The 135,120-nt window shown below is 49.3% G+C and overlaps 5 protein-coding genes across 7 annotated transcripts in view; 3 read left to right on the top strand and 2 right to left on the bottom strand.

Moving 5' to 3' along the window:
* Positions 1-7,742, top strand: part of GNPDA1 (glucosamine-6-phosphate deaminase 1) — an 11,815-nt gene extending 4,073 nt beyond the window's left edge. Inside the window, exons 3-7 of the mRNA XM_021701747.2 lie at positions 75-176; positions 1,608-1,790; positions 2,822-3,006; positions 4,828-5,002; positions 6,114-7,742. Of these exons, the coding sequence (XP_021557422.1) occupies positions 75-176; positions 1,608-1,790; positions 2,822-3,006; positions 4,828-5,002; positions 6,114-6,214 (746 nt within the window). The 3' untranslated portion in view covers positions 6,215-7,742. The remainder of the gene's footprint in view (positions 1-74; positions 177-1,607; positions 1,791-2,821; positions 3,007-4,827; positions 5,003-6,113) is intronic.
* A 7,650-nt stretch (positions 7,743-15,392) lies between these two features.
* RNF14 (ring finger protein 14) lies at positions 15,393-33,206 on the bottom strand. 3 transcript variants are annotated; one of them, XM_044916733.1, is made up of 10 exons: positions 32,877-33,169; positions 30,661-30,836; positions 29,091-29,260; positions 27,881-28,032; positions 24,610-25,137; positions 23,535-23,763; positions 20,871-21,043; positions 19,559-19,689; positions 17,931-18,023; positions 15,393-15,545 (listed from the first exon to the last, which is right to left on the bottom strand). In XM_044916733.1, the coding sequence occupies exons 3-9, from the start codon at positions 29,242-29,244 to the stop codon at positions 17,966-17,968; spliced, it is 1,425 nt and encodes a 474-aa protein (XP_044772668.1). In that variant the 5' UTR covers positions 29,245-29,260; positions 30,661-30,836; positions 32,877-33,169; the 3' UTR covers positions 15,393-15,545; positions 17,931-17,965. The 3 variants fall into 3 exon arrangements, with proteins under 3 accessions (XP_044772668.1, XP_021557420.1, XP_021557421.1); XM_021701745.2 differs by lacking the exon at positions 15,393-15,545 and having other exon boundaries at positions 17,948-18,023; positions 33,158-33,206; XM_021701746.2 differs by lacking the exons at positions 15,393-15,545; positions 30,661-30,836 and having other exon boundaries at positions 17,948-18,023; positions 32,877-32,907.
* Positions 33,207-44,999: 11,793 nt separating this feature from the next.
* On the top strand, positions 45,000-57,706 carry PCDH12 (protocadherin 12). The gene is made up of 4 exons (XM_021702007.1): positions 45,000-48,101; positions 51,167-51,264; positions 53,192-53,343; positions 57,216-57,706. The coding sequence occupies exons 1-4, from the start codon at positions 45,222-45,224 to the stop codon at positions 57,704-57,706; spliced, it is 3,621 nt and encodes a 1,206-aa protein (XP_021557682.1). The 5' UTR covers positions 45,000-45,221.
* A 5,963-nt stretch (positions 57,707-63,669) lies between these two features.
* On the bottom strand, positions 63,670-77,342 carry DELE1 (DAP3 binding cell death enhancer 1). The gene is made up of 13 exons (XM_021701923.1): positions 77,223-77,342; positions 76,574-76,688; positions 76,356-76,479; positions 73,882-74,032; positions 72,761-72,922; positions 72,413-72,501; positions 72,183-72,279; positions 69,485-69,627; positions 68,285-68,443; positions 68,099-68,191; positions 65,802-65,967; positions 65,027-65,266; positions 63,670-64,260 (listed from the first exon to the last, which is right to left on the bottom strand). The coding sequence occupies exons 1-12, from the start codon at positions 77,251-77,253 to the stop codon at positions 65,028-65,030; spliced, it is 1,569 nt and encodes a 522-aa protein (XP_021557598.1). The 5' UTR covers positions 77,254-77,342; the 3' UTR covers positions 63,670-64,260; position 65,027.
* A 27,324-nt stretch (positions 77,343-104,666) lies between these two features.
* On the top strand, positions 104,667-126,638 carry PCDH1 (protocadherin 1). Its single transcript, XM_021701984.1, has 5 exons — positions 104,667-104,858; positions 112,778-113,640; positions 116,821-119,016; positions 123,842-124,061; positions 126,244-126,638. The coding sequence occupies exons 1-5, from the start codon at positions 104,819-104,821 to the stop codon at positions 126,636-126,638; spliced, it is 3,714 nt and encodes a 1,237-aa protein (XP_021557659.1). The 5' UTR covers positions 104,667-104,818.
* The last annotated feature ends 8,482 nt before the right edge of the window (positions 126,639-135,120 follow it).

Here is a 135,120-nt window from a genome sequence, read left to right as displayed (position 1 = left end):
GAGCAGCCCTCATCCCTGGGTGTCCTCAGGAGCTAGGAGCTGAAGGGTGTTCATGGCTGTGGCCTCTCTCACAGGGAGCACCCCAATTGGCTGCTACAAGAAGCTCATTGAGTACTGCAAGAATGGAGACCTGTCCTTCAGATACGTGAAGACCTTCAACATGGATGAGTATGTGGGTGAGTCTGTCTCTTTCCAGGTCTTGCCTGATTCCAGGAGAGTCCTGCTCCTCCCCGTTCAGGCATAGCCCGGGAGGGGAATAGGGATGTCTCTGGGAACCAGTGAGGTTTGGTGATAAAGCTCCATTAGCGAAAGCTTTCTCTCCCAGGCCTTGGTGTACTCAGCTGTAAAACGGTGCTCTGAAAGCTGACCTCAGGTTGTAAGCATTAAGTGATCGAACAGATATGGAAGCCTCTTACACAGAGCAGCCATTTTAAATGTTAGAGTATCTCCTTCTCCTCTGCCTCCTCCCCAACTCCATGCCATTTCTTTCTGTAACCAGTAATTGCAGATGGGCTCATCCCTCTGTGTCTGTGTCTGGTCTCTCCCTCCAGTGCTCATCCTCCAGCTCGCCTTTCTGCCAGGCACACTGGGAGAGGAGCAGAGACTGGTGTCCCTTCCAGTGCTGAAAAGCTGTACCTTGGTCTTCTGTCACCCCCGCCTACCCCCACCCCCACCATCATTTTGTAAGGCTACACTTCAAACATTCTTGTTTTCAGTTGTGGTAAAATAGACATAAGATTTACCATCCAACCGTTTTTATATGTAGAGTTTAGCAGCGTTAAGGATATTCACAGTGTTGTGTAACCAATCTCCAGAGCTCTTTTCATCTCGCAAAACTGAAACTCTCTACTCATTCAACACCAACTACCCATTGCCCGCTCTCCCAACCCCTAGCAATCATTGTTTTACTGCTTCTGTGAATTTCACTACTCTAGATACTTCATTTAAGTGGAATCAGAGAGTTATTTGTCTTTCTGTGACTGGCTTATTTCACTCAACAAAATGTCCTCAAGGTTAGTCCATGTTGTGGTATGTGTCAGAATTTCATTCCTTTTTAAGGCTGACGTTAAACATTCTTCATGTTTAGTTACACATCCACTTGAAACTTTTTCTTCTTGGCTAAAAATCATTTTGCGGAAGCCCTGAGAGAATTCTCTCCAACCGGCTGGTGTTCAAGCTGGGGTTCAGGCTGAGAGGGGTATAACTGGGGGTGAATGGTGGGGTGGGAGGCACGGGCAAGGGGTATGCTTGCTTCCTGTCCCGGATGGGCCAAGCCCTACCCGCAGGTTGTAGGCCTCCACCAGAAGCCCAGAGTGACCCTGGCCTCCCGCCTATAATTACTCCCTCGTGAAAAGGAGATGAGAATGGGGGGATTTCTCAGGCTCCGGGGTGCAGTCACTCTGGGCCAGTCCTGCCGTCACAGGTGGTGGTGGTGGGTGGACACGGGGATACCACCCCAGCCAGTCGTGGCTGATCGCGGCCTGGTGCCCAAGGCCCCCTGATGGGCGTTCCCCATCTGTGGAGGTCTGAGGGCATCCTGGCATCCGCCTTGGGAGGAGGGCTCTGGCTCAGCCTGGGCATGACTGAGTGTCGCCATGGTCCCACAGGCCTTCCTCGAGACCACCCGGAGAGTTACCACTCCTTCATGTGGAACAACTTCTTCAAGCACATTGACATCCTCCCAGAAAACACCCACATTCTGGATGGGAATGCGCCTGACCTGCAGGCTGAGTGTGACGCCTTTGAAGCGAAGATCAAAGCCGCAGGGGGGATTGAGCTGTTCGTCGGAGGTGAGCCTGACACTGCGGCACGTGTCCGGGGCAGGCCCAGGGTGCTGAGAACACATGGAGGGGGGACAGGACGCGTGCCTGCCTCCCAACAGCTTCCTCACTGCACTGGTAATAGCAGGAACCATTTATTCCCCTGAGGAGGCAGGGAAGACATAGATAGGAGCCCTCACTCCCCACCCTGGCTGTGCTGCTCAGTGACCGTGAGATCTTGGACATCTCCTCTCTCTGCGCTCCTGTGCCTTGTTGGTCAAGTGAGATGTTTGGATTTGGACTCGAAGATTCTGTTCCCTAGTCCTGAGGTTTTATATGGATCAGTCCACGGGACTTACCTAAACAGTTAAAATCAAAGACTCCTATGGTTCGAGAAGATTCTGCACTCAGCCCCTGCACACTATATAGATAGCCATATGAACCCCAGAGAAGTTTTGTGACTTGCCCCAGGTCAGCCGGGGCAGTGGCAAGAAAGCAGGAACCCAGGGTGTCCCCTTCTCCGTTTGTGCTCTGTCCCTACCCTGGGCTGCTCCCTTACGTTTCCATCTTTTGCCATCTCTGGAGCCACCCACAGGAGTGTTAAGCTTTTACTGCTCTAGACTTAACTCTTCTTTACTTCAAGGTAGGAGGAAGAGGCTAAGAGGACTCATGTTCAAAGATTTTATAAACTTTGCAACCCACGTCCAGTCCGTTTTTTTATTTGCTGTGACTATCCCAGCGGCAGGACCCCTGACTACTGGCAGGAGAAGTTACCCTTCGATGCTCTAGGGAAGCAGAAGCTATTTGGAGTACTGCTTACTTAGCTTTCTGAGGGTGGTCGCAAGGTGACCAGGTCGTGTGTGTGCCTCAAACAGAAATGGCTAGGAGGTGGGGAGAGGGGAGGATCTTACACTTAAAGTGCACCTGCCCGGGGTGAATGAGAAAAGAGCTGTGATTTCAAGGATTTTACACACCCCAGGTGGGGAAGGATAGGTTGTCCGTTCCTGAAATCTTGGATCCCTGGGACTGACAGGGCTGCCCTGGCTGTTTCTCCCGGGCAGGCATCGGCCCTGATGGACACATTGCCTTCAATGAGCCGGGCTCCAGTCTGGTGTCCAGGACCCGTGTGAAGACTCTGGCCATGGACACCATCCTGGCCAATGCTAGGTTCTTCGATGGTGATCTCACCAAGGTGCCCACCATGGCCCTGACGGTGGGTGTGGGCACTCTCATGGATGCTAGAGAGGTAAGGGCACATGGGCTCCCCAGGCCTTCCTTGGGGGGTTGGACTTGTCTTTCTGTCATTAACTATACAGGTACCACCGACAACACTTACTAAAAATGAAGGCATTATAAATACGGCTAGGGCGCCTGGGTGGCTCAGTCGGTTAAGCGACTGCCTTCGGCTCGGGTCATGATCCTGGAGTCCCGGGATCGAGTCCCGCATCGGGCTCCCTGCTCAGCGGGGAGTCTGCTTCTCTCTCTGACCCTCCCCCCTCTCATGCTCTATCTCATTCTCTCTCTCAAATAAATAAATAAAATTTAAAAAAAAAATTTAAATACGGCTAAAATCCCAGCTGATCCTCTCACTGGTCCTCCTTCCTCTTTGGAGGCAACCACTGGTCTATTCTCAGCGGTACCCTTTCCACACTGGCTACACGGGAGGCTGCAGGGTCCCCGGCCTCTGCTTACGCACCCCTTTGGAACTTCTCGAGGCAGAGGAGCCCCACACTACTCACGTCCGAATAGGAATTTGCATTTGCCCAGGTGCTGAGAGGGACTGCTGGTTCCCTGCCATTGGTGGAGGTCACTGTTTGAAGGGAGCTCCCCCTGCTACCCCAGGATATCTAAACGCAGTTGAGTGTGTTTTTCCCTAGAAAGTTGGGTATCATTTTAATTTTTTGTGGTTCCAGTTTCTTTACTGTCTTTCATTAGAATTTTAAAAGCATTTTCTCTTCCTTTCAGGGGTATATTCAGTGGGAAGCAGTTACCGACATTGTAGCTTCAAGTTTCTTTGCCCAGATCTGTAAACAAACATCTACATAGTGGAAAAAAGCTCCCTATTTCAGGAGAACTTTTGTGAAATGCAGGAGGTCACCAGCTTTCTCTTGGGTGACCTTGACTCAGTATCTCTGGGGGTCACCCTGCTGTGTTTGGCCGGACAGCATGGAAGCACTAGGGTGTGAGGGCTCTCCCTGTCATGGGAGGGTATTATAATCTGGGAAAGGACCTGGGTCTGGAAGTCAGGAGTTCTGGGGTCCCGAACAGAAAGAGTTGCATTCTCACTATGCCTCTGGCGTCTCATCTTTTAAGAGAGAAACAGTAAATCCTGTTCACAACTCCATGGTACATCGAATTACAGTGAAATCTAGAGAGCAGAGTTCCTTTATAATCACTTTCCGGCATTTATGTTCTTGATATTTTAACTGTTGAGGGAGTCTGTGCCTTTGTTTTGTTTGAACATAAAACATCACCCCAAGTCCTATTAGTCAGTCTAATACTTGGCATTGAGAGTGACCGGATTAAGGGGCTGCCCTTGTGGGATGGAACCTCAGCGGCCACACACACAACCATGACCATCACTTCCATGGCCCCTTGTAGATGGTGCATATTGGAACCCCTCTTCTTCAGACTGCACTTGTGGAAACTCACCCAGCCTAGGACCCCCTGGGACTCTGTCCCAACTGCTGGGATTAGAGGCATGGGCCTTTGTCTGGCGTATGTGTTCGTAGCGGTCATCAAAGGTACCAGGAGGCACCATCACAGGGTGGGCTAGAGCATGGACTCCAGGTCAGAAATGCCCTGGGGCAAGCTCCTTAATCCCCTGGAGCGCATTTCCTCATCACAGAACATGGGGATGGTGATGCTCCCAGCCTCAGGTTCTCTGGGCAGTAAGGTAGAGAGCAGGGAGCAGGGAGCACGGTGTGCTGCAGGCTTACAACTTAAAATGGTCTACTGAAAACAACAGTGCTTGCAGCCAGTGGGGGTGACTGGACCAGAACTCAGGATTCTGGACTCCGGGTTCCACTGCTCATTCTCCATCACAGGCTTGTTTTCTGATCCCCAGGTGATGATCCTCATCACAGGTGCGCACAAGGCATTTGCTCTGTACAAGGCCATTGAGGAGGGAGTGAGCCACATGTGGACCGTATCCGCCTTCCAGCAGCATCCCCGCACAGTATTTGTGTGCGACGAGGACGCCACCCTGGAGCTGAAAGTGAAAACCGTCAAGTATTTCAAAGGTGAGGGGAGGGGGCGGGGAGTTTGGGGTATGCCGGGTGTGAGGAGCGGTTCTCGTGTTCTGGCTCTGGCCATTTTCATAGACAACTCTGATGTTAATAAAAACCAAACCTTACGGTCCCAGAACACACAGTCATTGCTCTTCCACCCATGACTGCAAGGGTCTATTTCTGGAGGCCTGTTTGTTCTACGGAGGCAAGACAAATGAAAAATAGTCTGAGGGCTATGTGGTGATCTCTTGGCAGGGCTATTGAAGCTCAGGGTTGTTTTTTTTTTTTATCTTTCCAGGACTCATCCAAGCCTTCCCTCTAGGTGGGGTGCTGAACTCTCATGAGGATCTTTTTCTCTTCTACTTTAAGAAGGACACAATGTGGGGCACCTGGGTGGCTTGGGCAGTTAGGTGTCTGCCTTCAGCTCGGGTCATGATCCCAGAGTCCTGGGATCGAGCCCCGCATCGGGCTCCCTGCTCAGCAGGAAGCCTGCCTCTCCCTCTGACGCTCCGTTCCCCCTGTTTGTGCTCTCTCTGGCTCTCTGTCAAATAAAATCTTACAAATAAATAAATAAGGACATGCTGCTTTGGGCAAACTTAGGGGAAAACCCTCATTTACTAAGCAGGCAAATTAGGAATTTATTCTTTGGTGAAAAGATTAACCTTTCAATAGCCAACACCTCTAAAGAGTGAATTTACAAAAGGGCCGTGGATTCTAGCATTCATTGGGAATAATAAATTCTTTTCCTTTTTTTTTTTATTTTTTTTAAAGATTTTGTTTATTTATTTGAGAGAGAGAATGAGACAGAGAGAGAGAGCATGAGGGGGGAGGGTCAGAGGGAGAAGCAGACTCCCTGTCGAGCAGGGAGCCCGATGCGGGACTCGATCCCGGGACTCCAGGATCATGACCTGAGCCGAAGGCAGTCGCTTAACCAACTGAGCCACCCAGGCGCCCCAATAAATTCTTTTCCTACTCTTAGTATTTTGGTCATTTGGAGCCACAGAGAAAAGATGATGATTTTCAGTACTAGGACAAAATTTGAGAGCTCCTGGATGTTATTGTTCATAATCGTGGAACTCTGCCTCTACTTGCATTAACTACCTTTGTTTTTAATTTTTCACAGGTTTAATGCTTGTTCATAACAAGTTGGTGGACCCCTTGTACAGCATCAAAGAGAAAGAAACAGAGAAAAACCAGTCTTCTGAGAAGCCATACGGTGATTAGCCTGTGCTCATCCTAGCATCGAGTACCTCTTTAGGACAGGCAGAGCAATTCTGGAAATTGCCTTTATGAGGACAGAATTGTATTTCTTTAATCCAGAATGGTTACTCCAGATAAATGGGTATACTTATTGTTCTTGGCTATGCAGCATGGAGCCTAGTCATGAGAGTTTAGCTACAGGGAGAAGGACTTGTTCTGTAACTACTTTAATCAGAAAAAAAGTCTCTGAAAAATGTACTCCATAATTTTGATGTCTGCCCTACACAGATCAGGGTTTTTTAGCTTTTGTTCTGCCTCTGGCACTGTTCTCATGTATAACACACTCCCGTCAGGAATTTCTATCATTACATACACTGATTCTCAATTGGGGGTAGTGGGGGCCTCTGTATATTGGCCCAGACCTCTTTGAAAGCCCCTCTTGAGTAGGCCTGCCTCTCATTTGGGAGTCACTGTTCCAGATTAAGGAACAAACTCTTAACCTTCTGTTCAGTTACAAGTGCCATGGAAAGAAAATGATTCCTTACTTTCTTTCCCTAATTGTTGTTTTTTTTTTCTGCTCTCACAGTTGGCCTTTCCATGAACTCGGAGGACTCCTTGGGGGAGGAGGATCTGGGTGGCTAGGGCTAAAGAGAAGGCTTTTGCTGATAAACTCAGAGTCTCAAGGGGCCTAACCACATCAAACTCCCCTCCCTCCGGGATCCTCTGGCACCTGGAGGAAGGCGGAAACCCTCTTCCCACCAGAGCCCCATGTTTTTGTTCCAAGGTCTCACTGGGGCGACAGATCCTGCCACAATGTCAGTGTGTTCAGCTAAGGAGATGGAGGCCAAGGCCAACAGCTCAGTCGGGCCTAAGTTTAGTCACAACACGAGTGACACGTTCTCCTTCCCTGAGTGCGCCAAGACAATATACCAAATGCTTCTAAACTTGCCTAATAATAGCCTTTCCCCACTTAAAATACCCTGCCCTTCCAACCCGCTCAGGTTCCTGTGGCGCGCTCTGCCGTTCCCAGAACATCAGGAACTACAACCCTTTTGCCCCTTTGTCTTTCCCCCTTATTCACAAAGTGAGTTTACTGCTCTGCCTTTGACTCTTAAGCCTTCGCGCAGTGGATGCTGCTGTCGCCTCCCTATTGCTGTGCCTGTTTGAAGCTGCTGCTTCCTCTCTTTCTGGGAAAGATCCTTCAGAGACTGGCTCAGGCCTCTCTCTCTTCAAATGCTGTGTCTGGTCCCAGTGTTTGGTCTTGAGCTTTTCTACGTGATTGTGCTGTCGTTCTGTCTTAGGCTAACGGATCAGTGGACTTGTTTACAATGTGATATTTTCTATTAAATCCAGTATTTTCAAATAAAATATGTCTTTGTGGACTTGCACCCCCAGAGGTCAGAGGGTGGTCTGGGTTGATATTTACATATTTTGGGAACAGCTGGTGAGCAACGCTTCACACTCACTCCTCACAACGGCTCTAAAGGACGGCACAATCGTGGCAACTGGTGACGTCTTCAGTCATCAGGGGGAAAAGAAAATAGTTCGTAAAAATGAAGCACCTGTGGAAAATGGTGGCAATGAGCAGATGAGCAATAAATTGTGATGTTCCGGCTGTACCTGGGATCCAAACAAGGATATGGCTTCTACAAAGAGTAAGGAGACTTGTGAGCAGGAGGGATATAAAAACTGCAGGGTATGGAAAACAGGTTTAGGTGGGTTTTTTGTTAGAAAAGTAAATATAATGGAACATCTTGGGTCAATATAATCAATTGAGGTACAAGTAGAAGTTGGCAGAAAGGTTTAATTTTTTATCAGTTGTATTAAGATATAATTTATGTGCCCATAAAAGTCACCTATTTTAAATATAAACTCAGTGATTTTTATTTAGTCTGTGGAGCTGTGCAATTTCCTACCACATCCGTTTCTATCCTCCCAAGAGCTCCCTATTCCTACCCCAGCCCAGGTGACCACAGATCTGCTTTGTCTCTACAATTTACCTTTTCTGGATATTTCGTATCAGTGGAATCCTACGGCATGGCATCTTGCGGGTTTGGCTTCTTTCACGGAGCATGTTTTTGATGCATAATGTTAATCCATTTAACACGTATCAGTAGTCCCTTTTTATTGCTAAACAGTATTCTGTGGTACGGATATACCACATTTTGTTTATGTGGTAAAGAAGGGATTACATTTTAAGTAGGTATGTTCTAGAAAAAAATTATATTAGAATGAAATGAAAAAGAATTTAGTCAGGATGGCTACTCTGGAGATGCCTGTGCGAACTCAGGACCTTAAAAAAGATTTCTTTCCCAGGCCTTTGTTTCCCTGGTAGCCCAACAGCAGTGTCATCCTGCCATAACCGGTTCTAATGCCTATCAAGTGGGACGCACACTCCTGCGCCAGATTGGGCCTCTGGTTCGGCTCAGGGCTCTGTGGAAAAGGGCTAATTATATTTTGGGGCGGGGATCACAGCGGGCCTGAATACCTTGTTGCCAAAAAACAAGGGTGCTTTAAAAGAGGCTTGGGGCAGGGGCGCCTGGGGGGCTCAGTCGTTAAGCGCCTGCCTTCGGCTCAGGTCATGATCCCAGGGTCCTGGGGTCGAGCGCCACATCGGGCTCCCTGCTCCTCAGGAGGCCTGCTTCTCCCTCTGCCACTCCCCCTGCTTGTGTTCCTGCTCTCACTATCTCTCTCTGTCAAATAAATAAATAAAATCTTAAAAAAAAAAAAAAGGCTTGAGGCCGTTTGAGAGCACAAAGCAGCCAGTTTAATGGGGCTCCCACTGGCCAGGCTGCGACAACGTGATCAGTAAGGAAATATTAAATACAGCTAAGTGGAACAAGTTGAATCTGTGAAACCCCAAATCTGCTTACTCAAAGAGGAAAAAGGTATTATTAAGTATAAATGGTATTGTATTTCAGCAAGAGAGGAGTGGATGTGTTTAACGTTTTATTGCATTTCGTAAAAAGCGGCCGCATGTCAACATAAATGGGTGTCACGTCTTCTACTTAACTGCTTAGAAAGTAGAGATAGATACAAGGGCCTGGCCCACTATTTCCCCCACATATATCAAAGGCTTACTCCCTTCCTTCCTTTAGGTCTCTGCTTGAATGTCATTTATCAGAGATCTTCCCTGACCCTTCAATATCAAGTAGCAATGCACAGTCCCTACCCCCTCATCCTGTTCTTTTACTACCTGATGTGTATTTTGTTCCCCACAAAATGTAAGCGTCATGAAGGCGGACTTTATTTTTTATTTTTATTTATTTTTTAAATATTTTTATTTATTTATTTGACAGACCACAAGAGAGGAACACAAGCAGGGGGAGTGGGAGAGGGAGAAGCAGGCTCCCTGCTCAGCAGGGGGTCTGCTTCTCCCTCTGCCCTCTTCCCTCTCGTGCTCTCTGTCTCTCATTCTCTCTCTCTCAAGTAAATAAATAAAATCTTTAAAAAAAAAAAAAAAAAAAAAATTTGTTCAACTATATGCCTGATAGCCGCTCCCCCCCGAGAGTAATGACCATACACAATAACCAGGGGAAATAATAGCATATTATATGATAACAGAGTAGCCACTTGGGCTACTAAGGAGATCTAACCGTGCAATTTTGATGCCTCATTCCTGGGAACCCCAATCCTTACTGTGATGAGATGCTAGTGAAGCAGGGATACGTTCCCAACAAATTATATTGTGACAAAATATTGAGTCATGTAATAATGATAAATAGAACATAGTAATTTGGGCTTTAAGGGAGGTCTTAACACCAGCTGGCAACCACCTTATATTCCTCCAGTTTGTTCAGTCTCTTCTAAGACTAATTCATAAGGCCTCAAGCCTCCACCCGCTTTTCCCCCAGCTTGTCTCTCAGCTATGACCTTGAAAATGGAAGCGATCAGGAAAGAACTTCCACAAGCTTCACCATCTCACACACACCCACCTGCCAGCCCTCCTCTCATACTTTGCTCCTTGTCCAGTCCCTCCACTTGTGGGCTAGATCCCACCTCCTCCTGCATCCTTGAGGGCATTGTTCCAGCAAGACCCTCCCCCGCCTGCAGCATCAAAATGTCCCGCTTTCCTGGATCACTCCTATCAGCATACAAAACAAGCCTTAAAAACAAAACTTTTTTTTTTTTTTTTTTTAAAGAGAGCGAGCAGGCGTGAGCCTGAGTGGTGGGGGCAGAGAGGGAGAGAACCTTACGCAGGCTCCACACCCAGCACAGAGCCCAAAACGGCTCCATCTCATGATCCTGAGATCATGACCTGAGCCTAAATCGAGTTGGATGCTTAACAGACAGAGCCACCCAGGCGCCCCTAAAAACAAAACTCTACCCCAGTTGCCCCCTCCTATAATAGCCTCATTCTCTGATCCCCTTTATTGCAAAGCCTCTGGAGTTACCTCTACTGGGGCCCTCCTCTCTCTGCCCCCCCCCCCCCTTTCTGGTATTCCCATATGTTATACCTTTGTAACTGTCTCACGGTTCTTGGATATTCCATATGTTTTAAAAAACATTATTCCTTTTTTCTCTTCAAATTTCAGTTTGGAACATTTTTCTTGACATATCTTCAAGCTGAGTCCTTCCTTAGGTGTTTTGAGACTACTGATGAGCCCCTCAAAGGTATTTGATTCTCTTGTTTTTGTTTTTAGCATTTCTTTTTGATTCTTAGAGTTTCCATCTTTTATATATATTACCCATCTGTTCTTATACATTGTCCACTTTTTCCATCAGAGACCTCAGCATACTAATCATTGTTACTTTAAATTCCTAGTCTGATAACTCTAAAATCTCTGCCGTATCTGAGTCTGGTTCTGATGCTTGCTTTATCAGACTTTTTTTTTTGCTTAGCATCCTTGTATACTTTTTATTGGAGGCTGGACATGATATATATTGGGTAACAGGAACTGAGGTCAATGGGCCTTGAGTGTGAGGTTTTATGTTTACACGACTAGCAGCTAGGCTGTGTTCAATCTGCTGTCAGAGGTTTCGATTTCCTTCGCTGTCCTTGTTTTTGTCTTCCCTTTCTGTGTTTGGGTTTCCCTAGAAACTCCTTCTTGAAATAGAGTGTGTGTCTTGTAGCTTTCTCAAAAGCTATAATCCACTGTTGTAATACTGGAGCCCTACTGATGGTATGGTATTAGGGAGAATTATTCTGTATCTTTTGAGAATTATTCTTTTTTAGTGAGATGGAGTCCCTGGGCCAAAACCTTCAGAAAAGTCTTAGCCTTTTTTTTCTTACGTGAGACAGGAAGGCTAGATAGAGGGGGCTTAAGCCATCTAGCTGCTCTTCTCCAAGGTCAGGGAAGACTCGGGCAAAGCAGTTTTCCCTGAGCACGGCCTTCTGCCATGGAAACAGAAAGTCTGAGTGTATTTTGAAATGGCTACTTTCCCCCTCCACCTTGCAGGAGGGGATTTTTCTGCCATCTTCACATTGAGAACCTAAGGAAACTTCTGGAGGTAAAACCCACCAAAGTGTGGGGTCCCCTTAGGGTAACTCCCAGGAGTTTTAAACTCTCAAGCGAGTCCACATTCAGTCCCCAGTAATTTGCTTCAATCCTGATAACTGGGTCCAGCAGCTTCTCCTTTCAGTGAAGTGATCTGTATTTTCTTTTTTCTTTAGTTTTTGTGGTGGTTTCCCTGTGATCTCCATTCTTTGATGGATCAAAGAAAAGTTGATTTTGTTTGCTTAGCATTTTTTTCTTATTGTGAGGATACCCCATTCTTTCCCAAGCACACTCCAGATTTTCATCTCCCCTGTCACTTTGACACTTGTCAAAGTCACCAATGGCCACACCGATCACTAAGTCAATGCACAGAGCTCCTGTTACTTGACCTATTTGCAGCTGACCACTCCTTCCTTCACACTTGACACGACTTCCAGGACATCACGCTCGGATTTTCTTACTGGCCGCTCGCTGTCTCCTCTGTTGGGTCCTTCACATCACCCTGAACTCGTGGCATCTGGGGGGGGCTCCAAGACTCAGTCTTTGGACCTCTTCTTCCCATACAACTCACTCTCTTGGTAATTTCATCCAGTCTCATGGCTTCACACACCATCGGTTACACTGACTCCCCTATTTCCATCTTCAGGCCGAGACTCCCTTCAGTTCCAGACTACAATACCCAACTGCCGACTCAACATCTCTCTCCATTGAGATCCTTGCCAGGCATCTGAAACTCATCTATCCACAAATAAATTCCTGATCTTCACCAGCAAATCTCTGCCACCTGTCGCTTTTCCCATCTCAACTACAGAGACAAAAAGAGCTAGAAATCAACTCCGAAACCTCACTTTCTCGTATTATACATGCAATCTATCGGTGAATCCTTGAAGTTTTACCTTCAAGTTAAGTACAGAATCTGACCACTTACCAGGATTCCACATGCTGGCACAGTGCTCCAAGCCACCTGCACCTATCACCTGAGTTACTGCAGTAGTTTTCTAACTGGTCTGTTTCTACCCTTGCTCACACTCCTAAAACCTAAGACCCTATCAAACTTATGGCTCAAAGCCCTCGAAAGGCTCCCATCTCAGATTAGAAGCCCAAGTTCAAGTAGTCTGCCTCCACCATCTCACCTCTCGCTATTCTCTATCCCACCTCTTACTGCTCTCTTCCTGAGTCCACTTCAGCTCTTACTGGCCGCCATGCTATGCCCGGAGTCCTCCAACATGCTCTCACTCCAAGGGCCCTTCCCCTTGCTGCTCTCTCTATCCAAACTCTCTTCTCCCAGGTGCCCACATGGTACTGCCAAGCCTTTGTCCAAGTGCTTTCTTGATGAAATCTTCTACACTCTTGAAAATTCTACCATCACTCTGCCTCACCTAACTCCTATTGCCTCTCCCAACTTCTCTCCATAGCACTCTTCACTTGTGATAATCCATATCATTTCCTTAGTGTCTCTCTCCTTCCATCAGAATTTAAGTTGCATAAGGGGAGAGATTTATGTTTGTTTTATTCACTGCTACATTCTTAGCACCTAGAAAAACAGTAAGGCCCATCATGAGGTGTGCAATAAATATTTGTTAAGTGAATGAATACTGGGAAACACAACAGGCTGCAAGAAATGGAATGGGAATGAGAGTAAGACACACAATCATCTTAAATTCCTACACAGTGACGTTGCATTAATATTAGTTTAGTTTGTTTGTTGATTCAATGAAGGGGGGGGGGAAAAGAGCCAAGCAAAGAAAAGAAGTAACTGTGCTGACTTTGTATTTACAACTTTGGCATCAGAATCTCACTACGTTTTCAGTGTGCCCTATCCTCTCCAAAGTGCCCTCTGGCTCGGAAAAGTATGCGAATCCTTGGAGTGGTAAACCTTTAGCCGACCTGAGTATTTACCCGAAGGCTAGGTTGTGAATGCTCCAAGTTGATAATTATCACTAACAGTGGTGAGAACATCCTCAAAGCCAGCTCTCTGACCACAAAGCCTCAGCCTGGTTTGCCAGCAAATGTTTTTATTGAGCCAAAGTTCAGGGAGCAGACCATTTGGCTATTCTTACCAGTGTCAGAGGGTACCACATCCGTCATACTTAGGGGCGTCAGACAGAACTTGTTTCCTTCAGTGGATGGAGACAAGAGCTACTAACAGGACTGACACTTTCTATGTAACAACTGAATGCCAACTATGGTTCAAGTATAGTTTTAAGTGGCCTTACATTTTTGGTTAATACTGCTGTTCCTGCCTTGTTGGTATCACTAGATGCCATTCCAGTTACAAGGATGTATAGCAGATGATAATGGAACACGAAGAGGAAAATTAAAATCCCCAAAATAAACCTGTTTCTGTGACAAAATACTACTGTCTTATTTACTGCACTTTTATAACATGAGAACGGCTGCCACCTGCAGGTCATGCTTATGACAAAGTTAATACTCGATGGGATCTCCAAAATTTCCTTCCAAATTGTTGGTGAATGAATGGTGTTATGATTATCCCGTCTAATTAACTCTGCTTTTTTTCTTAACCTAAACAAATAAATAAATAAAAATTAAGTATATTAAGGGATTTCTAATGTAAACTAGAACCTTCTACTACTAAAAAATGACCTTGCTGGGGTGCCTCGTTGGCTCAGTTGGAAGAGCGAGTGGCTCTTGATCTTGGGGTCACGAGTTTGAGCCCCACGTTGGGTGCAGAGATTACTTAAATAAACTAAAAAAAAAAAAAAAAAAAAATGATCTTGCTGAGATTGCTATATGTCTAGCAAAGGGGCCGCCAAGTGTTTTTCTTCATTATCTATCTCCTCTCCTCTCAACAGCAAGAGATGTGTCCACTTGATGCTCACTCACTGGATCAGTATTTAGCTGAGATTGCAAGCTTATCCTCTCACACCAGGGCAGAGACCTGTGGGTCCAGATGATCCACAAGTCTAATCAACTTATCCAGTTTAGGGGCACCTAGCTGGCTCAGTCAGTAGAGCCTGCAACTCTTGACCTCAGGGTTGTGAGTTTGAGCCCCACGCTGGGTGTAGACATTACTTAAAAATACAATCTTTTAAAAAACAACAATAACAAACTTATCCAGTTTGATGATTTCCTCATGAAGCTGAGTAGGAAAATGACCATAACTGGTACATGGACTAAAACTCCATACAAAGCCAGTGAAGTGTCCTTAGAAATAATGGATTTAAAGCCACAAAGAGACATTAAAAAAAAAAAAAATTCAATGATTTGCTGAGCCTGCTAGGATTAGGTCATCAGTCTCCAAGAAAAGGTTTTCAGGTCCTGACCAATCCAGGTACATCAAAATCCAGTGGATGTTTAAGTCATACTAACAATAAAAGTGGATGGCACAACTGTGCCAGCCAAGAGGAGCCGAAGAAACAAGATGACTAAATGTAATATGTGGTATTCTGGATGGAACCCGGGAACAGCTCAAGGTCAACAGGAAAACACTAAGGAAATCTGAATCAAGTATGGACTTTTATTACTAATAATGTTCATTATTGTGACAAATGTACTATACTAAGATGCCAGTAACACAATGGAAACATGGAACATATGGGAACGCTGTACTACCTCTGCAATTTTTCTGTAAATCTGAAACTTCTAAAAATGTTTACTTAAAAAAATGAATGGGACAAGATGCAATTCAAATGACAAAAGCGGGCCCTTAAGTCAGTTCAGTCACAAGCTTAAAAAGTCAAAAACTTCCATTTTGACTTTAAAAGTTATTCAGTAGCTTATTTTCATCTGTATGTTCTAGACTCAAAACTTTTATTTAAATCAAGAGATGCAGCCTCTTCAAACTATAATTTTGAGCACGATGAACTGGCAGTCTGTACAGGGACGCTTGGCTCTCTCGCTTTCACCAAAAGAACACATGAGGTTCATGTCAATGTAGGACAAATCTTGGCCCACTTGTTAAAAAAAAAATAAAGGCCTTCATGAAATTAAGCTAAGTATAAAACTCTTTATTCTGGAGCGCCTGGGTGGCTCAGTCATTAAGCGCCTGCCTTCGGCTCGGGTCATGATCCCAGGGTCCTGGGATTGAGCCCCACATCGGGCTCCCTGCTCCGCGGGAAGCCTGCTTCTCCCTCTCCCACTCCCCCCGCTTGTGTTCCCTCTCTCGCTGTGTCTCTGTCAAGTAAATAAATAAAATCTTTAAAAAACAAAAAAACTCTTGTTCTATCATATAGTTTCTTGATATGCCAACCTTCCACAAACTCAGGTATTTCATAGGGCATTCAGGGGGTTATCCCAAGTTTTCATTTTACTCAGAGACAAAAATACTCTACCCCAAATTACACCATCTTAAAATTACCTCATAACTCATGCCTCAAAATTAAGACTTTACAAGCCCTATTGTCTTTGTTAAAATTGCAGGGTGAAGATTTTGTACCTAAGGAAAAAAGGATGAAACGTTCAAATGAACAAACAAGCCTGAGACTAACCACTTGCTGTGTTTTTTAAAATCACAAAGAAAGAGAAACCTCCCATTTCTTTCACAAAACTTCATGATGAAGCTTTCTTTCCTACTTCCACTATATCATCAACATAATGTGCAAAAGCCTAAAATAAAATAACCTCTATCAAATAACAACTAGTCCATGAACGGAGGAGCTTCTGAATGGCTACTACTAAAAAAATCTCCACTGAATTCCTATTCAATCACGGAGCCACTCTTCTTAGGTGTATACTGTGTAATTATTTTAATTTCCATTTCTTATATTCAACTTATTCTTTAACTTTAGTTCTTCTATAAAATGTGCAAAATGAAAGCTCATGAACCATATGGTTCGAACAAAATACGGGCACTAAAACCTAAGTTCAGTCACGAGTCTGGATAAGAAAGGAGGTGCTATTCTATGACTTCTTTCTGCTCACTTTAAGAATATGTGTTACACGCCATACAGTTTTTTAAAATGTGATCAGTTGCCTTGGAGACAGAATAGCAGGAACTCTGCTCTGATTATAAGACAATTTTTAAATTACTTTTATTTTAAGATTAAGCAGCCTCATTGACAATCCAGAAACAGTCTTCGCTGACTCTGGATATATACACACACATAAAATGGTTAAAAGTGATTCCCCAATTTTCAATGACAATTTGGGAAAAAAGAACATGTTCACAGCTGAAGCTGTATCCCTCTGTCTTCTTTTTCAAACAATCTTATTTTGCTACCAAGCCATTCACCAGACCATAAGGAAAGACAATTTCTCAAAAAGCCATCAAAACCCAGAAACAGGGATCTAGGAATTAAAATTATTCCCCCAAACAGTGCTGTTACAAAAAAGGGTAGGAAGCCAAATTTCCGTAGCTCATTAGAGAAGACCTTTTAAAAAGAATCCAGAAAATGAGGACTGGAACTACAATGGTGTGGAGTTCAAAATGGAGGTAATTCAAGAAAGTACAGCTTGTTCAGCTTGGGAATATACTTGGCTTTTTCTTACTCCAGCAGAAATAAAAATATGAGCTGCTGGAGTTAATATTAAAATTGTCCTTACAGATGGAAGGTAGGGTAAGAGTGAAGGGAGAGAAGGTAGAACAAAAGGTAGCAAAGACAAGCCATTTTGGATCTAGGCTCTACGGCCCAGAAGAGCTGAATGGGACTGACATTCTTCTGGGCCAGTATCATTAAATTCTAGACTTGGCTCAAAACCAGTGGACTGCACACCACTAATAAATACCACGTGACCCACAGTGTTTGTGGCATTAAAAATATTTTTTAAATTATCTATAAATTTCTATTCTGAAAAGCAGTAGATCAAAATGACACTGGGCCATCCAATCAGTTACAGAGTAAAGGGCTTCCTCCAAAGAAAACTAACTTGGCAGAAACGTAGGTTCAAAGGAATGTAACATGGAGTTAATGAGATCAGGCTCTCAGTACAATTTTAATAAGGCTTCTTTCTACCCAGCCCAGTTATAAGGAGTAGTACTGAGGGGACTCCCACACAATGCCTTAGAGGGATGCTTTCAGATAAAAAGGACTGTAATTTTAATGCTTTACTCCTCTCCTCACCTAAAGCTTGGGGAAGAAAATAAATATTTACTTTTTAACTATTCAGAGCTTCGGGCACACTGTAGTATTTAATATTCTCTAGTTTTCATTTTCTGAACCTTTGGCTTATAATGTTCTCTATGTTACACTGAAAAACATAAGAATGTGCCTTAATCAGTAGTACCACACGAAAATATAAACCTCGTTCTTCCACACCTTCTACAAAGGCAGAGTGAATTAACAGTACCCTAAATATCCTGCAAAGTTACTTTGTGTACTCGACAAAAGATTAGGGCAAACCATTCCACTTCCTTATCTTGAGTAGGAGGAGTTAACTAGTCTTCAATCTCATCTTCCCAAATATCTCCATTAACATCCACAGCATGGAACAACCTGGAAGCATAAAATAAGGTACATTTGTAGGCACTTGGGAAAAACTCAGTATCATCTCTTTCCTTCTCTCAAAATTACTTTCTGTACTCTTCTGAAAACATCTTTGTGTATCTTTTCCTTTCCTTTAATCACTACACTGCGGAGGGCTGAAATCCGGCTCCCTCTGAACAAGCCGTCTTAAAGTTTACAAGAATAGCCCTTTTCAGATCCAGACCACCTCTCTAGGGCCAAGGATTAACAATAATTGGAAGTGGGTTTCAAAAAACTGATACTCAATGTACACAGTAAATGGAATTAAGCCAGGATTGGGGAAGTCAGGCAATCTAAAAGGGGAACTCTTCCAAACCACCGTTAACTCTATTACATGTGAATCACTCTACTCTCTCTGCTTCATTGTCCTTGTGCTCTCCTCTGGTATAATGTTTTATAGCTGCCAACTTGTTTTCCTTCCCTATGTTACCTAAAATTTATGCAATTTTCAACACTAGATTTACAATGATTCACAGACAGAGCTTGTTTCTTCAACTTCTCTTATAATTTAGTAGCACCAATGACTGTAGATACTAGACAGATGCCTCTTCACAAAGGTCATCAACTGATGCTGAAATCAGAGCTGTTGAAAAACAGGATATTCACACTGTGCCAAGAAATCACCCCAGAGATTACTTACTAACAACAAAAAAGAAAATTACATTTATAGTGGAGCAAACAATAGAACTGAGCAGCATACTAACGTGGGGCAGCCTGACATTATGGACCTAATGTGATACAGTATGAAGCACACAAGTATGCTTGTCAAAAATGTTACTCGGAATCTATTCAAACTCAGTCTAGATCTAACTTCCAATTTACAGGAAGTAGAGAGGACAGAGAAACTAAAAGACAACAGGGAGAAGCAAAACTCCAGAAAGTAAGATGTTCTCTACAGGACAAGTGGCCTGCACTCTCTCAAATGTCAATGTTCCCCTCAACACATATGAAAAAAGGTGGGCAAAACCTTCTATATTAAGAGACTGGAGAAACAGAACCAAATGAAATGTTTGAACTTGATTATATCCTGGTTCAGTAAAACAGCTTTAAAAGATTTTTTAGGGATAACTGGGAAGTTTGAAAACATGTTTATTAGATGATAGTATGCCATCATTGTTCAATTTAAGTATTGTTGTTATGTAGAAGAATTTTCTTATCTTAGGAGACAATGTGGAAGTATTTAGAGATAAAGCATCCTATCTCCAACTTAGGATCAAGTATTAGAAAACAAATATGACAAAATATTATCACTTGTTCATTTTGGTAGACGGTATCCTACTAATCATACTCTTTCAACTTTTACCTCTTATGTTTAAAAATGTTCACTATAAAAAGTTGAGGATAAAAAAATTTCCAGATAGCATATTTTTCATCATAAACTCACTTTCAAGAAAATATAAAAGACCATATGTGTAAGAAAATATCTAAGAGAATTCTCTAAGCAAAGTGGTCTACAAATGAGTACCAAAAACTGCTGCTGAGACCAGAGGATGGCGTATACATACCGGTTAAAACACGGGGAAGCAGGATCAGTGAAATGTTTATAAGGGTTTGCTCTAGAGAGAGAACCCATGCAAATCCAGCAGAAATATTGCATACAGCCGGTACATGTCATCTTGTTACATCCATCTAATTTCTGGTGGAAAAGAAAGAGAATAATATCAAGGCCATAAAAGCAAAAGAGAAAAGCACATGCCAAAAAGACCGAGTACAACCTTCTCCTCGTCATCTCCTTTTTCCCCATGCAGGGCTGAGTCATACAGGTAACACACTGTAACTATGAAATGCTTTCCTCTGTTGCAAGTAAAATACAGCAAATATTTAGCAGGTGTACCTACAACTAGATACTTCCCCAAATCTTTTCTGTTTAACAGTAGACACAAACCAAACATGTACATTATAGGCCCAATGTGTAAATTAATATTAAAACGCCTGGATTTAATATGTGTGACTTTAAACTTTTTACACAAATCTAAGTAAACACTTGGTACCAAGTCCTCCACTGTAATATAGGGCTGAAGCATGTCTGACGTGGTTAAACAGAATGCCAGTCTCCTTAATAGAGTAACTGGGGAATCACCACCAGGTACGGTTCAGATATAATGGATTGGAATAGGAGAACCAAATGCAAAGATAAATTCCAACTTTAAAACATACTACGATTTTATCAAGAAGCAATATAGATTTAAATGTCTGTTCTGGCTCAGATTAATAGGAAAATGTCTTCATTTCCTAAATTTATAGTTCTTTTTTTTTTTTTTTTTTTAAAGATTTTATTTATTTATATGACAGAGAGACACAGAGAGAGAGGGAACACAAGCAGGGGGAGCGGGAGAGGGAGAAGCAGGCTTCCCGCGGAGCAGGGAGCCCGATGCGGGGCTCGATCCCAGGACCCTGGGACCATGACCTGAGCCGAAGGCAGACGCGTAACGACTGAGCCACCCAGGCACCCCTAAATTTATAGTTCTTAAGCAGGTGTGTTAAGTTCCAGATAAATAGTTCTAAGAAGTCAGGCTTGATTTTTTTTTTATCATGTAGATGAGTTAAGAGTTAATTGTAGCTCTACTAGGGCTTTCTCATAACCCATTCAATTTTGTTATGGATAAAATGTGTGAACAATTTTCAATCTATGAAAGCATTTTAAAAAGGTAAGTCTACATACATTTAAGATCAATAACAATATTTACTAGTGAATATGCATTTTACAAGTAAGAAGGTTTAATAAATGTGCTTTCTTAGTCATAAAATTAATAGGCTTCTTAAGGCAATCCTAATAAGCCTGTAAGTCTGTCTGCCAAGTCCGGCCCAAACCTTTACCTCTATGGGAGTCCCACAGCACGGGCAGCTCTTTGAGTTCTTTTCTAGCCATTCCTTACTTTCCATCTCTTCCAGTGCCTTCTGAATCACCCTCTTACCATACCTCTGTTCCAAAAATCTTTTATTGGCCTCATCTGCTTGCAGGTACTCATTTCGTAAGTCCATTAATTTCTCTGGAAAGTGAAATGGAAAATTAACTTTTATACAACTTTGCAAAGCTGACTAAAAACCATTAAAAAATGGTCATAACCTTTGATTATTCAATAATGCTATTACTGGAACTTTAATCATGAGGAAATAATCCAAAGTACAGTTATAAGCATTGAGATGCCTATAACAATGGCAAACAAATTAAATGTCCAAGGGAATAGCCACATGTGAAAGAGCCATTTAATGACATATTTAGTTATTAAAAACTTATGAGATGGCTACAACTCAATTAAAATACTCATTACAGAATCCAGAAAAGGGCAGATTTAGGTTGTAACTAGGTAAAAATGACACACGTACAAATGACAAAGAACGTAAAAGAACGCGCTAGCTAGAGAAGGTGGACTCGTGCAAGGTGTTAGAATAAGAGGTCATCTTTTTTGTTGATTCTGACTTATTAATGTTGGCACATTTTGGCAACTAGTAGCATACAGTTAAAGACTGACTTAGCTAAAAGACACAAAGGTTGAAAGAGACACTGATTTTCCACGAAGTCAGCATCATTCATCATCTGACAGTAACAAGGCCTACCAAGTAAACAAAAGCATCTTTGGCTCAAGAGCAAAGACTGTTCAATTCTGTAGATAAAAAAAAAGTCAGTGACTAAAATTTACCACCCAGAGGTACTGCAAAAGTTCCTCCTGTCAAACTTTCCCCTATTTTTCTACCTCACTGCACTGTTCTATCACTTAACTCAGATGGAACAGGCAGCCATTCACAAGGGCTTTACTTGTAGACAAAGGCTTTTGTTCACATTCTATCACCTTAATTCTTCAACACGATTAACTGAAGACGTCTCTCAATAGTGTTGTAGTTGTTTTATTAGTTTACTCTCCTGTACTATTTAGACGTCTGACTCCCTTTTTATGCCATGGATCTTTTGGGGAAGATTTCTTTCTCTGTACTGTGCACTCCCATGGCTCCATCACCTCTAATTAGATGGAGCACACATGTATCTTTTTATCCTGTTGTTTTTATCCCTCTAAAAATTCAAAGCATTTTTGTGTTCCCAGATTTCTTGAGGACAAAGATTATTGCTCTAACGTTCTCAAAATAATTGTTAGTAGTTCATATATTTTATATAGTAGTATCTAATATGTACAGATATATACACATACAGATAGATAAAGAGATTCTTAATTTTGCTGAAGCCCCCAAGCTTCTTTGATTTCTTCCACAAAGGCCGTGAAACACCTGAGACATACGTACTTCATCCTCTCGATAAGGTTACAGAAGTCTAAAGCAATTCTCCATCCCATCTGCCCATACCCACTACAAGACTCAGCTCTAGGCAACTGGAAGAATCAGTCAGGGTTACTCTGTTGGAGGCAGTAACACTCTGGTAATAGGCGCAATTAGTAACTATCGTAATAATGACATTAACAGTTACTATTTTGCATTTTACCTAGATTAGCCCGTTGTTCTCAAACTATCCGTGGTAAAGGACCAGTTTTTTCCCCCACCACTCTGCCAAGGACCAAAACTTTTGCAAAATACAATCAAATGAATTATTAGAAAAATTATAAAAGGACAAGAAACATAAGCTTAAATTTTTACGAGATTTGACATAAAATTACTCTGTGAAATCGCTGTAACTTTTTAGCCCTGACTCTCCATTTATCTTGTCACAGACCAGTGTTAAGAACAATTCGAGCTTCAAGTAGCACTATGATAGTTTATTTGATCCTTAAAATAACCCTGTGAAATAGCTATTATCATGTTAGTATAAGAAAGACTAAGCTATCAAAGTCCAGTTAAACTGAGGTCAGAGGCCTGATTTCTCAATCCCTGTTTAGATCAGAATTACAAATAGGTTTCACCTCCTTAGCCGCTTCAATAAATGCTTCTGAAGCACTAAAGGTTGAGGAAGATTCTGAGGCTTTCCTGGACTCAATGATAAAGAACCTGATGGCTGATCAGACATATGTGCCATGGAAACAAGGGTGGCAGCTAAGACGGTCTTGCATCGGCCAACCAGGAGCTGCATTATCCCATGTTCATAGATAGAAACTACTTTGCCATTCCTTCTGTCATGTTCCCCTCCCCCCACCCCCGCCAGCCAACTCCACGCTTGTTTCCTTAGTTCTTTCAAGTCTTTATTCAAACCACTTTACCACTGAGGTCTTCCCTTTATTTCCCTAAGTAAAATCCCAAGCCACTTCAGAACATTTCATATCCTGTCCCTGATTTCCTTTTTTTTCCTCCATAGCACTTAACGACCATCTAATATTCTTATATTGTTTGCCTGTCTCCGCCATTAAAATTTAAGTTCCATGAGGGTATTTGGTCACTACCCTATCTCCAGAGCCTAGGACAGTAACTGAAACAAAAATACCTGTTGAATAAACAATTCCAAATCGGGGTGGGGGGGTGGGGGGGGTGGGTGTGTGTGCGCGCGCACATGCACGCGCGTGCACAGGACAGGAGAATCGAGTTCACACAGGGACAACTCACCTGCAGTCACCTTACACGGAGAGACCCCGTGGTAAGTCAATCTGCACAAGGTACAGAAGGCAAAATTGCAACTGGAGCAGATGCCCATGGTGCAGCCGGGCTCCTGCATCACAGGCAACTGGCAGCACGGGCGGGGACAGTACACCACATCCGCCATCAGGTCCAAGGTGGACTGGAGGAGAAGGCGGTCGTAACGGGCAAATAACTCTGTTTCCACTAGCTCTTTGACCTGGAGGGAAATAGAAAACACATTAATGTGAGGATTTCCCAACCAGTTCTGATTCTGAGGAGATCCTTAAAATGCTGGTGCCAACTAGATGCACATGAACTAAAACTCTCTTACTTCAAAATCAAACCAAATGTGGCCAAGTCTATACCTTGACTGAGATGGTGGCTACATGGGTCTACACGTGTGTCAAAGCTAAGCAGACTGTACACTTTAAATGGGTACATTTATGGGTTAATAAAGTTGATTAAAAAAAAAAAAAAGGTCAAACCAAGGATGCTGTCCCTGATTCTGTTCACCATTCCAAGGAATATGTCCTTTGGATCCCAACCTCACACAAAGGCAGGCTAGTGATTCTCTAAGGTTGATGGGATCCCAGCAGATAAAGTAAATCACCAGAACACGTTATAATTACTTTTCTGACACTCATCCCTGACAAGAACTGCTCATGCCGAGGCCAGCAGAGGAAGCATTTACATTTGCTTCAACAGTTGAGTAAGACCAAGGCATTCTTTTTTTTAAAGATTTTATTTATTTGACAGAGAGAGGGAACACAAGCAGGGGGAGTGGGAGAGGGAGAAGCAGGCTTCCCGTGGAGCAGGGAGCCCAACATGGGGCTCGATTCCAGGACCCTGGAATCATGACTTGAGCTGAAGGCAGACGCTTAACGACTGGGCCACCCGGGCGCCCCTAGACCAAGGCATTCTTGATGGATACATTGAAACTACTTGCGGGCTGGCTCTAAGGCCTCAGCCTGCCCTGAGGAGCCCTATCAAGGAAGTTCCTGAGAAGATGCCTCCCTTTGTGAAAGAGAATAAGGAAGCGGCTACCAGCAGAGTAGAGGATTACCTGACCAGGAGTGGCCACCGAAGGGCACTTGGGTTCTGGGCAGTTGAGGCACTGAACTTGGCCATCTCTGATCTGGATTTCAAAGTAGTCCTTCAGACAGGCTTTGCAGTACACATGCCTGCACTCCAAGAAGTACATGCATTCACTACCCAGCTTCTCACAGAAACAGATACTGCACAGGAACAATTTACTGTTAAAGCATTTTATCTGCTGAGCTTGGTCAAAGTCCAAAATTTCCTGGATCAGACTCGACAGCGATTCCACATCCTGTACAGCCCTCTCATCCACAGCCTCCTCTTGATCCGCAGCCGATCCAGCAGCTCCTCCAAAATCTAGCTCTGTGTTGGGAGAGGCCTGAGCCGTCCTTCTCTGCACCTTTTTCTGAGAACCCATCTTGAGCTCAAACGGAGAGACAATATTCAGGTATGCTAGGGTCTCTTCCTTAAGAAACTGCATCCAAGCAAACAGGACCACACTGCCACGGTGTTCTTCCCACAGGTTGTCTAAGTGCTTGCAGAGAGCAGAAAGCTAGGAGAGAGCACAGGAGGGTGCTGGTGAGTGTGGAAAGGTGAGGATACTGTCAACTCCTCATTTCTCTTGAAATCTTTTTAACTTCTAAACTAAGCCCTTACAACTCCTAACATGATCTTCGTGGAGCACTTCTTACACTATTCAACAACGTGAGTCACAGCAGAACGCACAGTAAGAAGCTAAAAGAAGTAACCTGAAAAAGAGAAAGAGCAAGACTATAGGTTTACATATGAGCCACTGAAATGAAGGATTTTGTCTGTATTTGTTGTTTTAGTATTGCTACCTATCTCATGCAGGAGAAAAAGATGGACCTCTAAAATGAACTACTTCTATTCCTTTGGAGTCCTACTCCTGTAGGTACCCTGCATAATGGTTAGAAGGAGAGCAGTTTAAAAACATCATCCAAGTATTAATTCTTAACTTTTTCAGTCCCATCAAAAAGCCAACTCATGTGAAAGAATCACTAACAGAATCCAACCTCAGAATCCTCGTTAGTCAGATTCACAAGCTGGTTTTAACTAAGCAATCTGGGCTTACATGAGATCCTGGTTAATGGAGGAAGACAGACTGATATGGAACCTGGACATGATTATAAGCCCTCAATGTGGTTTCTCACTTCCTAAGCTAAGCAACCAAAGTTTAAACTACTTTGACTTTTCCTCTTTAAAGGTGGTTTGTTCAATTTGAAAGGGAAATATAAGAGGATTTTCCATTAGAAATGTAAAATATTGGTAAGTAGAGCTCAGGAATTATAAGCAGCTTTTCTTTTTAGCTAAACATAAAAAATAAGCCTTCCAGATGCAGACAAATTGTGTAAATTTAAATAACAAGTGAAAAAGGACCACATTTTCTATTCCTTGCTCTACAGAGTGCCATTCACTAAACCCTACATAGGCACAAACATAAACACTTCCTGAACTTAAAACTTATTATGTTAAATACCATGCAAAACGCTTTCTCACATTTACATGAATATGCTTCTAAGATCAATCATACTTCTGAGAAACCTGCTGAAATGTGTAAAATTTATTAAATACTAAATGGGGAGCTCTGAGTGCTATTTGAGCCACCAAGTCCAATGAAGAAGCCGTTCTCCTCCATCCTCTTTTCCAGCCACTCTCAAAAGAGGCAGCTGGGGTGCACATAAATGTGAGGTCAGGGGAATTGAAAGAGGAAAAGAATAAGAGAGAGACTGTGTTTGTATATATAGTGGGTGAAGTATAATGGAAAATACTATGAGGCTAACCTCACTTCCCTCCTCTGTACCAAACCCAATCCAGGGAAAGACAGGACTATGTGTCAACTTCTCTATCAACAGGTGAGATTCACAATGTCAAGGAATCAGGGCCCAGCAAACAACAAGAATTGAACCAAGAAGGAATATGAGGCCAATTAAAACGTCAATCATATGCACAAGAATTTATCTGATAGAGGATCCTATTGTAATTTCAGCTGTAACACATAGAATAATGGACAACTCTCTTCTCCTCACACTCCCAAAACCCAGCAGTATGTAGATGCTGCTTGGCTGGAATCTGAAACTGCAACCACACTCTCAGTGAATCGGTCCTTGTTTTGCGCCTGTGTGTAGGCATGTGCACACATGCATGGATATAAAGTATCAAGAGCTCTCTGGAGAAATGAGATTATCAATATCTAAATAATTCAGTCAACTCTCTGTGATCTAAATGTCAAACAGCCTTGATATTATTCTTGGGCAAATAATCCACTGTCTTGCATATATTTCCTCTGGCACAGTTATCAGAATGTTAGGTAATACTCCTTTTTTATTCGACATGTATTATCCTTTTTTAAAATTAAATTTTGCTTTTAAACCATAAGCTCAATTTTACAAAAGGACTCTCATCTGAAAGATTAGACTGGCCAGTGGAGTAGAATGAAAACTCCATGGATCAAAAGGGAAAAACTGACAAGCTGTTCCTTGAGGTCAAGTAACTCTGACAGCTTTTGTCTTAATATACATCAGCCTATCAATCTTCATCATGACTTCTAGAAAAGTAGCTGCTATTGATCCATTATCTATCCCAGAGTACTTTATATTAGCTTCAAGTCATATTTACATCTCAATCAAGAGCCGAGGTTGTTACTAGAAAAGGATATGTAAGCTGGAGGAAATGAAGGCTTCATAAATACGAGGTTCATGAGAGAGGAGATGTAGGAATCATACACATTTCTTTCTGTGTGCATTTACAACCATGGGAGACCAGTCAACAATTATTTGTTATTAATACACAGATCTCTAAAACTAAAAGCACTTACTATGTTTACTTAGGAACTCTGTTTATTCTAACTACATCAGCTCAATTTTAGCCCTCCTAATTACAGTTAAATCTTTCATTTAAGGAATGGATAAGAAACTCAGAAAAAAAAGTAATACCAACATCTAAGGAAAATGAGGAGGACCTTATCATCCCTATTACAATGCAGATTAAATGGGAAAATAGCAAGATAGGGAAAAACATATATACTTGCTTAAAAATTATTCCTACTGCAATTCATAGTGATTAGTCATCCTAATCATTGCCATTCCTTTCTAAAACACCCAACATTTTCAATTCATTAACATTAGGATTCATGAAGGCAAGGGGAAAAAAATTACAAAATCAAAGCCATTTGTTCTTCATGCACTGAATTCAAGATCATCAAGGTAGTCTTCAATTAAAGATGATTTTTAAAAGTTTCTAAAAATGGATAAGAGAAATTAAGTTTCGGGTCTAACCTGAGTTGGTGACAGCCATTTGCCACTAAGTGTGAATGAAGGTGGGGAGGAGGATGGATAATCTGGTGGCAGTTCAAAGTTCAGCACAAGTGGAGGCAGAAAGCAAATGGTGTATTCAAAGCCACCATTCTGGAGACACTCATTTGAATTGCCTGAACCAAAAACAAAGATTAGAAAGAATCAGTTGGTCAGCACTTGAGTGTCCATTACTGTTGAGCGGTGCTCAAGAAAGACTAATGCTTTAGTTGAGGGGATAAAAACCCTCCCCCAAAGCACTTTCTATTTCCTAATTTTCACTTCGTAGCCACCACCTTAAAAAAAAAATCTTGTAAGCCCTGGAGAAATCTACTAAGCACCATGAAATTTCTAATGAAGACACATAACTCATTCTCATATACGCTTTTCAGTACAATTCCTAACACTAACTAATAAGCAAGTAATACACCAATGTTTTCTTTTTGTTGTTGTTTTACAGATGATTACAGACACAATCTAGAGAAAAGGACGTTTATTTCTATTAAAGAGCCATGACCAATTTAGAGCGGCATGTGCCAACTATCCATGAATCATAGCTGGGAGAATCTGTGCCAACACAATGATCTCAGGCTTGAGGGCAAGATACAGCACACAACACTCTCACAATCAAAGTTTCATTTTAAATTATCACACTTACTTTCTTTACTCAATGCCTTTATAGCAGAAACTTTTTGAGAAAGTGTGCACCAAAGTCTTCTGTGAGTTTGTATCAAAAGCAGCAGTTTTGGTTTTTTTCTGAAGCAAAAGGTCACAGAGTAACAGCATATGTCACAGGTTTATGGTAGTTGAAATGATTCTGGAAACCAAATAGTATTAACAACCACCATGGTACTTTAAAACCTTCCAAGCGTTTTCACATACATTATGTCATTTCCTCTTTTATTATCCCTATTTAACAGCCAATGATTCATAGCTGATAAACTGCTAGTTAGACGATTAGAATGCATGAAATATGCAGGATAATATCCCAATTCAGTGGTCAAAAGGCGAATCAAATTGAGAACTATTTACCTGTAGTCCAATTTTCAATTAAAATAGAAACATGCATTCAATCTGTAATACTACCATCTACCACTAATGCCTATAAACACAAGATGGCAAATAATTCAGGGAACACTAAGAAACTGAGAATAACATTTAGAAAAATCTGTTTAAGAGAATCTTATTAACTAACCGCTCACAAATATCTTGAAATTTTGTGGCAAGTCCAAATAGATCCTGGTTTCTCCACCTTGCACAGACTCTGCTTTTCTAAATTCATCTCCATCATAAATACTCGCCAGGGCCAGCAATTCATCCTCCTGAGCTTCTCGATCTTCTGACGACATTTAATTTTCTGAGGAGCTGAAGACAATCATTCAAATTAGTTAAGAATAGAAAAGGCACAGAGTTTGGAAAAGTCTAGTGGCACCAAAAAAAAAAAAAAAGGTAAAGTTCTTCACAAACAACTGCAAAGAATCAAATTTCTCACTTTTCTGCTAAACTAGAAAGGATAAGACATATCTAATATTCCAGTAGCTTCGCAGTAGTAACAGCTTTTTAAAAAATGATGGTTGTGGTGCTTCTAATTGCTGACTTCATCAGTTAGGTATCACTGATTTAGGGGAAAAAAGCACAATTTAAAAAAAATTTTTAAAAAGTACCAATCATTGGGGCACCTGGGTGGCATAGTCAGTTAAGCTTCTGACTCTTGGTTTCGGCTCAGGTAGTGATCCCAGGGTCGTGGGACTGAGCCCTGCATCAGGCTCCAATGTCAGCTTGGAGTCGGCTTGAGTTTCTCCCTCCCTCACCGCCTGCCCCTCCTGCTCAAGCTCTCTCTCTCTCTAAAATAACAAATAAATCTTTAAAAAAAAAAAAAAAAAAAGGACAAATCACAAATTATTTTGACTTGCCCACCAAACCAGCAAAGTGCCTTGCTCACAGAAAGATTAAAGTATATGTGATATACTTCCTAAAAATCAACAAATTTTTTAAATGCACAGAAATCTCTAGGGCAGGTTTTCTCAACCTCAGTACTATTGACATTTTGGAACAAATAATTCTTTGTGGTGGGAGGCTGTCCTGTGGCCTACAGGATGTGTACCAACATTCCTGGCTTCAACCTACTAGATGTCAACAGCATGCCTCCCCCTCAACATAGCCAAATGTGCTCCCCCCAGGGCTGCAGCGGGGGGACCCAGTTGAGAACACCCTGTTCTAGAGAACGCTACAGAGACAGATACTATAGGAGAGGTTAGATAATTGAGAGGCTAGCAAAGGAACATTAAATTTGTCAGATACAACACTGTGTCAAAACAAATATAAGATTTACCATTATTTTAGGCAAAACTAAGAATGAAAGTATGCTGCAATTACAATGTAAAATCGATGCTTTTTAAGCGCATCAACTAAGAGATGCACCACAATTTCAGATAATGTATATGTAGAAAAATATGTAATGAGAATCTATGAAAATTACTTTATTAAGGCAACAACGAATTACCGTTCTGTCAATTAAAATATTGGACTATAACTGGATTTGCAAATATGCCCCCTCTCAACTAAAATTTTTTTTTATTTGAAATGTACACAACTGAAAAGTTAGGACATTATAAAAGGTGACACTACAAAATTTGAACAAGTTCATTTAAAATGACTCCGTTTTCAAAACATATTTTTTTGCCAGATGATCTTGATTCTGCTTAAGCGGCATCCCTATCCCAAACAGAACACAGTGACATGTTCCAGTTGAGGTGAGTTAGTACCTGTTAATAACAACCAGAAGAAAAAGATATTAACAATGCGGCCTGTTTTTTAGTTCGGAATTTGGAATTTATGCAAATCCCATTTATCCTCCAGAAGGTGGAGATGAGACTGTTGAAGTTGGATAAAAGGCCAAGATCTGGAACTCATACTAGATATACTATAGAAATCCTGCCATCTGCAGAAAAAAAATACAAAAGATGGTGTTAGGACACTCTCCAAATTTAAATTCTGAATTTCTGTTATTACCACTTAAGTCAAACACATCCTAACACATAGTGCCAATCTACAGCTGCATATTACTTTCTCTAGGAGAGCCTAACTGAGCAACGTGGTTAAAGGGGTATTTGCAGGTCCCCAGCAATGAGACAAGCCTTATCTGACTGCCTTCAGCCCTGGGAGGAGCCAAGGTGGAATACCAAGGTCATATGTGATGTGAGCACACCAAGTCCCATAACAAACATCTAAACATCTTCTTGGGTTTGTTTTTGTTTTTGTTTCTTCTTTCCTCTTCAGCTTCTTCTCTTTCTTCATTTCCTATCCCCCTCCAGTTTCTCCTCTCACCTACTAATGAATTAATCCTGCTAGGGACACTCAACATTAGGTCAATTTAACCATGACAGCAAGATATTTAAAACAAAACAACAAAAGGGTGCACATGCATGCACACATACACACTTTTAAGTTCTATTCTGGAAGTTTTAGAGCCAGACTTCTCAACTGGGAGTAAGGGGGAAGGGGAGGGTGGTCTACAGATGGGTTACAGAGAGCCCTAAGAACACTATGAAGTTATACGCAAAAACATTATATGAAACGGTAATTTTTAAACCAGATTCTCAGATGTGTGACTCCCAAATAAGCTAAGAATGAAATTCAGAATCATTTACATTTACTGAGCACCTACTCTATATTGTATTAGGTCCTTTCACATTAACTTATTTAATCTTAAACAATTTTACCAGACTTAGTGCGTGATGATAACGTAATTAAGTTTCTGTTTCTTCCTGTTTGAACAGTTATAAATGGGGTGAAAGATGAATTTATGATTCTGGTTTAGGTTAGTGTTCTCCATCTGGTCTGCACATTAGAATCACCTGGAGAACTGCGTTTTAAACTCTCAATACCCAGGCCATATTCTAGAGCAATTAAATCAAGCATTAATAGTTATCCAAGCTCTCCAGGTGATTCTTAAGTGCAGCTAGGATTGAGAAGCTCTACTCCAAGCAGTGTTTCCCCTAAACAGCTCCTCATAACCTACCCCACCAGACCCCTGCTTCTAAAGCTGTCACCGGGTCCCAGTCCCTGAATTCACATGGCAGACCCACATTTCATTTTCATTTTATCCACTCAGCCTTCAAGAGCCACGTCCAAAGGCCCCATTCTATGTAGAAATTTTCAATTACATGTCATCCTTAAAAATCCAGCCAATTTTTTTTTTTACTATAACTTTCCTATGACATTATCACATCGCACTTTGCATTATAGCAGTTTCTGAACTTGCACCACCAGACTGCATTTGCTCCTTAAGGGCAAGTATCAAATCTTATGCATCTGTGTGTTGTTCTCACCATCTAGCAGTGCCTTGTGTTTGACACTGGGGGGAAAAAAATGGAACTGAATGGGTGTGAGATGCAGTGTGCTGAAACTGGGGACCAGAATCTTAAGGTTCAGTGACTGCTCTGCCACATCCCACTAGAAGCAGGATTCACAATAACACCAAGAAAAGTAATACTTACTGGGCTCTTAAGCCTGTGTCAGGCATTGTGCTAAGCCCTTTAAATGCATTAACTCCTGTTAGATTCCCACAACTCCATGAAGCAAGTCCTCTTACTGCTTCCATTACACAGATGAGAAAAACGACAGTTTAAGTCCCTTTCGGGCCCAAGGTCACACCGCTAATAGATAACTAAATCTGGGTTCAGACCACTCTGTTTTTTCATCTGTAACCCAGGAACAAGAATACACCCCGGCGCCATCAGATGAGAGATAGACATCAAGTTTAATATTAGCCTTGGCAAACGGGAGGCCGCTACACCAGGGAGGGAAGCCCTCCTCCGCCGGCTTTCCCTCCCGCCTGGGAAAATCCTACTCATTCTCCCAGGCCACACCGTGCAAACTGCAGAGCTGGGGTCAGCCCAGGCTCCGGAATCAGCACGCCGCCATGGGTATCTCCCCGGCTCACCACCAGGCGTGCTGAGTCGTTGTCTGTGCGACTCACCTACAACCAGGGGGCAAGCCCCAGCCTCGCTACCTGCCCCAGCCCTTGGACACAGAGGGCGCTGTACGAACGTGGGAGGTGTGAGCCGGGCCCGGGCGTCCCCAACGAGCAGGGCCTGGACCTTCCCCTTCCTCCTCTGAGCGGCCCGGGTGGGGTGGGATCTCAGCCCGGCCCGGCTGGGGACGCCCCGTCCAGGATTCGGGGGGCTCGGGCCCACTGAGCAGTCTCGGCCCGGCCGCTCTTCTCTGCCTCGCGTGCCCGGAGCGCGGTCCCCACCGTACCTTCCGGCCACCCCGCCGTGCCGGGCCCAAAGGTTCCGCCCTCCGCCCTCCGCCCTCCGCCCTCCGCCCTCGCCCAGGTGCCCTCACCGCCACCGCCGCGCCGGCCTACAGACGCCGGGCTCCAACCTGCGCTCGGCACCGCCTCTTCCGTGTTTGGAGCTGTCAGCTGAGCCGGGCGGATCCGGCTGGGGCTGGGGAGGGCTTCGCGCAGCCGCCGTGATCTCCCCGGGCCCTCGGCCGCCCCCTGAAGGCTACAGGCGGCGCTGCCGGCGCGATCACCGTCACCACCCTGCACACCCCGCTCTGGAAATAAGTTTGCGTCTGGGGAAGTTGATACATACGCAGATTCTGTGCCCGGGGGGCTCCTTTCCGTAGTTCTGGGATGGGCCCGGGAATTAAAATTTTTGCCAATCCGTAGAGGTGAACGGGAGGCAGTGGTCTATCCAAGACAGACACTCCCGTAACAATCCCACACCTGCTCCTCCAGGTAGACTAAGCAAGCCTCCCCCATCCCAGTTTCTTTCTCAGAAAGGCTGCGGGTCTTTGTGGTACCTCCTCTATGAAAGCATTTACCCATTGTTCATATTATAACAGTAATAACTACCACGTTTATGGAGCAGTTAGGATGCTTCAAGCACATTGCTAAGTGCTTTATGTACATTTTCTCTTTATCGTCACCATAACCTTATGATTTTAGGTACTATTTGTTATTCCCACTTTATTAATGAGGAAATTGAAACGTAGAGATGTTCAGGAACTTACCAAAGGGTACATGATTATTGAGAGGCTGAGCAGGAATTAAAATTACATGCCCCCTACCTCACATCATATGCATAAATTAACTCAAAATGGATCAAAGAGCTAAATGTAAGAGCTAAAACTGTAAAACTCTTAGAAGAAAATGTGGGAGTAAATCTTCATGAATTTGGATTAAGCAACAGTTTCTTAGATATGAAACCAAAAGCACAAGCAAAAGAAAAAAATAAATTGGACTCAACACAATTCAAAACGTTTGTGCTTCAAATACACTATCAAGAAAGTGAAAAGACAACCTACAGAATAGGAGTACTTGCAAATCATTTATCTAATATTCAGGATATATAAAGAACTCCTGTAACTCAACAATAAAAAAGACCAAAAAAAATTTTTTTAAATATTTTTAAGTTTTAGCCATGGTGTAGCATGGGCAAAGGATCTGAATAGACATTTCTCCGAAGAAGATATACAAATGGTCCAGAAGCACGTGAAAAGATGCTCAACATCATTAGTCATCAGGGAAATGCAGATCAAAACCACAAGGAGAAACCACAAAAGACAGATAATAACAAGTATTGGTGAGACTGGGGGAAATTGGAACCCTCATACACTTCTGGGAATGTAAAATGGTGTAGCTGCTCTGGAACACAGTTTGACAGTTCCTCAAAAAGTTAAACATAGAGTTACAGTAAGACCCAGGAATTCTACTCCTAGGTGTATACCCAAGAGAGTTGAAAACATATGTTCACACAAAAACTTGTATACAAATACACAACTACATTTGTACATTTGTAGTATACATAAATATTCACTACAGCAGCAGTATTCACAATAGCCAAAATGTAGAAGCAACCCAAATGTCCATCATTGGATAAACGGATAAACAAAATGTGGTACATCCATACAATGAAATATTATTCTGCCATGAAAAAGGAATGAAGTACTGATAAATGCTACAACATGGATGAACCTTACAAACATTATGCTAAGTGAAAGAAGTCAGACACTAAAGGCCACATATTGTATAATTCCAGTTATATGAAATGTCCAGAACAGGCAAACCCATAGGAACAGAAAGCAGATTTGTGGTCACTGGGGGCTGAGGCAGGAGTGCATGGGAAGTGACTGCTAATGGATATGGGGTGACTTTTGGGGGATGAAAATCCTGTGGAATTAGATAGTGGTGAAGGTTGCACAATTCTGCGACTATACTAAAAACCACTGGGCTGTACACTTTTAAAGGGTGAATTTTATGATATGCGAATTATATCTCAATAAGAAAACTTTAGGTAGTCAGCACTTAAGTGGGATGCTGAAATGTTGGTTCTGGTTCCTGGAAACCATCAAACTAATGTGCCCCTAATGATCTAATAAGCTCCTGTGTCCTCTTTATCATATACTTCTCCCCCAAGAAAAGCAACTTGCAGAGGTAGGCCTCTAATCCAAGCCTACAGGATTCTAAAGGTCTTTACCACCACTGCCTTCTGGGCAGGATTGTCTTCATGGTCAGCCACCTGTGTAGTCCCACAGGGCCCTGTTCTCAGGAAGGCCTCAGGTTTAGAAGGGCCCTGCCCTTGGTCTAATGCTCTCCTATGGCCATCTTGAAATTCTTAATCTTCCAACAGGAAGCTCTCCATTTTCATTTTGCACTGGGCTCCACAAATTATGTAGCTGGTCCTGCACCCGGGAGAGAAGAAAAACCAAGTGGGTAAATCAGGGCATTGCAGGGGCTTACCTGACTGCCACAGAGGGAAAACTATTGAGATGCAAATAATCACTCCTAATTTTCCATACTGTCACAGGCCACACCCAAACCAGAAACATACTCCTTAAAGACGCAAAGATGGAAGAAGAGTTTCTGAAGCCATTCACTAATATCATTATTCATGTTAGGCAAAGGAAGTAAAACCAAGAGCAAAATGTATGGCAACCCTACCTCTGAGTGTTCACAGGTGAGATCATGTATCCTGCCAGTGACCTCCCAGATGCAAAAAGTGAGGGAGCCTAAGAACCAGCTCGGGAAATTCTCACAAATCGGAGCAGGAGGTGAATTATGACATCATGTCATGACCTCATGTCAGAGGTCACAGGATGGAGGGAATAGAAGAGAGAATTTCAAAGCAGTGTTAATAATTTGGACTAAATATTTAGAGTCCAGTTTTGAGGTCAGGAATGGATAAAGAGAGTTTTCTAATAAATTTTAGTTTTAGACTCCATAAAAATAAGAGCCTTTTGGGTCTTCAGTTTTATGTGCCCGTAGAGTTTTTTAAATTGAGCTTTCTCCATGAGCCCGGCCCTGCACTGTGCTAAGCACTTAACATGCATTATCTCATTTATTTATTTATTTTAAGGTTTTTTTTTTAAGATTTATTTATTTATTTGAGAGAGAGAGAGGGAGCCTGTGAGTGGGGGGAGGGGCAGAGGGAGAGAATCTTCAAGCAGACTCCCCACTGAGAGCAGAGCCCGACATGGGGCTCGATCTCACAACCCATGAGATCATGACCTGAGCTGAAACCAAGAGTTGGACGCTCAAATGACCGAGCCACACAGGTCTCCATGCATTATCTCATTTAAATGCCCAGGACCTCATAACTGAGGCAATTTTGTCTCCCCATTTTACAGATGAGGAAACTGGGGCACTAAGGAGTGAGGTGATTTGACTGATGTCATACAGTGGTGACATACAGGATTAGGACCAGCTCCTCGTTAGGTTGACACTCTCCTATAGACTCTAAGAGAATTGGGTTTGTTGTAGCAGAAAGACAGAGAGAACAAAATAGTTCTTGCCTTAAGAATTAAAGGGAAGGGGCGCCTGGGTGGCTTAGTCGTTAAGTGTCTGCCTTCGGCTCAGGTCATGATCCCAGGGTCCTGGGATCGAGTCCCGCATTGGGCTCCCTGATCAGCGGGGAGCCTGCTTCTCCCTCTCCCACTCCCCCTGCTTGTGTTCCTGCTCTTGCTGTCTCTCTCTCTGTGTCAAATAAATAAACAAGATCTTTAAAAAAAAAAAGAAAAGAAAAAGAATTAAAGGGATGGGGCACCTGGGTGGTTCAGTCAGTTAAGCATCTGCCTTCGGCTCAGGTCATGATTCCGGAGTGCCAGGATCAAGCCCTGTGTTGGGCTCCCTGGGGCGAGGAGTTTGCTTGTCCCTCTCCCTCTGCTCCTCCCCCAACTCATGCTCTCTCTCTCTCTCTCACACTCTCTCTCTCAAATTAAAAAAAAAGAAAAAAGAAAGGGGAAAACCTTAAGGAAGTTAGGATTAGATTTTATGACATAAGGCTAGGTGAGAATGAGAATACAGAGGGAAAGAAAGACACCCCCATCACCTGTCCCCAAGCACGGTAGATGATGGAGCCTCACGCTAGAAGAGGATGGAATGTGTGACCTAGAACAGAGGTCAGGACTCATGCATGGCTGGACCACTGAGTAGAGAAGCAGGAGTGAGTCCGAATATGCTGGTGAGTGGAGGGACCAGCAGGCTTTTATCAGTGCCTGCACTTGTCATCCATCACCGGGGCATGCAATGGTTGTTCCAGAGACTTTGCTGAGCTCATCCCACCTGCCCGGCTGTTAACAGTCTCCTTTTCAGTGGCTACCATTCCTGAACAGCCCTGAAACTAGCCTTGACAACAGATGGGTAGCAGTGTGGAAGGAAAAGCCCTGCCCTAACTCGGGGATAGGTCTGGACAGTGGTGAGCCCCACTCTAAGACAGGAGTATCACTGGATTCCCACTACCATCTTGTCATGTGTGTTCACTCCCCACGTAGATCTTAAAAGGTTTCTAATCCTCACATGGGAATCGGAAAAATTGGTTTTTCTTTCCAATGGGGGCTTCAGGGTCAAAAACAAATGAGGAGCTACTACCCTAAAAGCACAATTATAAATAACTAAACCTTAAAGGGCTACCCACATGCCAGGCCTTGCTCTAAATGCTGTGTATTGACTACACTAAACCTTACAGAACCTGAAAACAAATTACCATCATCATTATCATTCCTATTTTAAAACTAAGGAAACTGATAACAGAGAAGTGAAGTGACTTTTCAGTGTCACACAAATGCTTTGGACCCAGGCAACTGCAGCCCTGAGCCCACATCCTTAACCCCAATGCTCTGCTTAGATCAAGTTAACACTTGGCTTAAGGAAAATAGTTAATTGGGTGTGTAAGGAGAAATTGATCACCTGTGTGACCAGCCTCCCTCGTCAGGGCAGCTCAAACAATACCTCCGGTCATCCCAGGGTTATCTAAAAACAGACTCCTAAAGAGGCTTGAGGTGGCTGACAGCATAAAATGTTTTCTGTGCTTCTGATGCAAGGTAAAATTTGATTTACAATAATAGGCACAGAATGATCATGTTTATACTTGCAACCTGGCATTTTATTATTATTCCCCTGAATAACAGTGAAAAGAGTTTTGTAACCCCAAGGTAACATGGCTCTGTAAGAAGGAAAGAGGGGTGAGATTTAGCAGCGGCTGCCATCATAAATCAGTGTGTGGCTATTTCTCTCAGAGCTCCAGGCTCAACTCCTGGTTGTCATAAACTTATAAAGGGAAGCCCCATGAGAATTTATGTAACGACGGGAAGACTCGTTTTCCTTCCTGCAAAAACCTTTCTGAAGCAAGGCAAGAATTAGGCTGATTAGATTCTATGTGAAGAAAGAAAACCAAACCAATGGTTTAGAGGAAAGGAAAATGTGGGTCAACTTCAGCTACTTCCCTTGCCAAAAAAATTGACCTTGTAAATAGAGAAGAACATGCTAAATTCCACCAGATAAATGAGTGACTGGATGACCGAATAAGTTAATGAATGAGTGTGATCCAGGCTTCCCCAAGGGTGGTTCTGTCAGTGTGAGAACAGTTTGATCCTGGAGTCACCCAGAAATGCTGAATACATAACAAGGCCAATCAACACAGTCAGCTTCTGAATATTCATGCACAGATGATGCTCCCAGTCAATATGTTTGATTTTTGTGTTCACTGATAGATTTTCAAATTCACTGTGTAAATCAAAATTCTAAAGAAGAAGGAAAAGGAGGAGGAGGAAGAGGGGGAGAAGGAGAAGGAAGAGGAGGAGGAAAGGGAAAGAAGGAGGAAGAGGGAGAGGAGGAAAGAAAACAGAAAAACAGAAGAGAAACTCTTGTTGAGAGTATATATTACTTCTGAGTAGGATTGCCCGGTAAAAATACACTAAAAAAATTGTCATTGTTTACCTAAATTCAAATTTAACTGGCACCTGTGTTTTTATTTGCTAAATCTGACACCCAACTTCTGGTCTAATAACCCTATGTAGAAGAGAAGGTTGAGGACAGTATCTGGGGACATGCCCATCCCTAGGAGTCAGAAGGAAGGAAAACCAAAGGAAGAGTCTGCAGAAATATGGGGGGGGAGAACCAGCTATGCACAGAGCTTCTGCTGAGCAGTGACACAGGCATGAGAGAGAGGTGGCGACCAGGAGGATGCTCAGTAAGAAAAGCCAGATGGAGGGGCGCCTGGGTGGCTCAGTCAGTTAAGCGTCTGCCTTCCGCTCAGGTCATGATCCCAGGGTCCTGGGATCGAGCCCCACATCGGGCTCCCTGCTCTGCGGGAAGCCTGCTTCTCCCTCTCCCACTCCCCCTACTTGTGTTCCCTCTCTCGCTGTGTCTCTCTCTGTCAAATAAATAAATAAAATCTTTAAAAAAAGAAAAGAAAAGCCAGATGGCTGTAGAGTTTTGGCCCTTACAAAGTTGCTAGCAGTTCTAAGAAGTTCTTTTTTTTTTTTTAATTTTTTTTTAAGATTTTATTTTTATTTATTTATTTGAGAGAGAGAATGAGATAGAGCGAGCATGAGAGGGGGGAGGGTCAGAGGGAGAAGCAGACTCCCCGCTGAGCAGGGAGCCTGATGCGGGACTCGATCCCGGGACTCCAGGATCATGACCTGAGCCGAAGGCAGTTGCTTAACCGACTGAGCCACCCAGGCGCCCCAATTCTAAGAAGTTCTAAATCAGTGGTTCTCAATGAGATTGGGGTGGAGATGGGGCACATGTCAGAGTGTCTTGTATATCAGAATTAAAATCTATATGCTGGAAGTGGCCCACTTGCCCTCCGAGGTTGGGGAGAGAGACAAAACATATGGGTAACACTTATCAACTCAGAATTTATGTGGTCCAGTTATGGTTACTAAAGCACAAAATAAATTCTGAGTCTCTTCTTGCATTTTTCTTGAAAATCATGAAGGAGATGCATGGTTCGCAATGATTCATTGGCAAGTCCTCATGTTCACGCTACTTCCTTCATAGCCCCCCACCTTGTTCTCTTGTGAACCCCCTCCATGATCTCCTCAGCCTTCATCAATGCCCCTCTCCTACTTTCCTTTTATTGCGTAGATCAATTAAGCCTCTCTTTCCAGAAAAAACTTCCAATCGACTTCCCCAACTCTGTCCCAAATGAAAGGGGAAGCCTTTTCGAAGGGAGGGTCTGGGGAATGGAGCTGGCAGTTCGGGAGAGGGAAAAGTATGAATTTTCTCACCCTGTCCCTGGTATTCGGATAAGTGATTCTGATATCTGGCCCCTTTTGAGAGCTACCACTCTTAAGCAAGACAACCAAGACACAAAGCCTTTTCATTTCTTGAAAGGTTCTATTTTTTGGCCAATTTCCACCTACAAAGTACATTTTTCTTTTTGCACTGGGCCCAGAAAGAGGTGTTACTGTGTGGGAGTGGACAACTGTCATCTGTCCCAACAAACACCACAAAGTGCCACATCAGGAGCAGGTGACCCATCTACCTGAGTCTCCCAGTCAAGATTCCTGGCCAGACTGGCTCCAATTTCAACAAGGTCTTGCTAAAAGAAAGAGGCTGACCTTGGGTGGTCCTGTCACCCTCCCAACAGGAATGATCCCAAAGAAGATGAAGCTTCTGAGCTTCACCAAGCAGCCTTAGCGATGGTGACTGTGGCAGCTGCTGGGCAGATTCCCAAGGAGCCCGGAGGGTGGGCAGCCAGCTGAGCAGCATGTTCATAGTGTGGGGCATGATCCTAGCCTTCATCCAGCGGACCTGAGAGTCCCCCAGGGGTCAGAGTCCCACCTTGCTGGTGTGACCCGTCAAGGATCCTCAGGACACCAGGCATTTTGAAAAAATCCTGACCTGACCCTACCCCTCCCACTTCATCCCCCAACACTTCCGCATAGCCAAGGGCCCAAGCGTGAATGACCTCAAGGTTGGTGGTGAGCCAGACTTCCAAACACCAGCCCAGATCCTGCCCTCTTTAAAAAAATATTTCAGACTTGAGGGAGGCATCCTTAGCTTTTCCAAACCTATTTCAGAGTACCTGTACAACTTTAAGTCTATTTTCCAAACTCAGAGGGACGAAGGCTCTCCAGACAAACTTCAGTGAAAGTACATTCATCCCTCGACATGTGGCTGACCCCTGCAGCTAGAAAGGAGGAGAGAAAGTTACTAAGTGGGGACCTCATTCCCAGAGATTATCGCCTAAAAAATCTGGTACCTTGTTTGCTGGCTTTGGATTCTGTCCCCAGTGTGAATAAAACAAACCAACCACAACCATAAAAACTGTCTGTGAAATCTAAATTCAAAAACTTTCTTGTGGGACGCCTGGGTGGCTCAGTCAGTTAAGCGACTGTCTTCAGCTCAGGTCATGATCCCTGGGATGGAGCCATGTATCAGGTTCCACGCTCAGCGGGGAGTCTGCTTCTCCCTCTCCCTCTGCCCCTCCTCATCACTCGTGCGCGCGCGCGTTTCTTGTGACCTGGGAGTCCATTTTTTGCATCCATGGTATAATTAAGGCAACGCAGACACACAGAGCATAAACAGAACAATGTCCTTTCAAGAATATAAACGTTAACACTGGTAAAATCATGAATTCCATAATTTCTTCAGTGGGCAGTAGGTCACATTAGGTTTCTCATGATAAGTGATTGTCATCCTGTGTAAGCTCCTTCCACTGTGTTCTATGCAGCACAGGTCTAGAGCTGTGGATGTGTGTGAGCTCCAGGTACCCACCTCTCTGCTTCTGTGCCTTTCTTCTCTGCCTTTGGCCACCAGATGGCATTCTGGAAACATTCTCAGCACCAGAATTTTCTGCACCAAACTCCCCTGCATTACTCCCAACTGCCCTCCCCCTCTCCTTCCTCTGTTTTCTTCTAATCCATTTTCCAGAGTGCAGCCCAAGGGGCTTTCTGGAGGTCCAATCTGCGTGATCTTGGGCAAGTTAGCTAACCCTCTGTGCTCAGCTTCTTTATCCCGATGGCCCGGGTACGAGGGTGGCACAGGAGGATGTAGGTAAAGCACTCAGGACAAGGCCTGCCATATAGCTACTGTCCTCATCTTCCTTCTCAGGGCCGTTCGAAAGCTCCCCATGGCCTTCAGGACAAGGTCCGAATCCTTAGCATGGAACTCCAGGCCCTCCAAGGGTCTGGCAGCCCTTTTTGACATCCCTCGCCCTCCTTCTTCCTCCCCACTCTCCACACAGACCCTCTTGAGATACTGTTAAGGAACCAGCTCACTCACCTCTGGCCTTTGTCCACTCTGCTCCCTCTGCCTGTTTTGCTTCTCCTTTGCTCACCCACCTTCCTCTGGCTAACTCCTCCCTGTCTTCAGGATTTGGCCCAGTGCCCTCCATGAGGAGCCTCCCCTGACCACCAGGCCCAAACACAGAGCCACTGGGCCCCCTTCTTTCCTTTTCTCCGCCCCCCCCCTTAGACTGCAAGCCACTTGTGTGGGTCACTTTGTCTTGCTAGCTGTGCTGCACATGATAGGACAAGTGACAGCCAGAGAGTGAGGTTGCCATGCAGGCTGTCACCCAAGGGCGGTAAGCACAGGGCACATCTCTGAGCAGCAGGCCCCTGGGGCCTGTGCTGGCTCCCCTTGAAGCACAGGCAGCATCTGGCCCCAGCCTGGGCTGAGGAAGCCCTAGAAAATGAGCTTTCTTGGCCACAGAGGCAGAGAAAAGAGTGAAGGGACAGGGAGCGCCTGGGTGGCTCAGTCGGTTAAGTGTCTGCCTTCGGCTCAGGTCATGACCCCGGGTTCCTGGGATTGAGCCTCACTACTTGCTCAGCAGGGGGTCTCCTTCTCCCTCTCCCTCTGCCTGCCGTTTCCCCTGCCTGTGCTCTCTCTCTCTCTCTGTCAAATAAATAAATAAATAAATAATAAAAAAAAAAAAACAGTGAAGGGACAAATGCAAGGTCATTACCATTTGCATTGGAGGCATAAAACCTGGAAAATAATACAAGCTACAGTAACATGGAATGGGTGCTTTCTCTGTACCAGGCCCTGTGCTGGGCCCTTATAGGTAGCATCTCACTGAATTCTTACCACAATCTCATGAGGTGGGGCACAGCCACACTCTATAGAGAAGGAAACCGACGCCCAGAGAGGTTAAGTGACTTGTGCAAGGTCTCCAAGCTTGTTGAGGTGTTCTGTCTCTAAGGCCATACTATAGAAGATGGCCCCATGGATTCAGGCCCTTACTGTGGTTCAACAAGTGACAAGGACAGGAAACCTCCAGAGTGGAACATGGAGTGAAGGGCAGGGCGTGGGAAAGAAAAGATGGGGGGCAGGGATGGGCACAGATGGCTCTAAGGCCAGGAACCTCCCTCTGCTGCCCCTGTCCTAATGGCCAGAGGCCAACAGGCCCTGATGGGGGTCCCCTGTGTCCCAATGGGCACCTCCAGCCTCAAGGACTCAGTTGCAAACACCCACCTAAAGGAAGCTGGCCTTAAATTCCCATCACTTCCAGTGTTTTACAAACCTCTAGACTCAGCCCGAGGCAGGGTCTAAGACCAGGAGGGTGCTGGGTGCAGCAAGTGAGGAGGGAAATGAGAAGCCACAAGCCCCCTCAAATGCCACCCAGGTGATCCTGGGCCTCACCTCTGTGAGGAGGTGAATGGGGGGGGCACACCTGAAAACGTCCACCTCCCTAGGAGTGTTGGGGCTGGGGAGGGAGTACTGTTCATGGGACTCAGTCATAAACAGCAGTGCGGAGAGAAGAATCCGGGGAAGGGAAGGATAAGGCGAGAAAAGTGTGGGAGAGGGACAAGTATAAAAACCTTGGAGGCAGGGAGCCGGAGGCCGGGGATTCCCCCAGATAGGGACTCAGGCTGGACCAGATGCAGAGAACAATGGGCCTCCAGGCTGGCGAGCAGGAAGGGAAGGGGGAGGGAAGGTACATGGTCAGGTCGGAGAGATCCCCAGGCTTCAGGAGCCCAGGCCATGGGCACCCTCACGGGTCCCTGTGGGCAGGGACTGCCCCGGGGCCAGTGCAAGAGCCAGAGCTACAAGGTGAGACCAGCTATTCTGTTCTCAACACCCACGGCTCACAAAACATCATTGCCTGTGCCTCTGAGCCAGGACCCAGCCCCTCATACATCATTTCATCTGTCCTCACAATTTCCTGCTGTGCGGGCTACTATTCTTATTCCCATCCACACTCTATAAGGACGGAGCGGTGGAAGCCCAGAGAGGGTAAGTGACTTGTCCCACGTGACCCAGCTGGTAAATTGCAGAGTCAGGATTTGAACCCAGGCAGTTTGGCCCCTGTGGCCGCTCTCTTAATCACAGCTGCTTCCCGAGGACAAAAGTGGGTGATCAGGGCAGAGTCAGGACTTTGAGTTAGATGAGTGTGGGAAAAGACCGGAATGGGAGAGGAATAATGAGGATATGAGGGAAACAAAGAGAGCAGCGGAAAGGAGAGACACAGGGAGCATGACATGCCCAGGAGGGCCTGGAGTTCCATGGGGGCAGGCAGGGGCTCAGGCTCTCTGCCCACTTGCCTACACAGCGGCTCCCTTTCCCTCAGGGGCTGCCTTGCGTGGATAGCACCTTCCCGTCGGCCTGTCCCTGGAGCCCTGGCCCATCCTCCTCCGCTGCGGGCCCCTCGGGCTTTACGGGAAGCCCTCTTTCTCTAATTGGCATTGAAACTTACAGCCCTCCCTTTTCCTGTAGGTGGGGTTTCCATAGGAAAAAGCTGCTTCTCCATTTCCCCAGCCCAGCAACTGTTTGGAAGTCTGATCCCCACATCCTGCTTTTACTGGGTCAAGTCCCTCTTGGACCGGCTCTTGTCCATCATTTACTGAAGGGGACCCACGGGTGCCCACTTCATCAGTGCTTGGACCTCTGAGATCTCTTCAGATGAAGATGGCCTTGCCTGGGAATCCTGCTACCTCCATCACCATCTAATTATGGGACGAGGCTGTGACAGCTGGTCTGGGGGCAGGAGAACGGGGCTAATCAAGCCCCTCGGGAAACACTGGAGGACTTGCCTAGCCTTTGAAGAACTGTAGTGGTTTCTGAGTCTAGCCCATTCTGGCGGTAAGCATGATGCGACTTCTGCCACTTCTGCTGGGGCTTTTGGGGTCAGGCGGCTACTTGTTCCTTCCAGGGCATGGTCAGGAAGTGGCCACTCTCACTGTGAAATACCAAGTGGCAGAAGAGGTGCCGTCCGGCACAGTGATAGGGAAGCTGTCCCGGGAACTGGGCTGGGAGGAGAGGCGCGGGCAGACGAAGGCAGCCTTCCAGGTCCTGCAGCTGTCTCAGGCACTCCCCATCCAGGTGGATCCTGAGGATGGCCTGCTTAGCACAGGGAGGCGGCTGGACCGAGAGCAGCTTTGCCGGCAACAGGATCCCTGCCTGGTTTCCTTTGACGTGCTTGCCACGGGGGACTTGGCTCTGATCCATGTGGAGATCCAGGTGCTGGACATCAATGACCATGAGCCACAGTTCCCCAAAGGTGAGCAGGGGCTGGAAATCTCTGAGAGTGCCTCTCTGCGCACCCGGATCCCCCTGGACAGAGCCCTGGACCCAGACACGGGCCCCAACACCCTGCACTCGTACACGCTGTCTCCCAGCGAGCACTTCGCCCTGGATGTCATCGTGGGGCCCGATGAGACCAAACATGCAGAACTTGTGGTGGTGAAGGAGCTAGACCGGGAAATCCACTCATTTTTTGATCTGGTGCTAACTGCCTATGACAGTGGGAAACCCCCCAAGTCAGGCACCAGCTTGGTCAAGGTCAATGTCCTGGACTCCAATGACAATAGCCCTGTGTTTGCTGAGAGCTCCCTGGCACTAGAAATCCAAGAAGATGCTGCCCCTGGTACTCTCCTCATAAACTTGACTGCCACGGACCCTGACCAAGGTCCCAATGGGGAGGTGGAATTCTTCCTCAGTAAGCATGTGCCTCCAGAGGTTTTGGACACCTTCAGTATCAATGCGAAGACGGGCCAGGTGATTCTGCGTCAACCCCTAGACTACGAAAATAATCCTGCCTATGAGGTGGACGTCCAGGCAAGGGACCTAGGTCCCAATCCCATTCCAGCCCACTGCAAAGTACTCATCAAGGTTCTGGACGTCAATGACAATGCCCCAAGCATCCACATCACATGGGCCTCCCAGCCATCACTGGTGTCAGAAGCTCTTCCAAAGGATAGTTTCATTGCTCTCGTCATGGCAGATGACTTGGACTCAGGAAACAATGGTCGGGTCCACTGTTGGCTGAGCCAAGAACTGGGCCACTTCAGGCTGAAAAGGACCAACGGCAACACATACATGCTGCTAACCAACACCACACTGGACAGAGAACAGTGGCCCAAATATACCCTCACTCTGCTGGCTCAAGACCAAGGACTCCAGCCATTATCGGCCAAGAAACAGCTCAGCATTCAGATCAGCGATGCCAACGACAATGCACCTGTGTTTGAGAGGAGCAGGTATGAGGTCTCTACGCGGGAGAACAACCTCCCTTCTCTTCACCTCATTACCATCAAGGCTCAGGATGCAGACTTGGGCGTAAATGGAAAAATCTCATACCGTATCCAGGACTCCCCAGTTTCTCACTTGGTAGCTATTGACTCAGACACAGGAGATGTCACTGCTCAGAGGTCACTAGACTATGAACAGATGGCCAGTTTTGAGTTCCGCGTGATCGCAGAGGACAAGGGCCAGCCCCAGCTTGCATCCAGCGTCTCTGTGTGGGTCAGCCTCTTGGATGTCAACGATAATGCCCCAGAGGTGATTCATCCTATACTCAGTGATGGAAAAGCCAGCCTCTCAGTGCTCGTAAATGCCTCCACAGGCCACCTTCTGGTACCCATTGAAACTCCTAATGGCTTGGTTCCAGCGGGTGCTGACACACCACCACTGACAACCCACGGTTCCCGGCCATTCCTTTTGGCCACCATTGTAGCAAGAGACGCAGACTCAGGGGCCAATGGAGAGCTCCTCTACAGCATTGGGCGCGGGAATGAAGCCCATCTCTTTGTCCTCAGCCCCCACCTGGGGCAGTTGTTCATCAACATCACCAATGCCAGCAGCCTCATTGGGAGTGAGTGGGAGCTGGAGATAGTGGTAGAAGACCGTGGCAGCCCCTCCTTGCAGACCCAAGCCCTGTTGAGGGTCTTGTTTGTCACCAGTGTGGATCACTTGAGGGACTGGGCCCGGGAGCCTGGGACCCTGAGCACATCGGTGCTGACAGTGATTTGCCTGGTCGTACTGCTGGCCATCTTTGGGTTGATCTTGGCTCTGATCATGTCCATCTGCAGGACGGAGAAGAAGGACAACGGGGCCTACAACTGTCGGGAGGCTGAATCTACCTACCGCCACCAGCCCAAAAGGCCCCAGAAACACATTCAGAAGGCAGATATCCACCTTGTCCCTGTGCTCAGGGGCCGGGTGGAGGAGCCTGGCGAAGTCGGGCAGCCCCACAAGGAAGCAGGCAAGGAAGGGATGATGGAAGCAGGCTGGGACCCGGGCCTGCAGGCCCCCTTGCACCTCACGCCAACGCTGTATAGAACCCTGCGTAACCAAGGCAACCAGGGGGCACAGGCTGAGAGCCGAGAGGTGCTGCAAGACACTGTCAACCTCCTTTTCAACCATCCCAGGCAGAGGAACGCCTCCCGGGAGAACCTGAACCTTCCTGAGTCCCAGCCTGTGATGGGCCAGCCACGCTCAAGGCCCCCGAAGGTTATGGGCAGCACCACAGGGAGGCTGCCAGGAGACTTGGGCAGCGAGGAGGTCCCACTGAGCCCACCGGCCTCCTCTGCAACCCTGAGGCGGCAGCCGAACCTCAACGGCAAAGTGACCCCTGAGAAAGAGTCAGGTCCCCGTCAGATCCTGCGGAGCCTGGTCCGGCTATCTGTGGCTGCTTTTGCGGAGCGGAACCCTGTCGAGGAGCTCACGATGGACTCTCCTCCTGTTCAGGTAACCGGGTGTGGGCAGCTCTCTCTGTGGTCACCCCTGGACCACTACATTAGACACCCCTATTACCCTTACATTCATCACATTCATTCCTGAGGCTCTCCAGGGACTTTATGGTACATTGGATGCAGTGAGTGAGGGCACAGTTCTGGGGTTAACGAAATCTAGCTGTGTGATCCTGGGCAACTTACTGTCTCTGAGCCTTCGTTTCCCTATAAAACAGAGATGAGGGTAAGAGCATCTGTCTTGCAGAGTTGTCCTGAGGATTTGATCAGTTAATTCCTATAAAGCACATACTCAATGTGCCTGGCACAAGTGAAACCCAGAAAAAGTTTAAGAATACAAGCTTTGGGATAAGCCTGCCTGGGTTCAAATCCTGACCCCACCTCTTCCTAGCTGTGAACCACAGGAATGTTACTCAGCTTCTCTGTTGAAGATATCTATGTTAATAGCACCCATCTCCTAAATTTGCTTGAAGATGAAATGAGTGCACTTAAAGCCTAGAATAATGTCCAGCACACGGTCAGCACTCAGCAAATGGTTACAATGACTTCTGCAAAGCTCTTCATCTCCTCCTGCCCTCTTGTCGTCTGGGCAGCGTTCCTATGAAGCAGGCCAGCATGGGCAGCATTGCCCCTGCGCTCAGGGGCTGCATTTGACTTGCCTGAGACTAGACTTTGTTGGCTAGGCCTGCAGAATGAGGCAGTGGAAACAGTCTCAGAACTTGGGAGTCTGCTCTAGGTTCAAATTTCAGCATAGCCACTCAGGAGCTGGGCAACCTTGGGCAAGTCTGTCCAACATCAGAGCCTCATTTTCCTCAAATGGCAATTATGATTCTAAACTTACCCTGTGCTACCTCCCAGGGGTTGAGGATTAAATGGAATAATGAAGGACAAACTATCTAGTGACCTAGGATTTACTGGACAGAAATGGGAAATCTTTCTCAGGGACGGTACCTGATCTCACACCCATATCTGTTCCTCTGTACTTCAGATAACTTTCCCTGTGCCAGGCTGCCCACTCAAGACACACGTCTGTTTGGCCAAGCAATCAACTCAGGTTTCCTGTGGTGCAAGGACACAGCTTCCTTCCCCCACATCCTCCCCAGGAAGCCACCTGGAGAGAGCCCCACTGCTCTTTTAGGAGTCTTGCCCTGAGCCCTATGTAGCTCCAGGGGTTGCCCAGAGCCATTTACTCATTCATTCATTCATTCATTCATTCATTCATTCATTCTTCAAATGCTTACTGAGTGAGCTTTTTTGAACCAAACACTCTGCTGGTTGTTGGTGAACAGAGACAGCAGAGAGCAGGCACTGGGGGTGAACCCACGGGGGTGATGGAAAGAAGGGTGTCCAGCTGGGATCAATGTGAGGGTAGGAGGCAATATGCCTAATGCTCATGTCTTTCCAGCAGCACAGTGCCACAGTGAGTCAGATCTGGGTTCAAATTCTAGCCCTGACGCTAACTGATATGTAGCCTCTCTGAGCCTCACATTCCACATCTGCAAAATGGGTATGATGGTATCTTTTCCCTAGGGTTATTATAAGAATTAAATGAGATTATATACCACCCTACAGTTATGAAGTGCTTGTCAAAAGATCTACTAATAAATGAATCATAGGGGCACCTGGCCTGGCTCAGTCAGTGGAGCATGTGACTCTTGATCTCGGGGTCATGGGTTCGAGTCCCACAGTGAGCACAGAGATTACTTTAGAAAAGTTTAAAAAAATAAATAAATGAATTATATATGTTCACTCATTTGATCCTTACAGCTACAACCACATGGGCCTTGATATTATTCCCTTTTTACTGCTGAGGAAACTGAGGTTCAAAATGCTTAAGTAATTTCTCAAGGCCATCCAGATGGAACTGGGGCAGCAGCAGATTTAGGATTTGAATCCGAGTCTGACTGATTGCAGAGGCTGCACTCTAACTCTGAAACGACCCTGAACAACAACACTATGCTCAGGCTGTGACACTCAGGGAGTGTCCCTGAACTATCAGCTAACGCTTGGAAGAGTGGCAGGTGCCTTAGGAGGGCTTCTGGGCCTGGGTCAGGAGATGTGATCTGCCCTGAGGCAGGCAACTGGGCCCCAGCCCTCTTCCAACTGTCCCCTGAGGTTGGCACTATCTAGTTGGAGCTGCCCAGAGAGGCTGAGTGGGAAGTCCTGAGCCTTCTCAGGGAAGACTGGGGGTAGGTCCAGGATTCCTAAGAGTAACAACCCATAATCCTTGCATTCTCTGAGCATTTTAAATTCTCAAACCACTGGGTGAATTAATCCTGACCACCCTGTGAAGAAGGCTGGATGGGTATTTCCAGCTCCAACTTAGAGACGAGGAAACTGAGGTCTGAGAATGTCTAAAAATCTGCCTGACATTACACAAACTAGAAATGACCTTGAACTAGAACTTAGCCTCCCGAGACCTGGTCTGTTGCCTTCGCCTTCACAAGGCCCTGCAGGGTCTGGCCCTGACATCTCGCCTGACCCCTGCCCCATTCTGCAGCCTCTCTGAACCTCCGCCCTCTCCTCCAGACTTTCAGCCTGCAGTGCCTTCTGTTTTCATTCACACCCTTGTTGAATGAATGAAAGAATGGATAAATGAATGATTGGATGATACCATTTTGCTTTCTCCAGAGCAGAGTCTTGCATCTGGCCCCACCAAAATTGGCTGAGTGTTTGAGTACTGCTGAAGGTGGGGAAATAACCCCTTAAGATAATCCTTATCGAAGTAATAATGAATTTATGGTCAGGAAATGCGTTTTTCAGCCCCATCCCGCAGACTGCAGCGGGAGCCGGTCACTCGGAATGAGAAGGAGGGGTGGGCCCAGGGGGTCCCCCTTCTCTCCCTCAGACTCCCAGGTCCTGTGGTGACACGGCAAAGCGAAGATCCTGCCTGCACAGGTCCCTGCCTCCGTCACTGTTCACCATCCCCCCTCTGATCACACAAACATCTGAAGCTGGAGGAAAGACTATAAAAAGAAAGCGCCGGCATTGAGGGAAACATCCGGCAAGGAAGTGTGCTGGGTCGGAATTGTGTGGAGTCAACAGATTTTTCCTGTCTTGCAGCAAATCTCCCAGCTGCTGTCCTTGCTGCATCAGGGCCAATTCCAGCCCAAACCAAACCACCGGGGAAATAAGTACTTGGCCAAGCCCAGCGGCGGCAGGTAAGCAACACATGGACCCACAGGCTTCTCAAGCCCCCACCGGCTTGCCTTGACCCCTGGAGCCTCTGTGATCTGAGGAAGGGTGAGCACATCCCAGACAGCGTCCCGCCTGGGAGAGCAGCGGACAGCATCCATCCCCCCATCCCAGGCAGCGTGGTCCTGGAGCAACTGTATTTATAGTATTTACAGGACCCAGAGTCTCTAAGGAAATGACTTCATCCCTGAGGTTCTATCTGTCCCCCTGATTGCAGAGGTGCTAGGCTATGGGCTTTAAGTGTGTAACTTTCAGCTTTCTTTGTCTTGACCCTTAAGCAATTATGAAGTTTCCCTGGCTGAGGCCATGAGTGTGTAGGTGTGTTCTTTTGGGCAGTCCTAGAATTAAAGAGAGCTCAAGAGGACGTCTAATCTAACTCCTTTTTGTTACAGATACAGAAACTGGGGCTTTAAATAGTTTGATGCAGCCCAGCTATGTTCAATTTGAGCAAGCCAGGTAAATCCTTGGGGCCTCAGTTTTTTACCTGTAAAATAGAGGTCACCATACTTCCTTGCAGTGCTGGGGTAAGGATTTAACGATCAAATGTATTTTAAGCTCATAGCCCAGTGACTGGCACATAGTAGGTGCACAGCTGACGCTAAAAGTCCTTTCCTCCTGAAGCGACTTTGTTCGAGGTCACATGGCCAGTGAGTGACAAAGCTGGAACCAGCTCGGGGTACCTGACTCCAGGTTCGGTGCTCTTGCCTTGACAACTCATGGCTTCTTTTTTGCAAAGATGGTGGGTGGTAGTGTAGAGTAGCAGTGAGTACACACACTCCATAGTCACATCAGCCTGGATTTGAATTTGGGCTTTGACACTTAATCCGTGGGGATAAGGTGCATAATTTTCACAAGCCTTGGTTTTCTTATTTGCAAAATGGGAATGATAACAGGAGAACCCCTCACAGATGTGAAAAGTTTGAGAATAAGGTGCATATAACTTGCAAAGCCTAGGACTTTTGGGCAGTCCTAGAATTAAAGAGAGTAACTGACTGGGAGTAACTGCTTAATAAACTTTAGTTGTTGTCATCATCACTTGCAAAATTGCCACCTCCCTCCTGATCGCTTCATGGCAGCAGAAATGGTCACAGAAAAAAAGCAGAAAGGACCCCAGACCTTAAAGCCCCGCGGGGAGCCTTCCCACCTGCTGGAATGTGGGGCCAGACCTGCCTCCCCATACTGAGGCAGTCCCAGGAACTGGCCTCCCCCAGGTGGCAGGCAGGGTCTGTGGGAGGGAGAGGCCAGGGTGGAGACAGCAGGAGTCAGGGAGAGTCTGAGTGGCTTTCTGCTTCTGGTCTGGGATTTGGCCTCAAATAGGGAGTAGGGAATATTCAGTCACTTTGTCCACAAAGTATTTACGAAGCACCTACTATGTGTCAGGCCCTGTTCTGAGCGCTGGCTGACCAGGGAATGAGACAGACAAAAATTTCTGCTCTCACTGGAGCTCATACTCAGATGGCTGGAGGTGGATGGATAGCTGGATGGACAGATGACTGCCTTGTCTCAATCAAAGTTACTACACTGCTACTCTGGGCCAGGCAATGCGAAGGAATGGGAGGGACCATGGTGAATAATAATATCAATGCATTCATTGTTTCTTCTTTTGCTGAGTGCTTACAAGGTGCCAGGTACCAGCTTCTTTACATACACTGTCTCATTTTGCCTGCCCCTTGAGGTGGATGTTATTTATTACCTCCATTTTACAGATGAGGCAACAGATGGAGAGTAGGCAGGAGGCCTGGGACCAAGTAACCCAGGTTGGTCTGACTCTGAAAGCCGGGCTGTGTATCCACCTCCTTAAGTGGATGGATGAATGCTGGCATGAGTAGAAGAATGTTCATGAGCAGGAATGAATGAATCTGTGTGTAATTTCCTCACTCGTGGACTTTGCAGGAGCGCAATCCCAGACCCAGATGGCCCAGGTGCCAGGGCTGGTGGCCAGGCAGAACCAGACCAGGAGGAAGGGTGCTTGGATCCTGAAGAGGACCTGTCCGTGAAGCAGCTGCTAGAAGAAGAGCTGTCAAGCCTGTTGGACCCACACACAGGTAAGGACTCCTCAGGATGACCCTGAGCCTGCTTCTACCCCCACAGTCCCCCACATGTCCAGACGTCAGCCTTCTCCACAGGAGAACACAGACATTCTGTTTCTGGGCAGGAATATCAGCAACATTTTACTTTCCCTAACGCTTCAGACAGTCTTCATTTGTTTAAAGACCAGATTCTACTTTGATTATTCATTTTAAAAATCCTAAGAATAGTAAATGAGCTCTTGGTGTGTGCCAGGTACTAGGAAGTGTCTTACACACATTAGCTCAGTTAAGCTTTTAAACAGTCTTTGGAGGTAGATGTTATGAGCTCCAATTTAGCGATAAGCAAACTGAGGCTCAGAGAAGTACCACAGGCTGCCCAGGGTCACTTAGCTCATCAGTGACTGAAGGGGAGCCAACCTGGGCCTGCCTGCCATCAGGAGACCTCCCTTTACTTCCTAAACCACCCATCTGTGTTTCTTTGGTGGGTTTAAATATCCTCCCATCCTGAGAACTGAGTCAATTCTTTAATGTGTTAACATATCTAATCGAAACAAAAATAATATTTTCTAGAGAAACAATTCGTTTTGATAGAAAGTACAAAATCTGGACTTTAATTCAAGAATGTGCTAACTGGGGCACCCGGGTGGCTCAGTGGGTTAAGCATCTGACTTTGGCTCAGGTCATGATCTCAGGATCCTGGGATCGAGCCTCTACCTCCGCCCCTCACCTCTGAATTCAGCGGAGGGTCTGCTTATCCCTCTGCCCTTACCCCTGCTCACGCTCTCTCCATCTCTCTTTTTCTCTCTCAAATAAATAAAATCTTTTAAAAAAGTAAAATAAAATAAAATAATTAAATTAAAAAAATTAAAAAAGAATGTGCTAGCTGGACACTGGTCAGCCTCCTTTAGGTAACACACCGTACCTCTGTCCATACCTACACTGTGGTTTTCTGTTTCTGTATAATAATCTTTTTCTCAACTGGACATACCCTATGTGCTCCATCTGGCTGCAAACACACTGAAAGCATGGCAGGGACTTCCTTTTCCTTGGTTAAAAAAACATAGCTAACATTTATTGAGAGCTTTCTATGTGCTAGTCCCTGTTCTATGTTCCTCATGAGAAAATCTTACGAGAAGGAATTATTCACTATCACCATTTCATAAAGGAAAAAACTGAGGGGCAAGGTTGTTTAGTAATTTTCCCAACATTGACAACGTGGCTCTAAATTAAAAGTAAAATTAAATCTAATTAAAATTAAGTAAAATGAAAAATTCAGTTCCTCAGTTATACCAGCCACATTTCAAGCACTTAATAGCCACATATGGTTAGTGGATATTGCCTTGGATAGCACACATATAGAAAGTTTTACAGGACAGCATTGTCTACTACACTCTACAACTGTGAGGTCCAATACAGTAGCCACTAGCCACGTATGCAAATGGCTAGTCACAATCAAGATGTGATATATGGCGGCCCCTGCCCAGCTCAGTGGGTAGAGCATGCAACTCCTGATCTCAGGGTCGTGAGTTCAAGCTGCACATTGGGCATAGAGATTACTTTAAAAAGAAAAAAAAAAATCATCCATCTTCAAGCCCCATTTTGGGCATAGAGCTTACTTAATAAAAATAAAAAGCATAAAAAAGTGTAACTTATTATTTTTAAAAAGATGTGATAAACATATAAAACACACTTCAGATTTTGAAGACTTAAGAATGTCAAATATTTCATTAATTTAAAAAATATTCATGACATGATAAAATGGTATTACGTTTAAAATGTCTTACAAATTGATTTCACCTTTTCTTTTTACTTTTTTAACCTGCCTCCTAGAAAATTTAAAATGACCTCTCTGGCTCACATTATGTCTGAACCGGCCAGCTCTGGGCTGGAACCTGTGTGCTCAGCTGCCACATGGTCCTGCTTTTCCACAGCACAGAGGGCATGGTGGATGCTGGGGGATGATGAGGGCACCAGGGATAGAAAAGCCTGTGCTGCTCACAGGGCAGAGCTGCCAAAGGGCTTTTGGTGAGCTTGCTGACCCCGGCGGTCATGGCTGCATCCATCTGATGCTGTGATGAGGACAACATTTTAATGGTTGCATGAGCTCAGTGACTGCGCACAGCAACCTGACAAGATGAGTACTACTGTTTCAACACTTCATGAGACATGAAGGAGACTCAGAGAGGTTAAGCAATTTTCCCAAGGTCACACTGCTCATAAATGGCAAAGGTGGGAAATCAAGTTCAAGCCAGCCCGGCATCCACCTGCCTCTGGGTGGACTCCCCGTCACTTTTCAGCCATTCTCATACACTCTAGCAATTTTCTCATTCCAAGCTTCATAAGCTCTCTGACCCTCGTACAAAGGCCTGATTCTGTAACCAAAAGAGTTTCAACCTTATTACCCCTGGGTCTCAGGGAACTAAGGTTTACATTTCCCAAATGCCCAGGGTTAATATTTATGTTCACTGAGTCATTCAAGAAATGCTTACTAAATCCCAGGCATGGGCTGGACCAGGTGGGAAGAGGCCTGCCCTGCCTCACAGCCTTCACAGCTCCTCCCTGACAAGGCAAGACAGAGACTCATTTATCAATATAAACAGCCATTAGCTGTATTTTGGAATAACTTTTCCAAATTACAAAAGTAATATTTGGTTAAGGTAGAAAAATGGAGGTAAATGAAAAGAGAATAAATCACTTCTGTCCAGGAGTAATTCCAGTTAGCATTTTGACATACCTCCTTCTAGTCTTTTATTATATGCACAGATTCTAAAGCAGCTCACCTTAAGCAAACATTAAACACATGATGAAGTGGATGTTGTACTTTTTTTTTTTTTTTAAGGCACAATTTCTTAACCATAAGACTTATATTGTCTTTCTTTGTCTTGGCCTCTACCACCCGGCCTAGGGCTGGCTAGTTTTTTGAGATAGCATTCTTGTTGAAGAGATGGGAAAAGGAAAAGTGTGGTGGTGGCATTAGGGATCTAGGGGACAGTTTTTCACTGCCCCTGTCCCTTTCCTGGGACAGTGCTTAGCCTGCCTCTAGGCCTGAGTTTCCTGCAGTTTAGAAGCAAAGGTTGAGGAGTTCAGGGCATAGTGATGTGTCCAGACCTTCCTAGGCCTGGGAAATCTGGAGGTCACAGGTGTGCACCCCGAGTGCCCTGGGGGTAACGGGGGGAAGCTACTCAGAGAGTGGGTAGGAGGGTACGGGCATATGGGGCTCCGAAGTCATCAGCTATGGGGTCAAATCTGGGTTGGTTGCCTAGTAGAGGGGTGATTCAACTTCTTGGAACTTCGTTTCCTCATTCATAAAATGGAATAGCGCTCTTCACTTCAAAGGTTTGTGTGGAGGTTAAATTGCTTGGCGTGGAGGAACTTAATAAATGGTCACTATTACTATGAATACAAACAGATGGCAACACCAAGCCAGGAACTCCGGCCTGGGCTAAGAAAAGGGAGCTCCCCCCCCACCACCCGCAGCTTCTAGTGCCCTGAGGGAGTGAAAATCCTGGCTGCGCCGCAGTGGCTGGAAGACACCTCGCCCGAAACACAGCAGGGTCGGGAAATTCTTTAGAAAAGGGCCAATTTCTAATTCTAGGCCTCCTTCCTCCTCCTGCCTCCTCCCCGCTCAGCTCCTGCGGGTCTTTCAGTGGGCAGCCTTCCTGCCCAACGAGCTTCCCCGTCAGGGCCTCTTCCTTCCCGCCCCGTCGGGGGGGCCCCCCCCACCCCCGTCTGTGCCCCGCCATTTCCCTTCCCTCCTCTGTCCGGAGCCCTCGCCCACGGCCCCGCCCCCGGCCGCCCGGCCCTGCCCCGAACCCCCCCCCCCGACCCCCCCCCCCCCGCACCCCCTCCCCCTCCGGCCCTCACCGGCTCCCCTCCTCCCGGTGCAGGCCTGGCCCTGGACCGGCTGAGCGCCCCCGACCCGGCCTGGATGGCGAGGCTCTCTCTGCCCCTCACCACCAACTACCGCGACAACGTGTTCGCACCAGACGCTCCGGCCGTAGAGGAGCCCAGGACCTTCCAGACGTTCGGCAAGGCGCCCGGGCCTGAGCTGAGCCTGACGGGCACGCGGCTGGCCAGCACCTTCCTCTCGGAGATGAGCTCGCTGTTGGAAATGCTGCTGGAGCAGCGCTCGGGCGTGCCGGTGGAGGCGGCCTCCGAAGTGCTGCGGCGGCTCTCGGTGTGCGGGAGGACCCTCAGTCTGGACCTGGCCACCAGCGGGGCCTCGGGCACGGAAGGACAGGGGGGCCCGGGGGCAGCGAAGGGGGCCGAGGGCAGGACTGGCGGCGGCGGCAGCAGCAGCAGCAGCAGCAGCAGCAGCAGGGGCCTGTGGATCCAGGGACCAGGGGCCCTGGGAGACGTCAGGGAGCCCAGGCCCTGAGGATCCTGGGACATGAGCTGCTTTCTAAAATCTTTGAACTCACGGTCCAGCGGTGGCCCAAGAACTTTAGGGTGACCGATGGTGCCCTGCAGAGGAGGCAGGGGCCCCACGACTAACAGCGGGCTGATCAAAGCAGCCCCTTGTTAGGGGCTGGCTCTGCCTGTGAGTTTTCTGGAGGACGGAGACGTGTGTGGCTGAAATGAGTGTTTGCTGGCAAAACACATGTAGAGCACAGGGGGTCAGTCTGCCCTGTGGGACAGATGCCAAGGAGTGTCCTAAGCAAGAAAGGATGGCCTCATCGCATACTTGAGGGTGGGGGCTGGATCCTGGGGTGCCAGGCAAAGCTCTCTGACCTACTAATAAAGGAAAAGCACTGGCTCATTCTCCTGTGTGCACCTGTCAAGGTGGGGGAGGGTAGGGGAGGTTAACAGAGTGAGGGTTCCTTGTCACCCATTCCCTGGCAAGAGGGGATGCTGGACCTGGACCGGAGTAGAGCACAGAGGTACACAGTGATTAACATGTGGACTCTTGACCCCATTTCTCTATTGCTACATTATCAAATAATCTGCTTCTCGGAGGCAAAATTAGGGCTAAGAAAAGCATGACTATTTATAGAATGTTTATGTGAACCAGGCCCCAGGCTTTACACTAGGATTTAATTTAATTTTCCAACAACCCTAGGAGTGAGGTGTTATCCCCATTTCACAGACAAGGACATGAGGCTTGGAGAAGCAGAGGGTCTTGCCCAAGATCAAGGGTAGAGACAGAGGGGTGCCTGAGTGGCTCAGCTGGTTAAGCGTCTGACTCTCGATTTTGGCTCAGGTCAAGATCTCGGGGTCATGAGATCAAGCCCAGGTGGGGCCACGCATGCTCAGCAGGGCTTCTGCTTCTTTCCCTCTTCATTTGTCCCTCCCCCTGCACATGCACGCTCTCTCACTCTCTCTCTCTAAAATAAATAGATAAATCTTGGGGCGCCTGGGTGGCTCAGTCGTTAAGCATCTGCCTTCGGCTCAGGTCGTGATCCCAGGGTCCTGGGATCGAGCCCCGCATCGGGCTCCCTGCTCTGCGGGAAGCCTGCTTCTCCCTCTCCCACTCCCCCTGCTGGTGTTCCCTCTCTCGCCATGTCTCTCTCTGTCAAATAAATAAATAAAATCTTAAAAAATAATAATAATAAAATAAATAAATCTTAAAAAAAAAAAAAAGAGTAGAGGCAGAGCCAAGATTTGGAGCCAGGACTGACCAACACCAAAACCTATGCCCTTGACCTTGACACTAGATTGCCAGCCAAGGAAAGGAAAGGAAAAGGCCCCACAGGTGAGCTTTTCTCAGTAGTGGACTTGTCTGAGTTCCCCTCATGAAACACTGTTGGAAAGAACATTTCTAAAGTGGCTCAGGCCTGCACGGCTCTGCATTTCCAAGCACAAAACAAGAGGGACTGGGATCTGATCTGACGCAGGCCTGGGCCTCTGCAGGCTCCTGTCCTTTCCCAGCGATTAGCCCTTCAGGTACAGAAGTCATGTTTGCAGACCCAGCGTTCATGGGTAAATCTTCCTCTGTCGCAGCAGGTTTGGGCCTGTGAATTCAGGCCCTAGAGGACAGTGTATGAACTGGGTCTCTGAAATCGATACTGACAACAGGAAAACTTCCAGGGCAGGAAGCAGCAAAGAAATAGCCAATATTTTAGCAAGGCTCAGCCTTATAATTTTCCTGGAAATTTCCAAGCAGTCATTCAGCTTCTCAGTAGCATGGGACTCTCCTCGACACTGAAGGCAAAAATTCCTCTCTGTGCTCCTCCTTCCGTCCTCTTTTGGAGGCCAGTATTCATGTTCACTGTCCACAGAAATGGGCCAATCATACTCCTGACCAAGGATAATGAAAGCCATGTAAACTTGGAATCCAATGTGGCACCATTATCCTGTTATTCTATGTTACAGATGACGAAAATAAGGCTCCCGAGAGTTAAGGGCTTAAAGAGCAGAGTCTCTGGGTCTCTGATCACCTCACTTCAGGCCCCAGTGATTTCCTTCCAAGATCTGTGATTTTTAAGCTGTTGGGCTCCCCAAGGCAATGAGAGAGGCTGGGGAGACTGAGCAGGCAGGGTCTCCAGCTTGACCAGCCAGGAGACCGACACAAAACAACACCTGATGTGTACTTACTTGTTGAATGCATGAATGAATGAATAAATCAATAAACCAATACTTCAGAGTTCCCTTTTATCTGTATTGGAGCTCTAGCTAAGACGTCCTTATGAAGAAAAAAGTTTCCATTATGTGAAATCAAAGTCTAAAAACCACAGAACTAGAGTAGACAATGTTGACTGCAACCACCCCCCTCTGCAATTACTAGTGGATTTTTGATGCAGAGCTGGTGTTGGGAGGGTCGAGAGAAGAAGAGATGGGGGAAGAGGTAACCTAAGAAACCCGGAACCTAATTAATTAATTAATTAATTAAAAAGAAACCTGGAATCATGGCTGTCACCTAGATCATTGGAGACCCTGGATCACTGCTTCACTCTGGTTCAGAAGTCCTTAATCTGTAGACCTTGTGATTACCAGGCAAATCCTTGTGTATAGGCATTTTTCTAGGCAGAAGATATGAAGTCCTTATTGGATTCTCCAAGGAACGTGTTGACCTATGAAAGGTTATGCTGCACTGGTCTCAGTCATGGCCTCAACCTCCACAAACACAGGTAATTTTAGTCATAAGGAGCCAGAACATTATATCACCAAGGAAAAGGCAAGACTGAAAAGGCTGCCTTGTGCAAAGCCACATGGCGTGTCTGTGGCAGGGCTAGGATCTGGATCTGGGATTCATATGATTTTTTTTTTTAAAGATTGTATTTATTTGAGAGAGAGAGAGAAAGAGAGCATGAGCAGAGCGAGCAGGGGCAGAGGGAGAGGGAGAAGCAGACTCCCCACTGAGCAGGGAGCCCAACTTGGGGCTCCATCCCAGAACCCCGGGATCATGACATGAACCGAAGGCAGACGCTTAACGACTGAGCTGCCCAGGTGCCCTTAATGTTCTTTTTAATATATCAGCAGTTCCTAACCTGGGGTCCACAGTTGGGCTTCAAGATCCATGAATTAGCTGAATTGTATGTAAAATTGGAGGAAGCACACTTTTCTATGGGAAGAGTCAGTGCTTTCACCACATTTTCAAAGGGCTCTGTGACCTAAATAAGATCAAGGACCCCTGCGATCCTCTCTGCCGGTCCTCGGTTCTGCTTTGCCCACAGACCCTGGACAACTCACGGGTAGAGCTGTTTCTGTTCTGGGGCAACCGATGTCCGGTCCGCATGGGGACGTACGTACTTGAGGTCAGTGCCCCCTTCTTGCCTGGGGACACTCAGCCCTTTCCCAGGAACAGGCTGAGAGTGACAGGGCGTATGGTGACAGAACGGAGCGTGCTGAACAAGAGGGTTACAGAAACTTCTTCGCATCAGCCAAGATGTCAAAGCTGAGACTTCGGACATGCTCAGAACAGTTTTCACCAAGATGGGCTCTGTCCCCCGGGAGACTGAGGGGGCAGGCAAGCCAGCCAGCACTCAGTTAAATGTCGTCTTAATTTGGAAAGCGCAAAGGGACATTTTTTATCAATAGTCAGCCGTTCTCCAGCACAAGGAGTGCAGTGCGGTGCTCACTTGGAGCCTGGGGGCAGCTCAGAGATTGATAGGCAGCCTCCTTGTCTGTCACCCAACTTCAGCTTGGCAGCTCACTGACCCTACCTCTCCTCTGGCTGAAACAAGCTTGAGATGGCAACCACTACCCAGGGGACTCTGAAGAGAACCCAATCCCCACAGGAAGACAGGAGAGGGAGGGAGGTGTCTTAGCACATGCTCAGCCTGGCACGTAGTATGCACCTAGAAAATAGGTCAGCCTTTTCCAGCTCCTACTAAGGATGGAGTACAATGTAATGGGTAAGGGGAGGAAGGAGCCATGATCAGAAACATTCATTCAGCAAACACTTTGTATTTATTGATTACTATGTGTCAGAAGTAGCACTGGAAATAGCAGTAGGGGGTATACAGAATCGTTCATGCAACAAATATTTAAAGCGCCTACTATGTGCTGGCTAGGCTTGGTGCTGTTGGGTGGAGAGGGGGCAATGCAGCAATGCATAAAACCAGGCATTCTTTGAGTAAATATTTACCAAACATTTACTAAGTACCCCGCACTGTATTAGCACTGAAGATAGAATGAATCAAACAGCCTTGTTCTGACTACAGCATCAGGACTCCCCGGAAACAGCATCTCTGGATAAGGAAACTGAGGCAGCAGAGAATCACACAAAAGTCTCATTGCTGAGGGCACTAGGTCCCCAGACTTGGGTCTCCCAGTATTCTAACCCAAGCTGGCCCTCCTGGCAGGGGCCACTTCCCTGCCCTTCCCCTCGTATTTCCTTTCAGGGCATGGACAATGAGTCATTAATAATGGAATTTTTTTTTAAAGATTTTATTTATTTATTTGACAGAGAGAGACACAGCAAGAGCGGGAACACAAGCAGGGGGAGTGGGAGAAGGAGAAGCAGGCTTCCCGCAGAGCAGGGAGCCCGATGTGGGGCTCGATCCCAGGACCCTGGGATCATGACCCGAGCCGAAGGCAGATGCTTAATGACTGAGCCACCCAGGCGCCCCTTAATAATGGAATTTTAATGGCAAAAGCACAGCAGCGCCTGGGTCTGTGGATGAAGCCCATCCCCTGGGGCCATGTGGAGACCGCAGTGACTGAACAGCCAAGGATTTTTGGTCCCTTGACAACACCTCTCTCACGACTCTTCCATCCTTCCTCTCCACAAGGAGAGCTTGAAAATATCTCCCCTCCACAGTTGGCACCCCGAATTGAATCAGTACTTAACTTGTAATGACTGAGGGGGAGGGAGGGCTGCATGTGGTCATCAACACAGGACACCCACTGTCCTGGGGCTGTGTGAACTGCCCCTCCTTCCCCCGGAAGGAATCAGGAACCCCAAATGACAACAGGAAGGGAAGAGGCTGAAGAGCTGGGCTCCACAGGAGGGCAGGAAATGACATTTTACAGAAGGTGCCTCAGGAAGGGTGACTAGCGGTCTGCATGGAGCTGGGCGCTGTGCTCAGCTCAGGCTGGGAAACATTGGGTTAACCAAGTTCTTCACTGCAGGACTTCTTGGAACCTTAAAGATGCTGATGTGCATTGTGAATCTATAAAAAAGGGATGTTTGGTAAAGCATTTCCCAAACTTATTCGACCACAGAAACCTTTTTTTTTTTTTTTTTTTTTTTTGCAGAGAGATTAGTACACTGTACAACTTAAAAACCTGAGCTTTAACCAATGTGTGTATGGAACCTCCACCAGCATGGGGCCTTGTGCTAAGTGCTGAGGATACCAGAATACAAAGACAACGAGGTTCCAAATCCCAAGGAGCCATCTGTGGGAGGCCAGCTGCATGAGGGGACCAGCATGGGGGTGGGGGGGGCAAGTGTGTAAGGCAGCCCTGGAAAGGGAATGGCAGTCAGGGGGAGGCGCTGGAGCTGGAGGAAGCCAGTGGTGAGAGGAAGGTGCTGGAAAAGTATGGTAGGACCCACTAGAGGTTGGGGAGAGAGAGAGAGGTAGGGAGCAGAGAGGGAAACACGGACAACCCTCTCCCGCCCAATTCCTCCCACCTTTCAACTAGCGGAGCTGGGTAGTCTTTCCCATTTGAACAGTTACTAGAGGGTTTGGTCCTCAGTCCTTCCCCACCCCCCCCCCCCCCCCACCCATGCTATTGAACTTGGGCTAACATCCAGAAGCCAGGGAACAGCTATGCACAAATTCAGTAATTGGAGTCATTAGTGTTGACTCAGAAATCATTTTTCCTAAGTCTCTCTCTTGGAGAAGCTTTTAAGACCCTTCAAATTGGTTAATGGAGAGTTTAGAAATGAGGTTGGAGCCTCAGCTTTCAGCTCCCCCTGCCCAACCCCCAGCTCTCCCCAACATACTCAAGGGCAAGAGTGATGAGATAATCCAATATCTATTTTATTAAACTCTCATCCATTTCTGGCATACCCTTCACAAACAAGGATCTTGAAATCTACCCTTCCCTGCTGCAAGTCTCCAGGTGCTCAGTCTCCACTTCCTCCCTCACACTGGCTGGATGACAAGAACACTTTCGCGTGAAGCTACAGTGTGAACTGGCGCAAAGGAGCCCCAGGTCAGGAGTCAGGGGGCCTGGGTCTTCTCCTGGCCTGCTGACTCATAAAGCCGGTAACCACGGGCACCACTCCGCCTCCTTGGGCTTCAGTGAGGACCAAGGTCCCTTCTGCAGCAAAATGGCACACACGGGCTGGGTAGGGTAGAAGGCAGACACCAATGCCTTTGGTTTACCACCGAGAAAACAATGTAGCGGGTCAGGTCACTGCTTCAAGCTGACATGGCCAGCACCTGGGTCTTCATACACTTTCTTCTTCTTTACTGTGCTGGGGCAGGTGCTTAAGGTTCTTTGGGAAGTTGAGTAGATAACTGGCCTCTGCCCTGGGACTCAAGTTACGGTAGCTCTCTGAGAACCCACAGGCTTCCTTCTTTAGGGCTGAAGTGAGGTGGTCTGAAAAAGTCAAGCAGATACATCAGGCATGTAGGCAAGAAACTCGTTCCTTCCAAATCAAAGGTGAAATGGGAGATGATCATGAATCCGTAGGAGATGACCAAAAGTGAATGTTGGCTCTCATCTTGAGAATAGCCTGAATCAGTGTTCTCTAAGTGTTAGCCATTCATGCAACCACCCTCATGGTTTTTGCCACCTCTCTGGACCTGTGCTCCTCTTTATCCAATTTCACAATGTTTTTCTTTAAATGGATTATTTATAATATCTGTGAAACCATGATGTGCTAGTCACATTTTTACATTACATATTAAATATCCAACTACTGAAATGGAAAATATTGAGTACCTAAAATCCTCTTGTGAACCACCAGAGACACATATATCAGATGTTGGCAAAAACTGATGTAGTCTGAGCTTGAGGAAACTGAGGCATGGGAGGAGATAGGTAAGGGGTTTACTCAAGGTCATAAGCTAAGATGAGGACCAGGGTCTCTGGACCCTTCAGGAGAGTTTTTCACAGGTCACTGAATGAATCCCTTTTGTGCACAGAACCAGAGATCACTGTGAATGTTTCCACTTCTCATCTGGGAGGCTACCAACTGGGGGAAAGGTCAAAGTCATTTATGAGCCATGTACTTGAAATTGCTTGAGAACCTCAGCTCCCACTGGCATGACCACCTTGGAAAGGGACACTGACACGTTTTTGTTACCATCCACCTCTCCGCCCAACACCAGTGAGAGGCACCAGTGACTAGGTCTTATCTTACCTTAGCCAAAACCCAGTCTGACGAGACTCCTTTCCAAGGGGTAGTTGTGCGGGGGGAGAGCCCTGCTGGGGGTTCCCGGGCTGGCTCTGAGATGCCCACTTCTATAGAGGAGGCCAAGGTTCCCTGTGCTCGAGGCGTGTGGGAGGTGGGAGGCTCCTGCCAGCAAAGTGTTGAGGCTGTGGAGGGAGGGACTGGAGAAGGACTTCAATCCTCTAACTGCCAGGTCGCTGGGGCCCAGGGCTGTGAGGAGAGGTGAGAGCAGCTCTTACTCACCCTGTGGGTTCCTACTTTGGAGCAAGGACTTCTTAAAGGACTTAGCTGCCTCCAGCATTGTTAACCCAGGCCAGCGCGAGTGACTCATGAGTGAGCAGGACTCTCAGAGCCCTCGAAGGGTAATTCAGGGCAATGAAGCAGTATCTCGGGCTACCGTCTCCCCTGACAAATCATCAGAGCAGCTACCGCTTCTCCAAGCCCTGCTGTGTGCCGGGTTGTGCTAAGCCCTCTGGAGTCATCTCATTTTATGCTTACAGCCCAACGAGTGAGGTATCAGTAGTACCCCCACTTTCAGAAGTGAAGAACCTGAGGCTCAACGACACTGAGTCCAGGGTCAGTGACAGAGCAGGGGTCAAAACTCAGCTGTGTCTGACTCAAGAAGCTGTGCTCTTACCCATCACTGGGGCGGGAAATGGCAAGTGGTCCAGGGGCTACCGCCTCCCCCTTCTCTGTCACAGGGTAATCAGCTCACGGGAGGGAACCTGTCGGCTTCCATACGCACCTTTCCCTGCCGCCTCCACAGAAAAGAGGTTCCGCAACCTCTCCTGGGCAGGTTCATTGCCCAAAGCCGCTGACTGCTGGTAACATCGCACAGCCTCTCCCAGGTTCCTCTGCACACCAAGGCCCTTCTCATAGCAAATTCCCAAGTGGTACCTGCTCTGGGAGTCCTAAAGGGGAAAACGGACAGACACACAGATAGGCACACGTGCGGGAGGGAAGAACTGAACCGCGAAGGCAGGAGGAAGGTGGAGGAGTCAGGTACGATAAGCCAGAGGCCCGGAGTTTGCCCGACACGGAGGAGTCGGGGATCCTTCTGCCCAGGGAGATTCGAGCCGTGGCAGCTTCTTTCGCCGAGGCTGGTGCCATAGGCAGGGACAGAAGTGAGGGCCCCAGGCAGCCCAGCCCAACTATGGGGACCCCGGGACTCTGGCTCCTACGTCAGCTGAAAGAGCCAGGAGCAAGAGTGGAGGCTAGGCTTCCCAAAGGCCCTGCATGCCTCTCTGAACCTCTCCCGAGGTTCTGCAAAACATACGTTACAAAGAATGTTCCTCCTTTGAAAGGTTAGAAGGCTCTGGGATCCTGTCTCCTCTGAGAACTACGAGGCAGTAGCAGGTAGGGCTTCCGAGCACTGCCTGGGTTCCAGTCACGGCTCCACCACCTACTGGGGAGGAACCTCAGGCATATTATGCTATGCCTCTGTGCCTCGGTTTCCTCATCTATAAATGGGAAATAATAACAGTACCTACCTTACTGCGTTGTTATGAGGATTACATGCGTTACTACGTGGAAAGTGCTTAGATTACTGTTATTATTACTTTCATACCTTTAGTTGCCCACATCATTAATCTCTCCCTCTCTGGTGGAATATTATCGTTATATTCAAGCCCCCAACTTTAAAAAACAAAATACTCTGTTGATTCCCAACCACGGTCCCATTTCTCTTCTACCTTCTAGCATTAAATTTCTGGACAGGGTTTCTGGTCCATGTATGCCAAAGTCTATGTAATAGATATGGTGGACTCATAGCCATCGACCAGCTTAGAAACTACCAGACACTCATAAGGCCAAAACACCCACCCTGCCACACTGCTCAGTACAAACCTACAGAGACACAATTCCTCCTGGAGTAGGTGAGTGTGAGCACTGTGCCCAACACCGCGCTACCAAGCAATCCTCTGCGCACTTCTCCTTCCAGTGTGCTGGGTGACTAAAGCAGGCCAAGGGGCCCCCGGGCTTGTCCAGCACATGAAGAACACGAGAAAGGCTCTGGGGATCTAACAAGGCAGGCAGGCATAGGGGCAGTACCGGCTGGTGACACTGGTCCCCTTTTGACAGCAACGACAGATAAAACCGAGTAAAAATAAAGCATTCTGATGCCCAAGAGTTCGATGAAGCTATCATTGTGTTGGCCCGAAAACACAGACGAGCAGGAGCCCCTACGCAGGGCATTCCAGTCCATGCACACGGCTTGCTTTAATCCAGTACCCCTGGTCCTCCCCCCAAAAAATCCTGGTCAAGTACACTTGAGGAATACAGCAAACCAGAGATGCCCTTTTGGTGATTCGCACGGAGGGAAAGCGCTGAGATCTCCTGCATTGAAGACACCTAGTTGGCTCCTTATTTCCAAACCCCGCGGACCATGTTTTCCCCGGAATTACTTACGAACACCCCCCTGGAGCTAATACTCGGGAGAACACACTCTGGGTCCAATGGATTGGCTGGATGCCAATGCCCCGACATCCGCCGCTCCCCAAACTGCTCTGTGTCTTCTGACTTCCCTGAACTGCACCGCTCATGAGGACGCACCCTCCCTGTGCGCCGCTTACCAAGTGCTCGCACACCTGTTACCTCAGATAGATTGTGATCCTCACAACAACAACAACCCTGCGAAGCAGCAGACAGGCGAGGCAGTCAGTATTATCCCCGTTTTTGAGACGAGGAAAACAGGAAAACAAGAAGCAACCGGCCCAGCAGTGTGCTGGTAAATGTAACAACCGGCTGGCCAGTACCAGAAGCCCCGCTTTGTAGCACTGGGTCATTTCTGTGCGGCAAATACTCCTCCCATAGCTGATTTCAAGACACCAGCACCTCTTGCAGACTGGTGTAAGCCAGCTCCTGCGCACCACTAGACCCGCCCAGGGGTCACACAGGGAGCCAGTGACGATTAAGACTTGAAGCTGGCCCAGTGTGTTCCTGTCGACCGTCTCCCGTGCACCCTGGAGCTGGGTACCAGTTCCCAAATCCCCTCCTTCCTCAGACTCGATCCCCCAACATGCCAGCACGCTGGAGATGTCCTACCCCATTGTTGGCTGCAAGCCAAAAGTATTTCACAGCTCTCTGCTCATCCAAGTGTGGCTCCTTGGTGAAAAGCACCCCAAGGAAAGCTTGAGCCTGTGGTCAGGGAGGAAGGAAAAAGGTTATCTCGGTCACTTCCAGGCCCCACGTGCTCCAAATGCCCAGGAGAGACCCCACCCGGGCACTCACCTCTCTCAAGCCCGAGTCTGCAGCTTGCTTCAGCATGGACACTGCCCTCTGCTGCTTAGGGCCCCCCGCGGAGGCCGGGCCTTGCAGCAGACACCTGGCATAGCGGTACTGAGCCAGGCTGTGGCCCTGGCTGGCAGCCAACTGGTAGAAAAGGGCTGCCTGGAAGAAAGGGAGAGACCCCTAGTCAATGGGCACCCCGGCAAGCCAGCTTTCCCTTCGAGTGAAATTTGTAAAAATTATTTTAATAGGACATAATCAATACAGATTAGTCAGAAAATACAGATAGGCCAAAACTTCAAAACACAGATAAAGTGAAAACAGAAACATGAAATCCCAAGAAATTCTGCCTCCTAAAGAGCATTCTCTGCTCACCTTTTAGTTTACAGCTCTGCAAGTTTCTTCCCACAAACCCATGTATTTATACATACACGCACACACATTCACACACACAGACGTATATAAATGTATGTGTGTATAACAGGGAGAAAGAAACAGAATGAGAGAGAGAACAACATTTACAATTTTGTAACCTATTTTTTCACTTAACAATACACCAAGAATGTCTTTCCCCGCCAGTAAATATAGATCTGGTGCGGGGCGCCTGGGTGGCTTGGTCGTTAAGCGTCTGCCTTCGGTTCGGGTCATGATCCCGGGGTCCTGGGATCGAGCCCCGCATCGGGCTCCCTGCTCGGCGGGCGGCCTGCTTCTCCCTCTCCCACACCCCCTGCTTGTGTTCCCTCTCTTGCTGTATCTCTCTGGTCAAATAAATAAATAAAATCTTAAAAAAAAAAAGATAGATCTGGTGCATCATTTTTAAGACCCACATAGATATTATTAACCAATTCACTACTGAAGGAACTTCAAATTGCTTCCTTCTTTTTTTTGCCATCATATGCAATTCTAAGAAATCCACTCTTGTATATAACATCTCTGTGTACTTATCCTACTTGTTTAGAATGAATTAATCCATTCATCAAGGTAAGGTTGTAGGTCCCGAGGATACAGCTGCAAAGAAGAAAGACAAGGTCCCTGACTCCTTTTAAATCTAAATTCCTAGAAGTTAGGAGTCTCTTCTTTTTCTCTCGTGGCTGAGAGAGAGAAGCTGTCTCCCCAAGCCCTGTCCACTGCTCATTTCTGGAGATCAGCTCTGGACAGTGCAGCATGGGGGACAGGCCTAGGGACAGGGAGAAGGTGCAGTACCTTGCCAAGGTCCCTGGGGGTGCCTCTGCCATGCTCGTGACACAAGCCCACGTTGTACTGTGCTTTGCTGTAGCCATGGTCTGCTGCTTTCTGGAAGTAAGAAAAGGCTGCCGCGTAGTTCCCATTCCTCATGTTCTCTGTTCCTGTAAGAAAGCACGGGGTGGAAACACAGCTTCCTCTGTGAACGTCCCCATATCCTTGGCCAGATACTCAGAGGCTGCTTCCTTTCTTTTTGGTGCTAGACACTTTGCATGTTTCTATCCTCCAAATGTTTCACTGGTTTGCCAGAGACATCAGTGGGTTCTGTCCTCCCATACAATATCCTCCTCTTGGTGACAGCATCCCGATCTGCCTTTGGGAGCAGCCCCCCTTCCCCCCCTCCCCCGACACGTGCTATCAATCAATGTGCCGTGCTCTTCCCAACCCATAAGCCCCTCACTCAGGAGTCGGAATCTTAATCTGGGTGAGGCATGAGAGAAAACAGCTTTTGTAGGATTATCCTGACAGCAGCACTCTGAAGACACTGTCCCTAAGTTACTGCCCCCTGGACGCCAGGAGCTATCCTGATTCCTGCTCTTTCTGCCATGTGGCAAAGTCAATAGATCCCAATGGATTCCTTCTGTGTTTAAGTTAGCCAGAGTGGGTTTAGGCTGCTTGTAACCAACAAAACATAACTAAACAAGCAAGCAAACAAACGAAAAACAGAGACAGGGCTGGGCACAGCCGAGTCCCCATTCAAACCTTTGCTCAAGCTGTCTCTCCTGCCTAGGGTATCTCTCTGCCTCCACCATCAGGCCTTCCCATCCTGTTTCTCTGGAACCTTCAGACCACACTCCGGCTTTAACACTGTTTTGGCATTTACTTAATATACAAGCCTTTTCCTATGAACTAAACTGTTTCCAGAGTACAAGCCCTGTCTCCTCAATTAGACTGCAAAATCCTGGAAGCAGAAGCGGAAAAAGAATGTAGAAGAAATAGCTTTGCATAGGGTGAAAGCTCTATACAAATGCAAAATATGATTATGGTTTATGCTCCCTTTGTGTTCTGCCACACTGCTTAGCACTGCTGAATAAATGAATATGTGAATGAAGGAATGGGCAAGAAAATTCTCAGAAGAGACTGCCTGCCCATCAAAATCACAAAAAGCTAATGAGGCAGAAGCCAGGTTCCATTCAGCCTGGAGTAAATTAAAGTCACCTCCCTGCTGCCTGAAAATTTGCTGTCCAGGATTCACAGAGCCCTCTGTCCTTGAGAAGACTCAAGAGGGCGAAGGATTCCACCCTGTGCCTGCCCATTCCCCACACTGGCTCCCTGATCATCTCTCTTCTTTGTCTCCTCTGCCTCTAAACTAAACCAAGCCACCGTGAGGCTTTGCTATGCCATCAATAACAGCTCCAACCCAGTCTCCTGTTTTCTCTGGCATCTCTGCACTCCACGTCTGTCCATACAACAGCCAGAGAAATCTGAAAAGGTAAATCAGATCATGTGATGGCACCTCCTCCTACTCCAGTGTAAAACCCTCCATTGGCTTATCTCACTTCGAAAAGCCACACTCCTCTGTGGCTCAGAAGGCCTTGCCTGATCTGGCCCCTCCCTGCTTTTTCTACTCTCTTGGTGATCTCTAAGTTCCAGCCACACTCACCTTTCTTTTGTTCCTTTAACAAGCAAAACTCAATCCTGCCTCAGGACCTTTGTACTTGCTGTTCCCTCTGTTTGGAAAGCTCTTTCTCTGGATGGAAACAAGACTGGCTTGTTTTTGTCAGTCAGGTCTTAGTGCAAAGTTCATTGTGCATTGGTCAGGACTTCCCCAAGATTAGTGCAAAGTGCATTGGTGAGGACTTCCCCAAGTCACTGACACATTCCCTTATTTACTTTTCTCTATAACATTTACCACCATTGGAAATTCTCTTGTTTGCCAATGTATTGTTTTTCTCTCCCCGCCCACCCCAATTCACATGTCAGCTCCATGAAAGTAAGGACTCTGTCTTATGAATCACTGTATCCCTGAAACCTAAAATAGGGCCTAGCAAAAGGTGAAACTTGTACTAAATGAATCCCTGCTTCTCATGCATCTGCCCATTAACTGAGTCGCCACATTAAAAGGCCTGAAACTTAAGCCAAGTCACTATGGAGAACAGGACAGATGGCGGGGGAGCACCTGGAGTCTGGATGTGGGTAAGAAGGTCCTGTTTGTGCACTTGAGGGCCTGCTCCAAACCTAAGGAGCCTGTTCCTGCCTAAACGTGTCAGAAAATGCAAGGTAACCTCCAAGATTTCTCTTCCCCTTCTTACACAGTAACAGAATTTTCAGGTAAGCACGCGGTCATTCAGCTAAAGACTACATTTCCCCGGGCCCCTCTGCAAGTAGGTGTGGCCACAAGCCTACATTCTGGTCAATGATTTGTACAACTTGTAGGTTGGAAAGGAGCGATGCTTTAGCTTTCCCACCTTTCCCCTTCCTGAAAAAAGCTAGAATAGCCAAACTGGACCTTGAGATGGAAGCCAGTTCTAAGAATGGCAGAATCATGAGGATGGGTCCCTGACACCACTGTGCCACCATGCCAGATTTGGTCTACCTACCCGGGCGAAAATAAACTCTCTCTTGTTTAAATTGCTCCCTACCCTAACTCGGTTTGACCAACCCCATACCCTTGCCATTTTCCCATCCGCCTGCCTTGACGCAAGGTCCACCCAGTTACCCAGGAAGTTGAAAGCAATGGAAACGGTGAGCTGGAAGAGCTGCTGAATGGAAGTCACGGCCTCCTCGAGGGAAAGCGTTTTTGATTTATCTTGTTCCTGAGGAAGAAATATAAAGACTCATCATGGGACAGTTCTTCGGAACTGCCACCTGCCCAGGGGATAGTTCATTGGAACTGCCACCTGCCCAGGGGAATGTTATGAGGATCCAGAGGCCAAATCTGAACAATACCTGCTTTTCTCCAGCGGGCTGAGGCTGGGCTGGCTTTGCCCTGGATTGGAAGCTACCACTGGTGGGCAGGAAGCCCAGATCACTGGGATCTACAAGGAAAATGGGTGACACCCAGTCAGGGCAAAGGAGAAAGTGTGGTTTCTCCTTTTCTCCCACTGTCCCAGTCTCCCCAGCCCCTCCAGCCAGCGCCACTGCCAGGAAACAGAATCATTCTGAAGTGCCCCAGAAAGCAGGGGACCGACAGGAACGACAATTCCCTTATCGGGCATACGCAGCAACAAATGTCCATCTGCCCAATTCCCCACCCCCTCTACTACCTTTGGCTGATTCTAGGAGGTGGAAACATACCTTCCTCAGAGGGACCCTGAAGACCGGATGCCCTCAAAGATCTGTGTGAAGAGAGATTCTTGGGCTGAGTGGAGGCTTCTTTCTGGCCCAGCCCAGGTTCCCTGGGACCAGTATGCCTGGGAGCTGGGCCATCAGGGCTGGGTAGGATGTGTCTCCGAAGTGCTGGAAAGACCCAGTAAGAGCAGTCACATCAGAAGGGGATCAGCTCGGTTTGCTTGGGCTTGACTGAGGGTCCCCTGAGATTTGGGGGAAGAATGTGGGATCCCTTCTGACACCTCCTTCACACACCTCAACCTCCCTCCTCCGTTTCCTTTGCTGGCTTCCATCTGAAGGGTCCAGAGGGGCCCCCATTTATGCTGATCTCCTGCCCTGGGTATAAATCATTCCTCTGCCTGAATACTCCCAGTAGCAGGGAGATATCTACCTTATTCACTGTTGTAGCCCCAGCACCTAGCACTTTGTTTGATAATAATATTGATCATGATTATAATTATAAGAACAAGAACTTAAACTAATACTTTCTGGGTACTTACTATGTGCCAGGCACTATTCTAACTCTTTGACGTGTATTAACTCATTTACTCCTCCCAAGACACCTATGAAGTAGGTTTTATTATTACCCCATTTTATAGACGACAAAATTGAGGCACAGGGAAGTTAAAAGTGACTTGTTCAGGGACACAAGGCCAGTATGCGACAGCTCTGGGGCTTGAACCCTGACACTAACTCCAGGGTCTTAACCACTAGGCCGTACTGCCGGGTACCATGGTACATGACAGCTATCCAGTGAAGATGCACTTATTCATGAATGACTAACCAGAGAATGATCCAACTGGCTGAGAGGTAAGCAGGAAGCCACACCCAGGATCTAAAGTAGCCTGTGGGGCTCCCTGTGGGGCTCCCTCCATGGAAGGTGAGGGGAGAACATGGGAGGACACTGAAGGGCAGGTGTGGCCCACACCCTGAGTGGATAGAACTTCCTCACATTCCCCTTCCTCTGACTTCAGATAGGAAAGGCAAGGAGCTGCTGATGGCTCTTTTCCTGAGGTGTGTCCAGAGATGCTTCCTGGCCCAGAGAAACTCCCAGCCTAGCCCTCCTGTCCCTGGGACTGAGAACTCACAGGACTGGTGCGGATGCCACAAGGGAGATGAGAGGAAACGATCCAGGGGACAGCGCCAAGAGCAGTGCCCCGCTTGCCGAGGTCCTGCTGGCAGGGACGACTGGAAATGGATCTGCCTTGCCAGCTGCACGGCCAGCACAGCCAGAGTGCCCTGGGAAAGACAGCACATCAGGGACCCAGCTTTGTACCAGTCACCTCCTTCAGTCTCCCCTTTCAGCTCAGATATCACTTCCTCGAGAGGCCTTTCCTGACTCCTGGCTATGGCCAACTAATCCTCTCCCAGTGAAGGGGCGCCTGGGTGGCTCAGTCATTAAGCGTCCGCCTTCGGCTCGGGTCATGATCCCAGTGTCCTGGGATCGAGCCCCGCATCGGGCTCCCTGCTCCGCGGGAAGCCTGCTTCTCCCTCTCCCACTCCCCCTGCTTGTGTTCCTGCTCTCGCTGCGTCTCTCTCCGTCAAATACATAAATAAAATCTTGAAAAAAAAAAATCCTCTCCCAGTGCCCAAATGTCCCTGTAGAGCCCTGGTCACAGTGGTACTTAAATAATCACCTCGACAATTATTGAGCTAAGCTCTGTGTCTCCAGTTAGTCTTAAGCGCCATGAGGGCAGGAATTGTGTGTGTTTTGCTCACCACTGTATCCCTGGAGCCTAGGAGAGTCCTAAGATATAGCACGAATAAATACATGCATGTATTTATTAAATGCATAATAAGTTAATGAATAAGTAAAGTCTAAGCAGGCAAAAAGATAATGTGGTAAGCTGGGGCTTGGCCACAGATGCAGTGACAGGTGAGAGTTCCCCATCAGGTTCACTGTCTTTCTCTGGCCTGGGGCACCAAGTCTTCCCTTCCCTCTGCCCAAGCCACCCCGCCAGCGACACATTCACAGGTACAGGCTCGCTGAAGGTGTCCCGGTGTCTCTTCCCCGACAGGTCTGTGGAAGACCTAAGCTAGCTCCTAGCCCAGTGACCGCTTGGTTTTCCCTGTCCCTTCCTGTGCACACCCAAATACTTATTTATGACAACAGGCATTGGGTACACTGGCCGAGACAAGTTACAGTCTCTGGCCTCATGGAGTTTACATTTGCACTGAGGGAGAAAGACAGATTTCGAGTACACAGAGAAATAAACACAATAACCACAAGTTATGCTAAATGCCAAAAAAGAAACAAATCAGGAGTTTTCACAGAGCATAGAGGGAGGTCTGAGAAAACAGGGCATCAAGGAAAGCCTCTCTAGAGGGCTGATGTATGAACTGAGACCAGAAGGAAGAGAAGGTGCCAGCATGTAATAACAGAGAAATGTATCCATGGCAGTGGGGACAGCTTGTACTCAGGCCCTTTCACATGGTCAACAGTGACAGAGCTGAGGGACAGCATCAGGACCCCTGGAATCCAGGCCCAGTTTCTAGAAGGACTCACTGTGGAATTGCTCTAGGACTCAGATCTTTGACAAATTGGGAAAATGCTCTGCTCTCCAGGGTATGCTTTGCCCCTAGTCCACAGCTCCACAGAGAGAAGTGGCCCTGCCACGGACACATTCTAGGCTCCATTCTGCTGATGGCACCAATTTACAATGAGACAACTGATGCTCAGGGAAGTCAAGTTACTTGCCCAAAGTATACAGCATGAAAGTGATAGGGATGAGATGTGACAGAAACGAGAGTGATGTGTGCAGAACCTGGATGACAAAGATTCTGCCTTGTTGGACCTAGTGTTCGCTGCTGAGCACCTGACTTTATAAGTCAGAGTCAACAAATACTTTTTGAGCAACTATCATGTACCAGGATCTGCACTAGGTTTTCCCTGTCCCTTCCTGTGCACACTCAAATACTTCTCTGTTACAACAGGCACTGGGTACACTGGCAAAGACAAGTTACAGTCTCTGTCCCCATGGAGTTTACATCTTCACTGAGGGAGAAAGACAAAATTTGAGTACACAGAGAAATAAACAATAAGCTATACAGCATGGTGGCTAAGAGCATGAGCTCCAGAATAAATATGGTTTCTCTACTTCATAGCTGTATGACCTTAAGCATGTTACCTAAAGTTTCAGAGCCTGAGTTCCCTTATCTATAAAATGGAGATTATATTTCCCTTGCAAGATTTTTGTAAGGATTAAAGACGATAATGCATATATAATATTTACATTAATACATAAAATGTCAGCTATTTAGTATTATTCATTGTAAGCTTCATCAAGGCAAGAATCACATCTACCTTGTTCTCTACTGTGTCACTAGTCCCTAACAAAAATGCTCAGAGAATGTGTTAAACAAATGTTTACTGAATAAAAGGAGGAAGAGGGCGGGGGAAGGAGAACAGCAATATCTCACCAAACAGGATCCAATGCCATGGGTTACTCAAATTTCAAGTGTGGGAACAATGATGCCCTCGCTCTTGTTTCTTGGCTATATTTCCATGCAGGATCATTCTCATCCACACAGAAGGGCAGGGACAGGACTGGGGAAGCCTTACCCATGATATGGCATCCCAAAAGGTGTTTGGGGAAACACGGGTAGACATCCACTGGAAGGCATCCTTCCATCCATGAGACCTTGGGCCCCTGTTTGTGCCTGGGCCTGGGCCATGGGGGCCCGACCTAGATGAGGCAAGAAAGGCTATCAAGTTCTACCCCAAGTGGGAGGAGAAGGAGGCCAGAGGAAGAGATGGGTGACAGAATGGAAGTATCTCACCTGTCAAAGCTGGGGATAGGGACCAGCAGGTTGGAGGAGGCAGCCTGCAGCCCATCTGGGTTGGGGGACTTGGGGATCACCCCCCGGAGGCCAGGTCCCAGCAGACGGGGAAGAGCTGTGTAGAACAACAAAGATCAGTCACCTCGACATAAACAGAACTGAGGCAGTGGCGGCCCCACCGATCTTCCCTCCGCCGCTTGACAAGGCCCCACTCCAGGCACGTGACTCCGAAGTCCTCCCGGGGCTGACAATCACTGTTATAATAAAATTACCGGACATTCACACACAAACTCGCTCAATGTTTGAAGCGCCCCTCTCTAAATCCCGCCTCTTTTCATTGGCTCCGCCTACTCCACCGGCCCCTACTCATCTTTCCCAGACTCCGGGCCCCGGCTATTTGACTCCTCCCCTTCCAATAGCCCCACCCATCTCCGTGGCTCTACGCTCCACCCTCTTCCCCATGAGCCCCACCCACACCTCGAATTCCCGCGGCCCCTGACAGGAGGCTGTAGCCACGGCTATTTAGACTCCGCCTTCCCTCAACTTTAACCCCGCCCGCTGAAGCTTCGGCTCCGTCCCCTTGGCCCGTCCTCTTCCTTCAGTTCGAAGTCCCAGGTGCCTTACGACCCGCGGCTCCAACGCCCCTTACCCCGGCCCAGGAGTCCCGGGAGGCGCCACATGTCGTCGCCAAGAGCATAGAAAACTCGCAGTCCCAACACAGAGGGCCGACCGCTGTGGCGCCCTCCGAACGGCCGAGTCCTAAGGAAGCGCTCAGTCAGCCAATTAGAAAGGGGCGCAGCCGGAAGGCCGGGGCTACGCGAAAGGAAGTGGGGGTGTAGGCGTCTTTGGGGCTGACGAGGAGGTGAACTGCGGCAAGGGCAGGGATATGGCCCCGACCTCCCCCTGGAAGAGGTGTCGCTAGCCGCCCGCCCGACAGTGCGGAGAGCGCGCAGCGGCGGGGTGTCGCAGGTGGCCGAGCTGAGCCGCGTCCGCAACCGGACTGCGGAGAGGCGGGCCTGGGGGCCTCGGTAGCGCGGGACGGCTTTGCAGACAAAGTGGAGAAGCGAAAGGGGAACCCTGTTTCCCAGCCCCGCCACTGGACGAGAACCAGGGCCGGTGGCTGGAGGAGAGGAGCTCTAGGGTCCGACGAGAGAAGCCCGTAGTCCGAGCTTTCCCGGCCGAGGCCCGCGACTAGGAGATGCGGGCCCGGACCGACGGGGTAGGCGATGAAAAAAGGCAGCGTTCTGATTCCGGGGTTCCAGCTCTGGCTCAGCTTTGTGTCACCGAGTAGCCTCCGCACGACCCCTTCCCCTGTCTGGGCCTCAGCCTGCGCAGTGATAGGGTCTGATGGAGTGATCTCGACCGGTCCTTGCTGGCTCGACAGCAACTACCTGAGTTGCTTCGAAATACCTGAGAGGAGACTCCCCCCACCCTTTGTTAATCAAAGCCCTCCCCAGACCCACTCAGTGTTATCTATGCATTATTTTGTGTGGAAGAGAATGGTTCTGCTTCCACCACCCTTGAATCTGTAAAATAAAGGAACTCAAATGTAAGATGCTTAGACTTCCACCCTCCTCCTTTCCCCCAGGTACATGACTTTTGGTTGGGGGGAAGTCTACACCTGAGGTAACAGTTCACAGGGATCACCTACTTTTAGACCTTGGCATGATAGGACAGTTGTATTTGTTCAACAATATTTAAGCCATATGGCAGCCACCATCCTAGAATCTGAGAAGACAGATGAGGAAAGAGTATTTGTGGCCTCCACAAATAAACCGTCCAGTGTTTTAAGAATGGTCTCTGGAGTTGCACAAATGGTTTGAATCATAGCTTTTTTACTTCCTAGCTATGTGTTCTTGGGCAGTTTAATTAAGCACTTTAAGCCTCAGGTTCTTCATCTATAAAATGGTAGAAAAAATACCTCGAAATTGCTGAGGATTAAATAGTACATTTAAAATGTTTAGCATAGCCCCTAGCACATAGTAAGAGCCTAATAAATGGAAGTTGATGTTAATTGCAGTGGTGGAGGAGGTGAGTAGGCAAAAATAATAGATATGTTCCAAAAGAAGCATGATGCTGGGTTATGGGATACTGAGGAAGGATACAGAGAACTAGATGCATTCGAGCAGGACCTTTACATATGAGCAAAGAGTTTGCTAGGTGGAGAAGGCAGAAAGCCATTGCAAGCAGAAGAAACAAAAAATAAAGGCCCAGGAGTGCAAGTATTGGGAAACTATTCAGAGATATCCTTGTTTTGGGATTTGGGGCAGCCACCTTTCACATTCCTTGTGTTGCTGCCTCAAAATAACCAGCGTGCTGGTTTGGCTCTGTTCTTCCTCCTGGGACTTCTGCACCTTTCTTCCTGTCAGCCTGTCTGCAGTTCTTTTCATGCCCCCAGGCTCGGCCACATCCAGCTCTTCAGTGACGACTCCCCAACTGTTTGAGCCCTCACTGCTCTCCGCTTTTCCCAATTCCTGTAGCACTTAATTTCTTACCACACAATTTAGCAGTAATTATATGTTGCCCTGTTATTTAATTATCTCATTTGTGTAAGTCTACTCTCCCCAGTTCTTTCCCTCAGGGGAGGGATGGCATTTTCCCATTTTGTGTCCACATAGAACTTGACAAAAATTGTCAAACAATGTCTCTTGACTGAACACCTTGTGCTGATGATGATTACAGACAAGAGCACCAGACCCCAATCAGGGATTTATTGATTTGGTTAGGAACATATTCATTCCACATACAAACACTGAGGGCCCTTCATGTTTGAAGCGAGTTGAAAAATTGTGAAGATAAGATGTCTTGTTTCCATGTGTAAAATGACATGACGTCTCTTGTCTTTAGAAATCTAAACACCACTTGTGTGAGGGGTCGATGGCAAGGGCAGCTGGAGTCCTCATTGGCACACCAGGTCACCTGTTCAGTGTTGCCCTGAGGAGCACCATCAGAATGACAACTTTGTTCCCTTTGTTACCTTTGCTAAAGCCATTGGCCATTCTCTTCTTCAACTACGAAGGTTGCTCTCTGTTGTTGGCTTTGACTCAATCCTTCTACAGAGATAAGCTGTCTAACTTAACATTAGGAACCTACTGCCCAGGGATGCCTGGGTGGCTCAGTCGGTTAAGTGTCTGCCTTCAACTCAGGTCATGATCCCAAGAGTCCTGGGATCAGCATCGGGCTCCTTGCTCAATGGGGAGCCTGCTCTTCCCTCTGCCTGGTGCTCCCCTTGCTTGTGCTCTCTCTCTCTCTCTGACAAATAAATAAATAAATAAAATCTTTAAAAAAGAAAAAAAAGGAAGCTACTACTGCCCAGATATCCAGTTCTTCACCTTTTGTTGACGACACTGTATACTCCTCGCAGTGAGTATTCTAGACATTTTTTATTGTCTTTGTTTTTGCAGAGACTCTTAATTTACATTAATCAAATATATTAGTGCTTATTCTGTGGAGAATGTCCTGAGTATATTACAATTTTTTAAAAAATGGATGTGTTCAGGGCACCTGGGGGGCTCAGTTGGTTAAGCGTCTGCCTTCGGCTCAGGTCATGATCCCAGGATTTGGGGATCGAGCCCCCCATCGGGCTCCCTGCTCACTGGGGAGTCTGCTTATCTCTCTCTCCCTCTGCCTCTCCCCCTGCTCATGCTCTCTCTCTCAAATGAATAAATAAAATCTTTAAAAAAAAAGAAAAAGGATGTGGTCCCTGTCCTCACCGAGAAAATAATCTAGCAGGGCAGACACACTCAGTAGACAAATAAAATACAGCATGGTGTTTTAGTTAGTGCAGCATAACAAACGCTCTGAAATTTAGTGGCTTAGAATAATTATTTTATTATCTCTCAGAGTTCTGTGAATTGACTGGCCTCAGCTGGGTAATTCTCCTGGTCTCACTTCAGGTCTCATGAGGTGGCAGTCAGATGGCAGCTGTGGCTGGCGTCCTGTGAAGGCTCAACTAGGATACTGGAATGGCTGAGCCTCTTTCCCTTCTCCATGTAGTCTCAGGGCCTCGCTAGCTGAGCAGCTGAACTTAAATGGTGGCTCAGAGCCTCTCAGTGTACAAAAGTGCAAGCTGCCAGGCTTCTTAAGCCTTAGGCCTGGAACCTGCACCTATATTCTGTTGGCTAAGGCAGTTCATACAGTCAGCCCACAATCAGTGTAAGGTTTGCACAAATGCTAGGAAGTGTGGCTTAGTGGAGAAAGTACAAGGTGCTATGAGAACATCTAGGTTTGGAAGTCAGGAAGACTTCCTGGAGACAGCAACAGCTTAACTGATGAACCTGAATGATGAGGTTTGGGAACTAGCCAGATGAAGAAGGGAAGGGGAAGCCAGTTCAGGCAGGGAAAACAGCTGGTGTAAAGTTCCAGAGAGGCAAAGAGAGCACAACTTAAGATCAGTGTGGCTGGGACGCCTGGGTGGCTTAGTCGGTTGGGCGGCTGCCTTTGGCTCCGGTCATGATCCCAGGGTCCTGGGATCGAGTCCCACATCGGGCTCCCGGCTGGGCGGGGAGACTGCTTCTCCTTCTGCCTACCGCTCTCCCTCTCTCTCTCTCTCTCTCTCTCTGTTAAATAAATAAATAAATAAATAATCTTTAAAAAAAAAGATCAGTGTGGCTCTAGCTGGATGGGGAGTAGGGTGGGGGGTTGGGGGGGGAGTAGTAGAGGGGATGGTATGGGATAGTGATAGTCCTTTAGACTGGAGAGAAAAACAGGGCCAGATCATAAAGTTTTGTAAGTCCCCCAAGATGTCTGGACTCTGTCCTGAGGGCATGTGACACCAAAGAAGGAAGCAGGGGCATGATCAGGCTAGAGGGATATTGGCTGCTGTGTGGGGGACAGATTGCAGGGGGTCAAATCTTCATTTTCATCTAGACCCTTCTATCCAGTGACCAACCTCACTTCTGTCACCGAGAAGACCGAGTCATCACCTTAGCACTGATACGAGTTCTTTTTGCTTTTTATTAATGGGAATTTTTTTTTAAGATTTTATTTTTAGGTATTCTGTACACTCAACATGGGGCTTGGACTCACAACCCTGAGATCAAGAGTCGCATGCTCAGGACACCTGGGTGGTTCAGTCGGTTAAGTGTCTGCCTTCGGCTCAGGTCATGATCCCAGGGCCCTGGGATCGAACCCCCCACATCACCCCCCACATCGGGTTTCTTGCTCAGCGGGGAGCCTGTTTCTCCCTCTGCCTGCCACTCCCCTTGCTTGTTCTCTCTCTCTCTCCCAAATAAATAAATAAAAGCCTAAAAAAAAAAAAAAAAGAGTGGCATTCTCTACTGACTGAGCCACCCAGCACCCCTATTAGTGGAAATTTTCATTATAAAAAAATGCAAGCTCCTTTGTACAAGTTTTGTTTTTGTTTTTGTTTTTAAAAGAACACATTAGGAGCACCTGGGTGGCTCAGTCAGTTGGGTGTCTGACTCTTGATTTGGGCTCAGGTCATGACCTCAGGGTTGTGGGATAGAGTCCTGAGTCGGGCTCCACACTCAGCAGGGACTCTGCTGGAGATTCTCTCCCTCTGCCCCCCCCGGCCTTCCCCCCCAAAAAAAAAAAAAAAAAAATCTTAAAAAAAAAAAAGAACATGTCATAGGAAGCCTGCTACCTGGTAGGATGTGGACATGACGTTGGCTAGGTGGTCAAACAATTTGTACCTAAGGAAGAGCCTGCCTGCCAAGAACAAGGAGCAGACCAGGCTCAGTGGATTTTACCCCTCATTTAAGTAATGATTGGTTAAAAGAGTCCCTATTCTTGGGCGCCTGGGTGGCTCAGTTGGTTAAGCGACTGCCTTCGGCTCAGGTCATGATCCTGGAGTCCCTGGATCGAGTCCCGCATCGGGCTCCCTGCTCAGCGGGGAGTCTGCTTCTCCCTCTGACCCTCTTCCCTCTCATGCTCTCTCTCATCCTCTCTCTCAAATAAATAAATAAAATCTTAAAAAAAAAAAAAAAGAATATGTTAAAAAAAAAAAAGAGTCCCTATTCTAGGAAAAAGTCAAACAGTACTAAAAGGCTTAGAACAAATTATAAAATCTTTTCCCTCACTTTCCTCATCTAGAAGATGGGAATGACAATTGTAGCCTCCTTGTGAGATAACAGTATATACATTGCCTGGCACATACATGGTCAATAAATGGTGACAATGAAGAAGGTTCTAACCTGAGAGCTGCTGTGAGTATTGCTGTGGATGTTTAGTTGCACACTATACAAATAAATGTAAGGCATGAATATGAGTTAGAGGAAATGACAACCTCAATGGAGAGGTCTGTCTCTTCCCTTTGTTCTAAGGCCAAACTGTGTTTGCTCTTAGTCCCATTCTCTTCCTGTCTCTTCTAGAACCTTGTCTCTATAATTATCCTGACCCTCATGCCAAAGCACATGTCTCTCTACCAGTTATATTCTTTCTGCCTATGAAATATACAAGAGCCTTTCTTATCTTAGGGGGAAAATCCTTTATTTGATCCTCCTGCCCTTTTCAGCTACCATTCTGTTTCATTCTCTCTACTGCCAGATTTCTTAATTAAGTAGCGCACGTACTGTCCCATGACTTCAAGACTCCTTTGCTCTTCAGCTTTGTCTCCCAGCTTCCATCACTGTTCTTCTGACACAGCTGCCAGTGCGGTCATCAAAGACCACCTCATTAACCACCAGTGGGCGTTTGCTCAATCAATCTCCTTGGCCCAGAGCACTTGACTCAGTTGACTGTCCACTCCTTGATTTCACATACAAAACCACCCCATCATCCCACTTCCTTATTTCTGTCAATTGTATCATTTCCCCAAGCCATTCAGGAAAGAAACCGTGAACTCAGGGTTGGCTCAACTCCCTTCTCTGCCCTCCCCCACATTAGTTTTGACTTTTATTGCAAATATTAGAAATTCATGGAAGCTGCCTTTTTGGAAAAGTTTTATCAGGATATGGTGGAGTGGGGGGACAATTGTTTGGCTGCAGCCAGAACCCAGGAAAGACCGGGACTGTGGACTTAGGACTCAATCAAGTGAGTCTCCTCTCTCTAGCTTTTTTTCCGGTTTTCTCATGATCTGCACAGATACCCCAAAGGTGCTAAATACTCCCACACCTACCTAGTCCCCAGGACCCATAAAAAGTCACCATCTTTTGCATCAGGCCTTTGAATCTGTCTCCTCTCCAGCTTCCCTTGTACTTCATCTCCCGTGTTTGTTTACCTCCTGATCATTCTGTGTCTGCCATTCCCTCTTCCTCCTCCTGACCCGGAGTCTAAGCATTGCCCATGTTTCAGTTCTCTATCCATTGACCTCTTCTTGAACTCTCTTCTGTTGTTGACTCCTAAAGGAGAGTGGAGTGGTTAAGAGTTTGAATTCCAGAGTCCTAACGGCCTGGATTCAAATCCCCCACCACTTTCTAGCTGAGTGAACTTGGGAAAGTGACTTGAATTTTTCGAGCCTAAATTCCTCATCTGTGAAATGGGGACAGTACTGGTACCTTCCTGACAGGGTTGATGCGAGGATTCACTGAGCAATCACATGTAAAGTGCTTAGTTAGCACAGCACCTGGCACACAGAAAGAACTCAATAAATTGCAACAATTATTAGCCTTACCCTTGTTCTTTTTCCTGAGTTCCAACCTGACATCATCTGCTAGACTTTTCCATTAGATGTCCTGCTGTGACCTCAGATCCACCTGTCAGAATTCACCAGATACTGCTGGAAGATGCAGATTTCTGAGCGCTGGAGGGTGGAGGGGACCGGAACAAAGAAGGGTGGTCTCATTGAATCTTTGAAGGAACCCCCACATCACTTCAGCCAGGCCTCGGCCGAGAAAACCCTGAAGAACAGTTCCCCTGTAAGCCTCCAAACCCTTTGCTGGCTGACTCTTGGAATCCAGGAGAGCAGGCAGGGCTGCCATTAAGAGAGCAAATGAAGAGTGAGAATCCAACCTTAAAAAAAAAAAAAAGCCCCAGGGGTAGTGAGAGGAGATGTAGCAGGATCAGTGGAGCTTTGAGGTGGGTGTGAAAGGTGAGAACAGCACCCTCAGGGCGCTGAGGCTGGCTTAGGCAGGGGCCTCCCTCCAGTGCTGGGGATTTGGCAGGGCAGAAGCCAGAGGAACTCCTGTTTTTAGCTGAGCTGTTGCAGGTCTCCTTTGCCGCCCTTGTGAACATTCCTCATTAAGCTCAACGTGTGGAGCAGAGGGTACAGCTTTCACCTGCCCCTCAGCCCCTTGCTCCCACCTGCCTCTCTCCTTCTGGGTGGCAGGATTCCTACGGACAGCAATGTGGCCAGTTGCTCTCGCCCACAGCAGCAGGGGGGCATAGGCAGGGAGGGTAACTTCAGAGCTGTTTGCTCTGAGCCAGGGTGGCCAAAGAGGTAAGAGCTTTGACTCTAGAGCAGAATGTGCCCCTGTTTGAATGCCACTGCTGGAAGGAGCAGGTGAAACAGTATAGAAGACTCAAGATTCCCTCTGGCCTGAGGGTCTCACCATGTGGGTCGTTCACAACAAATAGAGGACCCAGGCCAGTCACTGTTCTGGGGCTGGGGGATGCCAAATGAATGCAATAGATGGACTTCTGGCCTCACGGAGCAAGCTCTTCAGAGGCTGGTAGACATTAAACATAACAAAACTGATGATACATTTCAACTAGGAGCACTGCTAGCAAGGAGAAGCCCAGGCTACTATGAGAACATAAAACAGAGGCTACATCTAGGGGGAGGGAAAATCAGGGAGAGTGTCCTGGATGATGTGACAAGTAAATTCAGGCTCAAAGAAAGGTTAGGCTGGTTTGGAGTGGAGGGTGGGAAAGAGCCTTCCAAACAGATGAAACAGTACATGCAAAGGTCCTGAGGCTGAAGGGAACTAGGCTGTTGGGTGGTTAAATGCAGCCAGACAAGGTGAATGCAGCCAGAGCTCAGTGATGAAGGCAGGCCACAGAGCTAGCAGCACGGGTTATGCAGAGCCTTGCAGACTATGATGAGAATGTGAGCCTTTATCCTAATGATAATAGTGAACATTCAATGTTACGCATAGAAGGGCTATGCTAAGTACTTTACACGTGTTTTCTCATTTACTTTTCACAAGTCCCCTAGGAAGCTGGTGCTATCATTCCCATTTTACAGATAATGAAACCCTGACCCAGAGAAGTTAAATTGCTCAAGGCCAAACAGTTGGCTTGGCAGAGCTGGGATCTGAACCCAAACCTCAGAATCCAGGGCCTGCCCTCATATTGCCCGCCTGGCCCCGTCTAAGAGCTGCGTGCGGCCTTTGATCTGAGCCGCAAGTTCCTCAGGCCTAGGTTCCTCTTTCACCAGACGCATGTGCGCGATCCTCCTCCCCGGAAACCCACGCAGACTGGCTGTGGCCACAGGAGCATCGGGCCGCGCGGCTGGGGGTGGCAGCTTCTGAGTCGCCTCCGCCGCCCGGCCCCGGGCCGGGTCGGGCCCGCACCTACGCGGTGGGCACGGAGAAGTCGAGCGCGGCCGCAGTGCGGAGGGCCGCGGCGTGTGCGCGCTCGCGCTGCCTTCGGCGGTGAAATCCGGAGGTGATGGACTCGGCAGAGGCGCGGGGGGCGGGGAGCGAGGGGCGCCCCTCCGCGTCCAGCAGGGGGCTCAGTGTGCCCGCGATCCCGGGGACCGAGCGTCGCAGGCCCGCCGCCCAGATCACATTCCCTCCAGCCTCGGGGGGGGGGGGGGGGGCGCGCGACAGCGTTCATTCTTGATTAAAAAACGACTATTTTTTAAATGGGCTTCATTCTTTATTTCTTTCTGTCCTCTCCCAGGGCCAGAAAGAGGCGGAAAGCGACACTGAGAATCCATTCCGAGCGAGCAGCCAAGAGGAGACTCGGCAGCTCCCAGATGTTGATGTTTTGTTTTTGACATAAATCTTTGCACTCATATGGGAGTTTTCATTGATTCATGTTCCCATCAGCTGAATTTCCTTTTCTTTATTTAATATAGGTTTTTGGGGAAATCTTGCTCTGAAGCTCTGGACGAGCCTAAACTGTGGCAACTGCTGCACCCCATCCTCCTTCCTCCAAACCTTGGCTTGCGGGGGGTGGGGGTGGGGAGAGTCAGTGGCACCCTGCAGAAAAGGCCTGCTGCCTTGGGGGACAGGCGCCCTAGGCACGTGCTAACGTGACTGTTCCCCTGCTTGGGGCCTGCCGGAGGCTGTAAACCCCTTAAAGAAACAGGATGAGACAGTCAAATCACATTGAGTCTCCATCCCTTCTCCTTCCTGCCCACCCACAATACCGCGTTCCCTTCAAGCTAAAACACTTACTCTCGGTTTAACAATTTGGAAACCAGGAAACATTTAACAGTGGAGGTCCGCATGAAATACCTTACGGTTTCTCCTCCTTCCACGACTCATCCTGCACATCCCCACCCCAGTAGTAATTCTTAGTTAGGAAGAGCTTCAACTTCAGAGTCAGACTACCTGAGTTTGAATCCTGAGTCTATGAATTCTTGAGCAAGTTAGCATCTCTGAGCCTCAGATCCCTCGTCCATAAAATGGGGATGACTTCTTTTTTGGATACATTTTGCAAATGAGGAAACTGAGGCCGAGAGTAGTTAAGAGGTTTGCTCAAGTAGATCAGAACCAGAACACACTTCTAGGCCTTTTTCATCCTCATCCTATCTCACCCCCACCCCTTGTCCAGCTGCTCCTTCAAGCTTCCCAGGATAGGAAGCTTGGCAGAAAGGGGGTACCCTCTTTTCCATGAGGCAGAAGAAAAGACTAGAAATGAGTGGTTCAGAATGTCTGACACCTTGGAACAGTATCCATTTAAACCTAGAACATAGGTCCAGATATGGAAAGGATCTTGAGGCCCTCTCATCCTGTCTCCTAATCCCTGCAGACTTCCCTGACAGGTGCAGAGAATTCATCCCCTTACAGGGCTATCTGTTCTATTTGAGGATGTCTCTAGGTATTAGGAGACCCACAGACCACTGAATGGGACCCTCTGAATGTAAGAAACCATGATTACCACAGACCAAGCCCCGTAAGACCTATTGTTGCTAAGGCCCAAGGCTTTATCTCCAGTCCAGAGTGGAATGGAGGGATTGCTCCAAGTATGAGATTTATCACACGGCACCATCCCTTTGTGAAGCACATACTGAATACACATTCCTTCCTGATGTATATCCCATCCAGTCCAAGCTTCTCTGCACATGCTACCTGGGACTGTCCTCATGGGGCAGGGTATGGCTGCATATCTAGGACTCCATGGTTTGTTCCTAAGTTCACCCTGGGAACTGCATATTCCCTTAACCCTTCATCCATACATGCTGTTTTCTGGAACTCCCACCTGTGGTAAGAAGATACGATGATATGATTGACAGTCATAAACTTAGTGCAGAGTCAGAAAACTTGACTCTCCTGCTCAAAGACACAAAGGGGAGGAGGACTCTGGGGACGCGGATGAAAGGGGTAAGAGCGGTGAGGAGACAATTGCATCTGTCCAGGCCCCGTGTGGGAGGCCTAGGCATCAGGCTCCAGCCAGTCCCTGAGACATCTCACCTACACCCTCGTGGCTACATCATGCTTCCTGCAGTGTGGATGTGGCCTCAGAAGTCAGCATAGGACACAGCAGGATGGCCCAGGCCCAGCTCAGTGACAGTGAGGGAAACCATTCTGCTGACTGTGCGCTCTAAGGAACCGTGGAAGCAGCCAAGAATAAGAGCTGTCACCCAGCCAAAAGGCACTGGGATTAACCAGGAAGCCAAGAAAACCTGGCCACGGTCTTCCAGCCAGAAGATACTAACTGGGGTGTGTACCTCTGAATGCTATGTCCATAGGTCTCAGAACAGGGATTTGGTCCCAAGCTTGGCCAGGAGCTCCCTTCACGTACCTCCCGTGAAGAGTCCAGTATGCGGTACTGGGGAAGGCCTTTCCAAACCAGAGTGTGCTGATACACTTTGTCATGCAGTAGATGTCCCGGAGAGAAGGGAATTCAAACATTGGACTCACCACACAGACTCTGGGTTCCTGGGCTAGAGACACCTTAGGATTTTCCCCCTTTACCCTCACCCCTTCCAGCTAATCCAATTGAGTAATTCAATTCACCCTCTATCTGCTGAGGACATTCAATGTCCAGGTGCTTTTCAAATGCTGGGGATCTTGTGGTAAATGAGGGAGACATGGGGAAAGAGGTACAAGATAATTACAATTATGAGGTATGTTACAAAAGGAGAGACTCAGGGATCTATGGGAGAGGATCAAAGAAGTTTAACATAATTTAGTAAAGTTTCTCAAAATATGATAGCTGGGTCCACCTGCATCGGAAGAACCTGAGGTACTTATACAAAATTCAGATTCCTAGGCCTCATGCCAGATGTACTGAGTCAAAAGTTCTGAAGGTGGGGCCAGGAATATGCTTTTTTTAAAAATTGAAGCAAAATGCAATTAGCCATCTAAAAGTATATGCTTCATTGACATTTAGTACATTCCCAATGTTGTGCTGTCATTACTTCTGTCTAATTCCAAAACATTTTCATAATCCCCCAAAGAAACCCTATGCACATCAAGCAGTCACACCCCATTCCCCCTCCCAACTTCTCCCGGTAACCACTAATCTGCTTTCTGTCTCTATGGATTTACCTATCTTGGACATTTCATACAAATGAAATCATATTGCATGACCTTTTGTGTCTTCCTTCTTTCACTTAGCATAATGTTTTTGAGGTTCATTCATGTTGTAGCATATATTAGTACTTCATCTCTTCTTATTGATGAATAATATTCCATTATATGGATATACCACATTTTGTTTATCCATTTATCCATCAGTAGAGATTTGTGTTGTTTCTATCTTTTGGCTAATGTGAGTATTGTTACTGCGAGCATTCTTGTACAAGCATTTGTTTGAGTACTAGTTCTCAATTATCTTGGATATATACCTAGGAGTGGAATTGCTGGGTCATATGGTAATTCCATGTTTAACTTTTTAAGAAACCATCAGACTGTTTTCCACAGCAGCTACACCATTTTGCATGCTGACTAAGATTGTATGAGGACTCCAGTGTTGCTACATCCTTGCCAACACTTGTTATTTTCCTATTATTATTATTATTATTTAAAGATTTTATTTTTACATAATCTCTACACCCATCATGGGGCTCAAACTTACAACCCTAAGATCACAAGTCGCATGCTTTATCATCTGAGCCAGCCAGCCAATATTATTTTTTATTATGGACATTCCAGTGGGTGTGAAGTGGTATCTCACTGTATTTCTGATTGCATTTCCCTAATGACTAATAACGCTTAGCATCTTTTCATGTACTTATTGGCCATTTATATATGTTCTTTGGAGAAATGTCTATGCAAGTTCTTGGCCCATTTTTAGGTTGGGTTGTCTTTTTGTCATTGAGTTGTAACAGTTCTTCATATATTCTATATATGAGAACTTTATTGAATATATGATTTGGGAGGAAAGAAAGAGAAAAATGTCTTCTTTTTTTTGATGGTGTCCTTTGATGCACAAAAGTTTTAAATTTTGGTACGTCCAATTTATCCATTTTTTCTTTTGTTGCTTGTGCTTTTGATGTTATACTCAGGAAGCCATTGCCAAACCCAAGGTCATAAAGACTTGCCCTTGGGGCGCCTGGGTGGCTCAGTTGGTTAAGCGACTGCCTTCGGCTCAGGTCATGATCCTGGAGTCCCGGGATCGGGTCCCGCATCGGGCTCCCTGCTTGGCAGGGAGTCTGCTTCTCCCTCTGACCCTCCTCCCTCTCATGCTGTCTGTCTCTCATTCTCTCTGTCTCAAATAAATAAATAAAATCTTTAAAAAAAAAAAAAAAGACTTGCCCTTAAGTTTTCTCCTAAGAGTTTTACAGTTTTAGCTCTGATATTTAGGCCTTCCGTTCAAATGGAGTTAATTTTTGTATATAATGTGAGGTAGGGATCCAACTTCATTTTTTGCTTTTTGTTTTTCTGTTTTGTTTTGTTTGTTCATTTTGTTGTGTGGATTTCCAGTTGTTCTAGTATTATTTGTTGAAGAGACTATTCTTTTCCCATTGGGTGGTCGTGTCAGTCTTGTTGAAATCAGTTGACCATTGATGTATGAGTTTATTTCTGGATTCCTAATTCCATTTCATTGATCTATATGTCTATCTTTATGCCAGTGTCACACTATTTTGATTACTGTAGCTTTGTAGTAAGTTTTGAAATCAGGAAATGTGAGTGGTCCAACTTTGTTCTTTTTTGAGATTGTTTTGCTATTCAGGGTCTCTTGTGATTCCATATGCATTTTAGGATCAGCTTTTCCATTTTTTCACTGAGTCAAAAGCTCTGAAGTTGAAGCCCAGAAATCTGCTTTTAAATTTTTTTTAAGATTTTATATTTTTAAGTAATCTCTATATCCACTGTGGGGCTTGAACTTACAACCATGAGGTCAAGAGTCAGATGCTCCACTGACTGTGCCAGCCAGGCACCCCTTTAAATTTCTTTTCATTATGGTAAACACATATAAAACTTATCATCTTAATCATTTTTAGGTTTGCAGTTCCATAGTGTTAAGTAAATTCACACTGTTGTGCAACTAATCTTTAGAATTTTTTCATCTTGCAAAACTAAGCAAAATCTCCCTATTTTCCCCTCCCCACGACCCCTGGCATTCACCCTTCTATTTTCAGTCTGTATAAATTCAACTACTCTAGGTACCTTATATATATAATAGCATACAGTATTCTTTGTTCTGTGACTGGCTTATTTCACTTAGGTTCATCCATGTTGTAGCATGCATCAGAATTTCCTTCCTTTTTAAGGTTGAATAATATTCCATCATATGTATAGACCATGTTTTGTTTAGTCATTCATCCATCAATGAACATTTGCTTCTACTTTTTTGGCTGTTGTGAATAGTGCTGCTATGAACATGGGTGTACAATGATCTCTGAGATCAAACAGGGTCTGAGACCCTGTTTTCAATTCTTCTGGGTATATACCCAGAAGTGGAATTGCTGGATCACATGGTAATTCTATTTTTAATTTTTGGAGAAACCACCATACTATTTACCAAAGTGGCCATTTTACATTCCCACCAACAGTACACAAGGGTTCCAATTTCTCCTTATACTTGTCAGCGCTTGTTATTTTCTGTTTGTTGGTTGGTTTTGGAGTGTGAGGTGATATCTCATTGTTATTTTGATTTGCATAGGAATCTGCTTTTTTAAAATAAACTTTTTACTTCGGAATAATCTTAGATTGGCAGAAAAGTTGCAAAGATAGTAGAGAGAGTTCCTGTATATCTTTCATTCAGTTTTGGTTTCTCCTGATGTTATCATCTTATATTACCATGGTAGTTTGTCAAAACTGGGAATCTTCTTTGTAATAAGCATGCACGTGCACACACACACACACACACAGAGTGATTCTTATATGCACTAAAGTTTGAGAGCCAGTGGTATAGGGGTCAGGAAAGTCCTTCCAGGAATACATTTCAGCTATTATTTGGAAGATGCATATAAGTGAGTAAAGGGAATGGGGTGTGATCCAGGCAGAGGGAACAAATTTGTGCCAGAGCCTGGGGGTAATAATGAACTTGGAGCATCTGAGGATTATCAAAATAGCAATAATAGTAATTTATTGACACCATATGCCAAGCACTGATAAGTACTTTCGAACATTATTTAACTTAATTTTTCACAATAGTTCTATAAAGTGGGGGACATTATCATCTCCATTTTATAGATGAGATAACTGAGACTTGAAGGAGAGAACTTGCCCAAGGCAACCCAACTATAAAGTGGCAAAGGCAGAATCTGAATTCAGATCTTTCTTTTCCAATTTCTTTTCTCCCCCCAGCCCCAGTAAAGTTTAATCATGTGCTTGCAGCAAGAAGCAAAACATCAAACCCATGTCTTTTCCTCCCCCTGATCTAGTCTTTCCACATTCTTCCCCAGGCGATTCATTCTTTAGGGCCCAGAGAAGTCTTCCTGTTCCGAAACTGTTCCTTATAGTTATTCTCGCTCATCGACTTGATGGTTGAATTAATGCATTAATAAAAATAAGTAGCAATAGGAACAATTTGCAGTTACATACTTATTTGTGTATTTGTTTAATGCCTCTCTCTGCCACTAAACTGTCAACCCATGAAGGCAAGATTCCAGACTGGTTCACCTAGTGCTAGTAGGTGCTTACTAAGCATTTATTGAATAAAGGAAGAAAGATAGGAACTCAAATGTTTTGGGGCCATAAAATGAGTGAGTTTTACTTTTGAGAAAGAAAATCAAGTGGGTTGTAAGATATCATTTAAGATATTAACCATACTTGATTGCAGGGTAGTGAGTTGAAGTCCCGTGTTGGCCTCCACACTGGGCACGGAGCCTACTTAAAAAAAAGAGAGAGAGAGAGATCAACCATAGATTCCCTCTCTCTCTGGCAAAAACCTCAATCTCATTTTTCTGTTATACCCCATTGAAAGTGCCAGTGGTTTTGGTTCCTTGGAAGGAGATATAGAAGAGACATTGGTCTGATCTAAGAAACATCTCCTTCCCTGTTGGCAGGTTTGAATCCTGAGACGGAGATGAGAAAGTCTCTATTCAAGAATATCAGGGGCGGGGCACCTGGGTGGCTCAGTTGGTTAAACGTCTGCCTTCAGCTCAGGTCATAATCCCAGGGTCCTGGGATCGAGCCCCCCACATTGGGCTCCTTGCTCAGCTGGGAACCTGCTTCTTCCTCTGCCTGCCACTCCCCCTGCTTGTGCGCTCTCTCTCTCTGACAAATAAACCTTTAAAAAAAATATCATCGAGGGGCACCTGGGTGGCTCAGTTGGTTAAGCGGCTGCTTTCAGCTCAGGTCATGATCCTGGAGTCCCGGGATCAAGCCCCGCGTCGGGCTCCCTGCTCGGCAGGGAGTCTGCTTCTCCCTCTGACCCTCCTCCCTCTCATGCTCTCTCTGTCTCTCATTCTCTCTCTCTCAAATAAATAAATAAATAAAAATCTTAAAAAAAAAATATCATCGAGAAGAAAATAGAACACCATCCTAACAGCTTCAGATAGTCAACTGTCTGAAAAGAGAGAAGGGGGCAAGTGACCGCTCCGACCCTTTTCCCACTCTGGGATTCTGCTCTCCACCGTGGCACCAGAGAGCTAGCAGAGGGTGCTGCAGGTGAAGGCATAATTGCTCCTTACCTCCCCTGGTTCTCCCAGTGTTAAATTAGCTTTATATCAATATCACATTGGCAGCTGGGATGAATTATTGAAGCTCATTCACTGCAATGGGCCCAGGTTCCACTTGCTTTATGGAATGGAGGTGAATGCGAGCATATTATTTCTGTCTGCCTTGTTGCAGTCAGTACATTTTCAGACTGTTGTTAATATGAACGTGCTCGGCCCTGACCAGCAGATAATCCCAGCCTCTCTTCCTCATGAGATCAGTGGAGACAGGCATAGTGGGAGAGAAGGAGTGCAGGAACATGTCTGCTGGCCCCAAACACACAGGGACTCCTAATTATCACAATTTACATTGCAGTCCCCAAACACCTATTTGTGAACACACACCTACGGGCGCCTGGGTGGCTCAGTCGGTTGGGCCTCTGTCTTCAGCTCAGGTCATGATCCCAGGGTCGTGGGATAGAGCCCCATGTCCGGCTCCCTTGCTCAGCGAGGGGCCTGCTTCTCCCTCTCCCTCTGCCTGCCGCTCCCCCTGCTTGTGCTCTCTCCCTCTCTCTCAAATAAAAAAAAACTTAAAAAAAAACCCACACACACCTAATACACATATACACACATAAACACATACAATCAACGTTCACACACATATATATGCATATGTACATTCAAAGTCTCAATAAAGGTAAGCTCACCAGGAGCCCAGGAACAAAAATATAGAGGGTGCCAACATTTTAAATACCGACTTTCTAACAGCCTGTGGAAATTTAAAGCCTCTCCTCCTTCCCCACCTTTAACACCAATGTTTTCCTAGCAGGGCTGTCTATTTTGCCCTTGACACTTGGCAGAGATGGAGGATCTGGGATGTCCAAAGTCATGGGCAGGGAACCCAACTGTTGGGGCTCCTGTGTGCATGTGGGGAAACAGTCTTTCTTCTCTGCTCTCCCCCAATTCCACTATGAGCTGGAGCATACTGGGATTTAAAGATATACTTCTACTGCTTGGCCCAGATCTCAAAATTATTAGTTACAGCTCTGCATTTATCCATAGACACCTGCACTGACATTTACAATCACAAACATGCATTTACACTCCTACACACACACACACACACACTCACACACACTTATTACCCAGAGATAGGCCTCCTGGCCACATGGTTTGGTTTGAATGCTGTTGAGAAGGCCTCCTGACCCTATCAGCTGGTCACATGCTTCTCAAAAATCCCACCATTAATTATTTATCCCTTTGGGAGTCCCCAGTTAAGAATCAAATGCCTCTGGTCAAGACAACACACCATAAAGTTATCATCTAACATTTTGGCAGGAAGTCACTTTGCCCAGGGCACTTCCCCATCCTTGACTGGCAGACTCTTAATCCTCAGGTCTGATCTGGCCTTCTTTTCTTGCTCCCTCTTCCCCCAGACTAACAAGGGAGGTTAATTTCCCCCATTATCCACTCTCATTACTCTCTGACATTTTCCTTGGATGTACCTATTACAACTATAATTAAGTGATTATTTGTGTAATTACATTTGTATAGTTTGTGACCCCATTCAACTGAGAGTTCCAGTTGGTTAGGGATTGCCTTTCTCTCTGTTCTTTACTGTACCAGCAGTACCTAGCATAGTGCCTGGTACACAGTAGATGCTCAATAAAACTGAAACGAACCTGGAGGGTTTGGAGAAAGGAGAGCAGAGTAGGGAAAGGGGCACAAAAGTTCGGAGCAGATGTTCCAAACTGCTTTGATCTTGGGCCTCTGAATATCACCAGTCTCTCTCTTCCTCACCTGTCCAAGTGACACCATATTCCCCTCCTCCTGGGCTGTGTTAAGATGCTCAATGGAACCACACAGGGACACCACTAGGATTGAAGGTGACAGACTGCTCAGCTGGAGGGAACAGGCTTATGGGGCATCCTGGCCTATCTGATTCCCCACTTTTCCAGAATGTGACTAAGAGCTCATATTTCTGGAGCAAGGTTTACATAAGGAACCTCTTCTTCTTCTTTTCTTTTCTTCTTTTTTTTTTTTTTTAAAGATTTTACTTATTTATTCAAGTAATCTCTACACCGAGCATGGGGCTCGAAATCATGACCCTGAGACCAAGAGTCACATCCTCCGCTGACTAAGCCAGCCAGGCACACCAAGAACCTCCTCTTCTATATGTTTCCTGGTAATTAAGATGGAAGATGTTTGTTGCTGAGAACATATGATATCGACAGTAATAACAAAAATACTACCAGCTACCATTTATTTGAAACTTACTATATGCCAGGCACTGGGCTAAGCACTTTATACATATTTATATATTATTATTTCAATTAATTATCCAACCATCTTGTGAGATAAGTACATATTATTCCTATTTTACAGAAGGGGAACAATCTCAGAGAGATTAGATCATTGGCCTAAGGTCATACAACTAGGAAATGGCTAATCCAGGACAGGACTCCTGAGGCCACACTTTTACCACCAGCATGTGCTACCTTCCACTTTAAGGCCATAAGGAGATGCCAGTCTAGTCCTTATCCTTAGACCTTCATACTCACTCAGTAGATATAAACTAAAGGCATTATGGACTTGAGATTGATTGGGGATCTTGGAAGCTGCCATTATTTCCTTGTCCCAGAACCTGGACCCGATTCTTGATTCCTGGAGTCATAGAAGAGGAGAGATGCCAAAACATCTGGAATTGCAGTAAGAAGCAGATATAGTTAGCTGGAAGGTGCCAGTTCCTCAGAGTTGCCCAGCAAAACCCTCCTGGGCGCAGGCACACCTGCTCAACAGATGGGCCCACTTTAGTCTTTTTCCTCCATGCTTTTCTTCTTCCAGCAGTGATCCTGGGGGCTCATTTTAGAATGATGGTCTTAAATCAGGTGACAGGTGAGCCCAGTAAGGCCCCATAAACCAAAACCAGTCAGTGCGGGGGCTGGGGGGGAGCTGCCATTGAATGTAGGCCCTCCTTTCTTGGGACTGCACTCAGGGCCCTAGATTACCATGTACAGCTCCTTGCTGGCAGTGAGAACTGTCTTGGACAATGGTTCATGGTCTCTTCTTTTCCCCTCTCCTTAGTACACTGTCCTCAGCTTTGTTCCTCCAGTGATTAGCAGAGCCTGAGCTAAATTAGACCTGGAATCAGTTTAAGACTACTACGGTCCCAGAGCTCATGTGGCTGAAGTTTGGTCTGTCACAGACACTTTCTGGCTCATCCTTTCAATTTGCATTGATCCCTGTGTTATCTCCTCTAGTTTGTGAACGCCTAAAGGGCAGAGTCCAGTTTAGTTTGAATATGGTCAACTGGCATGCATCCTGTATTCCTACTTTCTTCTACTGTGTTACAGAGACTAGAAAGCTAGAATACATTTCCCTGACTCTCTTACAGTCACTTGTGTAACTGGAAGACAAAAAGGAGGAAGAGGCCTCCTTTCTGCTATTTTGGGCTTTCTGCTGGCAAGCAGGATCCTGTAGACATGGGGTTCTCCTGTAACAGCCATTCCAACTCCCTGTCTCTTCTAATTCCTAGATGGCAAATCTCTGGCAATGTGTTCTTTAGTTCAGTTGTTTCAGTGGTGACATGCTGAGCTCCATCTTCCTGATCATGGTACATACATAGCTCTCGTTGGTACAGTTACTAGGAGTCTATTCCACAGCTGTTTACATTGTTTTTGTAAGCACTGAATTTTCTATATTAACTTCCTTTCAGTTTAAAATACATAGAGTAGGGGCGCCTGGGTGGCTCAGTCAGTTAAGTGTCAGCCTTTGGCTCAGGTCATGATCTCGGGGTCCTGGGATCAAGCCCTGCGTCGGGCTCTCTGCTCAACTGGTAGTCTGCTTCTCCCTCTCACTCTCCCTCTGTGCTTTCCCTCTCTCTCTCTCTCAAATAAATAGATAATCTTTAAAAAAAAATACATACAGTAGTTTCTGTTTTTGCACTGAACCAAGCCCTCAAAGAACTGGGAAATGACATCTTGGAAACCCTGGGCAAAAAAGCCAGTATGGTGAAAGGGAGGAAGCCAGGTGAGCAGAGACAAAAATTCATTATCATAAATCACCTTCTCTTACTGACAAACAGCAGGCTTTCCCATTCAGAGCAGAAAGATAGGTAGGCAAAGAAATAGACTTCTGTTGTAAGCATCGTATAGCTTACACACAGGGGATAGACAAGCAAATAAGCACACAGTTCAAATATGACAGTTCAGGGATGCCTGGGTGGCTCAGTAGGTTAAGTGCTTGCCTTCGGCTCAGGTCATGAGCCCGGGGTCCTGGATCGAGTCCTGCATCGGGCTCCTTGCTCAGCGAGAAACCTGCTTCTCCCTCTGCCTGCCATTCCCCCTGCTTGTGCTCTCTCTCTCTCTCTGACAAATAAATAAATAAAATCTTCAAATATGACAGTTCAGAAATCTGCTATAGACTGACTGCTGAATGTGAACTCGTATGTGATGTGTGACCCTTAGACACATACACACAAACACACACACATGAGTATAACTCAGGATTCTCTCTCCTCATTTGAAAATTCAACCCCTTTATTCCCTATGATGGCCCCAAATGAGGTTAAGAATCATGTAGAAGATGAAAGATGAGTATGTGTTAGGAGGATAAGAATCAAGGTGAGGTGACAAGACTGCAGTGAAAGAAGGAAGAATGGAGTGGGAATAATGAAGGAAGAGCTAGAAGTAGGTGGGAGGGTATAATGAGAGTGAACTTAAATTGAAAGGAGGGATGGAGGTGAATGAAGGGGTGTTTTAGGGAAAATAAGCAAGCAAACCAACCTCCTCACTCCTGGATAACTTCATCTCTATTGCACAGTGGCCTGGAAAATACTAGGCATTAGATATACATTTACTGAACTGGAGAACAAAATTAGGGAAGATGGAGAAGGCAGAATCACACAGGATGGGTTATGTGTATATTAATAACCACTAACATTTACTAAGTTTTACCATGAGCCAAGCACTCTGCAAAGCACTTACATGCATCATCTTAAATCCACACAATTAGTGGATCAATTATTAAATTATCCCCCATTAGTAGATGAAGAAACTGAGGCTCAGATTGTTGAAGTAACTCATCCAAGGTCACACAGGTAGTAAACAACAGAGTTAGGATTTGAATTCTAACTTGTCTGACTTCAAAACCGGTGTTCCTCACCACTACATCATATGTATTCCTCTTTAAGTCAGGGGTAGGTCCATGCCCCCCAGCCTGGCCAAAAGTTTAGTGGGGACCCCAAAGGACATGGTCCCAGACCTGGCCTATGAGAGAGAAGAGGGCTAGCAAAGGAGGGATGGGGGCAGGTGGCTGGGGCAGGACCAGGCCCCCTGTCTGGGGAGGGACCATATTAAAGCCTCATCTACACAACACAAAGAAAAACAATTTGAAACTTAATCATCTCCCAGAATTATGATCCCTCCCCACAGCAGGGAGCTCATTAGCAGAGCTGAGAAATGATAATTCAGCAGCCCCCAACCCAGCAGGGAGGGAAAGAGAGGAGGAGGGAGAGAGCGGGAGGAAAACCGAAACAGAGGCATGGGGAGAGACTGGGGGCAGGGAGAGGCAGGGCCTGACCTCTCATGGTTGTTTCTTCTACCGGGGTTGGAGACAGAATTCCAGGGGAGTCGCCTGGTGGCACTTAACCCTTCAATTCTGCTAAGATAGGGCAGGGGTCAAGCTGCTCCTCAGGTCAGTTCTCAGTACTGATGGATCCCCATGTCCAGAGCTTCACCCAAGCCCACCCAGGCCAGGTGTGGTTTGTGGTCTTGGCCTGGGTGGAGGAGAGCGCCCAAGCCCCCAGAGTCCTGAGCACCCTCCTGTCCCATCAAGGCGAGTCTGCAGTCTGTCAGGACCCGAGGTGCTGGACAGCTCCCAGCCCCAGAAAAGGTTCTCTGGAAGAGAGCAGGAGGGGTGGGGCAGTTCCCACTCTGAGGAAAAGCGTGAAGGCTGCTGGGAGCTAATGGGGGAAAGGGCTCGGGGTCGTGAAGGGGTCCCGGTGGAGATCTGGTGGCGATCTGGAGACTGGAGCCCTGGGGGCAACTTCTCCAGACACATTCCTTCCCTCTGAGTCGAGACCCCCCACTGCCCCACCACCCCCCCCCAGCCCCAGACAATGGCGCCTTCAGCCCCCAGAGATGAATGGGGCCTTTGAGAGCTGCACGCCATGGGGTCAGCAGCGGCCACTGGTCCCGGGGCTGCCCAGCCTCCAGAGCTTGGAGCCACTAGGCTTGAGCTAGTGTGGAGCTCTTAAAGGAGGGAAGGTATCCTATGGTCCCTGTCTTACAGAGTGGTGGCTCTGGAAAAGAGTTGCATCCTGGATCAGGCAGTTCCCATTAAAGAAGGATTTTAGGGGATTGGGGAGAGAGGAATCTCCCTTCCCTTGCCAGGGGAGAACACAGTTGGGTGTCCCCTCTTCAGGAGGGAGCAGAGCAAGCTGTGTTGGGGACAGAACCTACCAAGCTTTTGCTACCTCCGTTCTCTCTTTCCCAAATCAGGGTCCCACCCTCCCTTTGGACAGGGCTGGCCCTGGGTCTGGTCCCTCCTCCCTGCTTCTGTCTCCCCTCCCCTTCCCACACTGCACAGACTACCCAGTTTCTATGGAGACAGGCCCAGGATGGCTCTGCTGGGAGGGCAAGGCCAGTACTGCTGGGAGTGGAGGAGGAGGGGGGGGGAAGGGAATAGGAATTGAAAGTAAGGAGCAAGAGGTGAGTTCTAACTATTCCCAGGTGGGGACACAGACCTGTTGAAAGACCAGACTTTCACTGTTGGGGGAGAGGACATCCAGAAGAGCAGCCAGAGATACAACTGCACGATGTGATTGAGGCAGAGTCGAGGAGCTCCTTGTTCCTCCGGTTCTCAGTGCTGCAGACATCTAGAAGGCCCCCTCAGAGAGGAAATGAGTGGGTGAAGAAGGAAGGGAGACGGGTAATACCAAGACCTCTGCCCCCTCCTATTTCACATGAGGCCCTATCATTTTACCTCTCTCTGGGGACATGTTCACTTGAGAGAAGTAGGCCCCCAGGAAACCAGAAGGCAGGAAAGAGGAGTAGAAATGGAACTGGTGTGGGTGTTCAGGGCTGCTCAGGAATCACCTTTAGGCAGCTGGACCTAGAGGTGGCCAGAGGCCTAGGAGTGTCAGATACTTTTGTGGAATCCCTCCCTAGCACCTCCACTGAGGTGTTGGGCAGCAGGCCTGAAAGCTGCAGCTCCCTCCCTCCATCCATCCAGTCAGGATGCTGGGGTATGAAGAGAAGAAAGTAGAGGTAGCCACGTAGGGGTTGGGTGCAGAGACGTGGATGAAGCCTAAGGCAGGAGGGGCCAGGAGAAGGGTGGGTCGGTGGGTGTACATGTGTGTGGCCAGGGCAAGCAGGGAACTTCTCAGGGGCTTGACTGTCAGCTCCTGGGAAGAGAGCCGCAGCCTTCACCCGCTCCCCATGCTCCCACCTCTGGCAAAGCTGCCTACTGGGGAGAGACCACTGGAAGTCTCAGAGTCCTGGGAGAACGTGTTGTTGGGGGTCTCTTGGGAAGGGGCCTCCCAGGTTATCAGGAGTTTCAGGAAAGCTTCCCTGGAGAAGAGGGGGGAGTGAAAGGGGTCCCTTGGGAGCCTCGAGTTTCCTGGACCTGCGCCATGGGCTCTCTCTTGGCCATGGCCCCTAGCACAGCCGGTTTGGTGTTTGCTTATTTTGGTTATTTTTTGATCAGATATTTTGGCGCTGTGCACACTGCCTCCTGTTGCCATGGCAGCCGTGACAGGGGCTGAGGCACCGTGAGAAAAATACCAAAATTAATGAGTGAGCGAAAGTGCAGCCGAGAGAAAAACAAGGTTAAAAAAAGAGTTAAAACAGTAATGAAAACAGGCTTCCCAGCTCCACAGCAGAGCAGCTGCTGAAGCCTCCCCAGAGCGGCAGCCCCCGCCCAGCCTCGGGCTCCTGGCATCTCCCAGACCTCAAGGCAGAACTCGCTTGCCTTCCCCTACCCAGCCATCCGCCAGTGCAGCAACAGACACTCAGAACCATCCCAAGCACAACAGTAGATCAGCTCCAACAGCAGATCGGTCCCATCTCAGGTTGCATGCTGCCTCCCAGAACAGCATCCCAGGGAACAGCTTCTCATCTCCTAGGCAACAGAGTCTGGGCTACAGCCCCCACACAACAGTGGTCCAGCTATATTACTAGGAAATGGCCTCCCGGCTACACTTGAGCTTCAGAGCTATGGCTGCGGGCATAACAGCCTCCCAGCTAGACTCCTGCACAGCCACCCTTCTGGGCAACAGCATCTTAGCTATAGCCAATCCCTGGTACGCTGTCATCACAGCTATAGCTTCGGGACCAATAGCGTCCCAGCTACAGTCGTATACACAACAGTGGCTTTGCTCTGATCCCAGGTAACAGACTTCCTCCCAGGTACAGGCTCCTAGCAACAGCCTCTCATCTCCTAGGACCCAGGCAATGGCTCCAGCTACAGCTCTACCTACGTCATATTTTCGGAGAACTGCTTCTTTGCTATGGCCATTCTCAGGGGTGCCAGCCTTACACCTAGAGCTCCAGACCCAGTGGCATTCCAGTTACAGCCCTCCCCTCAAAATGCACACATGAACACACACATGTACACACACACATGGCTTGGCGACAGACTCTTCAGTAATCTGGTTGTTGTTCTGACTATAGCCTATGCACACCAGGTTCGTAGCATTGCCACAGTATGTGAGCTGCCATCAGAAACAACCCCCTTTCTGTTACAGCGCCCGGCCCTACAGCACCCTAGTCCTCTTAGCCATAGCCCATCCCAGGTACACACATATCACAGCAAGAACCTAAAGCCACAAGAATATCAACCACTTCCACACGTAGCATCCCCCAGGCTCCAATCCCTGGCAACAGTCTCAGCTGGAATCTCAGGCACCATCAGTTTCGGGAGGCCCCCAGTGCTCAGTGCTCTACTTGCCAACCAGGCCCCAGTTTGGTATGAGGCCAGGAGCCTGGCTTCTCTCCTCTTCAGATGCCTCCTCTTAGTCCCTGCCCTTTGCCTGCCCTCCTTTCTGGGGCAGACGGTACCATTCCCATATCTTCATTGCCCCAGGCTCAGGCCCACCCTCCACCCAGAGCCCAGCCTGGCAGCTGGGGTAGAAGGAGATGGGGAGCAGGGAGAAGAGTAGACACACCCTGTGTTGCTCTGGCCCAGTTCTGCTCCTACCACTTGGTGCAGGATTTGGGTTTGATGGTGGTGGAGCAGGGAGGATGGAGGAGAACATCTGGGAAATTAGCATTTCCTGCCCAGCTCTGCGGCTGCCTATCTTGTTCAGCCCTGAGCAAGGAATGAGAACAGAGGAGCCTTTGAATGGCTCCAAGCAAGCCAACTGGGGAGGGTTTGCTGCAGTGGGCAGTGGGCACATGCTGGGGGCAGGGAGGATGGGGCCGCTCCTCTGTGGAAGAGTTCTTCTCTCTGGGCCACTGATTTCTTCCTTGGAGCTGTGCTCAATGATGAGGAGAGTGTGAGTTTTGCAGGGGACAGAGATCGAGAAGCCACTTACAAGACAGATCCTCCTTTCACTAGCGCACCCCATCTCCCATCCAGAGCCTCCCACCTGGGCTCCTGGGGTTGAGAGCTGGGAGTAGGGACTAGAACAAGGCCCAGGTCAGAAAGGGAGGCTGGCTGAGGGGGGCTGCTCCGTAAGAGATCTTGGGCAGCCCTTGCTTGCCCCCGTAGCTGGCCAGAGATCCCACCTTACCCTGAAGAGTGTTCCACAGAGAGGTGGGGGGTAGGGGAGAAAAAGGAAAGAGGGAATGAAAGAGTGGTAGGGATGGGAAAATGGGGGAGGACAGGAAAGAGACAGAGGCTATGACAAATAGAGGCCCGGCAACCAGTCATCCCGTAATAGGCCTTTCCAAACCCAGTGCCAGGCCTTGCCAGGGATAGCCTTCCTCATTCTTCTGTCCTAGAACACCCTGGCTAGGCCTATATGTGGTAAAAGGCAGGGGGTCATATGGAAGTGGGGCACTTTGGAGCCTGGGGTACCAAACCCTGAATGCAGGAAAGGGAGTTCCCAAGCTGCTCAGAGGCCTCCAGATGGCGCCAGAGAGCCAGAGCTGAGCTGGAGAAACTGAGAATCGGAGTGTGTAAGACACTGCGTGTGACACCGTGTGTGACTCGGTGAGTGTGAGTGTGACAGGGAGAGTGTGGCACTGTGAGGGCGTGTGACACAGGCCGTGACACTGCGCGGCCTCGTGGGGCAGGGACCCTTATGAGTCTGTGAATGTGTGTATGTCACTGGTAAATATGTGGGGCCACAGCTCCATCCCGCCCTGAGGGCAGGTGACAGGGGGACCCTCGAAAAGCCCGAGCTCTGGCGTGTCACCTCGTTCTCACGCTTGTATATTTCCCCCATCCTCATTCTAGAGGAGCCCCCGAGTCCCATTACCCTCCTCCTCCCAAGGTCCCCTCCACAGCCCCACCCCCACGGCTTGCTGCGGCCACCGAGGCTGACCGCTCTGCGGCTTCGGCCAGAGGGGGAGGGGTGGACTTCCCCGGAGCGCAGTGGGAAGGGAGGGCCACACGGGGTGATCTGGAGGTCTGCGCGGGAAGAAGGTGGATGTGGAGAAGCAGATGCCCTCCAGGGAAGAAGGCACAGGGGAAGACATTTCCCCGGCCCGACTTCCCAAGAGGCAGGGTAGAGGACAGGTGTTTGAGTGAGGTTAGGAACGGAATTCAGGAGGGTCCCAGATGGAGGCTCGGGTGGGATAAGTGCAAGGTGAAGACCCAGGGAGGGGGACGGCCCGTGTATCCGGGTCCCGGGGAGTGAGGAGATAGCGAAGGGGGGTCGTGGCTTTGGGGAGCGGTGCTCGGGGTCCCCTCCCAGAGGGACCAGGGCGGTCCCGAGCTCCACCTCCCGGCCGGGAGGGTGGGGGGAGGGCGGGGAGGCGGGAGGGAGGAGGGCAGGCGGGCCAGGAGGGAGGGGGGAGGGAGGGGGCGGGCCGGGCTGTGCGCTCCGCTCGCTGCTGGCTCCGCCGCCGCCGCCGCTGCCGCCGCCGCCGCCTCACACACTCGGGGAGCGGGAGCGCGGCGCGGACGCGAAGCCGCCGGGGCTGCTGTGCCCAGAGCCAGCCGGAGCCGGAGCCTGAACCGCAGCGCCAGCCCGAGCCGTGCCGAGCCGCAGCCCGGGCCGGGGCCGGTGGCGGCTCATGGACAGCAGGGCCGGCGGCCGGCGCTGCCCCGAGGCGGGTAAGGATTCGGTGGCGGTGGAGGCAGCGGCGGCGGCTCCCGGTCGGGAGCGGCCATAGCCGGCGGGAGCTGAGGGAGGGGCGCTCAGCCGAGCGAGGCCACGGGGGCCCAGGCGGTGCTCAGCGCGCCGGGGCGGAGGTGGGGGTGGCTGGGAGCTCGGACCCGGGGTTGAGGTCGAGTCATCCCGGCCTCCAAAGTCCGCGGCGAGAAGCGGAGCGAGGAGAGGGGGTGCTGAACCGGGTCTCTGCCTCGGCGTCCCGCACCCCTGCGTGTTTGGAGCCGCGCGGAATAAGGGGACTCTAGGAGCGCGCCGAATGGAGGTGGTTGGGGGAAGCGCGCAGCCCCCAGTTTGAGGTGGGGGGGCTCCTCGAGGACGAAGCAGGCAAGGACCCTCATACACAATGTACACACACACTTGTTGGGCGACCAGCTCGGATCACTCAGGCGCTTCCAGCTTCCCGCGGGCCCTCGGAGAGCCAGACCACGGACATATGTACACGCATACATACATCCGTACATATGTGCACACACACATACCACCCGCACACCAGCGCCCACTGGGGTACCGTCACTAGCTCACAATCCGCTTCAGCGTCTGCACGCTCAGCAGCACCGACACACAACCCGTGGCCATAACAGCAACAGAACACAACCGGGTGTGACATTCGGCGACATGAGCCCACAAACACAATCCCGTGCCCTCATGAACGAGTGTCGCGGCCGCAGTTCGCAAATGAACACTCAAAACCTAACCTCGCACGTACATATTCCTTTAAGGAACACACCCTAACATAAATTATGTTACCCACTCCTTGGCCAGAACACAGAGGCACGGCACAGGTCTCGCTTGCCCCCCTCGACTGCACCCACATAAACACAACCCCAGTGTCTCAGCACACGCCTTGACGGCACACACCCTAACACAGAAAGTAGAACCTACAGCGGCGCCTCACAGAATCCACTGCTTCACACATCTTAACACTGGGTGTCACACACACCTTGCACCAACAGTGTCACGTTACACCTGCAGCCTATACACACAAACACGCACACTCAGTCTCTCTCCCTCGGAGGCCAGATTCCGTCCGGGGAAGCCGAGGGGCGGTCCGGCGAGCCCCTAGCGTCCCTTCATCTTAATCACGACATTGTTATTGTGACTATCAGCACCGCGGGAACCCTAGGGGCTGGCCGGACCGGCTTCCCCGCCTGCGTCTCCCCCACCCCCACTCCGGGGCCGGGCCGGCCCGGTATTCCCGGAACAGGCTGGACTGGCAGGCCGCGGCGTCCCGGCTCCCCTGGGCTTCAAGGCCCTAGGTCCCTTTGCAGAGGATGCAAGCCTGGGGCGGTGTTTGCGACCCCCTTCGGCCATTTAGCTGCGTTCTTCGAGCCACCTGGGTCCCCAGCACACCTGGGTCCCTCACACCTGTGTCCCTCTCACACCTGGACGCCCTCTCCGCCGGGCGCCGGGCGCCGGCTGCAGGCCAGAGTCGGGTGCGCGGGCAAGGCCCTGGGGCCCGAGGGGAGATCGCGGCACGCGCAGGAGCAGAACTGGTAGGCGAGATGGACTCAGCTACCCTCGGGAGCCCAGACTTCTGGCCTCAATTTCCCCAGCAGTGATTGGCGACTGTTTCTTCTAGCTGGAAATATTCGGTGTAGCGTTGAGGTCTTTGAGGATTGAGCGCGGGGCAAAGACCCCTTTCCGCTAGCCGTGAGAGGGTCCGTTTCAGGAGAATGTCCCCACCCGGCCTGGCTCGCCACGCTTTGTGATTCCGGCTCCGGCTCCCTCCCCGCCCCCTCCCGGCGCCCGCTGCTCGGCTCCCGCCGACGCCCGCTTGCTGGGGACCCTAGGCAGAGGGCCGAGATGCAGAGGAGGAGGGATTCCCCGTGGCGGCCCTTGGAGCAGGGGGCGCAAGGGGCCCACTGGCCGAGGCACGTTCTCACCGCGCCCCCGCCTCGCCTTGAGCTCCCGGAGGCCCTGTGTCGCTGGGGTGGGGGTGGGGGCGCCCGAGTCCGAGGATGGTGGAGGAACAGCCGTCCCCCCCGCCACACACACACTGCTGCGTCCTCTGGGAGGAGACGCCCGCGCTCTGGGTGTGTGCGGGGAGCACCCGCTGACCACAGCGGTGCAGACAGGGGACTGCCGGGGCGGCGACGGAGTCCAGGACATCGTGCCGGAAGACGGAGGGAGCCTTCCATTACCCGCTCTGAGCCAACCTTCGGTAGCTGCCAGGAAAGAGGGCGCTCAGAAGGTGTTTGTGACAGCCTAGAGGTGGGGGCTACTTGCTTGATGGGGAGGTCTGGGAGGATTGAAATCTGTAATTACAACTAGACCAGGGCGTGGAACGGAATCAGGGAAGAGGAGTGAGAGGGGCCTCCAGAGACAGGCAGGGGTAATGTAGTAGGGGAGCAGATCTGGTTTCAGTTCTGGCAGCTTTTAGTTTCCCCTCTCTGCCCCAAGCCACTTCCCAGAAGGACTTCAGCTGGAAGAGGGTGTCTTGCTGGTCTGGCATCTTCCTGGCCGAGGGGCTGCGGCTGTGGCTACTTGGTCAGGGGATCTGGGCTAGAGAGAGATGGGAGGAGAGGGGTGGAAGCAGGGGAGAGGGCCTGGGGGTGGGGGTAGGAGATGGAGGAGGCCCTTCTGATATGGTAGCCCCCCCACCCCCACCCCGACCATGAGCAAGGATAGCTGGTGCTGCAGAGTGAGATTCTTTCCACAATGTATTGAGCACCTGCTAGCTGTATCTGCCAGGGCCCGTAGTGGGTGGTGAGGATGCAGTATAGTGGTGAGATCCACGCCAACCTTGTCTTCCTAGGTCTTCCCAACTAGCAGGGGATGGGTTAGTTTGTTTACTGAACCGAGGAGCACCTACTGTGTGCCTGGTGCTGGAAATAAAATGCTCTGTTCAGTTATTTTATACGTATACTGGTCCTTCACAATATAATAGGTCTGAATGCCACAGATCTCATCTCCCAAATAACTTCCAAGAGCCAGAATTGGTTATTTCCATTTCACGATATGGAAATAGGTTCAGAGAGGTGAAGTCACCCGGCCAAGGCCACATGGCTAGGAAGTGGTGGAGCAAGGGTTTGAACCCCAACATCCTGACTCCAGAATGCAGGTGCCTGGAAGCCCTGCAAAGGCTAATAGAGGGTTGTGAGAGAGAGGGGAGAGGGGGGAGGAGCCAAGGGCTGTGCACTTGCTCACTGTGGGAAGCCTCTGAACAGCTCCACCCCACACAGCCCTGCTAAGGCCTACCCTACTCTCCCAGAGGTTGGTTTTGTCCCTTGGTTTTTGTGCCCACGGTGGCAGTGGCTGCCGCGTAAGAGTGCAGGGGTAAGGCTGGGGGGGTCAGAGCTGACTTGGTCAATGGGACACGGATGGCTGCCTCCGGGTGTTTTAGCATTCAGCAGAAAGTGGACCCTGGTCCCTGAGGTGGACTGGAAATGAAGGATCCAGGTGAACCCTCACTGCTATCCTCCCCGCACCCCCCCAACGTGTTGACACAGATGGCGGTTTCCTTGGGCTTCCCTGGACTCTGCCCCCTCATACCTCACTGCTCTCCTCAGGCCTGAGAAGAATGAGTCACGGTTCGCCCTGCAGCTCTGCTTCTCAGGGTCCTGGGTGTCTATGTCACTGGGCAGAGGTGGGGACACCCTTGCCAGGAAGGCAGCAAGGGCAGATAAGGAGCTAATGGCTTCAGGAGCTGCCACCTGGGACTAATGACTCTCCATAACCAACCATACCTGGGCAAAGTTCAGGGATGGTGGGGGCAGGGGTGAGGAAGGGCTGCCTCACTGCTGCTCCTGGCCCCTCTGACTCTGTCCCTGCATCCCCAGGGCCTCTGGGTGAGGGGAGGGGACAGCTTCAGGCTGGGAGGCTTGGGGTCGTTCACGCCTTGAACCCTAAGCCCTCTCTCTTTCTTTCCTTGCCAGGCAAGTTTGGCAGCCCAGGGATGGGGTGGGGTTGGGGGGGCTACTCAGCCAACATATTCTAGCCTCTGAGACTTCTGTGGATTTTCCTTCCCCCCCCCCCCGCCCCCCATCCAGCCTTTTCCCCAGACTCTGGGATGTGAAGAGGCATTCTTATTTCTCACATCTTGACTCTGCTTACTACTTCTATGACCTGAGACAGTTCGTGGTTCTTTCTTAGCCTCAGTTTGATCATCTGTACGATGGGAGGCAGTGTGATAATAAAGTACCCGTCTGGGAGGGTGGGGAGGATTAGATGGGATAATGTATGTAAACGCAGTAAGACCTCAGGGAGTGTTAGCTGGGATGATGACGATGACCGCAGTGATGATGATGGATGATGGCAAAGGTGACAGAATTTGCACTTCTTTCTCAACTCCAGGGACCTAGTACGTCTCCGAGGTAGTCTTTCCCTCATAGTGCATCCTGTTTCCTCCACCCTACTGCCTGGGGGTTTCTCCAGGTCCCTCCCCCAGAATCAGAATTCCGGGTGGGGGGGGGCAGATGATACTCATTTTAAAGGAATGTTCCAGGTGCTTCATGGGCCTTAAACCATCTTCAACTCTTGCCTTCACTCTGGGTAGCCACCCCTCCAAACCCATGTTCCCCTAAATTCCTACCTCCCAGAAACACCCTTTTCCCCATACCTTCCTGGCCTTGGATATTTCTCTGTGGTTCCCTTTCCAACTCTGAGGTTGTATGCCATAATACCTTTCCTGATTTCTCTGCTGGCTGGAGGTCAGGGATCTTCTAAGGGTGACAGGGTGAATGAGTGAGACAGAAAAAGAATATGTATGGGGGTGGGGTTCCAGTGTCTATGCTGCCTGGGAGGCCTGAGGGGTCAGAGCCCTGGGTTTTGACCCTGAGAAGGGGAAGGACGGGCTTAATCTGTAGCTCTTCGAGCTGCTACAAATCAAAGTCACCCTGACTCTGTCAGACCACAGACCTCTGAATTTATAGCCAAAATTTGTGAGCATTCATTTTTCTTGGAAAAATCTGCCCCATAGTTTCATAAAATTCATGAAGGGGGCTGTGATCTAAAAAGGTTAGGAATCCCTGTTCTGGAGAGTGAGTGAGGCAAGCAGTCACTGTCTTATTTCTCCTCTGTGTCAGGTTTAGGGTAATTCCCATACAACCCCCACCCTGCCAAGACTTATGCGTGGAATTGGTGTGCAGAATGATCCACTGTGTGTGTGCCATGGGGGGAAGGCAGGCTAAGGTACCTAGAAGGGAATGAGGTTCTCTGGAGACAGTCCTCTGGGGGTGTTTGGGTTGGAGCTTGAAAGTAAGATGAGCCTTGTGCCAGGTCCATGCAGGTAGATGGGAAGTGGCTAGAGGGTGGATCCATATGGAGCATTAGATAAATTCCTCCTTCCTTTAAAGAGATTAAGATTGCAACTAGGAACAAGCACACACACTAATCTGATAATAGCCTCATATACGTTGAGCACTTTACTGCCAAGGAGTGACCAGGGAGGAGGTGCGGTTTGGGAGTGCTACGTGAAGGAAGTGAAGTGTTTGACTTGTGTAAGGAATCTACATTCACTGAGCATTTGCCGAGAGTCTACTATGGACCTAAACAGAGAAGGATTAAATTTGACACCAATAGGTTCTTGATGGAGTAAGGGAATTAGGCAAGGAAATAAGCAGTGACCACCCAGAAAGTGCCAGGATAGGCTAAACCTGGGAGCTAAAGTAGTCCTTCAGGAGCTCTTACTGAGTGCCTACTGTATGCCAAGTCCAGGGCAGGGTCCTGAGGATGTAGGAGCAAACAAAGCAGAGGCTTTCTTCTCTGCTCAGTCTTGTAGGAAAGACAATTGACAAATGATTTCTCATATAACAGCTACATAACTACAATTGTAAGTGCTGTAAGGGAGCATTTGTTGAGTACTTCATGTGTGTGCTAGGCATTTAGCCCACATGATCTCAAACTCCCTAGGAAATAGATGGTGTTATTCCCATTTTACAGATAAGGAAACTGAGGCCCTAAACCATTTTTCTCCTGCTCAGCACCTAGGAAATGGATAGTTGGGTTTCTCCTCAGACTGTCTGATGTCTTCTCCACCCTGATTCCTTACATGTGCCAAATGATTACAACCAAACAAAAATGACAAACGGTCATTGAGTTTGAGCTGTTGTGAGCTCCACGATAGCAGATTGAGTCTATCTTATATGCTGCTGTGTCCCAGTGCCCAGGACAGAGCCTCGCACATTGTAAGTGCACAGTAAACAGTTGTTGAATGTGTGGTGCCCAGCTCTGTGAACATGCGTGGGTTGGGGCAGGGGAACGAGTGTAGGGAGTCTGTCCCTACCTTGAGGAAGTCTGGCATTTGGCCAGGGAGCCAGAGAACACGGGAATAGGTGCACAGTACTAGGGCTGAACGACACAGGCAGGTGGGCGGGGTCCGGGCAGCTCAGTGATTCATTGCCTTGGGATTGGAGCAGACAATAGTGGCTGTGAGTTGGAGAAAGGAGAGGTCACAGTGGGCTGGAGAGGCCTGGGAAGGCTTCCTGGGGGACCAGAGCCTGCCTTCAGTGGGGTAGGTGTGGTCTATGATAAGGATGGGTAGGATTTCCAGGTGGGGGGGCAGGTATTTCAGATGCAAGTGAGGAGCTGGGGAAAGGAGAGTGAGCCTGAGCCCTCTGCTGAAAATGCAGGGCCTGACTTTGGCTTTGAATAGAGGGGCTGGCCATGGTTTTGTTGGAGAGAAGTAAGGGGACTGGGACAGTAGCAGGTCTGGCTGGGGTCTGCAAATGCATAGCCTCAAAGCTGGTGAGGGCGAGATGGGTGGAAGTGGGTTATTGGGGTGATGAGTGTGCAGCTTGTAGTTGGCTATGGCATACAGCACTCCAATTGGAAGGATTTGGGGGTGGGCACGGAGAAGCAGGTCAGAGATGGGACTGGACCCGTCAAAGGGGGAGGGGCCAAATAGGAGCCGGATGTTTACTGAGAGACTGGGAGCCGAGCTTGGAGGGGAGTGGTCAGGAACAGGCTGGTGGTGGCATTGGCAGCTCTGTCCCAGTTAGACCTGCTGGGCTCGCAGTTGCTAAGGACAGGCCAGGGCAGCTCCCAATGCCAATTCCAGGGCTAGTCAGCCCTGACCACAGTCCTGACCCCAATCTTGACCTCTACACTCTTCTGCCACACACCTGTCAGTGTCTCCTCTCCTCCCAGTGGAAACATCGGGAGGAAGGGAGGAGGAGGCCTGGGAACCGAGCCGGGGGCAGTGTGTGTCTGGGGGGAGGTGGGTGGCTAACTCCTACTCTTCAGCTCTAGCTGTTTTCAAGCCTTGATGGGTGCCCAGTTTAAGCTGGCCCTTCATGGGGATGGGGGCATTGGGCACTCTGGGTGATTACTGTCAGAAAAGAGGGACTTGACGTGTCGTATCTCATACGCATATACTGACTGGCATCTCAGAAGGAAGAGAAACGAGACGTCTTCCCGCTCCCTCCAGCCATCCTGAGTGGCCCTCAGTTTGGGGTCCAGGGAACATAAGGGGTGCCTGTGTCTCCTTCCTACCATGTATGTGGGGGGTGCTTCAGGGCTTACCCTTCCACTTGCTGTCTCTCCGTATCTCAGTATCAAGGTAATTACCATGGGTGACTAAGGCAGGGTGCTGGTGAGAAGGAGGTGTTGGGCAAAGCACAGAAGAGAGAGCAGGGAGGAGGGACTGTTAGGAGGGTTAGGGCGTTCCATGGGCAGGAGCTGCTCTAGACCTGTTCCAGGCCCTTACCGGCTCCTCCAGCTGGGGCAGACACTGCTGCTACTCCCAGCTGTGGGTGAAACTCAGGGTTCTGGGGTCTGGCATCAGGGTTCTGGGCTGGGGCCGAGCTCTCTTCATGGGATAGCGTATAGATGGCAGGGGGAGAGTCAGGGCCTGGCTTGGGCAACCCTCAGGGCCAGGTTCCTTTTCCCAGCTGACCTCCTGTTTTGCCTCTTCTCCTTGCAGCCCTCCTGATTCTAGAGCCTGCCAGGATGGGGCCCCTGAGGCCCAGCCCAGGCCCCGGGGGGCAACGGGTGCTGCTGCCCCCCTTGCTGCTGGCAGTGCTGCTTCTGCTGGCGGCATCCCCAGGCCATGCCACTCGGGTGGTGTACAAGGTGCTGGAGGAACAGCCACCCAACACCCTCATTGGGAGCCTCGCAGCTGACTATGGTTTTCCAGATGTGGGCCACCTGTACAAACTAGAAGTAGGCGCCCCATACCTGCGGGTGGACGGCAAGACGGGAGACATCTTCACCACTGAGACGTCTATTGACCGCGAGGGGCTCCGTGAATGCCAGAACCAGCTCCCTGGTGAGCCTTGCATCCTGGAGTTTGAGGTGTCTATTACAGACCTGGTGCAGAACGGCAGTCCCCGGCTGTTAGAGGGCCAGATAGAGGTACAGGACATCAATGACAACACGCCCAACTTCGCCTCGCCCGTCATCACGCTACCCATCCCTGAGAACACCAACATCGGCTCACTCTTCCCCATCCCGGTGGCTTCTGACCGTGATGCTGGCCCCAACGGTGTGGCATCCTATGAGCTGCAGGCCGGGCCCGAGGCCCAGGAGCTGTTTGGGCTTCAGGTGGCGGAGGACCAGGAGGGGAAGCAGCCACAGCTCATCGTGATGGGCAACCTGGACCGGGAGCGCTGGGATTCCTATGACCTCACCATCAAGGTGCAGGACGGTGGCAGCCCCCCACGTGCCAGCAGTGCCCTGCTGCGAGTCACTGTGCTTGACACCAATGACAACGCCCCCAAGTTCGAGCGGCCCTCCTACGAGGCTGAACTGTCCGAGAATAGCCCCATCGGCCACTCGGTCATCCAGGTGAGAGGTCCCTCCATCTAACTGTCAGGGTTCCCACCTTTAGAAACGGGAGCTCAGCCCCACCTGGTGAGAGTGCCCTTCACTTAGGGGTAAACTGCCAGGATACTGTGGCAAGAGCTCTTCTCCCCAGCCCCCAACCGGCGAGACCTTCCTATCCCAGCAGGTGATATTACTTTCCTCTATCAAGCTACTTAGTGCAGGGGCGCCCGGGTGGCTCAGTGGGTTAAGCAGCTGCCTTCAGCTCAGGTCATGATCCCAGGGTCCTGGGACCGCCCCGCGTCGGGCTCCCTGCTCGGCGGGGAGCCTGCTTCTCCCTCTCCCTCTGCCCACCCCCCCCACCCCTGCCCATACGCCCTCCCTCGCCCCCCTTCAAAAAAAGAAAAAAAAATCTTAAAAAAAAAAAAAAGGCTACTTCGTAAGAGTGACATAGCACAGGAACAGCAGTCCCCCCTCCCCGAAGCAGACTCAAGTTGGAGAAACTTCGGAGAAGTGAAACCCCCTCCCAAGTCAAGTGATACCCTCCTCCCTAGCCAGGCGAGCCAAGTTGGAGCAAGAACAGTCTCTCCAGAGATGAGAATGTCTTCCCAACCAGCGCCCTTTATTTAGCCAGATGAGATTTTCCCGAAGCTAGAGGACAGAGCCTTTCTTTGCCTCTCCCTGACAGTCAGATGAGATTATTTTCACCAAGTGAGTCCGCAGAGTTCTAGAAAACTGCATTCAGATGTCTGTCTGCACACCAGCTTCCTTCCCTAGGCACAGGGTGCTCATGAGTATGGAGTGCTTGGCACAGTGTGGGGTCGGTTGCCTCTGCTGAAGTTCTCAGCACCCCTCTCCATGGGAACCGCCCCAGGGGCTGGGCAGCTTGGTGGGGCCAGGGCCAGGGAGGGAGCAAAGAAAGCGTCCCCGCAGACAGGTGGGCGTATCTCCCGCTGTCATCTCAGCCCTGGCCTCCTGCCAGCCCCAGCTCCTTTCTCCTTCCCCCTGGGCTGGAGCTGTCTGTCTTTGAAGTGAGGGAGCTGAGGAGGGCTCGGCCTGCCCTGCACACCGTTATGGTCCTGGGAAACCCTTCCTTCTGTGTCCTTAAACTGAAGCGGGGCATGGGGAGGAGTTTTAGCCTTTTTTTTAGAGGCTGGTGGACTTGAACGTGTAGAAGAGAGTCTGAGGAAGAAAAGGGAGACAGACAGTCGGAGATGGTGAATAATAACAGCCTGGGTGCCAGGCACGGTTCTGAACACATTATGTATATTCTGTCATGGAATCCTCACAGTACAAGGTAAGCATTATCCCCATTTCACCGATGGGAAACTGAGCCCACAGAGATTTGGAAACCTGCCTGATGTCACGCAGCTGATGTGTTCACATCCCACTCTGGCTATGTCCAACAGTCTGGCTTCAAAGCCTGTGTGTGTAATAGCTGTATCCCTTCCAGTGGGCCGAAGCAGGAGAGTGGGGCAGAGACGGGGCTCGAGAAGGGGCAGAAAAGAGAGGATGGGAAAGGGGCAGAAATTGCTGAGCAAGGCTGGGAGGGCAACAGGGACAGAAGTGAAGAGTCACAGAGACAAAGGGAGGTAAGATGGCAGGAGAGGTAGATAAGAAGCCGGGTGACCAGTCTAGAGACAGGGAGAAGTGGGAATCCTAACAAAAAGGTAGGTGACAGAGAGATAGATTGGGGGCAGGGCGAGTGATGAGAAGAAACAGAGTTTGGCTCTCACAGGGGTGAACAGGGCCGGGGATAGCTGGGATGCCCTGCCCAGGTGTCTCCACTGTCGAAAAGGGCCTGGTGCCCGACAGGAAGGGGAGAAGACTAGCAGTGGTCTGAGACCCCACTAGATGCAGTGCCCAGCACTGTGTTAGCACTGATTTCGCGCTGAGATGGACAGGTGGATGGGCAGATGAAAAGAGGTATAAATGCTATTTAGGGAGCACCTGCCACGTACCAGGCAGTGTTAGGCATTTTTACAAGTATTACTTAATTCTCACCACAGCCCTGTGAAATAGGTTCTATTATTATCCCATTTTATACATTTGTAGACTGAGGCTTGGAGTGATTGAGTAATTGGCCTAAGGTCACATAGTTGGGAAGTGGTAGAGCTGGGATTTGAACCCAGGACTCTTCTGCGGTGCTCCTCAGAGATTCTGCCAAGTTATAGCTGTCCTGTCCTCCCCGTTTCCCCCCATACACCCACCCCTACTGCCAGCACATTCTGCCTGACTGTGACATAATTCCAACCCTCTGTTTCTCCCTGACCAGCGGTACCTCGTGGCCATTCCCACCAGGTTCCTGCTGCCCCATCACCACCCATGTTTGTATAGACTTGGGCTGAGTGTGCGTCGGCGTTGGCGTGGGAGGGCGTGCCCACTGCAAAGGGACAGACAGTTCATTGTTTCATGCTGGGATCCCAGCCCGCTGCGAGCAGGCTCTGTGGCCTGCACCAGCCCCTCCCTCTCGGCCGCAGGCTCAGCCGCCCAGATTCCTCAAGTTGGTGCCTAGCCAGCGCCAGCCAGGAGAGAAGAAGCTGCTGAAACAGGTTTCCCCGGTTTGAGAGAAGCAGTGGCCCGGTAGGCTCCTTCTGACCCCTATCCCTACCTGGCTGCTTTCAAAAGAAATCCCCTCACCTGTGGCCTCCAGGTGGGCCTGTGGGTCTCCACTCATGCACAAACACACACGTGCACAAACACCTACCTTCTCACGCATTAACATATACTCCCAGTCTCAGAACACATGTATATGCACGCGTGCATATTATAACGCACACATGTCATGCAGACATGCCACTTCTACTGCTCACACCTTTGCAGCCCTTCAGAAGGGTTGAAGGCCACTTTAACTGGGTGGAAAGGCTGCCTCAGTTGCTAGTTGGATCCTCAGCCCCATGTTTGGGCACTAGTACGGGAATGGTAAGCCGAGTCGAGCTGTGCCCCGTCCCATCTCTACTAGTTGCTTGTAACACAGGGGAGGATCCGCAGGCTGCGTCTGTGCTCCTCAGGGAGAGATCAGTACTATCTGCCGCTTGTTGGGGTTGGGAAAAGGGCAGTCTACGTGCTGCTTCTGGAAAGGGTGCTGCACGAGATGAGTTCTGTCTGCCGTGCTCATGGCAAAGGCAGCTCACGTGTCCCCTGATGTGCTATCCCGGGACTAACCCATCCCTGTTTTCTTTGTTTTCCTCCCCTGCCCTGTAGGTGAAAGCCAATGACTCGGACCAAGGTGCCAACGCGGAGATCGACTACACATTCCACCAGGCGCCCGAGGTGGTGAGGCGTCTTCTGCGACTGGACAGGAACACTGGACTTATCACTGTGCAGGGCCCTGTGGATCGTGAGGACCTAAGTACCCTGCGCTTCTCGGTGCTCGCCAAGGACCGAGGCACCAACCCCAAGAGTGCCCGTGCCCAAGTGGTGGTGACCGTGAAGGACATGAACGACAATGCCCCCACCATAGAGATCCGGGGCATAGGGCTGGTGACCCATCAAGACGGGATGGCTAATATCTCGGAGGACGTGGCAGAGGAGACAGCCGTGGCCCTGGTGCAGGTATCTGACCGAGATGAGGGAGAGAATGCAGCTGTCACCTGTGTGGTGGCAAATGACGTGCCCTTCCAGCTACGCCAGGCCAGTGAGACGGGAAGTGACAGCAAAAAGAAGTACTTCCTGCAGACCACCACTCCACTCGACTACGAGAAGGTCAAAGACTACACCATAGAGATTGTGGCTGTGGACTCTGGCAACCCCCCGCTCTCCAGCACCAACTCGCTCAAGGTTCAGGTGGTGGACGTCAATGACAACGCCCCTGTCTTCACCCAGAGCATCACTGAGGTCGCCTTCCCAGAGAACAACAAGCCGGGTGAAGTGGTCGCCGAAGTCACCGCCAGCGATGCCGACTCGGGCTCTAATGCGGAGCTGGTTTACTCTCTGGATCCTGAGCCAGCCGCCAAGGGCCTCTTCAGCATCTCGCCTGACACTGGAGAGATCCGGGTGAAGACATCCCTTGATCGGGAACAACGGGACAGCTATGAGTTAAAGGTGGTGGCAGCTGACCGGGGCAGCCCCAGCCTGCAGGGTACAGCCACCGTCCTTGTCAATGTGCTGGACTGCAATGACAATGACCCCAAGTTTATGCTGAGTGGCTACAACTTCTCAGTGATGGAGAACATGCCGGCACTGAGTCCAGTGGGCATGGTGACTGTCATTGATGGGGACAAAGGGGACAATGCCCGGGTACAGCTCACAGTGGAGCAGGACAATGGTGACTTTGTTATCCAAAACGGTACGGGCACCATCCTCTCCAGCCTGAGCTTTGATCGGGAGCATCAAAGCACCTATACCTTCCAGCTGAAGGCGGTGGACGGTGGCGTCCCGCCTCGCTCAGCTTACGTCGGCGTCACCATCAATGTGCTGGATGAGAATGACAACGCGCCCTTTATCACCGCCCCTTCCAACACCTCCCACCAGCTGTTGACCCCCCAGACACGCCTTGGTGAGACGGTCAGCCAGGTGACAGCTGAGGACATCGACTCCGGTGTCAATGCTGAGTTGACCTACAGCATCGCTGGTGGCAACCCTTACGGACTCTTCCAGATTGGCTCACACTCAGGAGCCATCACGCTTGAGAAGGAGATTGAGCGGCGCCACCACGGGCTGCACCGCCTGGTGGTGAAAGTCAGTGACCGAGGCAAGCCCCCGCGCTATGGCACGGCCTTGGTCCACCTTTATGTCAATGAGACCCTGGCCAACCGCACGCTTCTGGAGACCCTGCTGGGCCACAGCCTGGACACGCCCCTGGACATCGACATCGCTGGGGATCCCGAATACGAGCGCTCCAAGCAGCGTGGCAACATCCTCTTTGGGGTGGTGGCTGGGGTGGTGGCCGTGGCCTTGCTCATTGCCCTGGCAGTGCTTGTGCGCTACTGCCGGCAGCGAGAGGCCAAGAGTGGCTACCAGGCCGGTAAGAAGGAGACCAAGGACCTGTACGCCCCCAAGCCCAGCAGCAAAGCCTCCAGGGGAAACAAAAGCAAGGGCAAGAAGAGCAAGTCCCCGAAGCCTGTGAAGCCAGCAGAAGACGAGGACGAGGCCGGGCTGCAGAAATCCCTCAAGTTCAACCTGATGAGCGATGCCCCCGGAGACAGCCCCCGCATCCACCTGCCCCTCAACTACCCACCGGGCAGCCCCGATCTGGGCCGCCACTACCGCTCTAACTCCCCACTGCCTTCCATCCAGCTGCAGCCCCAGTCACCCTCGGCCTCCAAGAAGCACCAGGTGGTGCAGGACCTGCCCCCCGCAAACACATTTGTGGGCACTGGTGACACCACGTCCACGGGCTCTGAGCAGTACTCCGACTACAGCTACCGCACCAACCCCCCCAAATACCCCAGCAAGCAGGTAGGCCAGCCCTTGCGGCTCAGCACACCCCGGCCCCTACCCCACCCCTACCATGGGGCCATCTGGACCGAGGTATGGGAGTGACAGAGCAGTTGCATCAGACCTGTGGGCTCACCAGCCCATAGGGGCCAACCCAAGCCAGGGGTGGGAGGTGGGACCAAAGATCTGGGGAGGCCGGGGCCTTGGTGATGACCCTTCTGCCTTGCCCAGGCACAGAGGGTTAGGTTGAGTGAAAATTGAGGGGGGGTGTGCTCTGTGGCATCCTCCTCCTTGCCCCCTCCCCACTGGGAGAGGCCGGTGACGGTCAGTTCCCAAGACACTAGACCAGCTGCTGGGTCTTGCCAGTGGGGGCTGGTGGGCAGGTGAGCAGAAGGGATGGAGGCAGAAAGGGGGAAGGGAAGGGAAGAAGAAGTCCACTCCAAACCTGGGTCTCTAGCTGAGACCACCCGCTGGTGCTTCCCTAGAAGGGAAACAGGGAGACCTAGGGTCCTATTGGGTAACCGGGTAGGGACTCTGTCAGGGAGGGGGGCCTCCCTATGCGTGCCTTCTGTGTGTGCTGTGTTAGCCTCTTCCCCACCCCAGGCTCCTGGGGCTGGGCTCTGGCTCCCCTTCCCCAGTCCCAAGCACTTACCCTGACAATAAAGTTCTCTATTTTTGGAGTTTTGGTTTCTTATTTTCCCGGAACTGAGAGAAGGAGTGAGAGAGACTGGAAACGGCCCTCTGTCCTTCGGTCCCTACGCAATTTCCCCATCCCTTCTCTTTGCCCCTTCCTACTTCCTAGACCTGCCCTATACCCCAACCCTATCTTCATTTACCATCATCCCATCTACCCCCACATCTGGCAACACGTCCTCGCACTCTGCGTTTGTGAGGCCTTCTCCCTAGGAATGACATCCTTCACCAAGAAAGGGCAGGTGCACTCAAGTGAGAGGCACCCAGGTCCTGCCCTTTGTCCACTGGCTGGGACTTGACCCTTCCAATCTGTTCACATTGAGCAGCCCCTGACAGAGCTTGGGCCAGAGCACCTGGTGAGGGTGAAATGCAGCCCGCCCACCTCAGGTGAAGGCAGAGAAGCCCTTGATTGTACCAGCCACCTTCCCTTGGGGCAAGATCTTCCCAAGTCCCTTTCCCAGCTCCTTCATCCCAACATCACTCAATGCCCAGCAATTACTGGGCCCTGCCCTGCGTGTCCCCGCCATGATCACCAGCCTGGGCTACTGGGAGGGAGGGCCCAGGGAGGGGGAGGGAATCCTCAAGTTCTTTGGATTGGCCTGCTCTGGATCCCTACACTTAGGGTGCTCCCTTCTGACTGAGGCTGAGGGACCCTAGTCCTGCCCCTCCTCCCTTCCCTCCTTCAGCTCCTTGCACTGGCCGTCCTGGGCTGCTGGCTCTCGTTCACTCTCTCTCTCTCCGTCTCTCACTTCTTGCTCTCCTGGGTCTGCCCTGTCTCTGGCTGTGCCCGAGGGGCACTGGGCCTAAAGCCTGGGTGAGGGGCCTCAGGTCATAGGGGAGTCTCTGAGGCCAGAGGCAGCATGTCTCCATGGCGACTGCAGAGGCTTGAGACACTCCCGGGAGGTCCAAGGCGCCAGCTCTCTACTCTGATTCCATCCACAAACTCCCCAGTGCCCTGGGGGTACCCCCAAAGTAAACACTCCTGGGGGCTTTGGAGGAGTGGGGCGTGGGCAAGTGAAATCTAGTTGCTTCTCATTTCTCCTGGACAAATAAGCATCTCTAGGGGGACCGCCAGCAACTCCTGACCAACCATTCTTTCTCTTTTGTTCCCACCCTTGCTGCCGCCACGTTGCTCTTCTATCCCTTTAGCCTCTTCATCTCTTTTTCTTTACCAGGGTCTGAGGGATTATCCCTTACTCAGCTGCAACCCAACACATCCATGGAGCCACATTGAACACCTCCTCCCAACATTCAGACACAACCAAACCACACCATTGTCATCATCAAAACACATAGGCCAAGTTCCTACTGTGTGATCAGCATGGTACTAGACCCTGAGGGGAAATGGTCATATTCCTACGAGGTACACGAGTGAAAAGATGAGGCAATTGAGCATCTTAAACGTGGCGTGGGAAGTGCCATAGTGAAATTTTTCCCAGCTGGTTCCACTATTCCTTCTGCTACTAGGTGCTTCTTTTTTTTTTTTTGCTCCTTACACAAGGTGCAATGGACCATACTCAGCGCTTTATGTGAATTAGCTCATTCGATGCTCATAACTCTTTGTGACATAAGTCATTATAATGCTCATTTTCCAGAAGTGAAAACTGGTTAGTGGTGGAGTCAGAATTCAAACACAAAGCATCAGGAAATGTGATTTCCAGAGTCTGCTGTTATCTATAATGCTTTATAAGAGGGGTCGCCTGATTAAGTCAGTTTGGGGAGTAAGAGATGCACCATCACATTAGCCTATTAAAGGCTCTGCGAAGCCTGCAAGAAAGGGGGGAGACCTGTTAAACTTTGTATAACTCTGGGTTTTCCAAATTTATTTGACCATAGTGCCCCCTCCCTTTCTATGAGGAACACAGTGTGGGGAAAACATGCATAGGACATGGGAGTGGGCTCCTGGAAGGAAAATGTCAAACTTGAGCCAGCTCTTTGTGATGAGCAGGAGTTGGGCAGGAGGATTCCCAGGTAGACATCCTTCTGTGTCTGGGTGATGGCATAGTGACGATATCATTACCCATGCAGAAGCTGATTGAAGAAAAAGAAGAATTTGGTTTCAGACTTGTTGAATCTGAAGGGCCAGTAGGGACAGCCAATAGGAAATACCCAGCAAATGTCTAGAACTTCAGGAAAAGTTCAGAAGTCAGAGAAGGAGAAGGAGACATCAGAGAGATTTTGGATCTAGGCTTTTTAAGATCTGATAGTGATAGAATTATAGGGAATGTTTAGGGTTGAGTATGCCCCAACCCTCCATTTTACAGGGAAAAAAAAAAAAAACCCACAGGAAAAAGGGCCCAAGTGACATGCTTAGTAGGCAGGACTGAAGCTTTAGATGACCAGGTGTAGGTTTTTGGGGGAGGGAGGGCTGCTGGCTACCATCTTGGAGAAAACTGGCAAGAGAAGCAACAGACTGCCCGGTGCCTCACAAACCCCTACTGGAGACTGTTCACTTCGACCAGGGGGACGATGCTCCTTTACCACATCCCAGCCCCAGGTCAGTTTTAGGGACCTCGTCTGTCATCACCCAGACCCTTTGGTGTTTTGAATCACAACATGGATCCCAAGAAGGGTTGCCTGTTCGTGAAGATGAAGTGGGAGCCAAGATGGGAAGGCAGTTCTGAGCCGCCTTCCCAACAGCTTAAGAGCTCCTCGTCCTGACAACCTCCCCCACCCCAGCTGCCTTGAATGGAATGAAGATTGTGATGGATCGGAAGGTATCAGGAGGATGGGTCTGCAAACCCAGGATCCCCTCTTTTGGCCTTCTTGATAACGTCCTATGGAGGGTTTTAGAGTAAAGACAAAGCACCCGTGAAGTCTTAGAGGATTGGAGGGAGCCTGGAGACTCAGCAGCAATAGGGCCTGGGCCTGAGCTGCTCCCACCCCAGGCTTCCAGGGGCCCTGGGTCTACACCCTCCGCAACTCCTAATTTGTGGATGGCAGGAAAATCAGTGGCAGTCCCAGGTGGGTGTTTGGGTGACTGTTGGTTGTGCCAAGTGCAAGCTGAGGCTGCCAGGTTTCTGGGAGGATCGTTAACCCGTGGCAGGCACACAGGGCTGCTGGCTGGGAGCAGCTTGTCCCAGTTCTACTGCCCCTACCCCAACCCCCAGTCCAAGTTCTAAGTCCTGGCTCCACCAAGCTGCAGCGCCTCCCAGAAACTCCTTCCTATTTCCTAGAAGGAGTCTCCCTTTGAGGCCAGCCTTCCCAACTGCTGATGGATGCCAGGCCCCTCCCCCTATGCCCAGGTCCTCCTGGGCCCTGCCCTCTACAGTTAATACTCTGTTTCCTGATCTGGAGGATGGGGGAGTTTCCATTGTTCTGCTTCCCCACCCCCAAGGGGCCCCGGTTTGTTATCTTGTTATCCTTGTTATCGGGCTCCCTTTCCTTCTTCCCTCCCACCTTTTCCCACTCCCAGGCCTCTCCGGAGGGGGATGAAGTGGGGACAAAGGGGCTCGAGTGGGAGGGGACGCAGCAGGGAGTCCTGAGGCTGCCTACAGCATCACGCAGCAGGGGTAGGAACAGAGGATCAGAAAGACATGGGGATCTCATTTGGATGGAGGCAATGGGAAGTTAAAGAGCAATGAGACAGGTGAGCAGCTGAAGTTCAGGGGTGCTATTTGGAAATTAGGGAACTGTACTGGTATTGGTGAGCTGTTTTGGAATGAGGAGTTCATACTGCTTTAAGGAAGCTGTTCTAGAAATCGGATGCTCGCTCATGATTGAGGCTATGCTGGAATTAGGGGAGTTGGCTGGTATTGTGCTATTCTGGTGTGGGCTGTTCTGGAATTAAAGGCTGTGCCAATACTGGGATGCTGTGCTATGACGAGTGGTTGTACTGGATTAGGCTTATTGTGGTGGCCTGGGGGCTATAATAAACCTGGGGCCGTGCTGTGGTGGGACTTGCAGTGTGTGGCCTTGGCTCTCCGGGGAGCTGTCCCAGAATTAAGGGGCAGTCCTCCACGGGGGTCTGCGCTTTCTTGCGGGCTCTGCTGTGCTACGGGGCTGGACCTCTTCTCCGTTGCTGCTGAGGCCTGCGGGCCCGGGAGCTCTGGGGCGGGCCTGGCTGGGGCTGGGGGTGGCTCTGGTGGTGGGCCCCCACCCCCCAACCCGGGGCAGGCTGGCCTTCCAGCGATGACACTCCTTCTCCCTGCAGTTACCTCACCGCCGCGTCACCTTCTCCGCCACCAGTCAGGCCCAAGAGCTGCAGGACCCGTCCCAGCACAGTTACTATGACAGTGGCCTGGAGGAGTCTGAGACGCCATCCAGCAAGTCATCCTCGGGACCCCGACTCGGTCCCCTGGCTCTGCCTGAGGATCACTATGAGCGCACCACCCCCGATGGCAGCATAGGAGAGATGGAGCACCCCGAGAACGGTGAGGAGCTGCAGCATGGTCAGGGCACCCCGGGCACGGGTAGAAGCTGAGAATGGTGATGTGACTTTAACAATGTCCTCCATTTATTGCGCTCTTGTGTGTTCAGCGGCGGCGGTCACTGTGCTGAGTGCTTTCAGCTATGTATTCATTTAATTCTCACAACTACTCTCTGATCTGAGAACTTGACTGTTCTCTTTACAGTGCAGGAATGTGAGGCTTGGAGGTTGAGTCACTTACCCAAAGTAATACGCAGGAAGTGACAGAGCTGGGAGGGGTTCAAACCCAGGCTTCTCTGACTCCAAAGACCTTGCATTCAGCACCACATTATACCACCTTCCTGGGAACAGGGACCGGGAGAACCGTGGCCAGAGGGCTCAGGCAGTGGTGAGGGAAACTTGAGGGACCTTTGAGGTCATGAGGGTCCCTTAATGGGGTCAGAGGGCCTTGAGAAAAGGGAGGGGATCCTGGAAGCTATGAGGAGCTCAGAAAAGGGTCTGATGATCCCCTGAGGGGGAGCCAGAGAGGGTCTGGCTGAGGAAAGGGAGGGGAAAGGCTTGTCTGGGCGGTTTGAAGGGTGCTGGCAGAAGGAAGGTCTGGGCCAGAGCAGAGGTCAGTGTGGGAATGGATAGTGGGTGTGCTTTCAAAATGTTTGTGTGGTGTAGTGCGTGTGTGTGTGCGTGCGTGTGTGTGTGTGTGAAGACATCCATGGTAGCCTCTGGAGGGGGAGAATGAATAAGCTTCCCCTTGGGACTGAAAGACTCCTGCTTGGAGCTGTCCTCGGGTCTTGCCCCCTCCCTCAGTCCAAACTGCCCCCCACCCCCCGCAAAGCAGATGAAAAGTTCCACTCCCCACGCCTCAGGCACAGGGCCCTTGTCTAACATCCCAGGCCCTAGGTCTCAGAGTGCCCTCCACCCCCCCCGCCCCTCCATGCTCTACTCATGCCCGTCTCGTCCTTTTTGTGCCCGCGCAGAGGCGGCTGGCCGGAGCAGGCCCTGAGGCGGAGTGCCAGGTAGGTGGGAGCTGCTCTGGGGTCTGGGGTCTGTGGGACTCGGCCCAGCACCCAGCCCCGCCCACCCAGTGCCCCTGCTCTGCTCTATGCCACCTTGGGTCCCTGAGCTGAAGAGCCTTGGTGCTTTGAGGGTTAACGACAGAGCTGTCCCCTCCTCACCTTGCACTGGCAGGAGGCCAGGCCAGGGTGGGTGGTATCAGGGGAGCCCCTGCCCCAGGCAGTGCTGCTCGGTCATGTCACTGAGGGAGGGTCACCGCCTGGTACCGTCCCTGAGCAAGGGCGGGACAGGGGCAACTATGACAGGAAGTGCTCATGGCCCGGCCGTTCCCATGGAGACCCCCGCTGCCCAGCAACCACACCAGCTACTGATGTCAGGCAGCCAACTCCTATTCCCATGGGGGTTCTGGGCAGGGAGCCGGGGCTAGGCCAGGGGTGGTGGTTGGCATAGGGGGCTGGAGTGAGGTGGGGAGGGGTTGCATGAGTGTGCTTGTGACTGTGTGGGTGTGTGCTTCTATGTGAACTGCCCACGCAGAAGCTCATCCCCTCTCCCTGGCTTTAAAAGCAGGGGGTCACTGTGCTGGGGTAGGGTGGGGTTCCAAGAGAGCTGCGAGCATGGTGAGGCTTGAGGGGGTTCAGAAGGAAGGTATTGGCCCGCCTTCATCTGAGGATGGAGAAGCCCGGTGTAGATTTGTGTGTCCATGCCTATCTGAGGATAGGCGTGTGTGTGTGTGTGTGTGTGTGTGTGTGTGTGTGTGCGCGCGCGCATGCGCGCGCGTGTGGCTGACAGAGATATTGTGCCCTTAAGTGAGGATGGGGGTTTCCTCACCCCCTAAGGATAGGTTTGCTTCTTTAAGGCTGTCTGGAGATAGATGAGGGAGTGCGTAGATGGATTGTGTGTTTGTGCACCTGTCTGAGGGTAGATTTGGTGGGTGTGTTGATAGGAGAGCTGGAGGGTGGCTGAGGATGGAGGAACGCATCTATTTAAGGATAGGCTGTCTGAGAGAGAAGAGCCTGTGGTGGATGGCAGGAGGCTGAGTGTCTATTTGCGGGTGTGTATGCCCGCAAACTCAGTGGGCAAAAGGGGCGTGCACCCCTGTTCTGAGGCGGGGCGTAGGTGCCTGTGGGAAGCCCTGGGGTGGAGCTGAAGACCGTCCTCCCCATTCTCTCGTGCAGACCTGCGCCCTTTGCCTGATGTGGCCATGACGGGCACATGTACCCAGGAGTGCAGCGAGTTTGGCCACTCCGACACGTGCTGGATGCCTGGCCAGTCGTCTCCCAGCCGCCGGACCAAGAGCAGCGCCCTCAAACTCTCCACCTTCGTGCCTTACCAGGACCGAGGAGGGCAGGAGCCTGTGGGCGCCGGCAGCCCCAGCCCCCCGGAAGACCGGAACACCAAAACGGCCCCCGTGCGCCTCCTGCCCTCCTACAGTGCCTTCTCCCACAGTAGCCATGATTCCTGCAAGGACTCGGCCACCTTGGAGGAAATCCCCTTGACCCAGACCTCGGACTTCCCACCTGCAGCCACACCGGCATCTGCCCAGACAGCCAAGCGCGAGATCTACCTGTGAGCCCCCTTCTGGCCGGTGGCCATGCCCCTTCCCCAGCCACCGGCCGGGTCCCAGTTGGGCCCATTCCAGGGTCCTGCTCCTGACCCCTTCAGCGTGGACTTCCCGGCCAGGGCCCCAAGTGGGGGTGAGTACTGGCCTCATGACCACGCAGGCCATTCCCCCAAGCAGGGTCCAGGTCCTCTCTCCTCACTTCATCCCCCAGCCCCTGGGAGACTTTCTTCCCCTTTATGGGGCTCCCCCAAGCTGGTGCCCAAGAGGGCTCCTCTACAATGACTAGGCTCCCTTCCCTCGACTTCCAGGGAGAACCCCCTCACTTTGGGCAGATGGTGGAGTCAAGGGTGGGCCACACACTTTTAACTCATTGTTTCCCACATGGCCGACCAGGGCGGAGACAGGATGTCCCCATTCCAGCCCTGCTTCAGGGCTGAACTGGGGAGCCCCTCTCCCTGGGAACTCCCAGAGGAAACTCTTGACCACCAGGGGCTCCCTGAAGGGCTTTTGTTACCAAAGGTGGGGTGGGGATGGGGGTGGGAGTGGGGCGGAGGCCTTGTCTTCCTATACTGCTCCTGGGCTGGCCCACCTGCCTGCCACATGCCCATGCCTGATCCCATCTGGGCAGCCCCCTTCCCTGCTGGTCATGCAGTGTCTGTATATAAGGACCTTGGAATGATGTCCCCATTTCTGCCTGATTTGCAACTTTTCTTGTTGATGTTGTGTTGTCTTGGGGGACCCCTCTTGGGGGGGAGGCTGCCCTGTGCCCCCTCCTCCCTGCCGCAGTGCCCCCCACCCCAGGCCTCTACTGTTCCATGTTGTAAATACCCCTGGGGCCGTAGTGGGATGGGGGTGCAGGCCAGGGAAACAATGGGTGGGTGGGGGTGGGGATGGGGGTAACATTCGCCTATCAGCAGAGCTGGGCTTTTATTTAATTTTTTTTAAAAATACAAATCTCTATTTTTTTGGAACTGTTGCGCTGTGCCCTGGGGGGGGGAAATCCCCGCTCAGGCTGGCCCCCCCACATCCAGATGAGCATCACAGAGGGGCCCTGAGGCTGTGGGGGGCAGCTGGACAGGGGTGGGATGACTGTGCCTCTGGCCTGGTTGGGTGAGTTGGGAGCAGGAAGGTTTGCTCAAGGGGTGGCTGGTTGCTGCCTCTAATAGGGGGAACCTGCACCCTGCCCCCTCCCTGCCCCCCACCCCCCAGCCCCTGCCATGACTGACCCGTCAGCCTGTAAAACCACCATTGCCTTGATCTCAGGGGGTGGAAAGGGCTGCCTCAGGGCACCCTGGGCTCCAGGCCCCCTTCTTCCAGTTGGGCTTCCCTTTGCCAGGGTCAGGGGTCCCCTGGGGGAGGGGGTGGGCAGATTGGGGGGCAGAGAAGCCCAGTCAGCCATGATGAGGTGGGATTCCTTTCTGCACCTCAGGGGGCCAGGGTGTGAGGGGCATCCTGTAGAGCCCTCATCTCCCACTGTGGCCATCTCAAAGCCTCAGTCCCTCTTCCTTCCAGAAACCCCCACTGCCTTGGCCCATACCTCTCCAGCTCCCCAAGGGGCCCAGGCTGGGAGGCTGGAGACTCAGGGTATGGCCCTTGCTTGACTTAGTCTAAGCTTGGGGGGCGGCCCAAGGGTGGGAGGGGTGGGTACAGGCTGCTGGGTCGTCTGGTGCCTTTGGGAGCTGTGCTGCTGGGGTCTTGGACTCCTGTAACCCCAGAGACCCCACTCCACCTCGGGAAAGCCAGGGGCCTGAAGAATCACCCTATTCTCTGCTCCTTGCCCCTAACTTGGGTTGGGGTAACAGTGCTGGGAAGGAGAGCATTGTTAGGCTGGTAGCCTCAGCATACACAGCCCTTCTATTGAGGGCAGAAGGTAGAGTGGGCTGGGGTGGCAGCAACCAGGTCTGGGGGTTGGCCAACGGCTCCTTTCCCTGGGGGAGGCCCACAAGTGGGCTGGGGGCTTGATAAAGAGAGAGCCCCCTTTCCCCCGCACAAACAGGGCAGGTGCAATAGCGGTAGAGTTGGTAACATGATGTGCCCAGCTGGTGGGGCAGTGGCCTCAAGGGCTGTCCTGGGTCCTGGAGGTCAGGGTTCTGGCAAGAAGATTGTATGAGGCCCATTTGCTTGGTGGAGAGGGTGGTCCAGAAAGGAGGCATTCCTGGAGTCAGTGGACTCCCCTGGAAGCCCCTGGTGGCCTGGGCACCCTGCCCTGGTCTTGGAGACCCCTGAGCACTGAGTGGAAGGGCAGAGGAGCATTTTGCACAATGGAGAAGCCAGAAGGAAGGGGGTAGCCCAGATGGCTGGGAGGGCTGAGAAGCACAGAGGAGGAGCCCTTCCTACAGGCGAAGGCAGAGTCCCAGCCCCCTGGTTGGGGTCAGGGCACTGAGTCTGTCACCACCTGGGCACTCGAGAGGTGAAACCAAAGGTGGGCAGGGGACGGGTGACAGCACTGGGGACCACCCCATTGGTCCTAGGTCTGTGAAGCCCTTCCCCAATGCCTTGTGTCGCGTACAGTTTTATGTACAAATAGGCGACATTTGGCCAGAGGAGACCCCCCCCCCTCAAACCCAGCCTGACCCAGTCAGTGTCTTCCTAGAGGGGACCTAGTTGGTCCCCAACTCCCTACTTCAGAGCATGTCTCTTGGGAGGGGGAGGGTACATGGGGACATTTCTCTCCTGGGGTCCCTGAAGCGTGTCTCACATCCCTGGGGGAGGGTCTCTGGGGCATCTCTCACCTCCGGGGGCTCCCTAGGCCCTTTCTCTCCCTTTGGGAGTCTCTGGAGGGACATGTATTCCCTCTGGGGACCATGGGAGCATGTCTCCCCTCTATCCAGGCTCTCTGGGGAGCCTGTTTTCCTCCCAGGGTTCCTGGGAGTACTTAAGGCATGTCAGTCTTGGGCCATCTCTCTTCCCAGGGAAGGGGGCTATCTCTGAAGCATGTCTGGGAAGGGATGTTTCTGGCCCTCCCTGCATCTCTCCTCTGGGGGTGTCTCTGACCTGCAGCACTTTGGGATGAGACTGGGCAGCTCTGAGTTGTCTTTTCTCCTGGAGGCTCTGGGAAACCTCTCTCCTGGGGATCCGGCCTCTGGAGCCATTTCCTCCCTGGGTGTGGGCTATCTCCTGGTGTTGGGAAGGCTTATGTTGGCCATGAGAAAGTCTCTTAGGGGGTGACTCCACGCGGGACTTCTCTGGGAGGGGGGGGACTGTGTCTCGCCCATGGGGTTCCCGGGCGGGTGTGTCTGCCCGTGGTGAGAGGGAGACTGTGTCTCCTCGGGTTATCTGAGTGGGGAGGGGGGCCGTGTCTCTCGCGGGTGTTGGGGGGGTGGGGTGGGGGGGGGGGGGTTTTGGGCTCGTCGGGTGCCCACACTGGGGTCGTGTTTCTCTTGGTTCGTGCCACTTCCCACCGCCTCGCTCCTCCCGGGAAGGGCCCCCGCCCCGCCGCCACTCTCCCCCACCCCGCCCCATCCCTGGCGCTGCGAGCACAATCCCGTTGATTTGTAATGATTTCTGTCTCTTTCTGTCTTTCTCTTTCTCTGACCTCCTCCTCCCCCGCCGCGAGCATGCGCAGGCACCGCCCCTACCCCCTCCGGTTCGGTTCGTTTCCGGTTTGTTTGCTGAGCTGTCAATGGAAGACCCGTGTAATTATTCCCGAGCTTTACAATAAAAGTGTGAAAACCGGACCCCACCTCACTTCTTCCGGGCCCTCAGGCCTGCGTCCCGGGGAGATGGGGGGCTAAGTCTGGGGTAGAGGCCTTGGAGGGGGCCAGGGGACGCGGCCGAGAGAAGAGGGACCGAGGCCCATTGAGATTAATCGGTGCCACTCCGGAATGGGGGGCAAAAGGACTCAGAGCGAGGACAGACACCTACTCCGTGCATGTCAAAAGTGCCTCCCTCCCCCAGCCGCTGCGCTGTGCCCGCCCTGCAGGGCCCCACCCGGAGCGGAGGTGCGGGCTAGGGATGGGGGGGGCGATGAGGAGCGCTGGGGAAGGGTACGCTGTGCGGCTGCCTTCTTCCAGGGGGCTGGTATCCTTTCCTGTTCCCCTTTCATTTGGCAACAAGTATGAACTGCGGAACTGAAGGGAGAAGGGGCGGGAGACATCTGTCGGTCGCTCTCTCCCACGCTCCGGAACCAGGGTTGGAGGTCGATTTAGGGGACCTGAAAAGGTCTCACCCTCGTCTCCGACTGCGCTCCCCTCCCCCTGCTTCTGGGTCCGAGCGGCCCCGGCCACCTCCGTCCGGCTCCCGGGTAAACACCGGCTGGGGAGAGGTCGAAGAACAGAGACCGGATCAGCCGGTTTCCCAGCCCCGCCTCCCGGGGCGCCCCTCCCCCCCTCCTCCCTCCGCGTGCTTTCGCTCGACCCGCGTTCCCCCTACCCCCGCCCGCACCGAGTAGGCCCGGCTCCTCGACCCCGGGGTCGGTTCAGCGGCTGGGATTAGCCGAGCGCAGGGACTAATCCTGGATGAGCCTCCGTGTAAACCCGGATCGACCGCGGGTACAGCGGAGGTCGCAGGCGCCCCTGCATCCATTCCTATACGCGGGGCTTCGCAGGGCGTGACGCCCCTTCTCCCCGCACCCCCCCCCCAAGTCCCCTTACTACATTCAGAGACACGTGGTTGGATCTGCTGTGAGGGACGGCTGGGGGTGGGGTGGGGGGCGGTGTAAGAAGAAGACGCCACCAAGATCAGTCTTGAATCTGGTGTTCCAGAGCCTGGGGTCCCGGGGAGGCGAGGAAGGGCTGAGGCCCCTTTGGCAACCTCTGAATCAGGTCAGCTCTCCAGTTCAGTGAGCAACCCACGGGCCCCCAACCAATCCTCCAGTTAAAGAATCACAAACCCTCCCACCTGACGTGGGTGACCAGCCCCTAACCTTGAGGCCTCACTTGATAGGACCTCGCCTCATCCCCACCCCTGACTTGGCCAGACAGCTGGGGTTAAGGAGCTCCTGTTAAGGCCTAGCCCTGAAAAAGATGTCAGGGGTCAAGAGACGTGGGTATCCTGCCCCTGGTTGGTTCACTCCTTCTGTAAACAATTCCTGAGCCTCTCCCTTGTGTCTGCCCAGCACAGGGTACTGGGACACCCCAAGAATGACACACTGTCTCTCTGAGAAAGGCAGACAGGTAAATAATAACCGTATCAGGTGTTCAGCCCGGCCCTGAGCTGTAAATTCAGGCTGGAGAGCTAAAGGAGGTGCCTCCTCCAGTAGAGTCCGGAAGGCTTCCTGGAAGGGGTGGTGCCAGAGCTGAGTTACCAAGGACAGATCTGGCCCGAGGCAGTTGTGTGTGCAAGGGCCTGGGGTAAGAGGAGGAGAAAGTGATGTCGCTCAGGAGGGCAGGTAAAATTGGAGGGGGGGGTGCAGAACTAGAAGGGCCTGCTAGGCAACCTAAGGAGCGAAAGAAAGCGGAGCCATTGAATCCAAGCGGAGAGATTCTAAGCCTCTGAAAGAAGAGGTCACATTCACATTCTTCTCAGGTTTTTTTTTTTTTTTTTTTAAAGATTTTATTTATTTATTTGAGAGAGAGAGAGAATGAGAGAGAGCACATGAGAGGGGGGAGGGTCAGACTCCCTGCCGAGCAGGGAGCCCGATGCGGGACTCGATCCAGGGACTCCAAGATCATGACCTGAGCCGAAGGCAGTCGCCTAACCAACTGAGCCACCCAGGCGCCCTCTTCTCAGGTTTTAACTGTCCTCCCCGCTTCTCCGCACAGGTTTCTCTGGGGATGCCTAGGTTGGGAGTGGAGACACACCCACAGACAAACAGGAAGGGGAGCCCTTGCTTGCAGGTTAGGAAAGATGGTCCCCACCTCCTTCCCTCACACCTGGCATCAGAGACCTACTTTAGAAGTCTGGCTGGACTGCTTCCTAGTGGTCGGTCGTACCTTGGCCAAGTGACTGCGCCTTTGTTTCTCCATCTATAAAATGGGGATAATAATGCTGACCAACACGGAAGATCCCTGTGGGGCTTCAGCGAAACAACGTGTCCATTCTTTGATTGAACACATACCTAACAGCTACAATGTGGTAGGCCCCGTGCCAGGTGCCCGCCTTGCGCCTCTGAATCAGACAGGCATGATCCCTACTGTCTCTTGGAACTTCCATTCCAGTAGAGAAGACAGACAATAAACAAACAAACAAATGAGATAATTACAGATTATGTTAAAGTGCTGTGAAGGAAACAAACAGTGGGACATGAAGGAAGATGACTGGAGGTGGGGGAAAGGAAGGGGCTGCCTTATTCAGTGAGGCCTGGGAAGCTTCTCTGACGACACCTGAAGATGTAGAGCTCAAAACAGAGCATTCCAGGTTCAGGAAAGTGGGGCTGCCAAAGCCCTGGGATGGGAGACATGAAAGGAGTTAGCCTGATTCCTCTAAGATGTTAAGCTTCCTGAGGGCAGGAACCTAGGTCTCTTACTTTCTCCCACTCGTCTGGACAAATACAGGGTAAGGTAAATAGAAATGGAGGGGATTATCCAGCTTGATGGGCCAACCTTCCCCTGCTCCGAGGCCCTGGAGTGGTGTTGGGGGCTTGCTGGCCTCATCAGTAGGTTCATCTGCATAGCTTAATCTGCCCTCCAGCTGTTCTGTCGGGGGGGGGGGGGGGGGGGGGGGGAAGGCCTCTCTGCCCACCCCGATCCTTTCCTTGGACAGGAGGGGCAGGTTGGGGCCCCTCCAGAATCTGCCAATCCAGAGCCTGGACTGAACAGAGTTTAGTATCTGCCCCTGCAGGGGTTGAGGGAGAGGATGTGTCCCTGATGAATATGGCCCAGTGTTTTAGGATCATTGGGGCCTTTTGGAGTCTCCCCCTTGGCCTGGGTCTCCCTTCAGGGAGACCTGGAAGAAAGATTTCTTGCACATGGATACGTTTCACGCACAGCCCCCCCCCCCCCCCGTGCTGCAGAGCACACACAGCTCCTCTCACACACTCACCACCCAGCTGCACACTGCGTCTCCATGGCAACCAGTAGGCCTGGTCCATGGATGTTAGAAATAAGTGCCAGAGGAAGAGAAGAGAGAGAGGCAGAGACAGAGGAGAAACATCAGAAATAAAGAGACTCAGAAAGACAGCCTCCCAAGGAGGACCCCATGCTTTCCTTGCAACCCCTGCCAGGGAGGCTTGAACGGACTCAGGGCCTGAGGATGGAGGGGCTCAAGGTAGGGACTAGAGAGTGGGCCGGGGGCTGTCTGGCTACAGGTAATGGGGACACAAGTGGGCAATGGGGGGAGGAGCAGAATCAGGGAAACTTGAGTGACAGTCCGGAGTCTTGGGCGCAGAATACTGGGTCTGGGTAAAATGAGGGGGGTGGATGGAGGTGGGAGACTTGGGGGGAGCTCCTTTCCCTTCCTCCCGGCCTAATTGGCTGTTCAGGCTGAAACCGCCTCTTAGTCACTTAGTCTAATTAGAATTGTTCTCGAGAAGACAGTGGGGGAGGGGAAGGAGAAGCTGGGGTGTGAAGGGGGAAGGGTGGGTGGAGACAGAGCTGGGGGGGTGGGGGGAGGGGAGTAGGAGTTCCTTCTGTGACCTTCCATCCATTCCCTCACCATCCAGTGGATGGGCTGTGCTCTGACTGTCCAGGTTGTGGGTCAGTGTCCATCCGGGCCCTCTGTACCCAGTACTCTCTCAAATGCCCCTGCTTTCTGCTCCGCCCCATGTCTCTGTCAGTCTCTTGCTCTACCTCTCTCTCTCTCTCTCTCTGGCTCTCCCTCTATCTCCTCACCTTCCTTTTCCCATTTCCTCAAGGTCTCCCAATCTCTGGCCAACAATATTTGTCTAATAAACAGGTAAAGTATTTAGGAATTCTGCTGGGGCTGAATCAGGGGGAAGGGGGAGCAGGGGGAGGGAATTATATTGAGAGCAGTTTCATCTTCTGGGAGTAAGAGGGAATGGGACAGACACTGCCTGACATGCCTCTCCTGTCTCTCTCTCTCTCTCTCTGTCTCTCTCTCTCACACACACACACACAACACACACCCTGTCTTCCCACCCCTAACTAAGGTGAGACCTTTTTGGAGTATGTAGGAGCTTGGCTTCTGGAGCTGGACTGTCTGGGCTGCCTTAGACAAGTTACTTAACCTCTCTGAGCATCAGCTTCTCTAGCTATGAAACGGGGATAATAAATCCTAAATTTTAGTGTGGATTTAAGGCGATGGTGCATGTAACCGGCTTAGCACAATAAATTGTAAGTGCTCAATAAATGCAGCTTTTCTCATCGCTCCCAGACTCCTTTCCTCTCCCTTCTGGAGCCAGCACATCTGCATCTTCTACACTCCCTCCTTACTCCGCTTCCCCAGTCTTCCAGGCTGAAAATGACCTCTCAGTTCCTAGACTCACCCTCCTGGCCTGTTCCCAGGGCTACACAGGGTGGGGGGTGGGGTGTGAGAAGGTAGGCTTGGATCCTGCCCCCTGGCCACAGGGTTAGGACAGACCCTCCTCCAGTCTGGGGTCCAGCCTTCCCTTCTCTGCAGTACTCCAAGAGGAGGAAAGGGGACAGCCATAAAT

This window comes from Neomonachus schauinslandi, chromosome 7 (assembly GCF_002201575.2).
Source record: "Neomonachus schauinslandi chromosome 7, ASM220157v2, whole genome shotgun sequence".
NCBI classification, from domain to species: domain Eukaryota; kingdom Metazoa; phylum Chordata; class Mammalia; order Carnivora; family Phocidae; genus Neomonachus; species Neomonachus schauinslandi.
This window is presented reverse-complemented; position numbering and strand designations above follow the sequence as displayed.

What these genes read in the sequence shown, in the direction of transcription:
- RNF14 (XM_021701745.2), bottom strand. Translation starts at nt 29,244, where the DNA reads ATGTCGTCAGAAGATCGAGAAGCTCAGGAGGATGAATTGCTGGCCCTG. An exon ending in TCCGTGTAAGGTGACTGCAG is followed by an intron (nt 21,044 to 23,534) that starts GTGAGTTGTCCC and finishes TTCACTTTCCAG; the next exon opens with AGAAATTAATGGACTTACGA. An exon ending in GCTGTGGGACTCCCATAGAG is followed by an intron (nt 19,690 to 20,870) that starts GTAAAGGTTTGG and finishes CTTTTCCACCAG; the next exon opens with AAATTAGATGGATGTAACAA.
- PCDH12 (XM_021702007.1), top strand. Translation starts at nt 45,222, where the DNA reads ATGATGCGACTTCTGCCACTTCTGCTGGGGCTTTTGGGGTCAGGCGGC. An exon ending in TGGACTCTCCTCCTGTTCAG is followed by an intron (nt 48,102 to 51,166) that starts GTAACCGGGTGT and finishes CCTGTCTTGCAG; the next exon opens with CAAATCTCCCAGCTGCTGTC. An exon ending in CCTGTTGGACCCACACACAG is followed by an intron (nt 53,344 to 57,215) that starts GTAAGGACTCCT and finishes CTCCCGGTGCAG; the next exon opens with GCCTGGCCCTGGACCGGCTG.
- PCDH1 (XM_021701984.1), top strand. Translation starts at nt 104,819, where the DNA reads ATGGACAGCAGGGCCGGCGGCCGGCGCTGCCCCGAGGCGG. An exon ending in CCGGCGCTGCCCCGAGGCGG is followed by an intron (nt 104,859 to 112,777) that starts GTAAGGATTCGG and finishes TTCTCCTTGCAG; the next exon opens with CCCTCCTGATTCTAGAGCCT. An exon ending in CCAAATACCCCAGCAAGCAG is followed by an intron (nt 119,017 to 123,841) that starts GTAGGCCAGCCC and finishes TTCTCCCTGCAG; the next exon opens with TTACCTCACCGCCGCGTCAC.
- DELE1 (XM_021701923.1), bottom strand. Translation starts at nt 77,253, where the DNA reads ATGTGGCGCCTCCCGGGACTCCTGGGCCGGG. An exon ending in CCTATCCCCAGCTTTGACAG is followed by an intron (nt 76,480 to 76,573) that starts GTGAGATACTTC and finishes TGCCTCATCTAG; the next exon opens with GTCGGGCCCCCATGGCCCAG. An exon ending in GGCTTGCAGCCAACAATGGG is followed by an intron (nt 65,968 to 68,098) that starts GTAGGACATCTC and finishes TTTCCCCTTTAG; the next exon opens with GACTCCCAGAGCAGGTACCA.